Genomic DNA, 136,529 nt, shown 5'->3' on the forward strand with positions numbered 1-136,529 from the left:
TTAGTGATTTTCAGTAGAAAGTATAAGACTGTTAAATTTACCAATGCAAAAAACGTTACTTTGGCAAAACCCAACTGTTATTTAAAATAAAAGTTTTCCTCTCAAATCCAAATGTGTTTTTATCTATTATTTTGTAAGCTTAGGAGAAACTAACAATTGTTATCCCCTCGTATCCTTCTGTATGCCCCTTGAATATCAGGGTTCCCACCAAAACAGAGCATTGTCAGTCTGAGACAGTACACGAGTGAAAAGAGATCAACAATACAAGTGTCGGAACTAAACGAAACGTTTTTTAATCTTTCTTCGGGAAGGAAGCCCTCAGCTTCAGAAGTGGGATACCGGTCCCCGCGGAAACACAACGGAAGTGCAGATAAACGGATTTCCTGACATTTCGACGAAATTCGCGACGATGCCATTGACGAGACAAATGGCTGCGAAGCAAGCGGAAGATGGTGCCGTGAGGAAGGGTGATCCGCCGTTTTTTGATGCGGAGAATGACGAAACGAAGATGGATAACCCGGACAGTGACGAAGAGAAAACGATTTTCAACCGAAACAACGCTCCGAAACTAGCCGGAGGCGCAAGCGGAGGAATTATACCAACAGCACAGAGTGTAGGTCAATTTCCAACAATGACATTACACCCGTACGACGTGGGCCGCCTGATCCCAGAGTATTCGGAAGGAGACGGCGTGTGCAAGTGGTTACGACGAATCGATCACTTTCGTGTAATTTATGGGTGGACGGAACAAATGTGCCTGCTATACGCCTCGACTCGGTTGGCGGGTGCAGCCGCAAACTGGTATAGACGTCATGAGGAGCGGATTTTCGATTGGCACCAGTTTAAGGATCGGATTGTGATTGCTTTCCCGGAAATGTACGATGAGGCTGATATTCATCGTGAGCTGGAATCTGTGCGGATCGAAAATGGCGAATCCTACGAATCGTATGTTTACCGTGTAGATGCCATTGCGCAGAAAGGCGATTTCAGTGTATCGGCCACGCTGAAATATGTCATCAAAGGATTACGCAACGACAAAGTCTATCGTAGCTTACTTTCAAACCAATATACATCTTTACTGGATTTGTTGCGGCATATCAAGTGGATCGCTTCAAACATGGAGATGCTTCCATCCGTCGTCGCCAGACAATCGAGGGCAATGTTGTGTTACCATCGTCGGGAACAGAAGTGACGTGCTACAATTGCCGCGAGCAAGGCCATCGATCAGTGGACTGTCCAAAGCCTCAGCGCAAAGAGCGGTGCACAAAATGTCTGCGGGTTGGACATACATCGGACGGTTGTTCATCTCGCTATCATCCACCACAACATGGGACATTCGTTCGAACGGAAGGTGCAAAGCTAACCACCACCAACGCTATATTTGAAGGAGTAGAATCGGGCAGCCAGGTTACGGTGAACCAAGCCTCTCAGCAGGAAATTGAAGTCGAAGCAGCTGGAGAGCGTCTCCGTGCAATGGCTTTGCTCGACACAGGTAGTTATGCTAATCTTATTAAAATAAAATTGCTACCTAAGGCTTTATTACTTGATGTAAATAACGAAGAAGTGGTAGGTGTGAACGGGTCGAAGGTGAACATTGTAGGTCAGTTTGACACTTTAATAACACTTTCGGGTAGGGTTTGCCAAGTACGGTTTTTGGTCGTGTCCGATGACACAATGCAAATAGATGTGATCTTGGGAAGACGCTTTTGATAGAAAACCGCATACAAAAACTCTGCTTTGCGCCACATGACACAACTCATCGAACAACTCCGGAATGGTTTTACTTGGAAACATTGACGAACAATGCTTGTTGGCCAGTGGTTCACTCTTGGGTGTGGATTTGGATGTGGGAGATAATATGGAAACGTTGTCTTGTCGAACTCAAGTAGAGCAATTAGTACAGGAAAGCTATTTGAAGCGACCGAGACCAGATAGGCCATTAGTGAAGTTCAATGCTGAAATTCGGTTGAAGGTAGATACGGGTTTTTCATCATCACCACAACGTCTCAGTGTGTTCGAGAAAAGGAGTTAGATAGCATCGTGTCAGACTTGCTTGGACAGGGAATCATTCGCGAAAGCAATTCACCGTACACATCGCGGGTGGTTTTAACTAGGAAACGAAACAATACTTACCGAATGTGCGTAAATTATAAACCGTTAAACAAAATCGTCGAGAGAAACCATTTTCCAATGCCCGTCATTGAAGATCAAGTAGCCAAGCTTCAAGGTAAACGGTACTTCACTTCTTTGGACCTCAAGAATGGGTTTTACCATGTAGGCTTAACGGAATCATCGAAGAAGTTCACCTCATTTGTGACTGATAGTGGACAATATGAGTTCAATCGGTTGCCTTTTTGGGTACGCTAACTCACCGGCTATATTCGTAAAATTCATTACCAAGGTTTTAGAGCCATTTATAAAAGACGATCGTGTAATCGTTTTCATTGACGACATGCTTATTGCGTCGAACACGTTGAGTGAACATTTGCAAACATTGAAAGAAGTACTCGAAACGCTCGCTGACAATCATTTGGAGTTACAGTTTGCAAAGTGTCAGTTCATAAAAACTCAGATTGAGTATTTGGGTTACGATGTCCAGTCCAACCAAATCCAACCTAGTGATCGACACGTTGAGGCAATTAAAAACTTTCCCATTCCATGCAACCGAAAAAGCCTTCAACGGTTTCTCGGGCTAATCAATTATTTCAGAAAGTTCATTCAGGGTTTTAACGTACAGGCAGCAAAACTGTATGAACTTTTGAAGGAGGACAATGATTTCTCGATGACTGCTGATCACATAGAGGCCATTGAAAATCTCAAAAATGCCTTGATTTCGAAACCTGTCTTACGAATATATTCACCAAATGCTGAAACTGAATTGCACACTGATGCTTCGTCGTCGGGATTCGGTGGTGTCTTATTACAGCGGCAGAATGACGATGGATTGATGCACCCTGTAATGTATCACAGCCGGAAAACAACGGTTGCGGAGTCAAAGTTACATAGCTTTGAGCTTGAGACTCTAGCAATTGTCTACTGCTTGCAAAGATTTCGGACCTATTTGTTTGGAATGAAGTTTAGCGTCGTTACTGACTGTAACTCTCTTAAACAAACCTTGGAAAAAAAAGATATTAACCCAAAGATTTCAAGATGGGCTCTCTATCTTGGACAGTATGATTTCGATATTACTCATCGTCCTGGAGAACGAATGCAACATGCAGATGCTCTATCACGGTCGAATATCAATTTGTTAGTAGAAGATGAGTGTACTTCGAATATCTTTGAAGAGGCATTATGCGTTGCTCAGCATCAAGATCCGGATGTGAAAAAGATTAAAGAAGCCGTTGAATGTCAACAGATGAAGGATTACGAAGTAAGAAATGCGGTGGTGTACAAAGTAATTGGCAGCAAGTCATTAGTATATGTTCCGGAGCGAATGGTGCAATCGGTTATTAATAAGTTCCATAACCAGATGGGCCACTTTGGTGTAGACAAGGTGTGTGAGCTGATCAAAAGAGCGTACTGGTTTCCACGCATGCGTGAACGAGTGCAGGAGCATGCAAAGTCTTGTGTAACATGTATTGCGTACAATCCCAGAAATAAAAAGTACGATGGTAATCTTTATGAGGTGGATAAGCCCAGGATACCGTTTGAGGTTGTGCACGTTGATCATCTTGGGCCCTTAGAGCGGACTAAGGGTAAAAATGTACATATATTGGCAATTGTGGATGCATGTACAAAATTTATTAAGCTTTTCCCTACAAAGACTACTAATACCAGAGAGGTGATGAAATCATTGAAATCGTATTTTCATGCGTATTCTACACCGAAAGTACTCGTTTCTGATAGGGGAGCTGCATTCACTTCACTTGGATTCGAGCGATTCGTTACAGATCATGGTATTAAACACGTAAAAGTTGCAACAGCATGCCCCAAGTCCAATGGGCAAGTTGAGCGGTACAACAAGACGTTGGTACCACTACTTGGCAAAATGGTTGAAGAATCGGGAAAAAGTTGGGATACCGTTCTCACCGATGTAGAGTTTTTGTTGAATAACACGGTGAATCGCTCTACTGGAAAGACGGCTTCTACTCTTTTGTTCGGTGTTAATCAGAGGAGACGAATCGATTGTGATCTAACCCAATATTTGCAGGATCAGAACGACAACTACGATAGAGATTTGGGTAGTCTTCGAGAGGCAGCTAGCGAAAGTATGCGGAAACAGCAGCAATATAACAAACACATGTACGACAGTCATTGCAAGAAGAATACCAACTATCAGACAGGAGATTTGGTAATGCTACGGAGGACAAATGTGGTAGGAGAGAGAAGTAAACTGAAGCCAAAGTTTCGCGGTCCCTATATCATTAAGAAAGTGCTCGATAATAACCGTTATGTGGTAGCTGACTTAGATAATTACCAAGTATCAAACAATCGTTTCGAAGGATTTTTGACCCTTTAAATATGCGGCTCTATCAAAAAGCGGAAAAACAACCAGATGTTGATTCAGATTCAGAAATCGAATACGAGGATATAGAGTATTTGGAAGATGAGGAAGATTAGTTAAGATAAAATGTGCAGGATGGCCGAGCTGTAAGCTTAGGAGAAACTAACAATTGTTATCCCCTCGTATCCTTCTGTATGCCCCTTGAATATCAGGGTTCCCACCAAAACAGAGCATTGTCAGTCTGAGACAGTACACGAGTGAAAAGAGATCAACAATACAAGTGTCGGAACTAAACGAAACGTTTTTTAATCTTTCTTCGGGAAGGAAGCCCTCAATTTCAACAAGTTATGCTCTCAAAACAACAAGATGGGAATGTTCATTTTAAGTGTGTTTGGTAAAATACAATTGTAAAATTATCAAATGAAATTATTTCGTAAAAGGTTATGTGTGTTTGAAATTCTTTATTTTTATTTTCCTTATTGAGATTTTTTTACATGGGACTTCCCCTATTGCTCTCATACCACTCATTTTGCGATTGATACCGCTCCGGAAGCATCGTTGACATGTTACATCATGTGGATTATCGAGCTACTACGCCACCAGGACTACGATCTTTCCCACGACGCCAAGTTCGCTGCCACCTTCGCCGATTCATCGAAGAAAACATCATCATCCTTATGGGGATCGTAGTTGTGATGCTGAATTAGTTCGATTATGCCGTTCTGTGTCGTATTGGGCATCTTCAGTTCCACGGGGAAGTCATCGGGATGTCGGGAATATAAACATCGGCTTTACGAAGTGCAGTACTAAAAATTAGATAACAGGCTTTATTAAATTACTTCTTTCTTATAAAAACTGTCTAAGTAAATACCTGTTCAAGTGAAAAGAAAATGTTTCTTGCCGCTAGCACTTGCTTCATTTTTCCTCCAACTGTAACTGATGGATGGTCGTGGGCTGCCAGTTACATTGTTTCTGCCCGTCAGTGCGGCCAAAAAAGTGAAATTGCGAAGCCAGTTTGACCATTTTTTCTATTTTGATCTAAGAGTTTCATTGTCAGTATCAGAACTCTATACTGAAAGAAAAACTTTCAAATCTATCAATTTAGCATTTGAGTGGAAAGGTTCAGCTCTTAAAAATACCAAATTTCCCTTACTTTTAGAATGAAATTAGATAAATGTTGGAATCCCAACTTTTTTTTTCTCTGTGATATAGACTAACGCAAAATGAACTCCCCCAAGAAATTATGACGTTTGAGCGGGTCGCATAATGAACGCAAAATGAACTTTTGTTCGAGAAGACGACCCGCTCAAATGTCAAAATCCATCGGGTGAGTGAATTCGATGAACCGCTGCACAGGTCTATAGTCTATTTCTAAATCTATTTCCGGGCCCCTGATAGACCTGTGCAGGAGTTCATCAAATTCACTCACCCGATGGATTTTGACATTTGAGCGGGTCGTCTTCTCGAACAAAAGTTCATTTTGCGTTCATTATGCGACCCGCTCAAACGTCATAATTTCTTGGGGGAGTTATTTTGCGTTAGGGGGAGTTATTTAGCGATAGACTATATATCACAATACTCATTTTAGGAGTATTTTTCAATCACTTTTGAGAATATTGCCTATACGTCAAAATATGCGTACTTTTAGCTATAGGCAGGGGAGTAGTTTCTACGCTTTTTGTGGAATACGAATGGAATTCAAAATGAGTAAAAAGTAGTCTATTCAAAGAAAATAATCAGTCATTTGTTAAATATCAAAAGTAATACGGTGAAGCCATTGACGAATACATAGACCGAAATGTCCGGTACAAAGCCATCAGAAAATCGGGCACCATGTCTTCTTCTTCATTTTGAAGAAAATACCCCTCGTGGGTGACGAATTACATAAATATTTTACGAGCGCTGACTTACCCCTCTTGACGTTTTGGCAGTTTTTTCTGTTTGTTTTTCTCCCTCACCTTGCGACGTCGTTTCGGTTCGTTTCGGCAGGAACTGGAAATGCTTTTGTTAGACATGGCTCACCGAGCTAAGGTTAAGTTGTCCGGTCAGTACATTGGCAAGTTCCAGTGCAAGCTAGGATACGGTAAAGCTACTCCGACGACCAGAATTTGGGTTGGTGGTATGGTAACATAGAGGAAAACCAGCAACTGCGCGAGAAAATCCTACCCGGCCGGCACCAAACTTCAACAAGGTGGAAAGACGGAAAACGTCCGGACGAATTTACCACTTTTGTAACGCCGAAGCAGATGAAGCCGTATCGAATGCACTTCATAAAATTGGTGAGGCATGAATAAAATAAAAGTTGTGTAATTAATGTTCATGTAATCGACAAATACTCTATATTCTAGAAGGATTGCACCTGAGACGCTGAACGTTTAATCCATACAAAAAGTTTTTGGCGATGCCGGATTATACGTAAGAAGAACAATCCAAGCTGCTATGATCAAGACTTGTCAGAGCCTGTTCGAGATGAGGGTATCCTTTAAGGAACAAAATAAATAAGATAAAGCGCGCTTCAGGAGAAATAATGCCACAGCGAAGCGGTGATAATATGGCTGGGGCTGGCTGAGGGACACTCAGGGACTTGAGGGGCATTAAACTATTGCCTGAACAGAAGAAATTTGTAGCCAACCTCATCCCGTTCAAGAAGGTAAGTGATTGCTTTGTGTGAATGATTTATTAATTCAGAATGTTTCGATTATACGACCTTTTGTGGTAAAAAATTCTGATCAATAAAAATACATTTCTTCATTTCCAGGCGCTCAATCGAAAAAAAACACCGTTATCGACTTAGTTGTGGGTTTTAGTTGCTTAAGGAAAATTCCAGATCTAGTTTATTTCAACAATGAAATTTGTTATGTGCTGTTATGGTTCATCTGTACCAATTCCGAGGATTGCAGTCGCAACTGGACCAATAAGAACAAGGGTCATTTGGAATTGTAAGCTAAAATGATAAAAATTACTTTGTTGTATTTTTAAGAACTTCAACTGTTTTACTATGCTTTGTTCTATATCTGAAAGCTCATAAGTGTAGGATTATATACAGAAAGATAAGTGATCTATCCCTAGTTTAGTAAAGAACTTTTGATTGGATGCAATAAAAATGAACCTGTCGTATTAACCATATTTTTTTTTTGAAAAGTCGAAATTCATTCAACTTAGTAGTAAAGTTTCTTTACCCTTAATATGCAAAGTAATATGTGAGTAACCTGAATTGGCTATGAGGTCTTTCGCCTTATACAAAGACTTCAGAAGTTTATTCGTGATATATCACGAACAATTAGCTGTCGGATGCCACGTTTTGATTCGCAAACGATAATGTCCCCTACTACAGGATTCCTGAGAATCAACCGAAGGTTATTCATGAGAAACCATGAGGATAGAGCTGTCGCATTAAACGTTTTGTTCTACAAACGAAAATGATCCTTCTTACAGGTTCCAATGGGGCACTCCGTGAGGCACTGGAAGCGGCCATTGAATTCTTTCGCACTTTACAGACTTATCAGAAGTTTATTTGTGAGAAATCATGAAAAAAGAGCTGTAGCATGACATGTTTTGAACTAAAAATAAAAATGTACCATCCTACATTTGCGGGCATCCTAGAGACGCTCACCAGCGCTTTGAAAAATTTGGAAAATCACTTTTAGAATCGTATTAAGTGTGGATTTGTTTTTAGCTAATGTTTGAGACTAGTTCCATATTAAAAATAAAACAGATTAATCCACCTAGCGGTGATGGAGCCCTTCTCGTGTGTAATAAAACTAGTTTTTAAACCATAACTTTTGAGCCCATAGTCCGAGGAAACATTGGGACAGGATTTTGCGTCGAATGCAACTTGTTGCGAGCAAATCAATTGAAGATAAGTGACTGAAAAATGAGTGACATTTTTGTTTCGCGATTTTTCTATAAAAATAGTATTTTGGCCATAATTTCCAAGTCCATAGTCCAACTTGTTAAATTTTCAATAGGGATCAATGGGATGAGATTATGCGTCGAATGCAATTTGTTGCGAGTAGATCGGCTGAGGGTAAGTGCATTAAAAGTGAGCTACACTTTTTTACAAGCTTTTTTATAACGCAAAGTATTTTGGCCATGCTTTCTGAGCCCATAGTCCGATCTGCCAAATTTTCAATAGGGAAAAATGGGACAGGATTCCGCGTTGAATGGAATTTGTTGCAAGTAAATCGGTTGAGGAAAAGTACCTAAAAAGTTAGCTAAACTTTTTGCACTTTTGGTGCGCACGCACACATTATCTCATCACAGACATCATCTCAGTTTGTCGAGCTGAGTCGATTGTTATAAAACACTATGGGTCTCCGAGCCTTCTATAAAAAGTTTGGTTTTGGAGCGAACATATGATCCTACTATAATAGCTTTTACGTATTGTCTATCCGGATAAAAATTAGATCGCTTTTATACCGAAGTTGGATTTTTTTTCAGATACAGGCAACTTTCCCAACTTCGGAAATAGTGCGCTAGATTCGCCTAAAGATGCGCTGAACAACGCATCAATTAGTTTGTCAGATAAAACTTCGGAAGAAAGTTCGGTTCGGAAGTCCCGACTTCCGAATTCTAAGTTGGTGCTACGCCGACAATATATTTTGTATACGAGAAAGGCAAAAAATAAGTTTCCATTGCAATACCCCAAACGCCATGTCGTAGGTATTAATTTTTTTTCAATTTCAAAATTCGCCTTCCTGAAGAGCTTGGCCTTTTTGGTGTTAAGTTAAATAAAACGTCGAATGCAAAATTGCATATCAGCATGCTATTCCATATGAAGGAGTTTGAATGTACTTTGTGCAACATTATGGACTTGGATTTCAAAGTAATGAATCTGTTTACAATAACATTTAATTAAATCGAATCAGTGGCGTATTCACGGGGGTGGTTTTGGACATAACCCCCCCACCCAGAGACAACATTTTTAGAAATTTTCTATCGAAAAAAAAAATGTTCAGAAAACGGCCACCTCCCAAACCCACCCCCCCCCCCCACATAATTTTCTGGCAACACCACTGAATAGAATATGTATAGTACTTACTTGTATAATGACGAATACTATTCAAATATAATTAAATAAATTTGAATTCCTGGCTCCCTACGTGAAGTGTATCATGTGGTATCATTGCTATAAACATATAGTTTTAGTGGTTTTACTTTTAATAAAATTAATCAATACAATTTAAAATCTCATTGAAATCCATCAATGTTTACTTATACTTGGGAATTTCCTTGCAATCTCACATTCCAATCTATCCCCACTGTGAAAACATGAATAACTGTCGGAATTGAGAAAGAAAACATAATTCTCTCTACTCCCGATTCCGCCCACAATGATAATACAAACTCCGTAAAATGCTCCAAAAGAATCCTCCTGAATGGGTTTGTTGTTTTTATCAAGGCTCCATTTCATCCAACAGAATAATGTCAAATTGGTAAAGTTGGCCCAAGAGTTCTTCCGTTTCAAATCTGGCTTCTCTGGAGGCAATGCATAACGTTCAGAAGTCTTTCATCATCATAAATTTCCATACCTCTTGACTTGCGCTGTCGTCATACGCATGTTCACTGTTTGCTGGAATTCCTATGTGCATGGTTTGTAATACAATATTCGTAGTTTATTTTTATTATATTTCGACTTAATTTATTTCTTATTTAATTTCAATTGAGTTTTAATTCAATCCTAATTTAAATTAAATCTCAATTTTTTTTGTGATTTTCACCTTAAATAAAATTCCATTTCATCCTCATTTCATTTTCTTTTATTTTAAACTATGATTTATTCTAGTTTTCCATTAACCCCTAAGAGGATCTATGACTGGATTCATGGGATGATCATTTTATTGTTGTGTTTGGACATCAAGTCCTATGACGGCTCAAATTTCATAATTTTGTGCATTAAACATTTCCTAAAAATCTTCTGTTCTGATTGATCACATTCTCCAACGACTCTTTTTTCTTCTCTAGCCTATAGCCGGTTGACGGGAGTACACGCACTATTACTTTGTGATCCAGGATTGAAAATGCGTCACATATGCCACTCACACGATGATTGAATACCTCCCAGTTATTTGATAATGTTGGAAATAACTGGAATGGTTGAAATATAAATTATTATAACGTGTATGAACTAACGTTGGCGGGGCTTCTTTTGGCAAATCGGGGGCTATTTTGAACATTTTGGAACAAATGATAATGTAAATTACAGTCGCCTCTCCACATCTCGATATTGAAGGGACCATCGAGATAGGGAGAGATCGAGCAATGGAAGGAAAATTGAAATGGGTACTAGATCCAAAAAAGCTAGTTGCTATGAAAAACGACAACAAAACAAATGTCGTTTCCTGTTGTTGATTTTTTGTTACTGTTCAAAGATGGTATAGTAGCCTAAAAATTTGAACATATCGACATAAGGAGAGTGAATCCTGAGCAAAATATGATCAGAACACATCGAGATAGAGAGATATCGAGATAGGGACGTTATAGAACATCGAGATGTAGAGAGTCGACTGTACTATCAATTTGCTATTAATATCTAGGAACTTTTTTCAAATAGGCGTCTTGGGATACCGAATAGATAGAAGAGTCAAAATGCGTCTAGCTTCAACTGAGGTTTATTGTAATATAACTGTTTGTGAAAAATAACAAGTTCTAGTAACTAGGGACAGGGTGTAGCTAGGGTATCTTGATTGTTCAAATGTTAACTTGATTACACCCCCGCTCAATCGGATAATCCTAGTTCTGTTCTCAGGGTCTTGAATCTGTTGAACTCCAGCGCCTTTGTAAAAATATCCGCAACTTGGTCTTGAGTCCTAATTGGTTCAATCTTCAAAGTCCCTGAGGCCACATGATCGCGCACAAAGTGATGCTTAATGTCTATGTGTTTTGTGCGCTTCGTCTCCAGATTTTTCGCCATACAAATGCAACTTCTGTTATCTTCATAAATTGTAATGGGTCTGGACGATTGTTGAAGATCTTCAAGTATTCCTTGCAGCCATAAGGATTCTGCAACTGCTGCACTAAGTGCAACGTACTCCGCCTCGCTAGACGAAGTGGCGACAGTGGTCTGCTTTTTACTGCACCAGGCTACCGTACACCCAAACACTTGAAAAATATATCCGCTGATGGATTTCCTATCTTCAGTGTCGGAAGCCCAGTCTGCATCTACAAATCCTATTAATGCACGACTTTTTGGATTCCGCTTGAACTGCAACATCAATTTCTTTGTGCCTTGCAAGTAGCGAACGATTCGCTTTAGAGCTTGCCAATGCTCGGTAGACGGCTGTTGTTGGAACCTGCCCAGGTAACCAACGGGATAGCATATATCCGGTCGAACACTAAGCATAACGTACATTAGTGAACCGAGTAATTCCCGGTACGGTTGGTTGATATTTTCTCCTTCACGTTTTAGCACCAGGCCTTTCTCCATCGGGGTTCGCGCTGGATTACATTCGGACATTCCGAAACGGGTTATCAGCTTATCAATGCTTGCATCTTGAGATAACTGCAGCTGTCCATCTTCGTGGTTGTACTCGATCTTCATTCCTAGGAAGTGTCGTAGCTCTCCACAGTCGGACATCTCAAACATTGAGGCTAAGTCCTTCTTCAATTTAATAATCGCCGCCAGATTGCGGCCTGCCACCATCAGATCGTCTACGTACATGATAAGTACAAGTTCGTCTCCATCTTCTAGCTTTGTGTATAAGCAGTAGTCGTGTTTTGACCTTTTGAAACCCATGTTCAGAATTGCCTCGTTAAACCGGTCGTTCCAACACCTTGGCGACTGTTTCAACCCATACAGGGATTTCAGCAATCGGCAGACTTGACCAGGTTGCGCTGACACGCCATCCGGGACTTCCATGTAGATGGTTTCCTTCAAGCGACCGTGCAGAAATGCTGTGCACACATCCATTTGATGAAAATAGTATTGCCGATGCACACCAACTGTCATAACGGTTCGAATAGTGGCCAATCTGGCCACAGGCGCGTAGGTCTCGTCGTAATCCTGGCCTTGCTTCTGGAGAAACCCCTTTGCCACAAGGCGGGCCTTATAGCGAACCGGTTGACCATTTTCATTTTCCTTCAGCCGGAACACCCACTTGGATTTGAGTGGCTTAATATTTTTCGGGCAGGTCGTCAATTCCCAGACTTTATTTTTCTCCAAAGACTCCAATTCGCTCGCAACAGCACGCATCCAATTGTCTCTGTCATCTCGAAGGGCAATCTGACCAAACATATCAGGAACATCTGGAGACAAAGGAACACCAGAAATTGCTCCGTAACCAACGAAATAATCTAGTAGCTTACCAGGTAACGTGCGCTCCCGTTCGCTGCGCCTCACCAACGTTTGTCCTTCGGACTCGTGGTTTTCTATTTGCGAAGGGAGCGCCGGTGCTGTTCGTTCGTCCTCTTCTTCATTCACGTTGTCTAACTGGCCCTCGCACTCCTGCTCTTCTTCGTCATTGGATTCATCTGCATGGTCTGTCTGCTGTCTCATCATCGTTGGCATTTCAAGTTCGATTACGGGTTCTTTATCCCCCTCTTTTCCGTAGGAATACGGGACGATTAACGGTGATTGGTTCGTTGACTCACCGTTTAATTTATACGGAAAACGAGCTTCGTCAAACTTTACGTCTCGAGCAATAATAATCTTCTGTCGGGTTCGATCCCAAAGCCGATAGCCGTTCGGCGCGTATCCTACCATGACTACTTCAAAACTTTTAGCGTCCAGTTTCTTCCGCTGTTGGCCTGGTATCCAGGCAAACGCACAGCAACCGAAAATACGCAGTTTCTCCAGATTGGGCTTCACTCCTATCCACACCTCCGCAGGGGTCGATTTCACTGTAAGAGCTGCTGTTGGACTTCGGTTGAGAAGGTAAACTCCAGTCAACGCAGCTTCGCACCACATATTTTTCGGCATTCGGGAATCTAGGAGCATTGCGCGGACTTTTTCGATGAGCGTTCGGTTGAACCGCTCTGCCACCCCGTTCTGTTGTGGGGTATATGCAACCGTAGTTTCGATTTGGATACCCTTCGTCTTGTACCACTTTTTCTGTTCGTTCCGTATTCTGTGCCTTGATCCACCGTGAGCTTTGAAATTTTCTTGTCGAATGCTGCAGTTACCATAGCTTCATATTCACGAAATTTTTCGAAAACTTGCGACTTTTTCTTTATCAGATATATCATCGAGAAATGACTATAGTCATCGATGAAAGATACGAAATAGCGTGAACCATCCCACGCAGGGGGATCGATCGGACCGCAAACGTCCGAATGAATCCTTTCCAAGACTCTAGTCGCGCGTTGACGAGTTCCATGAAAGGGCTCGCGGCATTGCTTGCCCTGCACACACGGTTCGCAGATTCCTGTCTTCTCTGATTTTGAATTTATACCGTTCACCATGCCTTGTTGCACCATTGTTGAAATTGCTTGATGGTTGAGATGGCCCAGCCTGCGATGCCACAAATCACTCGCTTCAGCTTGACATGAATTCGCATAGGAGTTTTTAACTTCAACATCTAGTTCATACAGACTTCCTTTAAGATATGCCGTTGCAACGATCGTGTCATCCTTCCGCAAAGTAGCTTGATTACCGCAGAATAGTACCGAGTTTCCTGCCTTGGCTAGTTTCTTAACTGACATCAGATTATCTCGCAGATCCGGTATAAACAAAACGTCGTTGATCTTCATGGGAATTCCTTTGTTGCTCAATCCTTCGATGACACCCTTCTTTCGTGCTTCCAAAGTTTGGCCATCTTTAGCAACGTTGATAAAGACAGGTCTGGACAATTTGCACAACGATGAGAACACTGCAGCGTTGTTCACCAGGTGATCGCTTGATCCGGAGTCAAGCTTGAAAACTAACCGTTCTTCACCGCTTCGACGTCCTCCTGTGCGACCGGCCATGAAACTTACTCCCTTTCTTCCAGTTGCCACGTTTGCTTCGTTTGGAACCTTCAGACGGCAGTCCTTCTTCATGTGCCCTTTCTTACCACATCGGTGGCACTTGCCTGCGAATTTCTTCGAATTTACTCGATCCTTATCACCAGCAAAAGCAGTAGACTTGTCGTTCGTGCCTTCTTGATGGCGATCGTGTTGCTTCACCTCTTCACCCAAAAGCCGTTGCTTCACCACATCTAGCGTCAGATCATCATCACCGAGATTTTCCAGGGCTGTTATCAGTGGGTCGTATGATTCTGGAAGCGTCCCGAACAATGTAACCACCATGTCAGGTTCCTTCAGTTCCGCTCCAGCCACCCGTAGTTGTCGAATAAGGTCGTCGAAACACACCAAATGATTTCGCATTGATTCACCTACCTTCATCTTTAAACGCCCAAGTTGCTTTCGAATCAGATTTTGCGTCGCTAGTGATTTCTTGGCAAACGAGTTTTCAAGAGCCTTCCACATCTGCTTCGCCGTTTGTTTTTCACGGACAATTTCGAGTTAATCGTCTCCCAGGAAACTGATAATAATAGATTTGGCCTTTTTGTCCGCCTCGTCGAACTTCGCTTTTTCCGCCGCCACGTCTGGGGCATCTTCCGTCAGGGTATTCTTCACTCCCATAGCGTCCAGATACATTCGTACACGAAAGCTCCAGTTATGGAATCCTGGTCCCCCGTGAAATTGAGGAATTCCGTGCACCGAATCTTTACTGGTGGAGCCCATAACCTCTTGGGATACCGAATTGATAGAAGAGTCAAAATGCGTCTAGCTTCAACTGAGGTTTATTGTAATATAACTGTTTGTGAAAAATAACAAGTTCTAGTAACTAGTGTAACAGGTTAGGTTAACTGTTCGGCGGGTGATATCTTTTAAAACGTTACACACTCGTCGAACGTTCAAAACTAGACTGTTTATTAATTCAAATTCTTAACTTAACTTGAGCTCCCATTTGGAGGTACCTGAAGTCATTATATAAATCACACCGTCGGCACTAGCGTGCGACGGGTAGCATGGGAACAGCTTGCCCTGGGAACAACCATAAAGCGATGACTCTGTAAAACGACACTTCCAAAACGAAGTGCATAAGCATTGCAAAAGGCTTCGACTTGATGAGTCGCTGGATTATGGTGTCTAGAATTATATACGGCATATGCGATTTTATGGAATTGAACTAGGGTCGGTGACATACGTGATACGCATGCTACACCACCACCCTTTACTGAAAAATGATTGAAGATCATTTTTAATTTAGACTTCAAATACCTCTCACAAATTACAATGATTATAATCCTGTTCCTTCAGTAAATTTTTCTTTCTTACATTCTAAGCTTCATCCCGAAAAGAATGATTTCACATGGTACAATGGCAATGGCAATATGTTTGTTATGATATTTTGTTGGTGGTTGTTTTCCATAATTCTATCTGATAATGGGTGAATTGCATTCTCAATTTCGTGTGATTAAAGGATAAGTTTCATTAGTATTTAAGAATATGCTATCATTTTAATTTCTAAAATATCAATTCGAAAGGTGTGCAATAATAATCTCCACTTTTCAGTGTACATTCCACTAAAAAACTCTATATATATTTTTAAATAATTAAATTGCAGTTGAAGTAGTGTTATACAAATAATAATAATGCTTTTGTCCAATATGCTTTGGATTATTTACTGAAGATCGGTAGACATTCATTCAAATACCTTTAGTTTTTCTCTAACGAACCGATAATTTTGTGAAATCTACGTTTTAATATACAAAACCGAGTTTAGGTAAAAGAAATGCTTCTTCATTTGTAACTGCTTCGTACACATGAAGTTGATCAGGCTTCTGTGTTTGAACGTTGCAATGAATAACATTTTCTTGTTTTTAAGAAATGGAACTGGTAATTTAATCAATTTAAGCGAAAAGGTCTCAATATGAATTTTGCTAAAGCAGTTTTTATTTCTTCTGTATAATTCGTTACGTCTTACGAAATATATAGTAGAAAAATTAATGTTGCATAGAAAAAAAAATCATATAATTAAGGACAGATCTAAAATCAATAAAGTATTAATATATATTTGAACATACTTGATTTTTTTTTTCAACGTTGTCGCTATCCATGACAAAATTATTATAGCTGATAAACAATTTTTCCTATATTCTATGACGTCCTTCTGCTCTTCATTGAGGCAGGCATCCGGGTAATAATAAAAAACTAGCGTGCGCAGACTTATCTGGTCGCTTTTCAAATTAATTTAGGCAACAAGCACTAGAGCTTGGCCATTTCTTCTTCCGGGCATCCGGTATCCTTTTAATCCGGGCATCTGGGGCAATATTTTAAAATTCAATAATAAATAAATACGTGGGTGCAGGCCTGCAAACCCTTTTTTCTATCACTTTTAGCACCCAGGCATTCCTTGCTATGGATTTTAAGCCTTTTCGCATAGTTAAGGAGAATATTATGATTTTGTTTCCTAATTCTAACAACCTTCTGGGGATTTTAAGCCTTTTCGCCCAGGGGTTGAGTAAATTAATAATGAAATGTATTGGTTTTTTAACGAAATTCTGGGGATTTTAAGCCTTTTCGCCCAGTAATTACGTAATAAATAATAAAATGAAATAAATAGTTTGAGCTTACTGTGTAATTTGTTGATATTATTATTTATGTGTTTTTTGTAGTTGACATTATAAAGTTTTTAGTCATTTTATTTGTATTTTGTTTAGTTTTATTTTAGAAATATCTAATCATATCGTATTTTATATTTCTACATTTTATATTCAAATTTTCATTATTCGAGGGTTGTTATTAATGATTTTTAAAAGTTTAAGTTATTTATTTGTTATTGTTGACAAATTATAACAGTTTTGTTTTTGAATTGAGTTTTTCAATTGTTAATTTTGCTTTTGTTTATGAGTTCATTATAATATAATTATTGTGTTGAATTTAAATCTTACTTTTTTTAGTAATATCAGAAATATTTGAAAAAAATAGTATGTTGCAAATCTTGATTTTGGAATTTTATATTTTCTTTATATATTATTATTTATAAGATATTTTTGTTTAAGGTATATTTTATTAAAAATTAATAACACGGGGAAAAATTCTTAACGTTTTACATCGTAGTAGCAAAGCTAAACGTTCAAAATGAAAGTACTGTGAGTTCACCTCTATTTGTGAAAATGTAAAATATAGCCCGAGAAGGAAAACATGTTTTTTTTATTATTGGAAAGAAGAAACAAAAAATAAGGGTATAACTCAGGAAAATCGACACATACTTTATGGCAAAAATCCATGTATTTTGAAATATGCATATCATGCGTCGGCACATACTTAATTGCATACAAATTCACACATGGTTACTATGACCCACATGGATAGTATGTGTGAACACTAATGCAATGCATGCGGGGGCATGGAATATATGTGTCGAAAATATGGAATCCATTTCGCTACCCCCATTGCAAAATCCATGTTTGAACTCATGAATATATTGCGGAGATTTTTGTAAGTGTAGGGATAAAATTATAATGAATACCAAATATTGTGTTTGATTGATCATTTTTTTTTTGTTATTGATTGGTAATGATCAATGTTTACGAAATTTGCATTGTTTTTAGTTTTGAAGGCAAATTTGAGCCAGATAAATATAGCCATTCACTTTTATACGGTGAATAGTAGGATAGAGGAGAAAGAAACTTGTACGATTAGGTTAAAATCAATTAAGTAATACAGAAAGAATGCAAATAAATGTTTTTTTTTCTTCCTTGGATGATCAAAGTGAAAACTTTTTGCTCGAAGAAAAAAGTAAAATGTTATAGTTGAGTGTACTCTTCATGAAAGTATTTATAAATGGGTACCTAATTTGGCGATGCAAAAAAACTTAACAAAAATGAGATTGCATGAATGGGAATATTGTGCTTACATTTTAGAAAAACACAAAATTACAAAAACTTTTTTTTTTGTCATTTTATTTTAAGTTTAACCTGAAACTAAGATGCATAGTTCATTTAAATGATTATTTTCAAATGTATAAACAAATTTAGATAGGCTTAAAAACATGTTTTTGAATGGTTACATGAAGTAATGCTGAGGTGAAAAAATAAAATTAGTAATTTGATGAGTTACCACATTTTGGAAAAACATATATATAGGATGAGAAAATGTGTTTTTTCTTTTATAGGTCAGTTTTGGACATTAGTTTTAAGTATGCATTAGAAACGGCTTGAGTTAGTTTGCAAATAATTTAAATTTCCTTTCAAGGACAAATTTCCGTCGTATGATACACGTTGTATGTTTGATATTATTCGAAATTTTGGTAATAGAGTTTGCCATGACATTATTTATAAATAATCTAGTCACAAATAAAAAAGATACAACTGAATTATTAACAAAATATATGAATTAAAATTGAAAAGAATAAAATTAAATTGTATTTTTGCAATTGTCAAATTTCTGACAGCAGAAAGGTGTAAATGCACAACGGAGTCTTTAACTCAAAAGTGTAGTTTAGGATTAGTACGCTTAATTGCAACAAAGTAGATAAATTTATGACAACTTCGTACAAAAAAAAAGATGTTTGTTTAGAATTGTAAGTAAGTTTTTAGTTACACTGGGATTCTTTTTTAACAAGTTTGATAGCTTTTTTTTCTAAATAAAATCTATTCTTTTTTTGTTAATTTGAATAATTTTGTAATTTCAATTCTTCAATAATGTGTTCAGCAATAATATTATAAATAGCAATAAATAATAATAATAATGATAGAATAGAATAGAATAGAATTTTTTTATATAAATTTCTGAGTGATTCTACTGTACTTTTGTATTGCGCAATTCAGTTGCAACATGAATTTTCTTTAACGTAAACATGTATTTAACGATTTTCTTCGACTGCTTTACGATTTCTTCGATTAAAAACACTTATTTTTATATGCTAAATATTGGATTCACCGTGTTTCTATGCCTTTGTAATTTCATTAAAACGCATAAAAAGATTCACTTCTTCGTAAAAAAAAAAATTCAAATTCGTTTTTCGTTGAAGTTTATAAGTGGTTTTTAGTATTATTATTAATTACTTTCTCATTGTGTGCTTTTTTTTTGGGTTTTAAACGAACAAATATACGCGCGAACAAAACAATACCGCAGTTAAACAATTAGTACGAAAACCTAATATAAGACGTAAATTTGTAATTTTGAATCATCAATAAAAATCTACATTTACTCCAAGACTTACAAGAAAAGGGAGAAACTAAACTAGAGCTCATCTATAGAGAAAAATGTCGCACGACAGTTAGAAGATAACACTATTCAACAGATTATAATTTTATGCGTACATACAAACAACATGTTGTTCATTTTACTCACTTTCTTTTGAAATTAGATAAATTCCGCTATTACCTGGTTACTGCTGCATACTTGCTAAATGTTTTCAGCGAATCCATCCGTGTCGAGTCTTTCTGCGGTTCAAAAGACATTGGGGTACATGCCTTATCCAGGTTATGGTGTTAGATGATTTTGCTGTGTGACAGCACAGCGACGGCGGCATCCGGAGCTAATGTCGATGTCTTTCTTCCTCGATATTGGCACTTTATTCTAAAATCAGCGTAGCTCGACCGGACGGACACCACATTAACCGTGCCGTCGTGAACACGTATATACTTTTCGCTTCACCTGCGCCAACTGCATGTATTATGTTGCGCGAGTTGTGCTGTACTCGATAATTAAATCCACGTGCAGCTCCACTTTTGGTCTCGTGTTTCCAAGCGTTGACTCACGAGGCATTTTGATTGATAAATCCCGATCTTCTACTGAGGCGATGATCGTAGGTTTTTGTTATTGTTGCTTCTGATTCAATCTTATAGATCACACGTATCGACTTGTACACAAACTTTGGTTCAATTGCTCTGTTCACTCACGTTCAAATTTCCATTAGCTTTGAAAATAAGTTTTGTCCAACATAAAACGTCATTTTTCCAACATATTATGTAGCGAATGCACTTGTGTATTCTGTGTGTCCTGCGTCAGCAAATCTCGACCTGAGAACTAAATTACACACATGGTGTGATAACCGCAATTGGGGACATACCGGGCATCATTTAAATCCATTTTAGCCACTCAACTATGTACATTTTCTTCAGCCGGCAGGGTGACGGTTCCTGCCGGCTCACCAGTCTTTATCACTTTATTAATTGCCGGATTCGGCCACTTGTTCACTGGTCGCCATGTAACAGGTTAACTGTTCGGCGGGTGATATCTTTTAAAACGTTACACACTCGTCGAACGTTCAAAACTAGACTGTTTATTAATTCAAATTCTTAACTTAACTTGAGCTCCCATTTGGAGGTACCTGAAGTCATTATATAAATCACACCGTCGGCACTAGCGTGCGACGGGTAGCATGGGAACAGCTTGCCCTGGGAACAACCATAAAGCGATGACTCTGTAAAACGACACTTCCAAAACGAAGTGCATAAGCATTGCAAAAGGCTTCGACTTGATGAGTCGCTGGATTATGGAGTCTAGAATTATATACGGCATATGCGATTTTATGGAATTGAACTAGGGTCGGTGACATACGTGATACGCATGCTACACTAGGGACAGGGTGTAGCTAGGGTATCTTGATTGTTCAAATGTTAACTTGATTACAAGGCGTAACTGTATTTGACCTTGAAATTTAAAATGACTCATACTCTCTCTATTCAGCTTATTTCGTTCAACTGACATTACTACCAGATATATCGCAATCTATTCTTTCTGTTGGGTGCAATAGTTGACCAAAATAGTTTGAATTACGAGCACAATCATCATTCCAAAAATCAAGGTCAGAATGAATTAGGCCCATTTGAAAAAAGTTCCTAGATATCATTTAAGTTGATGGTTCTCTTACATGTTTTTTTTTTTTGAAAATTATAAATTCAAAGTACAGCAACAGTTCGCTAACTGGGCGCTTTTTGACTGGACTGTTTTTTAACTGGGCGTTCGCTAACTGGGCCAAAGCCCAGTTAAAAAGCAGTTATCCGTCAAAAAATAACAACAAAGACTCAGTGCCGAGGGGACTCTGAATGGTATATTCTTTAAGCTTCATGTAAAACACGATCACAACAATGCATGGCGAATTCCCTCGTCAGCCCAGTTAAAAAGCGGCGTTCGGTAACTGGGCTGGTGTTTTAGCCCAGTTAGCGAACGGTTGCTGTAGCACCCGGAGTCAAAAGAAGTCTCGCCCCACACGACGGTAATAAAAATAAGCATTTACTCACCTTCTACTCTCGTCGAAAATACCATAGAAGCGGGGGAACTTGAATGTCTGCCAGATGTTCCGGATCCTGCGAAATTTCGTATTTGTCCAGAAATCCCAGGCCTGCAGAGCCGACTACTGCACCAAACGATTAAGATGCGTTAGATAGAGCAGGATCTTTGCATGCAAATACCCTTCAGCAGAACATTCCAATCCATGATGCTTTTGAGCAGACTTTCGTCCGGTCCGCTGAACCACGGAAACTGTCAGGCAATCGCAATTTGGGACAAATTTCGCACCGTTTTGTAACCAGTTTACTGGAATCTATTACCGGGACGCCATGAGCAAGTTACTCTGCTTCTGCTTTTGGCAGATTGTGACTATTTTTCACTTGTTTACCGTTTACCGCACTATTTCAATGACCTGACGCGGACGACGCGAACCGCTTCAGCAATAATAAACAAACAAATCCAACCCGCATGGAAGGATGTCTAAAAGCGAACAGGAATCTACCTCGAAAAGACGCAAACCACCTTAGTCAAGATTCATTTATACGTGGTCCCGTGTAATAGTACTTTCGGCTATTTACAATTGTGTGTGTATCTACCGGTGCACTCGTCGAAACGGTTCAAACGGCCACGTTGGAGACTTTACTAAAACTTGTCACTCGCATTCCAGACTTGCTTCATCGTGGTTTTCACTTCGAATAGGAACATCTAGCGTATAGTGACACTGTTCGAAACTGGCCTGAAGTCAACTGCACGTGTCATTCGCCTGTTTAGAAAACCATCATCGGAAAACAAGGTATACCGAAAGCTGGAACTTTTGGGCCAAAAAGCGTACCGGATAGATCTTGGTTCGACTATTACCAACAGGAACGGTTTTTTCTGAATGCCAAGCAGCAGTTCAAGTACACGAGGTCATCATAGAGCAATGGTAATTGCAAATAATCAGTTTTATTGATTGTTTTTAATTCTGCCTATTCATTTTTCTATTCCTCTATAGGAATTCCGAGCGCATTTCTCGAAAGACAGTTCTTTCAAGAATTCCTGCATTCATGTATTGCATGTCTCCAGCAATTCGGGGAAGGTTTTTGGAAAACTCATCCAATTTTGGGAGAATTCCCGGAGGAATTCAGGAAGAATTGCGGGTGGATTCATCCAGGAATTTGGGGGACTGCCTCCAAGGATTTCGGATTTTATTAGAATTCTTAGTGAATTACTCCATGAATACAGGAAAATTTCCAAAAATACCTCTCAGAATTCCGTGAGAGTTCCTCTAGAAACTCAAGAAGAACTCCTTTAGAAATTCAAAGAGAATTGCCCCAGAAATTCAGGAATAATCTTTCCAGTAATTCCGGGTCTCCATGAATTTAATTCCTCTAGAAACTTCGGTGGATTTCGTCTAGGAACTGCAAGAGGATTCCTCCAAGAAATATAAGAGTTTTTCTGATCCTTTCCGTTTTTCTGATCCTTATCCGTTTTCCCGAGACAATTTCAAAAATAGAAACATTTAAAAAGACGTTTTATATCTTCTTAAAAAAGCTGTGTTTCATGGAATTTTATGTAAATATCAACATAGAAAAGAAAAAGAAGAAGCAATATGGTGCCCACATCTAGGAGAAGTCTAGAAGACCCGTGGTATTCGAGTCTAGAAGATATCGAGGTAATATCTAAGAGACCACACCTGTCATATCCCTATCGGTTCAAACGGTCTACTCGTCTAAAATTTGAGGTAGACACCGGTTTAAACGGTTGTTGCATTTGAGGCGGATTTGAGGTCTGACAGGTTCTAGAAATCGACCAAAAATATCTAGGAGACTAATTTTTTTGTCTCAGAGATGTCACGGGAGATTTCTAGAAGACCTTTCCGAGCGGGAATTCTCGCGTAACATTTGAAAAGGGCCTACAGCCAAAACGTAAATACTGAGAAAATGCCGTTCGAAAAAAGTGCATCACAATTTCTATTTCTATTTCCCAGGTTTATGATATTTTAAGCAGCATAAACTCCTAAAAGCACATAATCAGCACTATTTACCCATCCATAAACTTAATTGCATCGAAAACATGCAAAAATGTGTCCTTTTTATGTCAAGAAAAAATGCGCAGGGCCTTCGGTCCTCAATCGAGCAGTAAATTCGATCAGTTGTATCATGTTATTCGCAATAACATGTTATTCAAAGGTGTTATTCGGCTGTCAGAAATGTATGGGAATATTACCTTCGAAAAACATGTTATTGGCCGAATAACACCAAAGCGCGAATAACATGTTATTCAATCGTAGTGCGGATATAGTAATAGATATTTTTTTGAAACATATTGATTTAGATTATTAATTTTGATGTTTTATATCTAATTACAATGAAAACTAGATTTGTTTACAATTGTCAGTTCCGCCCTTTTGAAATGTTGATGCCGAATTGATTTTTGAATTAGAAACAGGAGGTAAACAAAAATGGAAATGACAACTGTTGTCAAACTGACGTGATTTGAATTGAGGGGCTTCTCAATGGTCGAGTGATTGTAATAATTGTAATCCGTCACTCCTCAGGGGTATAAAGTGGTGCCCGAAAAAATGGCCACCACTCCGTCTATGTATTCTATGGTGAAGCAGACAGTTCGGCCTATCAGGCAAGTATATTATATTTTTTAAATGTTTCCAAAAATCAGATCATTTACATTGTTGTTTTTTTTTTTTAATCAGGAATTGTGATTTCAGAACTAAAGCCGCACATCTTCTCCATATTGTCAGCCAAAGACAGTGGGTAATCGAAAATGTTTATTGCCGACTCATGGTCTCTTCTGGACTGGTTGGCCATTTATAATCTTAACACTTTCCTGCTCAAACACCGTCACCAACCTGGACTCGTTCCGTTACAACGGACTAGTCCTCAAAGAATTCCGTTCCAGCCGAATCCCGATTCAAAACAAGACTCCAGTCGAAAACAGCCAAGCCAAGTATTGGCTAAGCGCCACCTCACCGTATACCCCAAAGATGTTACCGCCACGATCTTCGCCAATCTGCTTTCCGACGTGTAAATGCAGTTTTGTGGCCGCAACGACCTCAATGAAGCAAAGCCAGGCGCCCCCATTATTGGAAGTTGTTAAGTGTTTAGGTCACCAAGAAATATGAATATTCTCAAATAAAAAAACTTCTTTATGTATGACTGCTCTTTGTTATTTTATTGAAATAAATGAAGTTCAGAAAATTTTATTAGGGCATTTTTTAAAATAAAGTAATTTTAAAAGAAAATTTATGCAAGGATCTGTAGGGGTAAAAAGTACACATTTCCATTCTATTCTCAGAGTAAAAATTACTCCCTTTTTACTTGTAGAAAAGGAGTAAAAAGTATGCCCATTTTGACGTATGAGCAGTATACTCTTAAATGAGTAAACGAAATTTACTCCTTTTAGGCGTAGTTCCACTTTTCCAGGATTATGCGTACTTTATAGTCCTAAAAGAGTATATTCCGGTTACCGTGTAGGGACCCACTTTTAACAAACGCAACATTGCAAATTATTTACAATTCTATAACGGTTCTCGTAGGTCATTGCCCTTTCTATGCAAAATTAAATTCTCCGAAAAGGACATGCTAATTGAAACAAAAGCAACATAAGCTTGTATAGCATTGAATTAAAATTAAAGGCTCTACGCACCACGAGCAGTCCGCACCATAGCGTGCGCCTAACAAGCAGCACCCAGATTCGGGTCATTTTCCAATTCCTTTTTATTGCTGGCCCTCGCCACGCAACTCTAGCTCAGAATATGCACCGTACCACAGACGAGTCCTATCGCCTATTCCTTATCTCCACAGCAGCAGCGTGATGGTCCTAACGTTGAGAACGTAAGGACCAGGTCTAAGCACCCGCGCACGCACCAAAGGTGCAATATAGAAATTCACGCTTGCGCTCGGTCGGATGCATGGTGCAGTCGTTCTTGGGAACGTATTGTAAGACACCAATACGACGTTTTATGGCGTCTCGAGATAAGCTAGTTTTTATTGGACATGCACTTCGATGGGAACGTTGCTTGTAGGCATTTTTTGACGGAAGTAATAAAAGTGTTAAATACCAACCAGAATCGTGATTAGAAGATGGCTATTCGAAATAGTTATACAGGCCCTATGCATTTACATTGATCCTTAGGATGTGAGCAAATAGAGATAAGAAATGTATTAGAAAGGCTCAGCTCAGAATTAGTTATTCACCAGGGTCAAGTTCTAATACTTGCCAACCACTTCAAGTTTCTCTCCAAGATTGACATACTGCCCCTCCATAGTCGGGCATGTAGCACTTGGGCATTCTTGAGCTGGAAGCAAGAACCAGAACAAGTTTGAAACCAGCTACCGTCATTAGACGTTAGCTTGTTTCGAACATCATACCCACCAAGGCTCCTACCTACGTTCATTTCCAACAAAGTTACCCCCGCTCCCTCAATTCCTTCGGTTGGGATTGGCGTCGGTAACAGTAGCCTTTACACCGGAGGTATCTAAACGGGAATGTAAAATAAGAACGCAACTCAATATTAGCCGTGAGTTTCCAAATTTAGCGCCCCATACTGGGTTGCAAAATTTCCACACAGGGTTGCTATTTTGTGAAACGTCACTTTGTTATTGATAAAAAATTGCAGAAAATCTGTTTTTTTTTTTCAGAACAATTTCGACGTAAATTAAAAAACAAGGAGAATATTCATTTTTTTAACTAGTGCCCCAGTTCAACTCCGCGAAGAAATGATTACAGTAATGGATCAGCTATAATGAGGAGCGATGCGCACCGGCGCCCGCTAGAGCCCGAAATATTCATGGATTTCTCGCGAAAGAAAATTCCACTGTTTTTATTTTGTTATTATAGTTATTCCAAGGGAAGGTCTTCCAGGAATGCCTCAGAAGGTTCCTTTAGTAATTGTTCAGTATGTTCTTTAGGTAGTTCCTACAGAAAAGCTCCCGCAAGTTTATCTTTTTTGTCGTTCATTTAAAAATGATTTGTTTTGGAAAATCATCTTGGATCCCTCCGGGAGTTCCCCAGCAATCTTTGTGTTCTTTTAAGAATCTTCCCAGAATAGTTTTAGAATTTCTTCCAGATTCTCTCGGGATTTTATTTATTGGAAAAGCCCTCTTTTTTTTGTGATTTCATTTGAAAACTCTCTGGAACTGTGGAAGCATTCCTGCTGGAATTTGTCAAAAGATTCTTGTGGGAAAACGGTGAAAAAATTTATTACGACGGGTCTTCAGTTAGCCTTGGGATCAAAAGCGTAGAATTGCCCTCCGGAGATGGCGAGTTAGATTCCCGATTCGGTCAAGGATGCTTTCGAGTATACCTATGGGCTCCATGGGCATAGTTGTCAGTTGTCACACAAAATACATACGCATGCAATGGGGGGCACATATGACGGGTCTCCATAGTTAGCCTTGCGAGCAAAAGCGTAGAATTGCCATCCGGAGATGGCGAGCTATATTCTCGATTTGACCAAGGATGTTTTCGAGTGGGCTCCTTGGGCATAGTTGTTACACAAAATACATACTCAAGCAATGGTGGGCACAGGAAAGCTTACAATTTATAACTGAGGAAATGCTAATAGAATACTAAGTTGAGCAGCTAGCCAAGTTCCAGTTGTAATATAGAGCCATTGAAGAAGATGATGACTACTTTTAGCAATGCCCGGTGAGAACTTCATATGTTTACGAAGTCGCTATACCTAAAACAGAAACCACTGGTGGGAAGATGGGCGCTATCCTAGAATAGCACTCGGGAAGGAGCGCTATTATAAGAATAGCGATGAGGCCTCCCGTGGAGGTGCTCTTTAGAGTTCCAGTTGAAATGTAGAGTCATTGAAGAAGATGTTGACTTTAGCAACGCCCGGTGGGAACTAAATAATGAGGGAGGCACTTTTGTGAGAAAATGGGTGAATTTTTCACGTTGGAAATAATCCAGTTTTTTGCGCTCCATAATGGCGGCGTGAGTTCCCTTGAGTTTAACATTCAAGAGGTAGAAAACATTGGAACTCATCACGTATGCCTTGAATCAATGATCATTTTTTAAGTAAATAAACGAATGTCATCCACCTTAGGTAGCGGCTGGTAGCGGTATCGGAAAATAATTCCAATTGTGATTTACTTTTAAATATATTATCTCTATAATGTTCCATATATTCTAGGCTTAAAAGTAAAGAATACGAAGATCCTGGCAGTTGATTCAACATACCTATTGATGTATAAAAATGAATCAGAAGCTACTTATTTCTAGCCTCTACTCTCGCAATCACAATTTTCATTGGATGATGAATCTATAGGTAGAACTTTTTTTCTCTAAGGCTAGTGAGCCTCACCACATTCCGTGTAACAGAAATTTCGTCGCTGAGTTTATTGTTGAACAGTTGCATAGAGAGTATTTAATAAAACCCGAAAGATGTCTTCGATTTTCAAATATTACCCTCAATACTGTTGTGAATACCCCACTTAAACGATAAGCTACAGTGGTAGCGATCTGATAAATACATGAACTGTGAATCTTCTTTTGTATACAGTTAATGAAAGACTAAAATGATCATGACGAGCTGGCCCTTGTCCTCTTTACGGCCTGAGCTGCAGACCAAACTAAACTCTCGTCTCTTGAGTTACTTTATTACGAAATAATCTTTATCACATAACACATAATAAATAATTATTTTGCCTAATTTAAAAATAGTAAATATATAAAAAATACCTATATCAATTTTATTGAAAACCATTTATGAAGCATACTGTACACGCATACGTTACAACTACTTAGGGTCTGTCTCATTTGGAGAATTAAACTTAAAAGTGACAGTTCGAAAATTAAAAAATCACCCCGTTATAAGAATGGCTGGTGCTACCCAGCAATTCCAATAGGACATCGATGGAAAATGATTCGATATCTGTCAAAAGTAATCTTGCTCTGCGAGCAGGGTTATTTGGTAATTACTGAAATGTCACTTCTAAGTTTAATTTCAGTTTAATTATCCAATTGAGACAGACCCTTATAATGGACTTTCTTTTCTTTCAGAAACAGTGTTTGAGCATGACCCTATTTAAAAAAAAATATGGTAAAGATTTAAAAAACGCGCGATGTGCTATGCGAATCTTCATTAACATAGATATTCCACCAATATAGACCAGAGAGTTATTTTTTAATTTTATTAAAAAAAAACACTACAGGTAAATTTTGGTTCATATATAAATAACCATTGACTCCCGCATGGAAGGATGTCTAAAAGCGAACAGGAATCTACCTCATCAGGACGCCAACCCTATGAATGTGTCATGGGTTGCATCTCATCAAATGCACATTTGAACAGAATCACCATTTTATTTTTGAACCGCTAGCCATGTTTGCCCTTCGCCTATCCCCTCGCCCAAAGAATTGATTTTGCCGGGTAAAATATTTCGACAGTTCTTGCCGTTGAAGCGGTTTTCATTCAAAGTGAAAAAAAATGCGTGAAAAATCATTCGGAAATGAAATTAGGTTTGCTATTGCTTGGAGTTGTGAAAAGTCCGGCAGCAAAAATATTTGATCTACAACAACGAATAACGAACGAACTTGATTCGAATTCGTGGAATGTCTCTCATGGTCTCTGGCTTTTATTACAAAAATCAAACCGATGTAAGTGTTTTCTGCGTTTGCAAAAAAATCCATAAAGATTTGTCACCATTTTGTCTCTTTTACAGGAATTTGGAATGCCACAGTGAATGTTGGTACCTGGTACCGCGACATCCGCCGATAACTCGTAGAACTCGTGGATACTGTCAATCTGCATTTCTTCTGGATTTCTTCGGGAATCCTTAGGAATTCCTTCGTCAATCCTTGGGGGATTCCTTGAGATTTCTGCGGCAATTATTGGAGGATTCCTGCTAGAATACTTGGAAGATTCCTGCGGCAGTACTCGGAGGATTGCTGCGAAAATCCAAGGAGAATCCCTACGGATATATTTGAAAAAATCCTGCGACAATACTTGGATGATTGTTACGGCAATACTTGGACAATTCCTACGGCAATACTCGAGAATTCGCTCGGAAATTCTTTAAGGACTCCTATGGCAATTCTTGGGTGCTTCCTGCGACAATACTTGGAGGATTTCTGCGGTATTCATTTGAAGGTTCCTGTGACAATACTTGGAAGATTTCTGCGACAATTCTTGAAGAATCCCTGCGGTCCTGCGGTCCATGAAGCAGATGATCGATTCTAATATGTATTTATATTTTAAGTAATTTATTATTTACACATAAAAATGTACAAATATAATGTTGTTTCTGTTTCATAAAAAATAAAATTAAAATAAATATGTCCACAAAAACTATTTTGTAAACAAGCCGTAAAAAGAATGCTAAGAAGAAGAATCGAGCTGAATCGAGGTACCCATATCTAGGGTAAAGTACCCAATAGTGGACCCCCAACCAATAGTGGACCCTCCAGCCATGTTTGTATTATTATGGCACAATGTAAACATTTTGCTATGAAATTCCATCGGGAGAACCTACCTTACAGTCCTATGGTTTGATTACATGCATTGGAAATGCTATGGAAATTAATATTAAATGATTTTTTACAATTCTATAAAAAATAAACACGTGAGTGTCCATTAAAGGAATATTTTGGGGGGTCCATAATAGGGAAGAAGAACGTCCCGAAACGGAACATAAAAATCAAATGAAGTGTCGACTATAGGGAAGCAAATTCCTATTATGGACCCCCAGGGGGTCTACTATAGGGCGAATTCAGTCAGACTTTAAAATGTTAATTTCAACGAATAACGTCCTGTATTTGAGTGTTTTATGTATGTATCGTGAAGAGGAGATATAGAACTTGGTATTAGATGTCAAGCAGAATCAATATGTTGGAATTTTCTACTCCTTAGGCCAAAAAGTGCAAAATTTCGCTACTAGGGGGTCCACTATTGGGCTTTTTACCCTAAATCATATCTAATAAAAATCTAGTAGAGCTGTGGTACTAATGTCTAAGAGATATCTCTGCGTTATCTAAGAGAACCGTTATGTCAAATCCTTTCCGGTTCAAACGGTCTACTCGTCTAAAATTTGAGGTAGACACCGGTTTAAACGGTTGTTGCATTTGAGGCGGATTTGAGGTCTGACAGGTTCTAGAAATCGACCAAAAATATCTAGGAGACTAATTTTTTTGTCTCAGAGATATCACGGGAGATTTCTAGAAGACGTTTCCGAGCGCTATAGCTTTCTCTTCATCAGTCCCCTCACAGCAAAAAGAAATGTAATGTCCTCCAATGTAAATCATGCTATGTACTTAAATTTCAATGTAACAGGTATTTTCAGATGTATCTTCACATTCACTTCAACACAATATTACATCGCTCTTCAAATTACACAAAAATGAATTCGCTTTTATGATTACATTTTTTCTGTGTATAAATACATAAAAATAACACCAATATTACATAGATGAAGATGCAACCCATTAGTTATAATATGACTGTGTGAAATTACACACAAAAAATGTAAAATCGCATAATATTGAAATACAAATTTAAATCTAGCAACACTGTTCATCCGCCGTTCGTGCGAATCGTCAAAGAAGTTCATCACATCAGTCCGCCATCTTCCTCAGCGCAGAATTTTATTTTTTGAAAAGGATTTTTCGGAGATTTATTGGTAATATATTATTACTTATTTCTGTTCTTTTAAATGTTCTCTAATGTACTTTTTTTCTTTTGCAGCTTTATTTAAAAAGGAAATCGGATATCAGGAATCCCTGACGAAACCCGAATATTCGGAATCCCCAACTCGGGAGTTCTTTTGTGCAGACATTGCGGCACCCAAAACTACGTTAAAAAATCGTTCCGGGCGATGAGAAGCGGCCAAGATTCCACCCCTTGCAATCCGTAGAAAGTGATTTGTCCTCGGAAGCCTTTTTCCTCGGTCTTCAGTAACCCCGTTCGGAATGCATTTTCTAGAAAAAATCAGGTAAGAATCTTTACTTTTTGTTGCTGTTTTTCATTTCCACAACCATAACTACTTTCCAGGAACCAATTGACACCGTAAGCGTAGCACGATTTGTAGGACAAGTATCTCAAGGATGATATACCGGTCGCATGGGTTGCATACTCATCACATCTGCGGGGTGTATGTTGGAGGCACCTGAAATTGAAGGGATTTTTTCAACATTCAACTATGTAGTCCAGAGCTAGCTGATGTTAAATATTTTCTAAAGATAGTCCGGAATTTGCATGAAAAACGAAGACTTTACCGTTTGAAGTGACGCCGAAGAAATGCAAACAAATATGTATATTTTCTCAAGTTTTCGTTGTGAACGACTTTGAGCCAGAATCATCCTCGTACTAACACAATCGAGAAGGCTAACGAGGGATCTCCACACAAACATGCGATTCGTCGAAGAAGTTGTTATCATTCCTACCACGCCCCTGCGCAACAAAATTGCCGTGTTCGAGCCACATTTGATGAAGAGTCTGCGTCTCTCCCACCAAGCTGCAGGAAAAGTATGAACGCTGGGTTAACTTTGTACCGAAAGTGTCCGTTCTGGAGCAGAACACCATCAATCTTGATCCGAGATCGAGGAGTTGTTGGACTTCAACAACATTATTGTTCAGATCACGAATCCTTCCGCACAATGTTACAATCGACGCAGCAAAGTTTATCCAAATATTTTGATTATTTGGTCGGGAAGCACAATCTATTTTGATTTCCCCTCTGTCGGAAGTCTGAACCCAAAATGTTCCTCGCCAAGTGGAAATTGTAGTAGTCAGCGAGTGGAACATGCCGCCCTGACTTTTGAAGTGATTCATCCGGCGAACCTTGGATATTGCATAGTAGCGCAGGTATGAGGTATAAAGTAAATTTAAAGGATAATACCATTCTCGCTGACCTTTTCAAAAGGACCAAAGTAACATTTTTTCATGAATTAAATTGAGTGTTGCAATCAACAGACCAATATAAAAGCTTGATTGCAGTACTCAAATTATTCATAAAAAAATGTTACTTTGATCCTTTTGAAAAATAAAGTGAGAATTGTTTCAACCGTTTTTTGGCGCGAATAATTCGAAAAAATTTACAAGTTGCAAATTGAATTAAAGATGTGTAACAATGGTAAGCAGCACAACTGTTCTGTATGTTCCGATATTCATTTGAGAGGAGAGAAATATGTGTGAGTCATTCGAATTAATTTCAATTTTGGAATTCGTAAGGAAATACTTTTTGAATTTTAAATGGTATAGTATTCCGTCCCGAGCGGAATTACTATTACGATATCGAAGCGAAGACGATCCTTCTAGAATTTCAAAAGGGATCCCGAATGAAGTCGTTTCTGGATTTCAAAAATAAACCATTAGGGAATCCGAAATAAATCTCTTAGGAGTGCACAGTGAATTCTTTTAGAAATGCACAGTAAATCCTTTTGAGATTCCGGAGGGAATCACTGCGGGATTTGGAAGGGAATCCTTGCGGAATTCGGAAAGCAATTCTCGCGGGATTCCGAAGAGAATTACTATGGGATTCGGAAACTAATTCTTATGGGACTCGGAAGAGAATCCTTGCCGGATTCTGAAGGGAATCCTTACCGGATTTCGAAGGGAATCTTTACCGGACTCAAAGAGAATCCTTGTCGGTTTCAAAAGGGAATCCTTACCGGATTCCGAAGAGAATTCTTAAAGTATTCCGAAGGGAATCCTTACCGGATTCCGAAGGGAATCCTTACCGGATTCCGAAGGGAATCCTTACCGGATTCCGAAGAGAATCTATGCGGGATTCCAAAGGGAATCCTGCATGGATTCCCCTTGGAATTCCGCATGGATTCCCTTTTGAATCCTGCATGGAGGGAATCCATGCAGGATTCTGAAAGGAATCCTTGTGATATTCCGAAGGGAATCCTTGTGAGATTCCGAAGGGAATCCTTGTGAGATTCCGAAGGGAATTCTTTTGGGATTCCGAAGGGAATACTTACGAGATTCCGAAGGGAATACTTGCGGGATTCTAAGGAAATACTTGCGGGATTCCAAAAAGAATCCATGCGGGATACCAAAGAGAATCCATGCGGGACTCCAAAGGGAATCCATGCGGGACTCCAAAGGGAATCCATGCAGTATTCCAAAGGGAATCCATGCGGGATTCCAAAGGAAATCCATGCGGGACTCCAAAGGGATTCCAAAGGGAATCCATGCAGGATTCCAAAAGGAATCCATGCGGAATTCCAAAGGGAATCCATGCAGGATTTCAAAGGGAATCCATGCGGGATTCCAAAAGAAATCCTTGTGATATTCCGAAGGGAATCCTTGGGAGATTCCGAAGGGAATTCCATGCGGGACTCCAAAGGGAATCCATGCGGGATTCCAAAGGGAATCCATGCGGGACTCTAAAGGGAATCCATGCGGGATTCCAAAGGGAATCCATGTGGGATTCCAAAAAAAATGCATGCGGGATTTCAAAGGGGATACTCCGAAGGAAATCCATGCGGGATTCCGGATTCCAAAGGGAATACTTACGAGATTCCGAAGGGAATACTTGCGGGATTCTGAAGAAATACTTGCGGGATTCCAAAGGGAATCCAAAGGGAAACCATGCGGGATTTCAAAGGGAATCCATGCGGGATTCCGAAGGAAATCCATGCGGGATTCCGAAGGAAATCCATGCGGGATTCCAAAGGGAATCCATGCGGGATTCCAAAGGGAATCCATGTGGGATTCCAAAGGGAATCCAAAGGGATTCCAAAGCGAATCCAAAGGAATTCCAAAGGGAATCCATGAGGGATTCCAAAGGGAATCCATGAGGGATTCCGAAGGGAATCCATGCGGAATTCCAAAGGGAGTCCATGCGGGATTCCGAAGGGAATCCATGCGGGATTCCAAGGGGAATCCATGCGGGATTCCAAGGGGAATCCATGCGGGATTCCATGCGGAACTCCAAAGGGAATCCATGCGGGATTCCAAAGGGGATCCATGCGGGTCTCCAAAGGGAATCCATGCGGGATTCCAAAGGAAATTCATGCGGGATTCCAAAGGAAATCCATGCGGGACTCCAAAGGGAATCCATGCGGGATTCCAAAGGGAATCCATGTGGGATTCCAAAAAGAATGCATGCGGGATTCCAAAGGGAATCCATGCGGGATTCCAAAGGGAATCCAAAGGGAAACCATGCGGGATTTCAAAGGGAATCCATGCGGGATTCCGAAGGGAATCCATGCGGGATTCCGAAGGGAATCCATGCGGGATTCCGAAGGGAATCCATGCGGGATTCCAAAGGGAATCTATGGGGGATTCCAAAGGGAATCCATTTGGGATTCCGAAGGGAATCCATTTGGGATTCCGAAGGGAATCCATGCGGGATTTCAAAGGGAATCCATGTGAAATTCAAAAGGGAATCCATGCGGGATTCCAAAGGGAATCCATGCGGGATTCCAAAGGAAATCCAAAGGGATTCCAAAGGGAATCCATGCGGGATTTCAAAGGGAATCCATGAGGGATTCCGAAGAGAATCCATGCGGAATTCCAAAGGGAATCCATGCGGGATTTCGAAGGGAATCCATGTGGGATTACAAAGGGAATCCATGCGAAATTCCAAAGGGAATCCATGCGAGATTCCAAAGGAAATCCATGCGGGATTCCAAAGGGAGTCTATGCGGGATTCCAAAGGGAAACTATGCGAGATTCCAAAGGGAAACCATGCGAGATTCCAAAGGAAATCTATGTGGGATTCCAAAGGGAATCCATCGCGATTCCAAAGGGAATCCAAAAGGATTCCAAAAGGAATCCATACGGGATTTCAAAGGGAATCCATGAGGAATTCCGAAGGGAATCCATGCGGAATTCCAAAGGGAATCCATGCGGGATTCCAAAGGGAATCCATGTGAAATTCGAAAGGGAATCCATGCGGGATTCCAAAGGGAATCCATGCGGGACTCCAAAGGGAATCCATGTGGGATCACTTGTCATAAGACGAGTTTGTACAATCCCATTAAATTTCACCACCTAATTGTACCTTGACAGATACGTATTTTGACCTCAACAGTAATGTCGTCTTCAGTGTCTTGTACTTGACTCGACTCGAGTTGGGGAATCCATGCGGGATTCTAAAAGGAATCCATATGGAATTCCACAGGTAATCCGAGCGGGATTCCAAAGGGAATCCATGCGGGATTCCAAAGGGACTCCATGCGGGATTCCAAAGGGAATCCATGTGGGATTCCAAAGGGAATCCAAAGGGATTCCAAAGCGAATCCAAAGGAATTCCAAAGGGAATCCATGAGGGATTCCAAAGGGAATCCATGAGGGATTCCGAAGGGAATCCATGCGGAATTCCAAAGGGAATCCATGCGGGATTCCGAAGGGAATCCATGCGGGATTCCAAGGGGAATCCATGCGGGATTCCATGCGGAACTCCAAAGGGAATCCATGCGGGATTCCAAAGGGAATCCATGCGGGTCTCCAAAAGGAATCCATGCGGGATTCCAAAGGAAATCCATGCGGGATTCCAAAGGAAATCCATGCGGGACTCCAAAGGGAATCCATGCGGGATTCCAAAGGGAATCCATGTGGGATTCCAAAAAGAATGCATGCGGGATTCCAAAGGGAATCCATGCGGGATTCCAAAGGGAATCCAAAGGGAAACCATGCGGGATTTCAAAGGGAATCCATGCGGGATTCCGAAGGGAATCCATGCGGGATTCCGAAGGGAATCCATGCGGGATTCCAAAGGGAATCTATGGGGGATTCCAAAGGGAATCCATTTGGGATTCCGAAGGGAATCCATTTGGGATTCCAAAGGGAATCCATGCGGGATTTCAAAGGGAATCCATGTGAAATTCAAAAGGGAATCCATGCGGGATTCCAAAGGGAATCCATGCGGGATTCCAAAGGGATTCCAAAGGGAATCCATGCGGGATTTCATAGGGAATCCATGAGGGATTCCGAAGAGAATCCATGCGGAATTCCAAAGGGAATCCATGCGGGATTTCGAAGGGAATCCATGTGGGATTACAAAGGGAATCCATGCGAAATTCCAAAGGGAATCCATGCGGGATTCCAAAGGAAATCCATGCAGGATTCAAAAGGGAATCTATGCGGGATTCCAAAGGTATTCTATGCGGAAGTCCAAAGGGAATCCATGCGGGATTCCAAATGAAATCCATGCGGGATTCCAAAGGAAATCCATGCGGGACTCCAAAGGGAATCCAAAAGGATTCCAAAAGGAATCCATACGGGATTTCAAAGGGAATCCATGAGGGATTTCGAAGGGAATCCATGCGGAATTCCAAAGGGAATCCATGCGGGATTCCATGTGGGATTCCAAAGGGAATCCATGTGAAATTCGAAAGGGAATCCATGCGGGATTCCAAAGGGAATCCATGCGGGACTCCAAAGGGAATCCATGTGGGATCACTTGTCATAAGACGAGTTTGTACAATCCCATTAAATTTCACCACCTAATTGTACCTTGACAGATACGTATTTTGACCTCAACAGTAAGGTCGTCTTCAGTGTCTTGTACTTGACTCGACTCGAGTTGGGGAATCCATGCGGGATTCTAAAAGGAATCCATATGGAATTCCACAGGTAATCCGAGCGGGATTCCAAAGGGAATCCATGCGGGATTCCAAAGGGAATCCATGCGGGATTCCAAAGGGAATCCACGCGGGATTCCAAAGGAAATTCATGTGGGATTCCAAAAGGAATCCTTGTGATATTCCGATGGGAATCCTTGTGAGATTCCGAAGGGAATCCTTGTGAGATTCCGAAGGGAATACTTGCGGGATTCCGAAGGGAATACTTGCGGGATTCCGAAGGGAATGCTTGCGGGATTCCGAAAAGAATATTTACGGGATTCCGATTCCCTTCGGGATTTCGAACCAAATCTTCACGAAGGAAATTCTTGCGGAATACCGAAGGAAATACTTGCAGAATTCTGAAGGGATTACTTGTGGGAATCCGAAAAGAATTATTGTGGGATTCCGAAAGGAATCCTTGCGTGATTTCGAATGTAATCCTTAAAGGATTACGAAGTGAATCATTGTGGAATTCGGTCAGGAAGAGATTCCGAAGAGATTCCTTGTCGGCAGTGTTGGGAAAAACTCAAAATCTCAAAACTCATAAACGATTCAAATCACTCGTGAGTTGAAACGCACCCAACTCAGCACCTAAAAAATCATTGCTGAGTTGAATCATCCATTTGAATCATCGTAGGTTTTCTTTTGTTCTTCTTCGTAAAATAACAGTAAATTAACCTTCAACACATAGAACATTGGATACTCTTGCGTGTGTAAACAATAAATTGCCCCCAAATTGATTATAAACACTTTTAAGAGCGAAATGATGTTTTTGGGAAATGAGTGAAATGATCCGTTTTATTATGAAAAACTCAGACGTGATGCTTTAAAATCGCAAATGAGTTAGTTCGCGCAGAAGCGAAGAAAATTTGTATGGGGTACAGAAGGTGTTCCTTCACAATCCCATCGGAATTTTCGAAGAATTCCTCTTGGAACCCCAAATCCCCCTTCAGAGTCCCAAAAGGATTATGTTTGGAATACAAAGAGAATCCTTCTAGGTCTCCCAAAGAATGCCTTTTTGAATCCGAATAGAAAAACCCAAAAGGATGCCCTTCAAAATACCTAAAAGTTTTTCTCATCGGAGCTCAAAAGAACTCGCTTTGGATTTAGGACCCACTTTGTAATCTCAAAAGGATTTACTGTAAACTCTTAGAAATATGTATATATGTAGTATTATTTTCAGAATTCTTAAAAGAATCACTTCCCTTCGGATTCCCCGAAGAACTTCCCTGGAATCGCTGAAGGTTCTCTTCAGAATCCTCGAAGGATTCCCTTCGGAATCCCCGAAGAATTACCATCGGAATCCAAGAAAAATCGCTTCGGATTTATTTTGGAGGATTACCTTCTCATTAGGATTTCCTTTGAATTCCATAGGGATATCTTTCGGAGTGTCATAAAGATTCCACTCTGTATCTTATAAAAACTTCCTTCAAAATATCTTATGGATTCCCTTCAAAAACTCATAATGCTTCGTTTTGGAATCCCATAAGGATTCCCTCTGGAATCTCCTATAGGATTCCCGTCAAGTTCCATATAAGGATTTCTTTCGAAATCCCGTAAAAACTCCCTTTCGAATCCAATACGGACTTGTTGAAATATCATTAGTGTTCCCTTCAGATCCCAGAAGGATTCCCTTCGGAATAACCAGAAGGATATTCTTTGGAATATCAGAAGGATTCTCTTTTGAGTCTCAAGTTTTTTATTAATCCCAGAAGAATTTTTCTCGAAATCCCAGAAAGATTTCATTTGGAATCCCATTAGGACTCCATTTGAATATCCAACAGAATTCCAGTTAGAATCCCAGAATGATCCTATTCAACATCCCAGATGGTTCTTTTCAGAATCTTAGATGGATTCTGTTCAGTATCCCACAAGGATGTTAACGATCATTCAGTAATTTGCGTTCGATCATTTAGTAGTTTGTCAATAACACATTCCAGAAGCTGAATTTCAAAATATGTTGTATGGTGTACTTCTAGTGCGAAGGTTTTTCTACAACTTTGCCTAATGGTTCGTTATTAGGATTCAACTAATAACGGAGTTAGAGCGATAGTTGCAGTAACTTAAACTAAATGATTGGAATTTTGTTATCATTTAGTCTTTAGATATCCTTCGTAATTCTAGAAGAATGCCTTTCAAAAGTCTAGAGTGATCCTTAGGAAATTCCAGAAAGATACCTTTCGGAATCCCAAAAGGTTTCCCTATGGAATCTAAATTTTCTCCATGTGAACTCTAGCAAATCCTTCAATACTGGGGATTCATAAGTGATGATTTTGTTTCGAAAAATAACAAAACATGAATCGTTCTAAAACATATTTTTTATCGCTCTACTAAACTTTTTTTTCGTTTTCAGCGTATGACGTCACCCAAGACCCATGAAGCGGATTCCGAGCCGCTCGGCTATGTTGTTTTCCACGATGGCAACTCATCTGAAACCGACCTGCGAGTTTCGAGTAAGAAGCCGCTGACCTTTCGCCTTATCGTAAGGTCATATTCACAATGGCTTTTGCCCTGGCTGATATTGCCATTACATTTCAGACTGATCAGGACAACGCATCAAAAATTAAAAAAACTAAAAATGGTCACTGAATTGCACTGGACCGCTTCAGCTGGCTATAAAAACCCATCTGTGGGCATAACATTATGTTAATTATAGAAATTTATATTATAATATAATAGATAAATCGATAAATAATTGTTTTTATATTAAATATCATGCCAATTCAATGATAATAAATTTAAAAACGAAAATGCCACGCCATGAAAATTAATTCACCGAAATAAATTTATTCAACGCCATGCAGTACGCATGGTTTTACATCACATTCTTTTACATCGTTTCAATTACATCATCTTATTTATTACATCGAAAGAAATTACGTCGCTCTTGTTTATTACACAGCAAGCTGTCGAGTACATCGCACAATGTAATATTAAACAAGCGATGGATTCAATGGGTTGCAGCGATTTCGATGTAATATTCAACAACTTTTTTTGCTGTGTGGGTCTTGCCACCCACCATGTACAACAGGCAATTTTCGAATGTCACGCTAGTTTTGTTTCGCGCCGTACAAAATTGGTCAACCTAATTCAGGCGCGATTGACGAACCCATGGTTTTTGTTTCTTTGTTTTTGTCATTGTAAGTTTATCGCCGCCATCCCCGCCATCATCCGTCAGAAAAGCCGTTGCGCTTTCATTGCTGTTTTTTCCATTTTTTCGAGTGCTTTAAATTTAGTGAATTAATTTGTATAGAATAAGTACAAGACGGGTCTTTAAATTTTTTGTTTTATCCAGTAGTCAATTCCAAACGACAAATATGGGAATATTTCACAGTAAAATTTCACCAATGAACAAACAAAGCGAGCAGCTGAACAACTTCGTTGACCCACGATCGCCAACGTTCAACATCAACCGCAGTCCCATTGGAATAGAAGTAGGATTTTTTTTTGCGCTGTCTAGGATTAAATCTTATAGTTTAAGTTAATTTGTATAATTTACTACATTCTTAGACTGTCCTCGATAAACCTAGCATTACCAAAGTGCGTGATCTAACGGCAGACCTAACGGAAATTTTGGACCATGCCCAGACACCCGACCGATTCGCCACTTCCGATAAGCTACAATCCGCATTGGACCCGCGCTCTCAAGCTTGTTCTTGCGCACCCGCTGGTGCTGAACGACTCGATGCATCCAATAGGAGTTTACGGGGCAGCTCCGTCGAGTACGAGGAGATCGATTGCGATGGTGAACTCTCGTTTAAGGATTGTACCGCGACAGATATTTCCGAGGTACTCAGCGTCGGTCCCACTGATGGAACCAGCGGAAGCATTTTCAGCAACGACACCAGTTTGAACACGGAACTGAAAGCGGACATCGACAACATAATTCAGAAACTGTATGACGCAGGTAGATAACATTTTCCTTTATTTTTTACCAAAATAGCGTAAACTGCGCAAATAAATTTAACTGTGCTTATTTTGTTCATTGATTGCAGGTAGCCTCAAAGATCCACGATCACCATCGGTCGATATCCAGCGCACTCCCATCGTTTTTCAAGAAAAGCAAGAACCCATCAACGACGACGAAGATCAAACTGAGATTCAAACGAAAGAGGAAAAAGGCGTCGAACAACCTTCCGCCCAGGTACCACAGCAGGACATTATCAAAGAGGATGAAACAAAAACTACAACAACCAAACTAACCATCGTTCATCAAGACGAGAACACAACTACACCGCTGATGAGCATAACACCGAAGCGAAACAAATCGGATCTGAGTGCAAGGAAAACGGCTCAGTGGCCCTCGTACCCTCTGGGATGTGTTACCAATGTGCAACCGCTGAGCAACAGTACCGGAGGCAATAATGTGTTGCGTAAGACGGCATTGATTGGATCGATGAAACAGAGTGGTGCCAGCACTGGGTTGGGGTCAGGCACAGAAATGATTCCCGCTGGAAAGAAACTGCAAACGCGTTCTAAGATTCCCACATTTAGGATGAAATAATCTTAAGATTTCCATATTTTCATTAATTTCTGAAGTGTGATGGATTCAGCAAAACACTATTTTTAATTAGAATAGTCTTAACTATCATTTACAAACTGTCGCATTGATTTTTTTGACAACATTTCTTCATTCCTTTATTTTAGAACGATTTGTACACATTTCACGCATTAAACATAAGAAAAAGTAAAAACATGTTTTCTCGTTTTAATGAGCCTTTATCTGTTCCCTCGTGATTGTCAACATTTAACAAAAAAGCGGAGTTTCATACAAATATTGGTACCGTGACCTGCCCTAATTCCGCGCATCGCCTAATACCGTGGTTTTCATAAAAAATCAGAACCTGGCTATCATGGACATCACATCATTTGATGAAATGTTCAAACATAATATGTTTGAACATTTCACCAAATAATACGATGTCCATGATAGCCAGGTTCTGATTTTTGATAAAAACCACGGTATTAGGCGATGCGCGGAATTAGGGCAGGTCACGGTAATGTGCGAAAATTCCATAATTTGTTTCGCATGATGAGTTAGCAAAAGAATAGAAGTTTACATAAATGCAAATAACTCTTTTATTAAACCATGGTCTTAATAAAAAACTCGCATTCAGTCAAGACACCAATATCAATTAGGAACACCATTTTCTTCACAATTTTGACGCAATGAGTGATCGTCATAAAATCAAGTCGATCAAGGCCTTTACGAATGCAACTTGGTGCGAAAAATCAAGTAAGAATTACTAGATGAAAAGTTGATCAATCTTTTCCTTTGTACATACACAGGCACACCCACAGTTCGTCAAGCCGATTGGTCAGTATACGCGAGGAGAAGTGGATGAATGCTGTCATCAGAGGAAAAGTAGAATCACTGAAATTTAACACGGCAAGGTATAGCCAATGGAATTGAAAATAATTTTAAAAATTACAAACCGAGATTTTTTTTGAAAATGATTTATTAGGCGGGATTAGAAATTCAATAAACATTAAAAGTACTACCATCTCCGGAATCATTTCAAGAAAAAACTTCATTGTCTTTAACAATCAAATTAATATATGTATAATGTAGATAATCAAATTTCTAACCTCATGCTATAAATTATTTGTAAATAAATGCCATTTTGAAATTTTGAAAATTATTTTGAGAGTTGCATCCCATACCTCGCTGCGACATTTTTTTCATGATTCTACTTTTTCTTTTGATGACAGAATTCATTCTTCTCTTAGCGTATTAGGGATCCTACATTAATATAGGATCCCTAACTTCTACTGTGTGTCGTTTATAAAAAGATAGTAACTCAAGCTCTATCTGGTAAAAGGGCGAATGTCGCAAGAGAGGATTCTCTTCGTCGACTTCCCCTCTTTTGAATAAAAGTGACAAGCAGGGGATTTCATGGCGGTTTATCAGCTCAGAAAGCAAGTTTTCATTGTTTTCTTTCGTTCTGAGAGGAGAAACCGCAAAGAAATCATCTGCTTGTCACTTTAATTTAAAAGAGGGGAAGTCGGCGAAGAGAATTCTCTCTTGCGACATTCGCCCTTATTCCAGATAGAGCTTGAACTATCTGTTTAGTGGTAGGAACACATCAAGAATGTGGAATACATCCGATTCTGTTTTTACACGGATTTTTTTTACACGGCCGTACAATCCCATACAATTTTTTTGCAAAGTTGCTCCATTTTGCATGATTTGTCGAGAAATCATAAAACTTTTTTTACACGGATTTTCTAATTTTGAACTGAAAACGGAACGCATCTCCCGTGTAAAAAAGAAATGGGTGTAAACCGGTTCTAAATTAAAATACGATAACTTTGCGAAATATTTAATCTGTATTAATTATATCTCTGTTTTATAGATACATGATTCACTTTCTAATCAAAACACATTCTTCAATCACTATCCTCTGCGGCGGTCTTGCTCTTACCCTTCTTCTTAGCTTTCAGAGACAACTTTTGCTTTTTCTTCTTTCCGTTAGCAACAACTTTTCGAAACTTCTTATCCTTGGCCAGCTGTTTCAGTTTCTTCATCTCGTCCTTCTTCTTCATGCGCTTGTGTTGCTCCTCGATGGCTTTTCGGTCTGCCTCTATCGCTTCCTCTTGTTCTTCCTGCTCCAGCAGTTCCTTAGCCTTCTCCTCTTCGGCGCCCTGGAACACGTCGGCGAATTTATCGAAATCATGCGTAACCTTCGGGGCATTGACTTCCTTATCAATCTTCTGCTTCTGTTTGTGTAGATACTTTTCGTTGGCTGCCTTCTTCAGCAGCTGTCGATGCTTAGCAGGACTCTGATAGCTAGAGTTCTCCCAAATCGCATCGCCACTGAAGGATCCCTCAAAGATTTTGATAGGATTCATTACAAACCGAGGTCCTACCTCAGCTAGACCGCCATCTTCCGACAGAATCTGGAAGTGTCTGTACCATATGCGATTGTCTAAATGAGTGAAGCTGATCACACGATCCACAAACGGCTGGCTCTTCGGGTGGTGATTCGGGACACCGAAAATCTGCGTCAGCAATTCTTTGATAACCGCCAGATGGGGTTGCTTGGAAAATTCCTGATCGAAAGACAGAATTGGGCGGGAGCCCCGTAGACAATTCCCGGTCAGTTTCATCTCGCCCATGGTGTTGATGTTTTCTATCAGAAACTTAACCGACGGCCCTTTTCCTACGTTGGCCAACCACATGTACAGATCCCGCTTGCGTCGTCCCTCGAACAGCACCACCTTGTTGCAGTGTTTCATCTCGCTCATTTCGTTAACCACCGACAACGTCTTCCAGCGTTCCATTTTGGCTCTGACCGGTGATGGGGCATCAGCGTTTTCAAATCCTTCATCAAATGGCGATCGCGATGGTTGATCCCCCTGGCACACAGGACCAACACGCGCTGCTTGTTGACCCATTTTGTCTGTAAAGTGCGATCCATACGATTCACATTAAACAGCAACGGAAGGAAGTTTATGAATATTTACCTTTTTAGGTACCGGTTCATCCGACCGCCTGATATCTTTTAGCAGAATTCCTTCGTCGTCAGATGAGGCATCCAATTCCTCCAGCTTCCGCTTTTTGGTGGCCTTGTTTTTTAGTTTTGCTGCCTTGTTCTTGACTTTTTTATTTTCAGTTTTCAACTTCATTGTGTGTCCGCTTTAATGTACGAGATGAAATATTATTCAATCTACAAAAACCGATAATAATTTATAAAATCAAAAGCGCACGAGTTTCACTTCCAAATCTAACAACACGCGGTCGTCGATAATTATTTTCGATTTGACATTTTTGTATATTTTGCACTTATAAGTATCGCCTCACATCTCACAGCGAAACGCTGGGTGGAAACAAAAACGAGGAGAACCGTAGAAAAAGAAAACAACAAAACAAAAAAGAAGAACACAAAATTCGCGGGAGTATTGTCGGCGTAGGTCCAAATTAGAATTCGGAAGTAGGGACTGTGGAGTTTATTATTGTGATAGGCAAGCGGGAGTCTCCTGATTCTGATCACTCACTGTGTATGACCGAACAACGGCTTGTCTCGATTGCTTCGATTGCTGTTGGCGTGGCTTTCAGTTGACGTCCATGCAAGGCCTACTGCGATAAGTTAAAAGCAATTGCATATTGTATTTGCATAGTTAATACCAGCACTATTTCACTGCCACACATTCCCCCCCTTGTCAGGTTTTTTTTTGTTTTTTTTTTACATAAGAAGGTGTAATTCTATATTTCACTCATTTTATACTATGTCCATGAAAAATACTACTCGACAACAATATCTAGTAGCTTGGGCACATTTCGACACGTATTATTTTCCAATGTCTTTTACGCAATAACGAATGAACGAACTGTGGCACGAACGCCAGTGGCAAGACAAAAACCAGTGGCGAATGTGAAATTTATTAAAACAGTTTGGCACAGGTTTTATTTTTAAGTTGAAGCATCTAGAGAATATACTATTAGAGATTTTATTTTTCAATTGTTGATATGTAACATTCTCCTCCTACTGTCCGACGTGTTCGTAAGCCAGTTTCCCAGAGTAAAGGTTGTATTCGAAGACTTACAATTTATTTCTTCTACACGCTCGGCCAGCACACGACCGATTACCCGATTCCTCTTTTTTCATCTCTTCGCTGCCACTTCCTTCAAAATTTAGGTGTCCGTTTTTTTTGCAGATTGTGGGAAATGTCTAGGGTACAGTCCTATCAGAAGAGTACTGCTTTGTTTCACGTTTGACAGGTCTCCTGTCTTTTGCCTTTCTCGTACACCAAGGTGTTTTTTTTTTAATTTGGCAGTCGATTATAGACCAAATCTTTTGATCCACTGTCAAAATTTGGAATAGATTGCTGAGTGAAAACGACCTATTGAAGGCCCCTACGCAATACGGCGGAACGGCAACGAAAACGGCAGATTTGACAGATAGCCCATATATTTTCTGTCATATTATTTTCCATTTCTGTCGCCGTTCTGCCGAATTGCGTTTGGGGCTTAAGGACAAATTTTTAGTCCCATAAACATTTAAAATGCAAATTAAAAATAGTTCCAGTTCTCCAAAAATTCTGAAAATTTTAAAGTTTGGCTCAGTTTTTCATGCAGATTCAGAATATGTGAAAACCTGTGAAAACATCTATGTATACAAAAGATATTTTAGTTATCAGATAAAGATTGTCGCTGTCCGGAACATCTTTTGCTGGCGAGGATAGGGGAGCTAAATGTCAAAGAAGGAAAATCCATACGATTTGACAGCTTGGTACCCAACATGTTCCGGACAGCAGAACAAAGGGAACCGAAGCGACAATCTTTATTTAGTAACTAAAATATCTTTCATGTATACCCCTAAAAAAACAATTAATATGACCCGTAATATGCTGGTAATATGGGGCACACACTTGTGGTACTCGTACCATGGTACAAGGCAACAAGAAAATAATTTCAAGGCTATCTTTAATGAAGACAATAATTGGTATGGCACTCATTTCAAGATTTTTGTACCATGGTATGAATACCACAAAAATGTGTCCCCCACAAGGTCCCCCATATAAAATGCGAGCCAAGTCATACGACTCTATAGAAGTGTACTCGTGTAGAAGCCGCGGACGCCATCGAACAAAACAACGGAAAACGAAAGAGGATTCAAAAGCAAATTGCGGAAATCGCATCATCAGTCACCCACCAGACCATCATCATTAGTCAGTACTCTACTCTCGCATACGCAGCAAATCTGCTGACAGTGGCGGAGGCGATCGCGTCACCTAGATGGAATTTATGTGAAAAAATATCAACTAAACTCATAAGACAGTACAAGTGAAAATAAGTGAACTCCACCCAGATTGAAAGGCGCGAAATGGGGTGCTTCGAGAGTAAATCCTCCGAGCAGCATCAACCGACAGCCGTTCGCGGATGCACGGACATTTTCTGGCTCGTTGTCTACGTTCTGTTTTGGATCGCATTGGTGAGTGTTTACCGAATTTGTATGAAATGCATCTTCCCCGCTTCCCACTAGGATGGTCCTCAGAGAGCTCAGAAATAAAAACTAGTAGGGAAAATCCAATGATGGTGTACCTCGAGACTTTCCGAATTGTTGATCTATCAAATGTGATTCCTGAACTTTTTTTCTCTTAATTCAACTTTTTGGTTTCGAAACTATCTATTTCAATACCTAGGTGGAAATTAATTATTGGGTTGGAGTGCCGTCGAAAACCAAGACATAATATGCCGCACCCCAAAGCATGGGGAGGAGTTTCGGCGCTACTAAATGCTTAATTGTAATGTCATTATCGAAGTGTTTCAAAAACAATCGATAAGACCGAGAAAAACTTACTTCCTTAAACACCAAACCAATGCAATATGGTACGAAACAAATTTGGTGTAAATAACTTTGTGGCTCTAGATTTGCCTTCTTAAGTGCATTACGTCATAACTGATTGAATGTTCCTATTTGGTAATAGGCATTTACTTAAATTTAACTTTTTTTCTTATTATTAAATTGAATGATGTATTTATTTAAGGATTACTGTTATTACAATATATGTGTATTGGTTAAAAAATCGTATTCACCTATAATATGTTTCAATACAAATCCTTCACAGTTGTTTTTGATATATCCTCATGCTTATAAAAAGGATACTTCGTGAAGCATGACGATCCATACAACATTCTCAGATGCTTCATACGAAAAGTGTGAGAAAATGAGGAGGGGAAATTTAACTGTGTTTAGCTAATTTTGGCTGTGGGAATACAAAGATTGTAGTCATTGCACACTGCTTGCGAGCACCTTATTTGATGCAAAAACTCAGAAAATTAGTTTTTTTTGTATTTCGATTTTATTATAAAAGGATAATGATACATATGTCAAATATAATGCTTCTTTTTTTAAATTGATTTGATGCACTAAGCTTAGCTGAAAAGTACAAAACAATCTCCATTTATAATAGCTTCTGTAATAATATGTGACTCACGAGTGACGCATACCAGCATAGCGAGCAAGCTTGGCATATTAATGAACTAATGCGAATTGCCGACAAGTCCAACCAACCGCTCACTAGATTTAATTAACGCTTGTCTTATTTCTCGCCACTCCACAGCTTGTCATCGCCGTTTTTTCGTTCGTATACGGCAATCCACTGCGTGTCATAAATGGGTATGACTCCTTTGGGAACACATGCGGCGTCTCCAGCAACGAAAAATTTTCCCATTTCCCCCTGTCCGGGATGAACACCAAGGACAAGCCGTACGTGTTCTTCCTCGACATCAAAGAACTACGGCAGACCCTGAAGATCTGCGTGAAGGAATGTCCGCAAAAGGAAATAGGCAGTGCAATGGAACTGTATCGTTACTACGAGGAACGTGACACGAAGTACTGTCGATACGACTTCAATATGAGCTTGCTGACAGCCCCGGATGCCAATGGGCCGAAATACTTTGCTTTTGCTGGACCGTGTCCGAAGTTTCCAGTTTACGAGTCCAGTTCCGTGCTGCACCGGTGCATCCCATCAGGAAAGAATGCTCCAACCAAGGTGGTGAAAGACATGTATGCGCTGGTAAACTCATTCGGGGCAGCTCAACAGGTGTTCAGTGACATATACAAAACGTGGCCAACGGTGCTGCTGCTTGTCGGATTGAGTTTGATTTTCTCAATCATAATGATACTGATGCTTCACTGGCTAACCGCCATTATTTCGTGGTTGATTTGTATTTTCGTCGCTGTTGCTAGCATCGGAATCACCGCAGTCTTGTGGTGGTCTTATTATAAACAAAAGCATTCCATTGATACCGATACAAAGCTGTCATATCTGGAAGAGTTGGTGCGAAATGAGACCACTATCTATGTTTTGGCTATTTTGGCCACATTCATCATGATCATTCTGCTGGTAATCATCTACTATTTACGTGAAAAGTTGACCGGACTGGCGGCTCTGTTCGAGGAGGCCGGTAAATGTATGGTGGCGATACCCGGATTAGCTGGGCCTCCAGTTCTTGCGTTCATTTCCTTAGCCATTTTTCTATCGTTTTGGATGGTGGTCATAGTGTGTTTAGCCACTGCCAACTACCCGAATGTTAAACCACTTCTGCCATTCACCCAACTCAAGGAGAATCCCAACAAGACTGAAGCAGCCATTAGACCTGATATGTCCGTAAACAACAACACATATAAATGTAACGTATTTCCATATTTGAATTTATATTCACAATCAATTAAAAGTTGTGAGAAAGAAGATATAATTTGTCAGTACTTTTATATCTGTTCACGAATGCCGTGTCTTGCTATGAATCAGATCGCTCGCGATTGTGTAATTACAGATCGCAAGGGTGCTGCCAAAATATATCTTTCCCCATTATCTCCCAGTACATACTTCTAAACTATTCTTTTGATTGTAGCGTTCGATTTAGTCGAATACCCCGAAGCCAACTTCCTGCGCCACATGCTCTGGATTTACATCATCGGGCTGGTTTGGACGAGCGAGTTTATCTTCGCCTGTCAACAGTTGGTCATATCCGGTGCCGTCGCCTATTGGTATTTTGAGAAGCCGACCGACACACCGGTGCTCCAAGCTATCGCCAAGCTGGTGAAGTACCATCTCGGATCTGTGGCAAAAGGTTCGTTCATCATCACACTGTTCAAGATACCGCGACTGATTCTCACCTATCTGTACGCCAAGTAAGTTCAACGGGATGAAACTGAGTGGTTGAGGATTCTACTACTATTTCTAAATTTACGCACTTTTAGATTGAAACGCCACCAACATGAAGGTTCGGAGTGCGCCAGTTGCTGCCTAAAGTGTTGCATTTGTAGCTTTTGGTTGTTGGAGAAATTCATTCGCTACCTAAACCACAATGCGTACACGGTCATTGCAATCGAGAGCGTCAATTTTTGTCCAGCAGCTAAAATTGTAAGTTAATTTCTTTATTTTATTTGACAGTAATGCAGTTTCATTATCACACTCCTGGCAAATCATGGAGTGATGAAACAGGAAAACCTTTAATTTTCATTTTTGTACTTATTTCACAAATGTAAAGCAAATCATGGTTTGGAAATGCTAAATGTATGGACGGTATACCGTGACCTGCCCTAATTCCGCGCATTGTGCTTCCCTAGTAATCTAAATTGATGAATATAGAGGTACTGTTTGTCATACACATCACATTATTTGGTGAAATACACAAATATACCTATATCAGAAAATGTTAGCAAATTATTATTGTGGGTATTTGTGACGTAAATTAGGCGCTAAAAATAAATGTGAAAATGTATGGCTCGACCAGCCAAAATTTGCATCCGCTTAGCGAAACGCTTAAAATTCTGGTTATATTTCCGAGTCTTGTAACTTGATTTTTAAAAGATATTTACTTCCAATATCTCATTGAGCCCATAAAAAATGAGCTGGGTACTGAAATGGTATTTGAATTTCTTGTTTTTGCATTTTTATTGATAAAAACAATTGTCGCGGTGTTAGGCCATCTTCTTCGCCAGTAGTGCCTAATACCGTGACTAGGCTATACCGTGAAGTTGATAATCAGAAAAATAAAACGTAACCATCACATTGAATACATAGACCACTAGACAATATCGTATAGGTATTGAAACATTCATGTTGAATATCTACGACATTTCATGCGTAGGATTACTAGGGAAGCATCATTCAGATGAATCACACATTGCAATATGTATTATTACAATACTTCCTCAAAGAAAAACTTCTGTTGGAAGACTTGAAGATAGTATACATCTAATGAACATACAAATCGTCTTTATTGTGTCGCTCAGCACATACGAATACAACATCATTTATGCGATATTTACCACAGACTATAGACGTAAATATTTTTCCTGTGCAGTTTCCTTTAAAAATGAAGGTAGAGTATTTTTCATCTGAATACAAATCCTCCCATTGTCTTCAAATCTACTTAGACACTCGATTGGATATCATCTATCTAAAACCTAAATAAATGTGAAGTAAACTATTTGAAAAATTAATAAACGCTTTTTAGGGGCCCTCCTAAGCAAGACCATGCTGAGGGTGGCTGGATTCGATTCCCGGTGCCGGTCTAGGAAATTTTCGGATTGGAAATTGTCTCGACTTACCTGGGCATAAAAGTATCATCGTGTTAGCTTCATGATATACGAATGCAAAAATGGTAACCTGGCTAAGAAACCTCGCAGTTAATAACTGTGGAAGTGGTTAATGAACACTAAGCTGCGAGGCGGCTCTGTCCCAGTGTGGGTATGTAATGCCAATAAGAAGAAGAAGAAGAATAAACGCTTTTAAATTGTCAATATTGAGCAATTGCTAACTTCCCAATGAAATGATTCTTTTCCCAGTAGGTATCTGTGTAAAATAGTAAATTTTTATGACGTTTTTTAGTATGTATGACCTAATCATTTAATTGAAATTTGTATATGATTCAATTATTTACACATTTTATTCTAAATGTGCTCTTAAGCTCATCATTTGAGTTTGTTTGATAGGGCACGGTATTAGGCAATTTTCTGCGCGGTATTTGGAATCTTCTTCGGAATGTACGCGGTATTAGGCATATTCATAAGTCAAATTTCGAATACTATTTTCTTCTTTTTTTTAAGTGTTGAAGTACAAAACATATTTTTCTCTTCAAATGTATTTAATATTGATTAACCTTTTGTCTGTGCTCTGGGGTCAATATGACCCCAGGCCACTTTGAGTGGCTGCCATTTTTTTAATTTTCAACCGATTCTCCTAATTTTTGGTAGTTTGGTAAAACTCGCCGAGATCTGTCTCCTAGGTGCAAATTCACTTCAAAAATCTTGAAAATATGCGTTACAGTGTACTTTTTTCAAAAAACTTACGTTGTCTGTGCTCTGGGGTCAAATTGACCCCAAATTGAAATTGCTATAACTTTTTCAATGCTTGGCCAATTTTGGATTTTGGGGCTGTTTCGAAAGATAATTTAATCATCTTTCTGGTCGTAGCCAAAGATTGACTATAGGTGGGCTGGTACATCACGGGGAGGGTTTTCGTAAAAAGGTACAAAAATAGTGATTTTTCATGCTTATTTTACTTATATCTGAAAATCCTACCCATTTTGAACTGCACCTTTTCAAAAAGGTTGTGCAGGAAGGCGTGTGCTTTGATATGAGGCATTGATTAGTTTAGAGCTTGGTCGCTAGGTGGCGGTATATTTGAATTCATTACTTTAGACTACTCAAGTAATTCCGATATATGGAATTTTCCTCATTGTAAATATTCTTATCGCACAAATTTGAAATTTGTGTCTTTAATAAAGTTCGTCTGGTGGGAATGGACTGTCATGTGACGAAATGAATAATTAGGAAATTTACAAATAGGCGGCGCTAGCGGACTTGCAATATTCTTGCATATATGAAATATTGCTTTAGCTTGAGATCCCTCATATCTACACTCAAGTTGTATTCGGCAACCTTTGTCAGGATGTCTAGCACTACAAAGCGGTGCTCAATATAATGAGTACGTCTTCCAATTTTTGAATTTGTGCGATAAGAATATTTACACTGAGGAGAATTCTATATATCGGAATATCTTAAGTAGTCCAAAATAATGAATTCAAATATACCTCCACCTGGCGGCCGAGTTCTAAACTTATCAACGCCTCATGCCAGAGCACATGGCTTCCTGCATAACCTTTTTAAAAAAGGTGCAGTTCAAAATGGGTAGGATTTTCGGATATAAGTAAAATAATCATAAAAAATCACTGGTTTAATACCCTTATTCACTAAAACCCCTCCCCGCAATGTACCCGCCCACCAATAGTTAATCTTTTGTAACGACCAGAAAGATGATTAAATTATCTTTCGAAACAGCCCCAAAAATCCAAAATTGGCCAAGCATTAAAAAAGTTATAGCAATTTCAATTTGGGGTCAATTTGACCCCAGAGCACAGACAACGTAAGTTTTTTTGAGCACAGACAGAAGGTTAAAGTGACATAGTTTTCATGGGTGATTGTTACAAATTGAATTTTATATAGCGAATTTATTGTGGACACGTCCTTAACCCCACGGTAATAGGGCATGTCACGGTACTCGTTTTTGATTGTTGTGCCGATGCATATTTATGTATAATAAATTTGATTATTTTTCAGGCTTGGAACGCATTGGTTGTCAACGCCCTCCAAGTGGCAACCATCAACGGGATCGGCGATTTGGTGTTGTTCTTGGGAAAACTGGCCGTGGCCGCGCTTTGTGGTTTGATTGGGATCCTCATGTTACGCGATAATCCTGATGTTCACTTCTATATGGCGCCAGTCATCATTGTAACGCTCTTCGCATTCTTCGTGGCTCACATCGTACTCTCGCTGTACGAAATGGTGGTGGATACCCTTTTCCTTTGCGTATGCGAAGATAAAACTATCAATGGAAACTCTGGCCGTTGGAAGAAGAGCAACCTAGCTCACCTGTTGGGTGAAGACCCGATAGAGTCGGATGCGGTGGAAGCGCCGATGCAGGCGATCGAACGAGTCCCTATTACTAAACAGCCGTTCTCCGTACAAAGCTTACAAATGACAGAAATTGACGATAAGGCTGCAGCTTAGATTACCTCATTAGTCGCACGTTTGGCATTATTGTGAATTTCTCCTCCAGATTAAGAAGAATGTTTGACTAAATGTGCTTTAAATTTAATCTCATAGCCACTTAACAGTTGCTAAAATCTTAAAAGAAAAAATATGTCATTTTTGACAACCGAAAATGTATTGTTCTTTAGAACACAATCCATCCAAATCATTGTTAAATTAATGCTCGCACACTAAAAATTACATTACATGTTCAAAGAAAGGCTCAAACATATTTGTTTGCATCTGAAAATGATCGTATTCATATTTATATGATATTTATAATATACACTTGGTGAATCAACTTATTCATCAATGTCCCGTTTTGATAAGCCAATTATAAACATATACAAAAACTGATTAACTGCAACAGATCACATTAAGCTATTTTCTCATAGGTTGCCTTCCATTCTCACTTATTGAAAAGTAGACCCAGTTTTGATAATTCATTGTTAGAAGAGTTTATTTTTACAGATTCTATTCTGCCATGTATTGGATGTTATACAAGGTCGGCTCATATTGTAAGATCATAGTTTATCAGATGAATTACTAAGTTTTAATATTTACTTATTATACACTTGAATTAATGTAAGCATCGAAATTTAATAAAATTGTAACGTCAAACTGTTAAATTAATACAAATATCAAGCTGGTCGCCATACGCATTATGAATTCATTCATTCATTTATTTAGTTAACATCTAAACAGATAACACTGAATCAACAATATGACGCCACAATACACGGTTCGAGGCCGCATCTCTCCATCCTCGGATACGCCCCACGCTCGCCAAGTCGTTCTGCACCTGGTCTGCCCATCTCGCTCGCTGCGCTCCACGCCGTCTCGTACCTGCCGGATCGGAAGCGAACACCATCTTTGCAGGGTTGCTGTCCGGCATTCTTGCAACATGTCCTGCCCATCGTACCCTTCCGGCTTTAGCTACCTTCTGGATACTGGGTTCGCCGTAGCGTTGGGCGAGCTCATGGTTCATTCTTCGCCGCCACACACCGTCTTCTTGCACACCGCCAAAGATGGTCCTAAGCAGTAAGCACCCGTCTCTCGAATACTCCGAGTGCTTGCAAGTCCTCCTCGAGCATTGTCCATGTTTCATGTCCGTAGAGGACTACCGGTCTTATTAACGTCTTGTACATGACACATTTGGTGCGGTGGCGAATCTTTTTCGACCGCAGTTTCTTCTGGAGCCCGTAGTAGGCCCGACTTCCACAGATGATGCGCCTTCGTATTTCACGACTAACGTTGTTGTCAGCCGTTAGCAAGGATCCGAGGTAGACGAATTCCTCGACCACCTCGAAGGTATCCCCGTCTATCGTAACACTGCTTCCCAGGCGGGCCCTGTCGCGCTCGGTTCCGCCCACAAGCATGTACTTTGTCTTTGACGCATTCACCACCAGTCCAACTTTTGTTGCTTCACGTTTCAGGCGGGTGTACAGTTCTGCCACCTTTGCAAATGTTCGGCCGACAATGTCCATGTCATCCGCGAAGCAAATAAATTGACTGGATCTGTTGAAAATCGTACCCCGGCTGTTACACCCGGCTCTCCGCATGACACCTTCTAGCGCAATGTTGAACAACAGGCACGAAAGTCCGTCACCTTGTCTTAGTCCCCGGCGCGATTCGAACGAACTGGAGTGTTCGCCCGAAATCTTCACACAGTTTTGCACACCATCCACCGTTGCTTTGATCAGTCTGGTAAGCTTCCCAGGGAAGTACGTATAATACGCATTATGAAACTCAGTATGTATTTTTGAATTTCAAGCACTCAAGCGCATCGCAGATTGGACAGACGGAGACACACAGTCTCTTACTAGGGTAAATCATGTATTTTGGACATCTAAATATATTTTGGACTTTTGGCCATATTTAGTATATTTTTCTATGTGTTTGTTTCACCTTATTCATAATCACATGTTGAGCTACGTTTATGTAATCAAATAAACAAAATACAGCCAAAAGTCCAAATATATTCATATGTCCAAAATTACATCATCACCCTACTTCTTATAGGTAAATTGTTCGCCCAGGGAGTGATTTGATTACCTTTGACGCATTATCACATACACATTCCACATAACTTAGAAACTGCCGATCGTAGACAATCACACCTAAGTGCTTCACCGTTCGTTTAGAATCGTAAGTGCGCTCCCCGACTGTGATACATGCCTGCTTCTCTTTTTTGCAGCTGCTAATACGCACCATTTCGTTTTTGCTATGGGCTATTATCAGCTTATATTTCCGCTGACTCGGTTTTTACTAGTAGTTGCATATCGCCAGCAAAACCAACGATCCTTACATTCATAGAAGGAATCAGCTCCAAAACCCCTTCGTACATAGAGTTCCAAAGCGTCGAACTAAGTATAGACCCCTGTGGAAAACCTGGACCCGTTTCCGCACTGTTGAAAGCGTCCCCTACGAGTCCTACGTCGATTGTGACAACGTTTTCATCGTCTCTTCGTTGTTCTTCCGTCCTCAGCTGTGTCAACGACAACTCTGATGGCATCTATCGTCGATCTGCGTGTTCTGGATCCGAATTGCATATTCGATAGCCCTGTTGAGGATAACTCGCTCCAAAAACTGTCTGATAGTGTCCAGCAGACTAAAAGGCCCGTAAGAACTTGGATCTCCAAGCGGCTTATCCGGTTTTGGAAGCATTATAAGCTTCTGTTCCCTCCACTGCGATGGAGAAATTCCATCATTCAAGTATTTTTCTGTAACGACGTCCTGAACATATTGGGGTTTGCCAAAATTGCTGCTTCTGTGTCTAAATATTAGATAACCAATAAATATTTTCCGAAAACATCGTCAACAAGCGGCAACTTTTCTCGGCAAACAATCAATGTTCTATTCTATATTGCAGTTTGGAACAAACGCTTGTTGCGAATTGAGTTTGTCCTGATGCAGCGTTCACACTAGTCAAGCAGTTTGACGAACATTGACTCCGCCCCCAGGAAACGCTTCGGTTGCTGCTTTATTTGAACGTGTGTGAAGTTGGTCGAACAACCATTTGACAGTTGGCGGCTCGGTTGGAAAAAAATAAAACGGTTTGATTTTGGTTTGAGTTGTCGAGGGCGGAGTCAAGGTTCGCCGAACATGTTTGAGCATTTGTAGTGAATTTGCACAAACACCCATATATTTTTTGATGTTTGGTGCTCAAGTTGGCGCTTCGGTCGTTCGTGTGTGATATTGTTGGTCGAATAAATTGATTGTTCGTGCCTCTGTTGGTAAAACTTGATGGATGTTTGAATAAACGATAGGTGGAGTCAATGTTGGTCAAACTGCTTGACCGTGTGAACGTTCCATGATATCGAGAAAAAATGGATAATATTGTTGTTATTGGTAGTGGTTCAGTTTTACATTCTTTGGTTGTGGGAATAACCCCTCGATGACTCGAGTATTGCTGTCGGTAGCAAGTCAAAGAAATATGGTTATCAAGCATGCTGATGTTAAGAATGCATATTTGCACAGAATACTGGAAGAAGATATTTACATGCGATCACCGCCGGGATCCAACGTCACGGACAGTAATATTGTGTATCATCTACGCCAGAGTTTGTACGGTCTGAAGCAAGCCGCACGCGTTTGGAATAAGACCTTTGATAAAGTGATCAAGCAGATGGGATTCGTGCAATCAAATGATTCATGCTTGTATGTCCGAAAGAATGGCAAGAAGTCTATTTACTTGGTCGTAAACGTAGATGATCTGGTGGTGGCATGTGAGACAGAAGAAGAATATGAAGATATCATTCAAAATTTGAGCAATCATTTCGAAATAACGTCTTTAGGTGATATAAAGCATTTCTTGGGCGTCGAGATACAGAGAAACAGTCATGGAGTATCTTTGAAGCAGAAAGCATACATCAAGAAGCTTTTGGAACGCTTTGGAATGCAAGATGCTAACCCGTCCAAAATCCGAGTCCCGGCCACATCCAAACAAAGGAGCAGAATGAAGACAACTTGCCGAACAACAAACAGTATGCTAGTCTAATCGGAGGATTGTTGTATGTGGCCGTTAACACACGTCCGGATATAGCGGTCAGCGTGTCTATTCTGGGGCGAAAGCCTTCTCAAGCGGACTGGGTGGAAGCCAAGAGTATCCTACGTTATCTCAAAAATACAATGGACAACGAGCTAGTGCTAGATCTAGACAATTCTATGTTGCATGTCTACGTTGATGCGGCAGAAAATCTACCTCAGGATTCATATTTCGTTTTGCCGGAGGATCAATAAGTTGGGGCGCAAGGAAGCAAACCTGTGTCACTTTGAGTAGTACCGAAGCCGAGTATGTGGCACTTGCCGAATGTCGTCGGTGGGTTCAACACTGTAGTGATACTAGAAGACTTCTCTGTGAAGATTCAAATGCCGGTAATCATATACGAAGACAATCAAGGTTGTATCACCAACCGTGGGACGTAGATCCAAACACATTGAAACCAAATATCACTATGTCCAGGAGTTACAGCAAAATGGAGAAACTGAACTTCGTTATTGCCTAGCAGAATAAATTATGACGAAGCCACTCCAAGCCATCAAGCTGAAACATTTCCGGAAAGCTGCTGGAGTCCTGCCGTCGAGGAGGAGTGTAGGAGTCAGCGACGATATAGGATCCACAAGCATGCCATGATTATCAAACTGTTACTATGTATAGCAAATAAATAATTGTTTTTTCATTCACTATCTGAACATCGTACAAGACAGACGTGTTCTTATTTGATCAATGGCTATATTCCTACAAAATCTAACCATGCTAACTCAAACTTTAACTAAAAGTTAAACGAATCGGTGGAATGGTTTACAGCCTTTAGTATACGAGAAAGGAATTGTATAAAATACAACAGACTTTAGTGACCAGGTCGTTTAGTGCGAATGTCGGAAGAAAGAAGAGAGAAAACAATATTCAACAGAAAACCGATTAGAGGCCGGCGACTTCGTATCATCGTGGTATCGCATAACCGTATCATCACATCCATTAAATCCTGTGGACTAAAGTTTAAAACCGGATTTCCCCTATTGAAGTGCTTCGAGTTCTGTGCTAAACAGTTTTTTCTACCACTCTTGCTCTTCTGGGCCTCTTCCACGTTGGTGATTTACGGCTCTATGGTATATCGGATTGCTTGGTGGTAACTGTAGTAGGGGAACTTTCCATACGCTCTCCAGTGAGCTGCTACAGAAAGTGACATCAATGATTAATCCCCGACCGTCTCTGCGAAATGTACTGATTTCGCCGATATTTAGGTGTTTCCATAGGACCCTTCCTAACCGAACCGAACCTAACCGATATCCCCCAAAGATCACGTTGCTCTCAAGGCTGTCCTCTGTTGTAACTTCGTCCAAGTCTACATTGAACAAGGCCGCCGCTGACAGTTTTTGGCATCAGGCCGCCGACATTTTTGAATCGCCACCGTTTGAAATTAGTTTTGCCACCGATCTTTAATATTCACCGCCGATTCACATTTGTAGAAATCGGTGAAATTTTCCATATTTTGAAAAATACGTTTGAAATCCTCAAAACAACCTGTTGAAATTCCAATGTTTCGTAAAAATATGATTTCCTGGAAAATTCCATATAATTTCGCGTTTTAAACTTTAAAATCTTTCCGTAAAGACAAAGAAGAAATTCCAGTGAAATTTCCGAAGAATTGCCCGTTTAGCTCAAATTTCGGATTTGAAAGAATTCTCTGTGGAAGTTTTGAAGAATGTTTACAATCCGGATAATTTCCCGAGAATGCTTAAGTCTTCTGGACCAGCAGCCAGTGGATTAAAATGTACTGTCTTGAACTGTAAATCTGTTGATGGTCACGTGTTGCATGTGTGATGGTCATGTAACACAAATTATTGTAGCATGAGAGAAAAAAAAGTGATGAGCTACCGTGACATTTTTCTATGCGACATAATATGTGTCACAAATGAAACTAATGGAAAATAATTTTGAAGGTGATGAATGCATCACCAATGGAGCTAAATATTTGAAAATAATTCAGTTAATATAGCTGAGCTCGCTTTTTGTGCTTTCTATACGCGGATTTTGGGATTTATAAGTTTAATTTCCTATTTTCCGGGTATTGGCCACCCGAAATGAACAATAATTACAATATTATGAAAACACGATTTGCATATACACAGCAAGTGAAAGATTTAAGAAAGATGAACGGTTTACGCAAAATTTATACAAAATGTTTTTTTCTTTCACGCGAGTAAAAACCACTAGAAATCGATTTCGTTGAACCGTTTCTTAAGTTTATTTTAAAATTCACGTTCACGGATTGATTTATCAGCTTTTTTCGGCGTGCATCTTTTTCAAAATCAATTAGGACCATTTGAAAAAAATTCCAAGCAATAAGGCAGTCCATAAGACAGCTGCAATCAGCTGACGATTTCTGTTTACCTTAATTTTTTGACAGATTCTGACCGGACTGACAGAACAATTCAAAGGAAAATGTTACGCGCGGTTTACACCAGAAGTGAGTTCCGTTCAACTGCATACACACTTTGTTTTGATTTCGATTGTCAGTCCCATCGCTAAATGTCCTCATGGATAACCTAATATGACCATAACATGTGTCCTTGTGTTTATGCTGATATTTTTTCAAGAAGTATGCTGTTTGTGCTGACGACGTTCGTTCTCACATTAAAAATTCTAAGCTAACATCTAGCGTTGACTACGACTTCAGTATATGTGCAATGAACTGAACTGTAATCAGGTTACGAATTATGCTTCTATCAATCATTCCGTTACCACGATCTATAATGCCGTGATCCGGGGGAACATTGATAATTTTTTTAAATGTTTTGTACATATTTCCTCCGTAAGTGGCTTTTCTCATATTTTTAAAACGAGTACTGCTACATGTATAACGTATTAGGCAATTGTTCTTGATTATTTGATAATTTTAAATTGGTTTTAATTTTTTTTTTATGGGGTTTTTTGACTCTTCAATTTGGGGTAACTTTGATCATCAAACGTTTCAATCATTTATCTATGTATAAAGCAAGCGTCGGTAAATGCCTTAAGGTAGACAATTATAGTTGGAAAGCATCGATTGTTTGGACAAAGGCATCATCACCGCTAGTGGAATTAGGGGTAACTGGGGTAATATGCACCCCCGGTGCAAAACGACTTTTTGGCATATTCGGCTATGTTCCAAGAATATTTTCATTAATGTTTACTACTGGATCGCTAGTTCGAGATCCAAACTACATGCGCTGTTGTAAATACTCTGGAAAAACTGCTGAAAATGTATTAGAAATGGCAAATGGGTCGTTTTGCCCCGAGGGTGCATATTACCCCAGTTTCCCCAACCTGGGTTTTCAACAATAAAAATCAAAATTTTGAAATAAAAAATGTGGTTCAACCAAGAAAATAAGATTACTTATCACACCAGTGGCGTAGCCACGGGGGTGGTTTTGGGTATAAAACCCCCCCCAGAGACAAAATTTTTGGAAGAAATTTTTTTTTTCGAAAAAAAAATGTTCAGGAAACCCCCCCCAGACCAATTTTCTGGCTACGCCACTGTATCACACAATTATACCTACGAGCCTATTTTTTTGTTATTATATTGGTTTTTAGTGCTTTTTTCTTAATATAGGGGAAAAGACGGCTTTGGCAGGTTTTGTTTGAAATTTAGCCACAATATTCTTTGATACAAGAATGTTTACGCCAAATTTGAGCATAATCAGTCATTACCCCCCCCCCCCCCTCCTGCCAATAATAGAAAAAACCTGCCAAAGCCGTCATTCCCCCTATCTAGAAATATCATTTTTTACTTAGATTAGATAATCAAAAACAGGTTAAAAATAAATCTGGCTCGAATAGTTGAAATATTAAATTATTAAAATGATTTTTAAGTCTGTAAACACGTGCTTTTTTCAGAGCAGAAATAGCTTAGAAATATATAAAAAGTGTCTCATTGTTTGACGATTTATTGTTTTGAGAAATCTTACTCGGGATATAAAATGAAGATACACTCAGTACGAAAGCGAATTCTCCGGGCTTTGAACCCTCCCCTATGAAAAATTGAAACAAATTGTTTATTAATTTACTTTTTCTATAAGCATCATAGCTTTTATGACTGCTCAGAACATTCATTTTGCACTACCATCATAATAGCTAGCGATACATTCACAGGCGGCACGAATATTGTCACATGATACGAACGACTCGCGGGTAATACATTCATTGCCATGAATGGCATGTGTCTACAACACTATAATTGTCACAAGAGAATGTTGTGCAACATTCTGTCCGGTACAAACAATGTGACATGATAATAGCAGCAAAAATGTACTGTACGAATCACTGCCAGCAGCAGCTTTAGTGCCACTCTCCAAGGAAGAGGCTACTGAGGCGTTTCGGATTGTGCGGCTAAGACTCAATCTATTCGGGCAGGTTGATATGACTTTCAAACACCGATCTCGTTTTGACTTTCCAGCCATGCAGCAAACAATACTCAGAATCATTTCATTTGCTGAATTCAAACCTGAATAAGCGGAGATGTAATGTAATTTAGACTGATAAATAAAATCGAAACCGACAAAGAAAAAACGTCAAACTCGAATCAGTTAAAAAAGAAGATCCTTTCTGTTGATGGTGCCATGGTTCATTTTTCAGGAAATCAAATCAACATATTTTGCCTATCCTGATCTTCAGTTGACGCCAACACTAACTGTCTTGCTAGTATTAAGATTTTAGATCATAACCCTTTCCCGCTCACGACTTTTTTCAAGGATTTCAATAGGTAGGAATCATCTTTGAGAAAAATGCTAACACTAACTGTCTTGCTAGTATTAAGATTTTAGATCATAACCCTTTCCCGCTCACGACTTTTTTCAAGGATTTCAATAGGTAGGAATCATCTTTGAGAAAAATGCTAGAACAAAAGTTATTTGACATAGCTTAAATTAGTGGAAAACAAAAAAAAAGTTTTTGATTGTAAATCAATAGTTAATTGATTGTTTTCAATAGTTTAACTATTTGTTCTGAGCAACCTTAGGGAAGATCGGGTAACCAACCCCGGTGGGAACTATGGTCGTATGCTGACAGGGAAGGGGGGGTTTGCTCCTCTCCGGAGGTGCAAATCTTATTGAGCGTCTGTTCTCCATGTCAGGATCGGCTCACAACAGCGTCTGTTCTCCATGTTAGGGGCAGCTGATCATCGTCCGAGTGCCACCGAGGGACTCTAAGTGAAACTGTGCACCATGGTCCACCGGAAATAAGGAGGAATGGTCCTCCGGAAATTTAGGGGGTTTGGTGTCAGGCCCTGCAAGCCAGCCTTTAAAAAATCATAAGCAACGAACAATCAACAAGAGAGTACGGACCGGAACCATCGGCGAAGACCACTGCGATGAAAAGGGACTAGCGATTGGAAACTCGGTTCGTGGAACTGCAAAACTCAACATACTCGCCGATGTGCTCAAGGACCGTGGATTCGGCATCGTAGCGTTGCAGGAGGTTTGTTGGAAGGGATCAATGGTGCGAACGTTTAGAGGTAATCATACCATCTACCAGAGCTGCGGCAACACACATGAGCTGGGAACAGCTTTCATAGTGATGGGCGATATGCAAAGGCGCGTGATCGGGTGGTGGCCGATCAATGAAAGAATGTGCAGGTTGAGGATCAAAGGCCGGTTCTTCAACTTCAACATAATCAACGTCCATAGCCCACACTCCGGAAGCACTGATGATGATAAGGACGCATTCTACGCGCAGTTGGAACGTGAGTACGACAGCTGCCCAAGCCACGACGTCAAAATCATCATAGGAGATTTGAACGCTCAGGTTGGCCAAGAGGAGGAGTTTAGACCGACTATTGGAAAGTTCAGCGCTCACCGGCTGACGAACGAAAACGGCCTACGACTAATTGATTTCGCCGCCTCCAGGAATATGGCCATTCGTAGCACCTACTTCCAACACAGCCTCCCGTATCGGTACACCTGGAGATCACCACTGCAGACAGAATCACAAATCGACCACGTTCTGATTGATGGACGGCACTTCTCCGACATTATCGACGTCAGGACATATCGTGGCGCTAACATCGACTCTGACCACTATCTGGTGATGGTTAAACTGCGCCCAAAACTATCCGTCATCAACAATGTTCGGTACCGACGACCGCCGCGGTACGACCTAGAGCGACTGAAGCAACCTGATGTCGCCACTGCATACGCGCAGCGTCTCGAGGCAGCGTTGCCGGAAGAGGGTGAGCTCGATGGGGCCCCTCTTGAGGACTGCTGGAGCAGCCATTAACGACGCAGCGGAGAACAACGTCGGGTATATGGGTCGAAGTCGACGGAACGATTGGTTCGATGAAGAGTGCAGACAGATTCTGGAGGAGAAAGACGCAGCGCGGGCGGTCGCGCTGCAGCAAGGTACCCGGCAGAACGTGGAACGTTATAGACGGAAGCGGAGACAGCAGACCCGCCTTTTTCAGGAGAAGAAACGCCGCCTGGAAGAAGCGGAGTGCGAGGAGATGGAACAGCTGTGCCGTTCTCAAGATACACGCAAGTTCTATCAGAAGCTCAACGCATCCCGCAAAGGCTTCGTGCCGCGAGCCGAAATGTGCCGGGATAAGGATGGAGCATCTTGACGGACGAACGTGGTGATCGAAAGGTGGAAGCAGCACTACGAGGAACATTTGAATGGCGCGGAGAGTACAGGCAGTGAAAATCAAGGCAGCGGAGGAGATGACTACGTCAGTGCAGCGGACGATGGAAGCCAACCAGCCCCACCTTGAGGGAAGTTAAGGATGCCATTCAACAGCCAAAGACCAATAAAGCAGCTGGTAAGGATGGTATCGGAGCTGAGCTCATCAAGATGGGCCCGGAAAAGCTGGCCACTTGCCTGCACAAACTGATAGTCAGAATCTGGGAAACCGAACAGCTACCGGAGGAGTGGAAGGAAGGGGTTATATGCCCCATCTACAAGAAAGGCGACAAACTGGAGTGTGAGAACTTTCGAGCGATCACCATCCTTAATGCCGTCTACAAAGTGATATCCCAGATCATCTTCCGTCGTCTGTCACCATTAATGAACGAGTTCGTGGGAAGTTATCAAGCCGGCTTCGTTGACGGCCGCTCGACAACGGACCAGATCTTTACTGTACGGCAAAACCTTCAAAAATGCCGTGAATACCAGGTCCCAATGCACCATCTGTTCGTTGATTTCAAGGCGGCATACGACAGTATAGACCGCGTAGAGCTATGGAAAATTATGGACGAGAACAGCTTCCCTGGGAAGCTTACCAGACTGATCAAAGCAACGGTGGATGGTGTGCAAAACTGTGTGAAGATTTCGGGCGAACACTCCAGTTCGTTCGAATCGCGCCGGGGACTAAGACAAGGTGATGGACTTTCGTGCCTGTTGTTCAACATTGCGCTAGAAGGTGTTATGCGGAGAGCCGGGTGTAACAGCCGGGGTACGATTTTCAACAGATCCAGTCAATTTATTTGCTTCGCGGATGACATGGACATTGTCGGCCGAACATTTGCAAAGGTGGCAGAACTGTACACCCGCCTGAAACGTGAAGCATCAAAAGTTGGACTGGTGGTGAATGCGTCAAAGACAAAGTACATGCTTGTGGGCGGAACCGAGCGGGACAGGGCCCGCCTGGGAAGCAGTGTTACGATAGACGGGGATACCTTCGAGGTGGTCGAGGAATTCGTCTACCTCGGATCCTTGCTAACGGCTGACAACAACGTTAGTCGTGAAATACGAAGGCGCATCATCTGTGGAAGTCGGGCCTACTACGGGCTCCAGAAGAAACTGCGGTCGAAAAAGATTCGCCACCGCACCAAATGTGTCATGTACAAGACGTTAATAAGACCGGTTGTCCTCTACGGACATGAAACATGGACAATGCTCGAGGAGGACTTGCAAGCACTCGGAGTATTCGAGAGACGGGTGCTTAGGACCATCTTTGGCGGTGTGCAAGAAGACGGTGTTTTGCGGCGAAGAATAAACCATGAGCTCGCCCAACTCTACGGCGAACCCAGTATCCAGAAGGTAGCTAAAGCCGGAAGGGTACGATGGGCAGGACATGTTGCAAGAATGCCGGACAGCAACCCTGCAAAGATGGTGTTCGCTTCCGATCCCGCAGGTTCGAGACGGCGTGGAGCGCAGCGAGCGAGATGGGCAGACCAGGTGCAGAACGACTTGGCGAGCGTGGGGCGTATCCGAGGATGGAGAGATGCGGCCTCGAACCGTGCATTGTGGCGTCAAATTGTTGATTCAGTGTTATCTGTTTAGATGTTAACTAAATAAATGAAATGAATTTGTTCTCAAAATTGATTATTTGCAGACTAATGGAACCATAAAGATGTGTGGGTGACAGAAATGAAACTTCTGAACAGGTACAGTGATTAGCATCGAATGAATTTATTTATTATACAGAAATACAGCGCTCACTATGATAATGTTGCTTAAGTATTTGCATAACACCTAAAATCTTCCGGTCTTCGTTCAGTTTCGGTCCAGGTAACGCTTTCGTCAGAATATCTGCTGCTTGTACATTAGAAGCCACATGCTCTAATTTTATCACCTTCTTGTAATTGTTGAAAGAGCCAGCTACTCTGCTTCAGTGGTGAAACTCCATGAAACAGCTCCGCCACTGTGAAGAAACACTGTCCGCTTACCGACCGTCTCGTTTCTGGATCGTTCGCCCAATCAGCATCACTGTATCTGGAAAACGCCGAATCTGCCTCCCATCTGTACGTCTAGGATAGGATGTGACAATAGAATTACAACTGCCTTGATGCACTGCTTGCACTGTTTGGTACCTCGGAGATATCGTAGAATTCTTCTGGCTGCTGTCCAATGCGGAAGCCCTGGATCACTGCAAAACGAACTGACCATACTTACAGCGTGACTGATATCCGGCCTCGTGCACTGTGCGATAAATTGAAGACCTCTAATCAGCTCACGAAATGGTAACTGCTTCATATTCTCTCTCCCTCATTTCGAGGGCTGGTCGTTTTCAGTAATCGATGGTTCGAATCTGCTTTGTCTTGCTGCCAAGTCCTTCACCTGGACTTCGGCACACAACTGACGCTTTACATCGTCGACCAACCCTTGGTCGTTGAAGAACAAAAGAAAGCCGTCGACGTACACCGCTACGATGTCGATTTTTTTGTTGGTCACTTTGTGGTATACACACATATCGAACTTTGATCCAGTGAGTCACCAGTCTTGGTTTTGATCTTGAATATCGCCTTCCGTTTCTTTGGATAAGCCACAAGAAACCATGTTTCGTTAGCAAACAATGCTTCCATTCCAATCAGATTCTATTGCTTAAATCCATCGACCGCGATCCTCTCGTTCTAACGCTTCTTGCACTGTTTCAGGTCCTTGGTCATCTATGGAATAAATTCCGGCGAGAGATAGTTTCCGATATCGATGGAACGATTCAACTTGCCTTGGATTGGTCGCTCTCAATCACTGTGCACAGTATCATGTTGCATTTCAACAGCTATTTCTTTTGAATGTGACGGGAGCGCGATGCTGTCCAAGCTCTCGAACAACAAATTACGTCCTCCATGGCTGCGTTGGCACTGCGAAGTTGCAAAAACTTGATACAAGATGCTGTATGTAACTTTAAAATCATCATACTTCGGTTTATCGGTTGAATCTATTTCTTCCGCAATCGATACCTACGATCGCGTGCGCCCATCAAGAATCACCACATCACGGCTCTGAAAAACCTACTTGCTCTCAGTCAGAATGCATGGTCCCACTTTGCACGCTTTACCTTTGGAATATACGGCATTTCTCTTGCTCCAAAGACACGTAGATTTGATAAGTCCGGTTTGCTTCCCGTAAATTTCTCAAAGAGGGTGATCGAGATGCCCTTCGTCGACGAACGATTGATTTGGTCAGTGGTGCTCAGTGCTTTGGGCGTTTTCCTCTCACACAATAAAAATGAGTTTTGACCATACAAATTAGCACTTAGTTGAAAGCTTTTAAATATATCTATCTGCTGAGGGTAATGAAACGGATATTGGTGTTAAACTCACTCCGTACAAAACGATCAAAGCGACACAAAGGTGCGGGCCACACTGTAATTTAACTTTGATCAAGTCGTACGGAATGATTTCAACACCAATATTTGTTTTAATATCCTCAGCTGATAGATATATTTAAAAGCTTTCGTCTAAGTACTAACTTGTAAGGTGAAATCTCATTTTTTTTGTTTGACATGTAAATTAAGGAAAAAAACGCCCAACGTGCTGAGCACCACTGGATTAGGTAGACAGCTGTCGACGCTGCTTCTGCCCAAAACCGTTTGCCCATTTTTCTGTCTAACAGTAGACATCTAGTTCGCTCGTGAATCGTGCGGTTCATGCGTTCAGCTAGCCCGTTTTGCTCCGGATTGTAAGGCACTGTGCTCTCGTGACGAATGTCGTGCGTCTTGAGAAATTCGACAAAATGTTTACCAACATACTCTCCGCCGTTGTCAGTCCGCAGGCACTTCAATTTTCTTCCGGTCTGAGTTTCGGAATTGGTCTTGAACTCCTTGAACACTTCAAACACGTCTGTCTTGGATTTCAGAAAATTGACGAAGATCATTCGGCTGGCATCATCGATGAAGGTAACGAAATACTTGTTCCCACCAAGCGAAGGCGTCTCAATTGCTCCTCGCACGTCCGAGTGGATCACCTCGAGGGCTTCACTCGCTTTTGAGCCGCTAGACTTGAATGGTGACCGTTGATGCTTCCCTTACTTCTCCCGTAGAATCGAGTTTGACTTCACATACATCTTACGTGAAATTGATGCAATAGCCTTTCTGACAGATGCGACTCACAGATAGAAGGTTCACTACAAGGTCTGAAACACAATTAATGTTAGTGACATCTAGGCTACAGCACTTACCATCGGAAATTCTTTTCGTTCTTGAAACCCGGTTCTGTTGGCATTCCGACGCGTAGTGCCCAAGCTTCTCGCACTTGAAATATTTCATTTTTGATTTGTCCTTTTTCCTGACTCCTTGTGTCGGACACGACGTTGCCAGTGCTCCACTTGATCTTCCAGCCCTAGAACCAGACTCAAACGTCACGCCCTGGAGAATCTTCGATTTTACCTAATCTGCCGTCCACTTGACTCCTGATGCGTCCATGCCCATTACCATTGGCTCATATCTCCATGGCAGTCCTATCATGAGAATCAATGACATCCGCTCGTCGTCGAGCGGGAAACCAATTTCTTGAAGTTTCTGGCTCGTTGTCAAAATTTCATCCACATACTCTTCAACGGATAAACAGTCTTCAAGTTCCAATCTCATCAGCTTCCGCGCATGCTAATCTTTCTATACTTCCCACTGCTCTTGAACGCCGTTCGGAGACTTGACCAAGCTTGTTTGGCTGTTCGAGCGTTCTGGACCAGACTGTAATTGTACTTTTCGATACTCAGGCAAATCGTCGCTAAGGCACGGTCCGAGAGGTCGTCACTAACATGAACGTTGTCCGGGGAATTTATAGCACGCCAGTTTCCTTTTTTTATCATTACCACCCGCATTCCGAACGTTCACGCCGCATAGTCGTCACGGCCTTTCAGCTTGTCCAGAGATTGATGGAACACGCTGTTGAATGGAACTCTTTGCTCGCACACTCTTGCTTGCTGATTTCCTCCACCGTCCACATTCCTCTGGCTGCCAGAACCGTCGACTTGAGCAGAATCACGGACATTTCCAATTGCAACGCCGTCTTGAGGTGGTAATAGTCCATTTCCAGTTCTTGATAAAAATATCACTTTATCAGCCGGTTGCTATGAGCTATCCTGGGCTAATAACCTGATAGAAATAAAACGTCTGAACAGGTACAGTGATTAGCAACGACTGAATTTATTTATTCGCTTTGACGCGGCCATCTAGCGGCGATGGACGTGTTCGTGAAATTACTGTTTTTCAACATGGTGAAGTATAGAAAGTATACTTTAAAATGCTTTTAAAATGTTATTAACAGTAATATGCTGAAAACTTTTAAATACATTGGGTTAGAATTTTGAAAAAACTACATGTTAGGCTCCTTATCTACGCTTGTTTTTTTAATCCAAATAATTCAACTTTCGTGTTACCTATATAAAAGTAAATTGAATTTCTAACCCAAAAAAATGAACAATTTTTGGCTAAAATGTGTTTTAACGCTTTAATAAACATTTTAAAATTGACGTTCAATATCACTTGCTGGGTGAAATAAAACAGCATCAGCCGACCCCCATTTTGTTTTCTCACTTTTGTCAGGGCCAATATACAGAAATACAACGCTCACTATGATAACACTGGGTGGGCTCGGGTGCGTACAGCCAGTAGCGTTACATTCGTCCTCACCTTGCAAACCCACAGAATGAATGGTGAGTGGTAACTTTTGGTGGAAAAGCGTGATGGCCCAGCCAGAATGGCGGCGCCGCGTTTTGACAAAAAATGCATGGGTTAACTGTCAAAAAGCGCAGATGCGCTCATCATTCTGGAAATAATTATTACAGGCGTGCTACCACTTTTAAATATATACAAGTGGAGTGTCATTATAATAATTTAGTAAACATGCATACAAAAATCATACATTATTTGAAAAATCAGGCCCTTTTATGCTAGGATGCAAAATATGTCCTTAATCTAATCGCTAGAAATCGAGTATTTTGATTCTCAAACATGACCATTTTTTATGAAAATTAGCGAATTTGTTATACATAATTATTTCGGGGGTATAATATATACACATTTGGTGGATTAAATGAGAGATTGTGGTTAATTATCGTTTTTTTTCTACTTTGCGTACCTAATAACCAAAGGAAAGTAAGCGAGCCGCCTAGTGGCATAATTTTGGGTGAAACTTCAAAATATGAAGTTCTACAACAATAAATGTGCTCAACCGCAGTATATCAGGCTATGGTTTGAGGTTTGCGTCATATACCGCATGTTGTTTATCTAGCGTAAGAAAGAAACGGAATACCTAATTATAAAACGGATAAGCGATTAAGAAATGTCGGTATAGGAGAAACTTTTGGATCCATACCATCAACTTTTAACTGCGCTCGTGCCGAAATATCTCTTAAAACGAACCATGCGCCGCTAATGAAGTTCTTTCACAATGGAATTTCGAAGTAGAATTACAGCACATTTTATATTTCTAGAGGGTAATCAGCAGTAAAATCTAAACTTCCATATTTACCTGAGAAGCATCAAAATCATCCTCGCCTTCCCAATAGTCCAACGTTTTAACTCCCGGATGCGCATTCTTTTTTGTACCGGCTGCTAACAGAGGGCTTTTTTGTTCACTTTTCTTCTCCTTGATTTCTGCATCGTTGGTTTGCATCAACTCCCACAACTCGTTGTCGTCTTCTTCATCTAATTTGGCAGTTTCATCCATGCCGTGAACCAACGGAGTTGAGTCCTGGCTCTCGAACTTAGTGACGCCGTGTGATCCCTGGCTCGATTTGACTTTTGGTGCCCGAGCTCCCATTTTTATCTGACTAAGCTCAAAGTACTGGTTGGGATGAACGATGCCCTCATCTAGTTTAGTATTATGCGAAATTTCAAAATATTTTCCGCAAGCAATCTGATAATGACCTCGGCTGGCAAAGCTATCAACTTCTTCGACATGTGCCGCACTCAAACCGAAAGAACTTAACTGCGTTTTCAGTACTGAAGAATCCCATAATTTGAATGGGCAACCATGAACTTCCTGAGGTCCCACGCTCGTTGTTATGATTTTCATACAGTTATGGGCAGCGTAATTGATACGAGAGCCCTCTTTTCCGTAATTGTGCCTAATATTGTAGGCGTGCTCCTTTTCAAACTTCTCCAACGTAACTTTTCCCCGGGTAAACTCCTCTCGCCAGAACCGCAAAGAATCCTCCATAGTCACCCCGATGGCTTTCAAGTACAATCCATACTGAAGACGTCCTACGTGTCTTAGATGGTGCGTTGACCGCAATGTATCGTGACAGTAGCGCATGCAAAGAGGGTAAGATTTCTTTGACAATTGATCCAAGCTTTCAATTGGAACTTGACCGGATTTGGCGACCCTATAATCTTTGCCTGTGTAGGAGGTATGCAATTCTTTAAGTATCATCGTAAATCGTTCATCGTTCTCCACCTCAGGAAGCAGTCGTAGATGGGCCTGTAACCCATCTTCCAACAGTTGCTGGTGCTTATTGGCGATAATCGATACGAAATCACCTGCACTCACATAAGCAAAACCTTCCTTAACGTAACACCTGCGACTACTAACCAAATCAAGAACTTCCGTAAAGTGCACCTTATAGAAATCCATGGATTCTAGTTCCTCGGTGCTTTGAAATGTACTATCGTAGAGATCGTCCTGAATATCCGCCTTCTGTTCTGAGTTCAACGGAGTGTATTTCATTTCGTAACCCTGTACAAAGTCTTGTACATCCTGCTGTGAAAGTCCCGCAAATTTCAATCGAAATAGTTCCATTTCACGAGTTATGAACCACCTGTAAGATAGTACCGTCATTAGTAGGGTATTTGTCACTAAAATGTTGTGTCACAAAACAGTTTGCGCTCCAATATTGTTTTCGATCATCCATTGGTGCATGTTATGAATTTAATGATTAAGCGTATTACCGTCTCAATTCCTCCGTACTGCAATAAGCAAATCGCAGAATAAAATGCGACAAATAATCCTTTCTCCTGGCTGAAATATCCTGTTCGTTGGAGTGGTTCCCCTGGCATAATCTTACATAGTGCTTAAGTCCGCCATGGGTCATCTCATTTAATACCGTTTCACGGTCCTCTTCCGACATCAATGACATATTCTTGTTGGTGGCTTGTTCCAATATGCGAAGTACCTTCAATCGTTCCAGGGCCAACGCTTGTAGCTCAGTAATAGATAGATCTACCATTGGTGGAATCGCGTACAGTGCAACGTTGTGTGGAATCAACCATTCCAGCATCTCATCTAAACTCGAATCAACTTCCGGATTAAGTCGAGCACGGCGTGGAGAAAACTCCATGTTTACACTTTACAGATCTATGATATTAATGCAAAATTTAAAAATAAAATTGAAAATACACTCCGGCACCCACTAATCGACACAATTGAATCGAATTTTGCGAATTTTGTCACATCTGCTCACTCGTTGGCGCCAAAGTTTTGTTTTCATCTGGATGCACTGGGGATGTCCGGTTTAATAAAAAATATCGATATTTTACCAAACACACTCATTTGAATCTACGCGAAAGTGAATCGAAATGACGGCATTTAAGGAGGACAAGCCTCTCAGCGGAAAAGGGAAAGCAATCCAGTTTTCCGCGAGCGATAAAGGCTGCCTTACACCTCGGGAAAATTTTCCACCGGAATTCGGTCCCCGTGTATTTTAAAGGGGGCCGGGATTTTGATTTTCCGTGTCCAAATCCCGAAAACATCGCATATGCAAAAATGCATGGGGGAAAAATCCGCGGATCAAATTCCCGAGGTGTGAGGCTATCTTAAAGGCTACCTTACACCTCGGGAAAATTTTCCGCCGGATTTTGGTTCCCGTGCATTTTAAATGGGGCCGGGATTTTGATTTTCCGTGCCCAAATCCCGAAAACATCGCATATGTAAAAACACATGGGGAAAAATTCCGCGGACCAAATTCCCGAGGTGTGAGGCTATAGGCTAAAGGCCACCTTACACCTCGGGAAAATTTTCCGCCGGATTTTGGTCCCCGTGCATTTTAAATGGGGCCGGGATTTTTATTTTCCGTGCCCAAATTCCGAAAACATCGCATATGCAAAAATACATGGGGGAAAAATCCGCGGACCAAATTCCCGAGGTGTGAGGCTACCTTAAGGCGGACGGTAAGTAGAGGAGGCGAATGAACCACGAGTTGCATTAGCTGTTGGGAGAAACATCCATCGTTCACACCGCGGAAATCGTACGACTGCGGCGGGTCGGACACGTAGCCAGAATGTCGGATAGATAATAGATAATCCAAAGGACCAAATTCCCGAGGTGTGAGGCTACCTTTAAGGCCACCTTACGCCTCGGGAATTTGGTCCGCGGATTTTTCCCCATGTATTTTTGCATATGCGATGTTTTTGGGATTTGGGCACGGAAAATTATAAATAATCCCGGCCCCATTTAAAATGCACGGGGACCAAAATCCGGCGGAAAATTTTCCCGAGGTGTAAGGTGGCCTTTAGCCTAGCGATAAGATGCACGGCTATTCAGTTTTCCGCGAGCGGTAATGGCCGCCAGCTTGCCTGCGGTTTAGTCTCTGACCCACCGTACCGAGCATTCTGACCAATGTGCAATATAAAAAGGTGCTGATGAAGTGAATTTAGTCTAACCCGCAGGCAAGCTGGCAGCCATCACCGTTCGCAGAAAACTGGAAAAAGCAAGACCATGCCAAGGGTGGCTGGGTTCGATTCCCGGTGCCGGTCTAGGCAATTTTCAGTTTGGAAATTGTCTCGGCTTCTCTGGGCATAAAAATATCATCGTGCTAGCCTCATGATATACGAATGCAAAAATGGTAAAATGGCTTAGAAACCTCGCAGTTAATAACTGTGGAAGTGCTTAATGAACACTAAGATGCGAGGCGGCTCTGTCCCAGTGTGGGGACGTAATGCCAATAAGAAGAAGAAGATTGTTGTGAATTCCGTCCAATGTAAATAAATACTAAGGTATGGAAATCCATATATTGTGTGCGTGCCTTTCGTGTATGGCGAAACATCTTTCACTACTACATTCAAACGAGTTCCCATAAGAAGCCGTGCAAATATGTACGTCACCATTTGCTGTTTACATTTTCCATCATCCACTAATACACTTGCATTTGGTCTTCTTCCTCACCTTTCTATCTAGTCTCATTGAATTCCGTCTAATGTCGAATTCGTTTTTATATTTACCTGGGTCAGTGCCAACCCGAACCCTGAATAAAAAAACATTTTCAGTTCCATCTGTCAGTGGATATGTTGGTGTGCGTAGCATCGTGTTTGTTTTGATTCGAAACATATGATCCAGGACATCCACTGTACTGGCAGTGCGTTGGCCTTGACTAATCAGATCATCTTCTATCTTCTAGGGTAAAATGCCCAATAGTGGACCCCCTAGTAGCGAAATTTTGCTCTTCCTGGTATAAGGAATGGAAATTTTCAAAATATTAATTCTGCGTGATATCTAATATCAAGCTCTGCATCTCCTCTTCACGATACATACATGAAACACGCAAATACTCGACGTTATTCGTTGAAATTAACATTTTAAAGTCTGACTGAATTCGGCCTATAGTAGACCCCCTGGGGGTCCATAATAGGAAATTGCTTCCCTATAGTCGACACTTCATTTGATTTTTATGTTCCGTTTCGGGACGTTCTTCTTCCCTATTATGGACCCCCCAAAATATTCCTATGATGGACACTCTCGTGTTTATTTTTTATAGAATTGTAAAAAATCATCTATTTTTACTTTCCATAGCATTTCCAATGCATGTAATCAAATCATAGAACTGTAAGGTAGGTTCTCCCGATGGAATTTCATAGCAAAATGTTTACATTGTGCTGTAATAATGCAAAAATGGCTGGAGGGTCCACTATTGGTTGGGGGTCCACTATTGGGCACTTTACCCTATATAATAAAAATGAGTTGAGATTTCCTTCCTGATTGGAACTGGTTCCAACCTAGGTTGGAACTTTTTAAAAACGAATTTGACATATTGTAAGATATTTAAGTTCCATCCATATCGAAGGTCACCAGGGAGCCACGAGTACACGAATTCTTCAACCCCCTTCATTTTTGTCGCCACCGATACAAACTCATGGTGGATGGCTTACATTGTCGTCTCTTGAATCTCTTTCTATCATGTACTTTGTCTTTGACGTATTGATGACTAGTCCGATCCGCACTGATTGGTTTGGGAAATAGATTGTTAGTGCTTTGAAAATGCGTCCGATTTGGGAATCTCGGGCTCATTCGCTAAATTGCGAAGACCGACGGAAGTCGTTCGTAGCGTAGTTGGTTAAAATCATTTTTCAAATCTAAATCTTCCACATAATGTGCATATTCACATCTGAGTTTTCAGAAAATTGCAAATGAATGTCCAAGTCGGGTGGTCTAATACCCGGAAAATAGGCATTCAACTTTGATTGAACTAAATTTTAAAATTTTAAATATGTCATGAACACGAAAATAAACAGAGCCGTAAACATTAATACAAGATCGTCACCAAGTAAAAAAATGCGCTCTTGGATAGTTAATTATATATATTTATCTATACATACTCGCGTTGTAATGGTTTTGCCATAATATCTACCACAATAAGTTATGATTCTAAAGATAAACTTAAGTGAAAACACTTTAGAAATTTACTTTCTGTCAGTAGCTGTGTTGTTGCTCTACTTGTTAGGACGTTTATGTTCGTACGTTTCCATTGTCCGCTTTAGCCAACGGAATTTACGACTCAAATGTATGCAAATCTGGTGGCACACATGCATGGGATACGCAGTTTCTGTTACAGGAGTTGATTGAACAAGCGCATTTCTTGAGAGATTGTAACCAGATGTGTTCTTTAGTACCCTCACTCTAACTGTGTGTAATAAACAATTGAGTAGCCAGAACAATACTATTCCTTCGAAATAATAATACAATCCTAATTTTTCTTCTTGGCACCGAATCCAGCGAAACCCATGACGGCAGCTAGTTCGGATGTGCCTGCCTCACTTTCGTCCACTTCCTCAATCTTCCTCTTGCGCTCTTTCCTCTTTTCGCGTTTGTACTCTCGGTAGCGCTCCTCTTCCTCTTTGGCTTCCTTGACCCGGCTCTCCAGCTCGTAATCTTTTTTCTTCTCCTCGGTTTTCTTTTTGTTGATTTTGAACCGTTCCTTGACCTGGTCCAGCGAGCTCCGCTCCACCTTCATCGACATGCCCAGATTGCGCTGGTGCTTCTTGCCGTTGATGTGGTCCAGGAAGTTGATCGAATCCTTTACGACGCAATCGCACACATTGCAGTAGTACCCGCCGGATTGCGACGACGGGGTGCTCTTGTTAATGACCATACTCTTGCCCAGCTTCGAGTCCAAGTCAACCTTGTACTCACGCTGCTTGAGCAGTTCCTTTGTGACCGGTTCTGTAATATTAGTATCATCTATTAACGGTGAGTTATCCCTGAAGTTTTAATTGTTACAAATAAAAAAAACTATGGTCAGATCAAGGTCGATTTTTCCGACCAAATACTAAAAAAAAACTCGGTTCTCTTACATTCTGAGGATTTGTAAAGAACCATGGTTTGTACGACATAGGGTACCAAATGGTTGTTCACGACAGGCTCGTGGACATCGTCACTCATTTGGACAATACTTTTTACCGAAGAATTATCAGGGCGAAGCTTAACAGTACTGTTTTGATTATTTTTAATTGTGCTACAATTCTACCACACAATCCTGGATTTAAACAGCATTTGTAATGAGTTATTGGAAAAAAGCTAAATTCAATTAAATGATCAGCATCATACCTGCCCAAGGCAAGATCATGCAACCTTCGAATCCGAAACAGAATATTCACTTACCATCTTCAGTGGCGGTCGATGTTTTGGCCAATAGCCGTTCCTGAGCTATGCGTTCGTATTCCTTGCGATCCCACTTGCGACGGTGGTCATCCGGGCGCATCGACATCTTGGAAGCAGTGCAGCTCTAAGTCCGCAGAGAAAGGTGATAAATACGGTGGACTCTAGGTTAACTGATTGTTGACTGTCAATTTCTTCGACTTGTACGTATATTTCGGTGGTATTGTAGAAGGCTTAAAATTATGCAGCAAAACTGAAATACAAGAATTTTATGACAAACTTTCTAAACACAGTTTGCAAAGTATCGCTTACCTTTGGCTTGTTTGCAGCAGATTCTTTTTTCGACTGCTTCTTGTTTTGATGTCAAAACTCGAAAACAATTAGAGAGATCTGAGCCGGTTTGATGATCGTGATAATCATCACCACTCATAAGAATCATTAATCAACCCATACCGCTGGGTAGATCTTGATTACCGTGCATATTTTTCAATTTCGGACCCCTTGGTTTTGACGTTTTGCTTTGCTCCGCCTTGACGGTTCGGCTTTTTCGTTCCCTTTTTCGCCATCATTGGATGCAGTTTCTGCTGTCTGCTCTACTTCTGTCATCGTTTCGAGCTAGCGCAGTCCGTTTGTTTCTTTCTCACGATGATTCATTCGTTTATCTCTAGCTTAGTAGTGCGTCCATTGTAAAAAAAACTAAAATTACCCTGTAAATTAATTGATTTTCGGAGTAGTTTTGGTCAGCTTTAGTGCTGATTGGTTTTAAAACCGGTTACGCGTTTGATACAAGTTGATTCCTAATCCGCGATCTGAGATTTGGTGCGAAAAAGAAAAAAGCAATACTGGCGAAAGGAGAGGTGATTTTTAAATGGTGGTGCAGTTTCGTGCAGTAATTTCCATTGTTCGTCATAAGTTTAATAGAAAAGTGGTTGGAGTCTCGTGAAATACTTGTACATTTCAATGGGAAAAAATATGAAGGAACGTTCAAAATTTCAATTTACAACATGGTCTACGTTGTGCAATTTTGACGTAGAATTTTCTGTGGTTGGCAATCTTCCGGGGGCATAATGAACAATGGAACGATAAGCAAAATATTGCGACAAAAATAGTAAGATCTACAATCTTTAATTATTATTGAGCGTCTTAGGGGAAATGTTACAGAATTAGAAGACTTCTCGCTTAACTTTTCAAAAGGACCTAAGTAACATTTTTTTCATGAATTAATTTGAATAGCGCAATCAATAGCTTTCATATTGTTGAGTTGATTGCGCTATTCAAATTAATTCATGAGAAAAATGTTACTTAGGTCCTTTTGAAAAGTTAAGCGAGACTTCACTATTCCATTTACTTCCACTATAATCACTTTGTATCAACATATACGTATTTCGTTTTCTACTTGAAAACTGAAGTTACGAGGAGGCAATGTCCCAGTGGAGGATGTAATATCAATGAAGAAACAGAAGAAGAGATAAAGAACAGGAACAGTAATACAGCACTGTGGTTACAGTGTCGGACAAAATTATAAGACCAGAGGCCGTTTTTTTTACAGAATGACCAACTTTGGAGGGCCGTATATCGGCTTGTATTTGGATAGTCGAGGTGAAATTTAAGCTGCCCAGGGAATTGACCTTAAATTGCCTCAATCGAGGGTTCGAATTTTACGGACCACGGTCTTCGAACTACCAGACCTCTGAAAGGGCAAAAAATAGGACCACCACTTTGGATTAATTTTTCAGGGTCAGAACGTGAGAATTGAGTCATGACCACCAGCCCAATGATAATTACTTACCAATATCTTTTGACATAGTGAATAAGTTTATTGTCTTGTTTCTTAGTTTTAGAGATGCTGCAGTTGGTCCTATTTTTTGTCCTTTCAGAGGTCTGTAAGTTCGAACTGTGTGGTCCGAAAAATGTGTTCGACATTGTACTCATGTTTAACATTGTAACAACATGAAGCAATTCAATAAAATTATTGTTTAACTACAAGTTGCTTTATGGTTAGTGAAAATATAAAAAATTCTAATTAAAAAATATTCAACCTTAATCTGATGAATATTTGTATACTATACAATGTTACCTTTTTCAACAAAACATCAACCCTTTCCTATCACATCTTTTTCAAAGATTCCAATAGGAAGGAATCATCTTTAAGTAAAACGCTAGAACAAAATTTATTTGGCATAGCTAAAATGAGCGGAAAACAAAAAAGCTTTTGATTGTAAATCAATAGTTACTTGATTGTTTTCAATAGTTTTACTATTTTTATACATAATGATACATAAGCTGCCCAATGAGACCAAAAAGATGTGCTAAATAATGTTTTTTGTTGTAGAAATATTTTGATGAAAGTTGGAAGGTGCGAAATTTGAATCATGGCCGGGAAAGAAACTCTGTCATCGTAAAAGTGCCCACAAATTTTACAATAGATTAAATAGTCCTTAATTATCGTAATTCGTGACTATGGAACAAATCATTTCTCACACTTTTTCCAGAATCAGAAATAGGTATTTTTAATTTTTTTTATTTGTTGTTATAAACTGCTTGTAGGGGAACAGACGGCTTTGGCAGGTTTTGTTCTATTATTGGGAGGGGGTTTTTGTCGACCGAATCTTATGAAATTTAGCCACAATATTCTTTGATATGCAAAGAATGTTTTGGCCAAATTTAAGCGTAATCAGTCATAAAAAAACCCCTGACAATAATAGAACAAAACCTGCCAAAGCCGTAATTACCCCTATTTTATATTGCTATTAATGTTGTTATTCTTCTACATTGAATGCGATTATATTGTTCCACAGTTTTTTTTCGGTTAATTTTGCCTTTCTCGTACACCAACTTTTTATAGGGCATGTATACCATTCGGGCATGTATACACCAGATCAACTAATTGGCAGATAAAAGTGAGGTTAAAAACGAAGGATCATCATTCGACAAATTGATGATTGACACGTTATATGCACTGTTTCTTGTGCTTAAAATGGAAGAAAATGTTTGATAATAAAAACCCTGCTTTGATTCATACAATTGAAGTGATAATAGTGCGTAAATTTTGATTCCAGTTTCGAAATTTTTCGAAACCTAACCTCACTTTTAATTGCTAATATTGTGGTGTTGTTCTTGATTCCGCATGTATGTATGCATGTGCGCAATGAACTCACTTTTTTAACACCTACATTTAACCCGAGCAGAACCTTAGTTGCATTCGACGGAAGATCCTGATGTCTATCGAAAATACTTTTTTTTTGAAACGCAGAAAGGAATAATTCCGACTAGATGGATTAATCAGTGTTTTTTTTTTGGTAATTCAACAAGATGGGATTATGAATCAAAACTGAAAAAAACCCTAACAACAATTTAATCTAAGTTCCAGGGTTGACACATTAAATTGTCTATTTTGTCGCAATATTTTGTATTTTTGTCCATTGTGAAGTGCAAATAATGGATTATGAAAAACATTTATAAGCTTCATTCTTATCTTTATCTGTAAGTGCAATATTTGGCTGAAACAACAGCGAAAGAGTGGAAGAGTGGGGCAGGCAGAACAAGTGTAAGTGAAGCTAAATTAAAGTCAAGTGCGCTCTTCAAGGTCTGCTAGAATTCTTGGATTAAACCAGAAACCCGCTGGATAGTAGACCGCATCACCACCATGGACGGAGAGTCGGAGAAGCAACCGCTGTTGAAACAGTCATCCCAATCAGGTCAACCGCAATCCTCATCGGAACAACGTAAGTGATTTTCATTCTCTTCTTTCCGATAATTTGCGTAGCGATAGTGCGTTGATAATATTGTTTCACTTTGACCAGTGGAAAATGCCTACCACCAACGAAGACGTGGTACTTGTTTGGTTTCGCTATCGAGTTCCATCCTTGTTTTGTATCGCGCACCCACATGAAGCAAACAGTACCTCGACGACGACGACGTCGACGACGAGAGAGTTGCAGATGGTAAATAGCCATGATGTAGTATTCACTCGGCAATCACTGCACAATGGGCCAATGATGTGATTTGTGAAAATCGACTGGTAGATTTGTGAAAATAGACAAAAGTAGGTTGGGAGAAATGGAATGCTTATGTTCGTGATATGCATTAGTATGAAAATCTTCAGTTCAATCAAAGTTAATTGCCTATGTTCCGGGTATTAAACCACCCAACTTGTGGTTACCCCCAATACATTTTTCAAATCATAATCTTCCACAAAATGTACATATTCACATCTAAGTTTTTAGAACATGGAAATCGTATTGATCTAACTTGTTGTAGTTGGAGGTACAATACTAATTAATGTATTACGGGCGATTATACAATAAAATTGGGCGGCGTACAATAAAATTTTCGGAAACAGTTGAGAATGTCGAAGTCGAGTCATGTACGAGACACTGAAGACGGCCTCACAGTTGAGGTTGAAATACGTATCTGAAACAATAACAAAACGTGGTGGAATTAAATGGAAATAACTAAACTCGCCTTAGACAGTTGAAGATATTCCACTCAAAAGCTTAAATAAATTTTCTCAAATTAGAGGAGTTTTTGATTTTAGTATCGTATACTATACTGACAGTATCGTATACTATGTACAGTCATACCTCCATGAGTCGATATTGAATGGAAGGGACCATGAACTCATGGAAATAACGAGATGTGGAAAAAAAATCCTTGGAAAGCTCATTGGAGGGACCGTCACAGTAACCCAGACAATATTTATTAGTATGGAATAATTTGCTTTCATGAGTCCATATCGAGTCATAGAACATCGACTCATGGAGGTTTGATTGCACACGTAAAGGCTATAGGATCATTCCGAAACCGAACTTTTGATAAAAGGTTCGGAGACTTATAGTGTTGTATGTATACCAATCGACTTAGCTCGACGAATTGAGGGGATGCCTGCATGTGTGTGTGCCCTGACCAGTACTGCAATTTCTCATTTTCAGTAAGAGATGTCACGCAATGTTTACCTTTACATATCTGCCTCTTTTAATATCTACACAAACGCGAAGAATGAATTGCATTCTACAAAAATCTCAAAAAATATTTGTTCCGTGTCAGGGCATGAAAGTGTGCCATATCTGCTTTGTTTTTGTGTGTAATACCACTTTCAACTCGTTGAATTAAAGAAATATGATTATTTTTATTGACTAGTCACCATTCTTTGTATTTATCTATTTTTATAAATTTTAATTTTAAAATAAATCACAACCTCCTTTCAAGACTGCCTTTCATGCGAAATTTATCAAAGATCCCACGAATCTTTCATTTGGTCGCCTGAAATAGAAAAAGGCGCTTTGCTCTCTGTCTTTTGACGATCATACCTTTTGCAGAACTGGTCCTGACTCCCCCCGGCGTCGAGGGTGATCCACCAGCTCCGGTGAAGGAAACTTCCGCACGGCCTTCGAATGGCCATTAGACGAAACACGCTATTCAACTTCCTGCGATTACGTTTCGTCTTGAGCGCAGCTCCCCAGGCTGGAACGCCGTACCTCAGTATCGAGGATGATAGGTCGCCAGAAGACGCCTACTGCTGCCTTTCGGTCCACCGACCTTCGGCATGATCCTTGCAAGCTCAGTGACCATCTTAGCCGCCTTCTCGTAGGAATAGTCGACATGGGTGTTAAAATTCAACCGGTCGTCGATCATCACTGCTAGATGTCTCAAAGCCTGCACAGATGGTATGTCGTGCTCTCCGACGATAATCTGCATTTGCTGGATGATTCGGCAGTTGCTGACCAGCCTCACTTAAGTTTTGTAGTAAGCAAGCTGCAGCTTGACTCCATTCATCCAGTTTTCAACTACGTCAGTAGTCTCCGCCACCAGCATTTCTACCCTATCCAGCGACTCTCCGGTTATCGTTAGAACGCCATCATCCGCGATTCCAAAGATCTTCACGCTTTTTGAAAACTTCAGCTTTAGCACCCCGTTGAACATAACGTTCCACATAATTGGGCCGAGTATGGAGCTTTGCGGAACACCCGCCGTAACCCTAATTGACTTCTGTCCCGAATTCGTATCGTAGACCAGAATCCGGTTTGGAAGTAGCTTTTAAGGATTCTACATAAATAGCCAAGGACTGGCATTCCATGCAGCGCTTCAGCGATGGCCTCCCAGCTGGCGCTGTAAAACGCGTTTTCGACGTCAATCATTACTACTGTGCAGAACCGATTGCCGCACCTCTTTTTCTTGGATGCTTTCTGTGCAACTTCAACGACCGCCGTAATTGCATCCACCGTCGATCTGCTTTTGCGGAATTCGAACTGCTTTTCAGGCAAACCAATCTCGCCCTCCCTGAGCTGCGTCAGCCTATTAAGGATAATCCTTTCCAGAAGCTTCCCCAGTGTATCCAGCAGGCCGTTTGAAAGCCGATTTAGCTTCTCGGAAAACTATCTTACGCTCTTACCGTTTCAGACCTTGCCCTCTGAAAACGTTTCCTGGCTCTGAGACAGCTCGAGTAATTTGGGCGTCATCTGTTCAATGACTCCAGTTTCCTTGGCATCGACGCATCGCAAGCCCTCGCTAACGTTTCCGTCAGTTCGTCTGCTATCAGATTTGTTGCGCCGCTGTCAACTCGAAGTACTTCGATGTCCTTCGTCTTCCATCTTCGCCCGGTAGTCCTTAGTCGTCGGTAGCCGTGTTTCTACGCTATACCGGATCGCTGAGTGTAGTCATCACAAACTCTCCAGATCATTTTTCTTACCAGCGCTCAGGGTTTGCAGAAAACGCTCTCAATAGATAGACGAATCCAAGTAAAAATAAGAAGAAGACACACGACGGTTTTAACTTTGACAGATCCTACAGCATAGCAGGCTTTGAATCCTAAAGAGAAAGAGCAAGTCTCTCACTTATCATCTCTGTATATACATATACGATATGTAGCATACCGCGATAAATTTTTGTGCAAGCTGCCATGATAGAGATCTGATTCGGGATGTTATACCCCATGATAAATTTCATTTAGAAAGCTCCAAATGTGGGGAGCCCTGGCTTTGATGATGCATTTCAACTTGTTCTACACAGCTGTGCAGTAACCAACACGAAAGGAGCAAAAACAAAGCGAGAATCACCATTTTTCTGTAAAGGGTTGCCTATCCGATTCTGATAAGAAAATTATTTTGAGCTTTTTAGTGGAATGTCTTCACTTGTCATAAGACGAGTTTGTACAATCCCATTGAATTCCACCACTTAATTCTATCTTGACAGATACGTATTTCGACCTCAACAATAAGGCGTCGAGTCAAGAACGAGACACTGAAGACGGCCTTACTGTTGAGGTCGAAATACGTATCTGTCAAGATACAATTAAGTGGTGGAATTCAATGGTATTGTACAAACTCGTCTTATGACAAGTAATCCGATTTTGTTTTTTCGCACTTGTATACAAGTTTGATAAATTTCTTATCATGACTTGTTATGATTCGGAACAGTTTTTGCCTCTCTTTTATCGTTGTTCGTTATCTATTGAGAGCGATTTCTGCAAACCCTGCAGCATAGCATAGGAAGATCATTTTAAAATGCTTATAATAAATTCTAGGCAAAATGTAATTAAAATCGGATTGATGTAGGATACGGAAAAAGTCCCAAACTGTATGATAGATACATTTTTGGAAAATATTTAAAAAAAAATGAGAAAATCTTCCAGATATGCAATTTAGAACTTTTTCCGTACCGTAGGCATTAATCAGATTTTAATTACAATTTGTCTCCCGTATAATTATTATCTGTGAGGTTTCTGAAATCCAAATATTATTTGTGCCTTCGCATATGATATGTGTGGCGAGCACGTATAGTTTTTCTGCCCAGAAAATTTCGAACCCAATCTAGAATCGATCTCAGCCATCTTCAGCCTAATCTTGCTCCACAGCCGCTGGATTAGGGAAAGCCCCTGATTCGAAGATTACATACTCCGAACAAACTCACACTCACAGACATCCTTAGGAAGTGCTCCACATCTTGCACGACATCAAAGTCACGTATAAATCGTTTCGTTTTCTCATTTCTTATGCAAACTTAAATATACAGCCGGGTGACATAGTTGTAAACGAGATAATCGTCAGGCTGGACGATAATGAATTTCTACGGCTTGGCAAAACAATCTGCTATTATCGCTACATGGTGGTGATTGTATATATAGTGAAAGTAAAGATGACACTTGTTAGGTGTATATGGTATAACAAGAACTGATTTATAATTTCATAATACCAGATAAATAGATGCAATGAAATTCTCCCCGACCTTGAGTGAAACTGTCGTGTTCAATTTCATGGCGATTAACATTGCGCTCTGGCGTCCTCAACTTCTGGACCATGTACACCAAATCGCGGTGAAGGGACTAAGCGATGGCAGTTTAAAGAGATGATCTACCTCTTTCAGAGCCTTCCGTAAGCATCCCATGCTGATTGTGACTGGATTCGAATCTAAGTCCGGAACAATATCAATGGTTGATACATCGGACTTGATCTGTATCTTGCTTAAATGTTTTTGATTTGGTCGATACTTGGTACGATTGTTAGAAATGTACGCACAAGCGCATTAATCTTCGGCTCACTGAGTTGTTCTGGAAAATCGTAGAAGAGAGGCCATTTGTTGCAAATTTGCGTCTTTCGAAACGGTTATACTGCTATTGACGGCTGTTGCAAAGTTATTTAGGTAATTTATAATTAATTGCATATTAGTCGGCAACTTGGCCGTACGAAAACCATTTTTGCCTTTCTCGTATACTAAGTATTAGGGTGGTTAAAAAAATTGATTTTGCTCCACAGTGCTCATCTGATTCTTTACCATATTCTGAGTGTCCGCTAAAAATTTGAGCTCATTTGGATTAAAACTGATTTAGCACAAGCCATTTCAAGTTTGCATGCAAATTAGTATGGGGAAATTTATTTTTTCATTATACTGTTAATGACGCTTCCCCATCAAGCGCAGGTTAAAAGAAAACCTATATAGCTAAAAGGAATACTCAACAGCTTTCACTCAGTGAAAACCGCATCTCAATTATTCGTTCCAATAATTAGTAATCGAATTTAATTTATACTGTGGTTTTCTGGAGCTAATTGCGTAACTCCTAAACAGGCAACATTGCTGCTCATGGCGCGAAAGATAGCACACACAAATTCAGGCTACTATGTTGCACTACATATTTCAGTGATGCCCTCAAAGAAGTTTAACGATCATGACTAAAGATCCGCAACCTGTCTTAAAATCGATTACTAATTATTGGGGCGGTTAATCAACATGCGGTTTTCGTTGGGTGAAAGCTGTTGAGTATTCCTTTTAGCTATGTAGGTTTTCTTTTAACCTGTGCATGATGGAGAAGCGTCATTAACAGTATAATGAAAAAATAAATTTCACCATACTAATTTGCATGCAAACTTGAAACGGCTTGTGCTAAATCAGTTTTAATTTAAATGAGCTCAAATTTTCAGAGGACACTCAGAATATGTTGAAGAATCAGATGAGCACTGTGGAGCAAAATCGATTTTTTGAACCACCCTACTAAGTATACATAAAGGCTATATATGCTATATGATCACTACAAAACCAAATTTTCAATAGAAGGCTCGGAGACCCATAGTGTTATATACCAATCGACTCAGCTCGACGAATTGAGGTGATGTTTGTTTGTGTGTATGTATGTATGTGTGTGTGTAAGTGTGTATGTGTACACAATTTTGCAGACACACTTTTTGGAACTTGCATTGGTCGAATTACTTACAACAAGTTCCATTTGACTGAGAATCCTGTCCCAATGTTTGCTATTGAAAATTGCCCAGATTGTCATAGGATCAGTAGTTATTGCCAAAATACTATTTTCTATGCGCAAAATACGCTAAAAAGCACTCACTCATATTTTTTAGTATTTTTTTTTTGCACGAGAAAGGCACCAACATCGCTAGGTGGATTATTCAGGGTTTTTTGTTAAATATCTTGGATGTGCATATGCACAGCACATGTTTCGAAATGGACAAATTGATATGAAATTTGCGAAAAATGCACGTGTCTTGGAGGGACTCGAACCCTCAACCTCCTACTCTCTAGTTAGGCGTGATAACCCCTACACAACAAGACCACTTAAAGGTCACGTTTGCGGAAAAGCCATCAGAATCCGAGTACCAACCTCCACCGCGGTTAGCTCTTTCTTGCAAATTGAAGCCCGTTGTTGGGGGCATAGAGTGTGATCCTCTCGTTTAATAAACAATGTGCACTCGCTTGACTGTGGATATACAACAGTAAAGCACATGTGAAGATTGGACAAATCAAGCATCCGAAAGATATTCAATTTGCAAAAAAGAGCTAACCGCGGTGGAGGTTGGTACTCGGATTCTTAGTGATCCTCTTTGGAAAAGGGGGAGGGTTTGGGGGAAGGGGTATTTTTAAGTTATCGATCAACTCAGTGTACCTTCTGAACCCCTTGACCGATTTCAACCAAATTTGGAACACACACTCTTTCTCTTAAGTAGACGACGATAGGGGGTTAGGGATGCTCTTTGGAAAATATGGGTATGGGAAGAGGAGTATTGTTTAGCAATCGATCAACTCAATGTAAGTTTTGAACCCTATGACCGATTTGAACCAAATTTGTATCACATATTGTATTTCCTAAGGAAACGATTTTAGTGGATGTGGATAGGTCATTTTAAAAGGGGTAAGGTGTGAGAGAGGGGTATTTAGTTATCAATTAATTCATTATAACTTCTGAACCCATTTACCGATGTCCACCAAATTTGGAACCCATATTCCCTGTCTAAGAAAGACCATATCAAACTGTTTTTTGAGATTGGCCCGATTTTGAACGAACACCGGGTGAATTTTTCAGGCCGATTCACACGTGCAGCACTTTTTCGGTTTATGTTTTCGATTTAAAAAATAGTTACACTGCGAAAAATATCTATATATAGTATATGTGTCGCCATCAGAAGTCAATATTCGAGGAACGCCTAACAATATACTCTTTGTCATCAACTGAGTTTGTTACTGACAAACGCACCTAGCGACAAACCTTTATCAGAAACCGAACACAATATGACAAGAATCATTTGCCTTGCATGTTCTAATATTTCCGAAAATACGATGCTAATTTTGTAATCGTTGATCGATTCTAGAATATTTCCATTATAGCAGAGCTATGAGAGCATAAAAGCGAAATTTGCTCTAAAAATCATGCAAAATAACGAGATGAAAAGTTAGCAACAAGATTGTCTTCTTTTTTTTTTGATGACAAAGTTTTTCGGATCATTGTCATTATTATCTCCGACAAAAACAAAGCTTTGTCGTTGGTTCTCTTTTGTCGCTTGTTTCGTATGCGCATTTCAAAAAAATTGATTCCCTGGTCGCCATTATAAATATTTGCAATAGCACCACCCTAATATAATCGATATGGACCCACATTCATTTCATTTCATTTATTTAGTCAACATCTAAACAGATAACACTGAATCAACAATTTGACGCCACAATACACGGTTCGAGGCCGCATCTCTCCAACATCCTCGAATAAGCCCTACGCTCGCCAAGTCGTTTTGCACCTGGTCTGCCCATCTCGCTCGCTGCGCTCTACGCCGTCTCGTACCTGCCGGATCGGAAGCGAACACCATCTTTGCAGGATTGCTGTCCGGCATTCTTGCAACATGTCCTGCCCATCGTACCCTTCCGGCTTTAGCTACCTTCTGGATACTGGGTTCGCCGTAGAGTTGGGCGTGCTCATGGTTCATTCTTCGCCACCACATCGTTTTCTTGCACACCGCCAAAGATGGTCCTAAGCACCCGTCTCTCGAATACTCCGGGTGCTTGCAAGTCCTCCTCGAGCATTGTCCATGTTTCATGTCCGTAGAGGACAACCGGCCTTATTAGCGTCTTGTACATGACACATTTGGTGCGGTGGCGAATCTTTTTTGACCGCAGTTTCTTCTGGAGCCCGTAGTAGGCCCGACTTCCACAGATGATGCGCCTTCGTATTTCACGACTAACATTGTTATCAGCCGTTAGCAAGGATGGACCCACATATAAATTAAATTATTGCTCATTCGGGACCACACATAAAATTTATTTAGATATATATTTTATTAGTAGTTTCCACGGAGAATGATTATGTGTGCGCTTATATAATTCCAGGGCTGTTGCAACTACACTCTCGCGAAAATCGCGATCTCCTTCAATTTAATTTTAGGATTGATTCATTCAACGTCAAGATCCAAACACACCCTCCTTAGCCGTGCGGTAAGATGCACGGCTACAAAGCAAGACCATGCTGAGGGTAGCTGGGTTCGATTCCCGGTGCTGGTCTAGGCAATTTTCGGTTTGGAAATTGTCTCGACTTCCCTGGGCATAAAAGTATCATCGTGTTAGCCTCATGATATACGAATGCAGAAATGGTACCTTGGCTTAGAAACCACGCAGTTAATAACTGCGGAAGTGCTTAATGAACACTAATCTGTGAGGCGGCAATGTCCCATTGGAGGATGTAATGCCAATGAAGAAGAAGAAGAAAATCCAAGCACACGGTATTTGAATGTGGACACAGAAAGTCTGTCGAATTGTTAGATCGATCATATTGCATTTCTGGATTACCGAAATGCCGAGTACTATTTATTTTATTCTTAGAACTTTTGTGCCGCTAATTGGGGAATTACAATTATGATTACTTGCGCTGCATAGAGAGTCGACGATAAAGTCGGATCAAACGCAGGAATATTCACACCTGCAACTGCCGGGACGGAACTGATAGATGATCGAAGCTGTCTTTATTGACGTGTTTTTAAATTTATAATATTAGGTTCAACACCAATGAGGAAAGGAATTAGAAAGATTAAGCAATTTAAATTAAGAGGAAGGCCGGAAGGCCTTGCGAGTCAACCAGTTATTTTGAGTTAAAATTATCACATTAAAATGATTGTTAGAATAAAATTTAGCAGGGAAAAAAGACAAAAACACTAATTAAATAGACAAAAATTGCGATGATAGTGTCCCGATGGTTGCGGCTTCTTCCTAAGGGCTGGAATTCTGGGGTTCCTGTAACTTCGTATGGCTCCTTTTCAAAGTGTGGTGGAAATATAGTTCATCTGAATCCTCTAGTGTTTGCAGTAATCTTTCCTTTGCGCGCTGTTCTCCGGTGGTATATTAACTTGCTACTGAAGGATTGAGGTCTAGTTTGGGAATGCCACATTTTGACCATCCTGCCAAACAGAAAATCACTGTGGATTGTTCGGCCTTTCTTTCTGTGAGAAAGGATCAGATCACCTTTCAATGGTTGAGGTTGCATAGAAATAAAAATATCACCTTGCAATGGTTGGGGCATTTAGAAATCCAAATATCGTCGGTTGAACGATAGAGAGGTTTTGTTTAATTGTCAGACCATCAGTTGCGTCCAGTTTTGTATTATGCTCAATGACTCGTCCTTTGTTTTATTATGCATTCCAATAACTTTTGTTTTCTATCGAGGAATATGCCAATAGATTAGAGGCAAAAATATTGAAAAATTTTAAAATTATAAAACGTGTTTTGAAGTAAGAAACCATATTTTTGTTTGTCGCGGATTTGTTTTTACAGTCGCGGATTTCAATTTGCTAGTCGCGGATTTCGCGGATTGGAATTCGACTAGTTTGTAACAGCCCTGTAATTCGTAAGTAAAATCTATGGATTTTGCCAATAAAAATGTGTGGATATTTAGTAGTGTAGATGCTTAAAAAAATAGGTTCTTTGGAAAAGTTGACCTTAAATAAGCTAAAGAATCGACTGAGATAATAAAACGAGATACAATTTTCGACGGTAAAAATCAATTGTTACCCTTCATCGGAATCATAGTTTACCACTGAAAAGCAATGATTAATGTCCTTCCTTCTGGATGGTGGATGAGATTGCTTCTTTTAAAATATGCGTTTGTCCGGAATAAGGCATCGGTGGATGTTTTTCCTTTTTTAGAAATAGACGTTTGCCCGGAATAAGACAATTGTGGGTTTGATCCCTTTTTCAAGCAATTCCGTGCAAGGCCGGGTACATAAAGCTAATAGTAAATATTTTTTAGGGTAACGGATTTTTGCCCCTATGATTTTGAAATTTAATTGATAATGATATCAGATTTCAAGATATAGGATATTGACTTACTGAAAAAGTTTGAAGACGAAAGACTTGCCTTTCATATTTATTCTATTAGAACTAAATAAATAGAAGACAATCGGCACAAATTGGCTAGTTTCTCATTTCCGAGATTTCCTTTAACTGCTAACAAAAAATGACGGAATATTGCATTATTTTTTCATAAAAGATAAGATATTCTGACCGACAGATCTAACAAAATATTTTATTTGTTTGGAGTAGAGAAGCCATATTTGTACTTTGTCTGATCTATTTATCTATTTTTCATAATACCATTAGTATTCGGCTCAAAGTAGAACACACTAATATGGATTTTAGTATGGAAACTCCATACGATGTCCCTTTCAGAAATCCATCTAAAAGTATGGTTTTTCAGAACTTTATGATGAATTTTCTCTACAGAAATTAATTCTAAAGTTCTATTCCATGCATTTTTACTTTACCAACATATTTTGATGGGGGCCCTCCTTAGCCGTGCGGTAAGATGCGCGGCTACAAAGCAAGACCATGCTGAGGGTGGCTGGGTTCGATTCCCGGTGCCGGTCTAGATAATTTTCGGCTTGGAAATTGTCTCGACTTCCCTGGGCATAAAAATATCATCGTGCTAGCCTCATGATATACGAATGCAGAAATGGTAACTTGGCTTAGAAACCTCGCAGTTAATAACTGTGGAAGTGCTTAATGAACACTAAGCTGCGAGGCGGCAATGTCTCAGTGGGGGATGTAATGCCTACGAAGAAGAATAAGAAGAAGAAAAACATATTTTGATGTCCGAACCAAGTATCTGAAAATAAAATATGTGTTCAGGTAATATTGAAATGCGATTTTAGGGGAATAATCGGATACTTCTAATACTAAAAAGAAATCAATCTGGGTGGTATAGTGAATTAGCAACTGCGGGGGCACAACAAGTTGGCTTTGTGGGAGTTGATAATAAGACTGTGAAGGTTTTTGGCCCTATTTTTTGCACACATACACGCTCACCACATCCACACATATCGGTTAAATAGACGAAAATTAGTTTTTGCATTTGGACTAAGCTTCTTGGTTGTCGACCAATCGTGACTAAGGAGGACGGTAGGGTAGGGCTGGATGACCGTTACTATCTCGGATAAGACGTGTAGTTCCTTTGCTTCGTACCAACATATTGTGCGTTCGAGAAACACTATTACAGTGGATTTCACTTTCAGTATGACTTGATGCTAGTAATAAAAGTGCAGCAGTGTAATGTAATCAGATTGAATCTTTCTATCCCCAGAAGTGCTCGATTCTACAACACTCGAAATAATGTATTCATTCCCAAGTAACACTTTTGGTTTTATAACTTTTTACAAGATCATGAATTATGCAAAAAGCGTCAATTTACTGTTTTCCCCTATGGAGAACACAAAAAACCCTGAAATGATTCAGAAGGATAATTTATTAATATTTTTAAAGATAAGTTCCTTGAGTGTCAACACAGGCTTGTTGGGAGATTTTGAGTTTTTTCTCAACACTGACTAGTTCAGCGTTTTATTCCTGCAAAACTAACCTTCTTTTCTTTTATCACTAAGCTCATTCCGTTCTAGGTCTGTTTTGCACACATTTACGTATGAGTCAACATTGGCCAGCCCCAATCATAGCTGCAGTTTACTTTCGCTCTTATTCATTTATTATTTTACCCACTGCTGGTCGGTTGATTATGTAAAATGATGTGCTTACTACATGCATGTTATGATTTCCAATCAAAAAGCAGTCATGGTTATTATCAGTATAGAAGGGACCGTATACTTTTAAGGGCGGGTCTATTTTTCCATACACTTTATATAAATAAATAAAAAATGCGTGAAAAGAATCTTACTACGTCTAAGACCAAGGTGAAATGATTGTCGAATTTTCCATAAAGAAATCAAAATGTTCCACGAAAAAAAAAAATACAAAATTCCCATAAATAATTCATTATTAGCAATTAACAATTACAAAATTTTCCACAAAATAAACATTTTTTCCTTGGAAAATTAAAAAAAATCCACAAGGTCTCCATCCAGTCGGGAAAAGCGGGAATGGTTCCTTAAATGAAGAACCAATATTCGATTTTCTTTCAGGTTCAGGGAACGATGAAATTAATCATCCTGAACGCGTATGTTTTTCCTCCGACACAAAAGTCAGAAAGGAACATGGTTTAATTAGAAATTTAAAAGAGGTGAAGAATGCTTCCTCGACATTCTCGGTCTTGTTTGACGTACGGAATAATATGATTTAAATGCACTAATATATGGACCTCACGTTTTGGGCTGATGGCTCGGCTGATGGTTCATTCGTTCTGATATGTTGCCTTTTCAGTAACAGACGTTGCTAAGCCCAAAAATTCTCAAACACAACTTTTACTGACTATTATCATAATTTATGTAACATCGGTTTATATATTCTTGATCGGTGCATTAGGTGTATTAGGCCACCCGACTTTGACATTAATTTACTATGTTTCGAAAACTTAGATGTGAACATTCACATATTTTTTTTATTTGAAAAATGTATTGGAGGTAACCACTTTCCTTCGATGGAAATCGAACACATGATCCTCGGTATGCTAGACTGGTGCTTTTAACCAACTACAACTACTTTAACCAACAGATCGACGTGAAAATTTGAATACAGGGATTTTTGGGGCCAGGGAAGATTCTTATGATGGGTTCGAGACACCTACCCGCTAGGGAGGAGGGGCTCCCGTATGAATAAAACGCAAATGTCTGCATAACTCGAGAAATATTTGAGCAAATGGAACTAAAATTGACATGTCAAGATTTTATTTTAATGGATAGAGCTGGAAATAAGTAAACCAAATTCTAGAAATTTTAAATGTAAAATTGATTACATTACGAATGCCTAAAATTACCCAAAATGTGGGTAAATCAATTTTTACAAAATAATGATTTGGATCGGAAATAAAGATTTGGGTCATCAGATTAAGCTGTGTTCAAGTTAGTTGTTTTATAATTTTGTGCTTTTTAAAAAAGCAATACCAATAACCATGATAAGGTTTTATACTGCTTTACTTACCTCATTGCTAAGCTTAATATATAACGATATAACACTATGGGTCTCCCAGCCTTTTGATTTGATTTTTGGTTTGAAATTATAGCCTTCTGATAGAAACTATGTTGTACAAGAAAGGCAAAACATTGATTTATTTTGATTTATTTTGGGATATTTTGATTTCTTTATGGAAAATTTTTCGTTTAAATTGCAATTTTGCTTTTTGTTTTGTGAACAATTCTTAATTGTTTTTGGAAATTTTGCATCATTTGTTTTTAAAACTTTATATTTATGTATTGCTCATACCCTGATTTCTTTATTGGCAATTTCCTAATTTATTTATGAAAATTTCAATTTTTTAGGGTGAGTTTTTTTTGTCCTGTCTAATGTTTGGCAGTCAAGTATAATCGAGAATCGATCTTTTCTGACGAAAATTAATCTGTGCCTACGAATGACATTTGCAGTACAATTGTTCCAAGAGACCGTCTTGGAGTGCGCGACTTTTTTCGTGAAATAAGTACAGAATCGGGGAGATCGTCGAGAAACCTAAGAAACTACGGTACTTTGTCCGCCATATCCACCACATCTCTACTTGCATTTGGGCGAAGATTTGATGTACATTATCCACGGAGCATATTGCCGAGCCGTCTCGGAGTTCTTTTGCGATCAGAATGTCCCAATCAGGTGCCTTCGCAGCCTCAATTTAGTATTAAAACAATAAACAGTAAGGAGGTCCTCCTTAGCCGTGCGGTATGATGCGCGGCTACAAAGCAAGACCATGCTGAGGGTGGCTGGGTTTGATTCCCGGCGCCGTCTAGCCAATTTTGTGTTTAAAAATTGTCTCGACTTCCCTTGGCATAAAAGTACCATCGTGTTATAGCATCATGATATACGAATGCAGAAATGGTAACTTGGCTTAGAAACCTCGCAGTTAATAACTGTGGATATGCTCAATGAATACTAAGTTGCGAGGCGGCTTTTTTTTCAATGGGGGATGTAATGCCAATGAAGAAGATGGTGCAGAAGATATAAAGTAATTAAACTTAAGTATAGCTGTTATTAGAATAGAATTTATTGTATATCTACTGTTAAAGTTTTGCTGGCAATCGAATGTATTGTGCACCCATTGTAAAATAAATCTCAATTTTATTAGTATAAAACTTAATAAAACTGAACGTTCAACAATTTTTTTAATCTTTATTAGGGAGACTTTCAGCCCTAGGCTGACTCGTCTCCGGGTTCAACAATTAAATTAATTGCAATGTTTGTAGAATATGACTGATTTTTTAGGATTATTAAAGATTGCACTTCCCCGTATGTTCAGGTATAACTAAAAACTGTACTCTTCTCGTATTCCTTGCAGCACCACCAGCGGTTGTCACAGCTTCCTCAATTGGGCCCGATGAACTCCCACCGTCCTACCAACAGGAACAACAAAGCAGTGTTATCGTAACGTGTCGCGTCTGCCAGGCCTTGATAGATATCTCGTGGAAGAAGGAACAGCACGTTGTCAAGTGCTCACAGTGCAATGAGGCTACGGTAAATAGTTTGATTGTTTTGTGCAAAAGAAGAACACTGGAGTCGGTTTTTACGCGGGGATACGTACGCGTAAGATACGACTTCAGCGAAAAACGATTTTTTGCGGTTTTCTCGAGTTTTGCGACCTTTTTAAAAAAAAAACGCTTTTTTCGAGTAAAAAATCAGCGTAAATCACAAAAACCGCGTAAGTTCCAAAATCCGCACAAACACGTCCTGCGTAAGAAGTGACCCCGGTGTACAATGATTCAAACTGATGTGCTTGATTTGTTGTTCGATGAGTCCGGCAGGTTTCAATTTGCACCTGATTAGAAACACTCATTTGCTTTGAGAATTTGAGTTTTTCCCAACCCTTGTTTTTCAGCCAATCCGCAACGCTCCACCTGGCAAAAAGTATGTTCGCTGCCCCTGCAATTGTTTGCTTATTTGTAAGAGCTCCTCCCAGCGGGTGGCCTGCCCGAGGCCCAACTGCAAGCGCATCATCAACCTGGCGCCGAGTCCGGTGACGCCACCGTTGCTGTCGATGCCCGGCATGTGCCGTGTCAGCTGCGGCCACTGTCACGATACATTTTTGGTATGTTTTAGCAGTCAATACTTTTTTTTCTGAGTGATGTGTGCGATCGGGTTTCATTTACCAATTCGTTTGTCGTTTTCTTTGATTTTTTCTTTAGTTCGACACAATGAAAAATAACCTGGCCAGGTGCCCTCACTGTCGCAAGGTTTCCTCGGTCGGTGCAGACTTTTGTCGTAAGCGGCGTAATCTGCTGCTGCTTGGAGGATTGATTTTCTTAGGAATCGGTATAGGCGTTACATACGGTACTATGAGCTACGCAAGGGTAAGTATTGGTTTTCATTTCAAGCCGCCGGAAAATTTCTGGCAGACTTATTTTTCTTTCTTGTTTATTTCCATTCTTTACTTAATCACTCTCACTCATTACAGAAGCTTATTTTCTGAATGGACTGTATGGTGACCTTGAAGCACTGTAATTTGCCTACAATCGTTGAACCGTTCATTGTTTAAATTTTACTTGATATAGAGCTAAACTGCACAGAAATGTATAACAGTTCCATGTCAGCTTGATTCATTATCTAAATGGGACTGTTATGCATTTATGGGCAGTAAAGCGTTAGTTACACTAACTTATTTATACTAAATGATTCGAATTCCTTATCATTCAGTGTATTCAGTGATATCAGCATTCTTATAGTTGTAAATATCATACTTAATAACTTGTCGTAAGACGATTGTACAAACTCGTCTTACGACAAGTGAAGACATTCCACTAAAATGTTCATAATAATTTTCTTAGTATATTTAATAACAAAGAATGGAAGAAAAACACCGCGCTTAAGACCACCATACAACACATTTAGAAATACAGCCTCTGGAATTAGTGATAATATGCAAATGAGTCAAACTATGACCAAATGATCGAAAACATCCTTGGTAGTTATTACGCTTAGTGGTATGAAACTTGATCATGTCAATGACGTTGGTCTCCAGTTAACCCTGCTAGATTTGTCAATCCGGGGATGGTGAGTTGACTATCGACCCGGTCTAAGATGTTTCTCATTTAATTTCTCTTCGTGTTTTGTGGATTTTTTTTTAAATAAATTCAAGATCAAAAATACTCAAAAACAAAATGCGTAAAAAAACGACCCCAGTGTAGTTGCCTTTCGTGATTGACCAAAACTTACGAAACTGTACAGACAACCATGGATGTGAATTTGTATTAGCTAACAGTTTTCAATGTACATATATTTCAATGTTTGCTGAATGTTTTTTCTTCTTTCATGGCTCATACTGGAACCCGATTTTGAATTAGGTGTTCTATTAGCATTTGCACAGTAATTAATTTCAAAGCTTCCATATGCCTACCATTTTGCATGAATATGAATTAGGGTGCCAATGAAAATAGAATTTTCGAATATCAACTTTTTAGGAGATGAAACTTTTGAGCTCTACCCGTCAATGGTCATTTTTTTCCCATACAATCCATTGGCACCCTAATATGTATCTTCTACGCTGCCGTGAATCGCATATTTGTCCCATCATTGTTGGGTTTCCTATTCATATGGGACAAATATGCGATTCACGGCAGTACGCTGTGTGGCAAGAACAATGTACAATGACCGGGCAAAGGTGAAATCGGACTACCTTTCCTGGACATTTAAACAATAAGTTCTAAGTTCAACAAAGTCATAAAATCGGTACAAGACGATACATAGACATCTGATGAGTCAATATGACTTAATGTTTTAAGCTACTTCAGACCTTCAAGGTAGTCCAAAACGTCCTGGAATTCAGATCACAGCTTTTAATAATCGATTATTTTTAGTTAAGCCCATCGACCTTCTTACGTTACGTAGTGAGGTGACAATCACTTCTTAGCCTAGCGGTAAGATGCGCGGCTATAAAGCAAGACCATGCTGAGAGTGGCTAGGTTCGACTCCCGGTGCCGGCCTAGGCAATTTATAGGTTCTCATTTTGCAGACCCCAGGCTGGATAGGAAGCCAACTCCACGATTCCGAAGAGCGTGTTTACCTTTTAAACCAGTGTATAACAGATTTTTCTTCCTGTGGCATTCTGGGTTTTCATATGTTTGGCCGAAGTCTTTCACTCAGTCCCAGGATCTTAAACTTCATGCGGCCCGCTTCATAAGCAAGTTCACTCTGCTTGGCTTGAGTTGGAACGTTCCATATTCCAAATCCTTTCCGTTGTTTTGCGCTAAAAGTTTTTGCCATTAAATGAATCCGTAATCTCTTTCTGTCGGTTTCTCGAATGATATTGAAGTTTCAAGAAACAGTTGGTTGTAAGTCCAAGGATTTCTATCTACCGGATTGAAGCTGTCATCTAAGGTACAATTTCCAGGGAAAGGCATTTCTTATTCAGCCGCTGGGTGCCAGTATGTTGACGTTGACGGACATCCTTGGCGAAAGATGCTCGATATGTGGTCCGGTCCGGTTGAAGTTTTATAGACCCCATGCCAAGCCCCACCACATCCTACATAATGTCAGAAAGACAATCGTGCCCAGCCTAATCCTTAGCTAAAGGTTGATTATGGTCGGTAGACCCGTGGAAGCGTTAGTGAGGATCAGAACTATGTTGAACGCACCTTTCCATCAAGGAGTCAAGAATGTTTCCAACCCGAAATTATCTTAGACCGAACCGACAATCGAACTCGCTATGCGTTAGCTCATTGTAATACCCGCTTATTGATTGAAAATTAAATCTAAACGAGCAGAAATGACTCGTATTTTCGTACTTTCCTTCCGAATAAAGTGGTCTACTTATCGATTGTGCGCTCCAAAACAGCACTAGGGAAAATCGCCATATATAGCAAAGCAGGCATTTCTGCAGCAACGATGTGCCTTATTTTCAAATGTTCGACCGACAATGTCCATATCATCTACTTAAACAAACAAATTGACTGGATATGTTGAAGATGCCATGACACCTGGGCCCTGTAGCATAATCAGACTAATAATATTAGCTACAAGTTACAAGTTACAAGTCATATTTACAAGTGCTTGTAACTTGTGTTGCATAAAAGTGATTCGCCAACTAATAATATTAGTACTTGTATTATAAGTAAGGTTGAACTGACAAGTCTGGCAGGTTCATTTACCTGTCAAAATTCATCCGACAGTTCACTGTCAATGCGGCGATAAATTTGTTTATGTTTTTCTACAGGTTTATATTAAGGTCACTCCTGACGCAATCCAAGTTTCAAAGTGCTCGCGTTTTCGGGGGCACATCACTCGATACGAAAGCAACGCACAACTGTCATTTTTATTTTTTCACACATGCTGTGACGCAGCAAAACTAAATCAACAAAAATGACAGTTGTGCGTTGCTTCCGTATCGAGTGGTGTGCCCCCGAAAACGCGAGCACTTTGAAACTTGTAAATTCTGCTAATATTATTAGTGTGCTTTACTTGTAAATTGATATTTGTAGATTTATTATGCAACGGAAAAGTACAAGTTACAAATTATTTTACTAATATTATTAGTGAAATTTCGATTATGCTACAGGCCCCTGCAAGCGCAATATTCAACAATAGTTCATCACCTTATCATAGCCCACAAAGTGATTCGAACAAACTCGAGTGCCCGAAATCCTATCATATTTCGCCTAGAAATCGATCGCCATCGGAGACAAGAAGAGCATAGAGATGAGTGACGTTTAACGCTCGCACACTGATGTGCAATTCGGCATGTGTAAATACATGTTTGTTTTCCTTCTGCTCATAACCTCAAAATTGATCGAGTCATCACGATGGTTGCGAAGGAGTCAAAAAATATATGGAAATATACTCATTTTTACCCAAACTTTGCTGAGTAGCACCATCTAGGAGTGTTTGTTTTCCTTTTATCGCCACTCACACATTCGGGCGTGAGAATCTCAATTCCTTAATTTTACCGCTATTAGACGATCCCCACCAGTGCGTAAATAAAGTCGAAATAGCAACCTCTATCATGACGCGAACTCGAACACCGGTCGTTGGTAAACGGGTTTGGGAAATGTAAACGCAACCTTCGGTGAATAGCGAGTTGGCAATTTTGGCGACCCGCTCCAACCGTTGCCAAACCATCACACGGAAATGTAGAGTAACACATAAATAAAAAATCTGCCGTCTTCTGAAAAATTGTTCGGTTACTCATCATCAAAACCATTGTGATCAGTCAGTTTAGTTTGGATTTCAACTGATTGGCGGCGCTAGTGAATTGGAAATAACCTAATAGGTCAGGTATCTCAAAATCTGGAATTTTTAGAATATTGCCGCATTCTACATTAATAATAATTTTTTTCTTGATTTTATTCATTTCTGTGTTTGTCTCAATAGAATATAGCAACCAGATATTCACCACCGCACGGTGGAGTAGCTAGAACAAATGGCTGGCCAAAAACCCTTTCTCGTTTTTCGAACTTTTGCATAGTATTAAATTTTTAGAATATTCTTCAATATTATCTCCATTATGTGTCATTGAAATTTTTACGTTTGTTCCTTATTAGTATTAATGACAACCTATAAAAAATCATGTTAATTTGATGGTTTTCAGCGTGTCGTAAGACAAAGATCAGTTACCACTGCTGACTAATCTAAACAACACATATAATGTTAGGTTTATAGTACACAAAACATCATTTATAGACTGCCCTACCCGGATAAAAAATATCATTAAAATATCATAAATTTTATTGTTACAACACCATTTAAAACATAATTTTTACCATTGAATATAATGGAATTTTGACAATAAAATCACATGAGAAATAATGGTTTTCCACGATAAAATGAATGGTAAATGGGACTTTTACAATTAAAAAGGGGGGTTGTTATGTATCTTTACAATAAAAAAATCGAAAAATTTCCATACAAAATTCAGAGCAAAACAATTGATTTTACGGTACTTCAATGGGATGATTTCGAGCGACAAAACAATAGAAAACATTGTGTTTTAAATGTTTTCAATTACTGTTTCTATTGTTTTACAATAGAAATACAACAGGATTTAGAATACATTATACTCCAATATTACAATAGAAATACAATACAATTAATTGTTTTACAAATTATTTTATTTTCCTTCGGTTGTTTAGCATATCTTTAGACGAATCCAGCGCACTACTTCCAAAGTTAAGTGGGTTGCCTGTATCTGGAGAAAAATCCAACATCGGTTTAAAAAGCGTACTAACTTTGTTCCGAATAGACAATATTTACATATCAGGGCTGGTTGCGAGTCACTTTTTAGTGACTTGGTCACTATTTTGAGCCTAGTCACTAAAAAGTCACTATTTGCATCCAAAAGTCACTAAAGTCACTATTTTTCGTAAAATGGTCACCAAAGTCACTATTTTTGCATCGTTTCACCGTTTGTAAAAAAGTTATCATCAATTAAATCAAATGTAAATCTGTTAGCGAAATATGTAAAGTTTGAGAAATTGCACCAAAAAAGCTCCAAGTGAATTGTGGAAATCGTCAGGTTACTTGCAATTCATGTTTTAAGGTTTTAAGGCTTCGCACGAATTTAGTTTTGGAGGGAAATTTTATAAAAAAGAAGCGTGGTTTTTGATAGCAAAATGTTGTTGAGAAGGAACTCCACGTTTGAAGTCTATGCCGTACCCATGCCATTATTGAATGCCTTTACCTTTAAATTGTTTGTTAAACAAGGCTCAAGAGTATAATGAGCCTTGTTTAACAAACAATTTAAAGGTAAAAACTTCACTTGTGGTCATTTTTCATCGTTTTTGAATATTCATTTTTTGTCACGTCAATTTTGACATAATTTCGAGATATGTCTTAGTTTCTGCTTCATTAACCCCGTCTACGACGAACCACACAGCATGAAACCTGCCATCATTTTTCGATTTTTTTTTTTGTCAGGAATTAGGCCAGTGGAGATATATCAGCTTCCACACTGATATTCTTCCCTCCCCCTTCATCCGGGAGCTTGGCAGAAGGAAGGTCGTTCGATATGTGCCATCACAAATATTGCCCTCCGCTCGCTTTCAAATCGACTTCTATAAAAACATTCTTCATGTCTACCGTATCCTAACGGAACTATCAATTCTATACTTTCGCCTCTAATTCTATCATGAACATGTACGTCTAAGTTTGGAAGATGATATTAGCATTTCCATATCATTGTAAATCGTTTAACTTCACGTAGAAGTAACACACACACAAAATCATTAATTAATTATTATTTTAATGCCTAATTTTTACGTAAGTTTAGCTTATGAACAACAATTACAACAAAACTGCAACCATCAACCACTCTATGAAACGTTGATTATAGAAATAATTTTGACTGCTTCATTCTTGTTTGTTTAGTTAGAACGTTGGTGAACAGGACTATCCAGAATAGATGTGATACTAATGGATATTTTCTTTGTTCTTTTTCAATGTGGTAAAATCATTTTTAAATGATCATGATCAGTTATATTACATGAAACGTACTGAAAGAGAACACGTTCTGTGAATTGTGGTAACAAAAATTGATATTTCGCGCGTAGTTGGCGCGAACTGGATTTCATGTCGTGTATTTGGTTTTAGTTGGCGCGGATTTCGCATCGGTCGAAACTTAGGTATGGTAAAATTCATGTTATATCTGAGTTCTGGTTAAATTTTTAGTCAAATCGGTTCACGCGCAACCGAGACCAGGAGCTCAAAAATGACAAATGGGTACTGTATGCATTTAAATTTATTATTACTAAAAATGTTATTGATAATTATTAAAAATTGTATTTAAAAAATGTCTAAATAATTTTGAGTTCTTTAAGTTTTTTGAAACAATTTGTGCTGATAAAGATTTATAAGCTTTGTGATTCCAAATAATAATTAATTAGATAATTTTATTGCTTTTTGTTATCGAAGAACAGCTAATTTTACAACGTGCCAACACAAGTATTCACACGTCTAACTACATAGGAATTAGCGAAAGCACAATCAAAAACATTTTTTATTGTCTTTATTAAGCAGATTTTCAGCCCTAGGCTGGCTCGTCTCCAGAGACAATCCAAAACATCGTTCTTGCACTCTTTCACACTTTTTTGCAGCTCATCCAATTATCCATAAATGATAAAACTGGTGGGAATATATTTTAGTGAGACAATATTTTTAGACGGTAGTAAAATACGGGGCAAAATTTGCCATACGTATATCATTCTGTCATTTTCATACACAAGCTACAGTTTCACGGAAAATTCTTCAAAATGGTTGTTGAAATTATAAACTTGGTTTAGCGACGCTGGGTAAATACCATTACGTGGTTTGTCACGGAATAAGGTTCACCATGGTCATATTGCTAGCTAACCTAAATATCCAACTTTGTGATATTTATGAGGGTGTTGCCAAGTCGGTTGCCTCTTGCTAAGCTTAATCCTCTCATTAGTTATGGTGAAGATGGGCACGGCCAGCAGTAGTAATCCTCATGCTTTTGTAATTTTTGTCTTTGCTTGATTTCTGATAGCATTCTAGAAAAAGATTTCAAAAGAAAAACATGATATCACTAGTTTACAATCTACTACGGGTTACACAGTGACAATGCAAATGCAACTCAGCTCACTACCTAGTTAATACTTCATACAAAAGTCACTATTTGGTCACTTTTTCTGCATCTAAAAGTCACTATATGGTCACTTTTTTCGTCATCGTTGGTCACTAGGTCACTATTTTAAACGGAATTTATCGCTACCAGCCCTGACATATAGATATAAACCTGTGAAATATGTTAATTATAAAAGAATGTCACTATTTTCAACTCTCAATTTGGTTGTTGTATTCCGTACCGGTGACGTTTGACAGTTGACAGTTCATTAAATAGCAGCGCTCTTATCGCGCTACCAAATTTGGTCACCTGTCAGTCGCGCTACTGTTCTAGCAGCGCGTTTAGTAGCGACCGGTAAAGTGTCAAGTAATGATACTGCGCTGCCAAACGGCTTAAACTCACCACCGGTAATCTTGCTCTGTACTCAAAACTGTACACGCTCAAATGAATCCAGCCATTCTCCGAGTAAAATGATAAGCAAAAGTTTTTGTTCCCTTTCATTTTTTTAAATCAAATTTGTATTGCATAACATTTCTAGACGTGCAACAAGACCTGCAATATGAAAATATATACTTAAGAATCGGTATAACATTTTTATTTATTTAACAAACAAAGCTATTGTAATTTTATTGTTTTCAATTGTTATTTCATCAATATAATAAATCCATGAAATATTCCAAAATTATATTAATTCAATAACATTAGACGGATTTCCAGATCATCCAAACCGAATACTTTTAAAATTTGTTTAGTTTTTGGATGAGCAATACTAAACTTAAGCGAACAATAAAAATATAATAGAATATATCGGAAACATTTAAATATATTGTTATTTTAATGTACGTACAATAAAGATCTTTTACAACCGTGAACATTTTACAATAAGCATACAATAGTTTGTATTGTTTGCCACACAATCTATTGTATTTCAATGGGTTATGTCTTACAAGTTACTGTAAATTTTATCCGGGTAGGACCTCCATGAGTTGAAATGAATTATATTTAACATTAAGATATTATTTCATAAACATAAATAACATGGAGTTTTTGCTATTTTTTAACAAACTTCATTTTAAAAAAAAGTAGAAATACTCCCTCGTATTCCGCTACGAGATTGTACACACATGAAAAAGAGATTGTACACACGGGTTAAAGATCATCCGCACTCGTCCGCAAACGAATTTGCGAGTAACTTCAAAATAAGTTGTTTTCATATTTTCCGCCATTGTTCTCAACAGATATAGCCAGAAAAAATCCGCAGTTAACTTTTTCTGGTTTTCGAGGCATTTGACACATAGACATGATTGAATACAATAGTAACATACTCTGTTTTTTTTTTTGTTATTCACTCGTTCATTTGGTAGGCTCAAATGCTGTAGGGCGTTACGGAGCCGATTAAAAAAAACTTTTTAATACAATTTTGTAACCTAACCCTCAAATAATAATGTTAGTTTGGGGCATCTGCTGCTCATTTAAATCGCTACAAAACATAGCGCATGCTCCATTATCTTTCATCTCCTTCCCACTAATCAATCTTATGAAAAATCTAAATATCAATTGTATTGAATTTGACGATTGCAAAACCTACCAGAAAACGCCGAAATATAATTTTGGCCAGGATTTTGGTCCAGTTACCCCTTAGTGCACCGGTGTGAAACATGATTGCACTTCAACAACTTTGATAGAAACAACCGGTGCGAGAACAAGTGCACAAATAAAATATGATCGCATTTCGTTTCTATACTAGACACTCATTTGGATACATATCGGTGGGGATCGTCTTATGTATTATAACTCCACATACTGAAACTATAGTCCAGCAAAAGACTTGACACTGAAAAAATACTATAAAAATAAAATGAATCTGACATACAGATGAATTAGCAAAAGTTGGTGAAAACTTTGACTTTCTCATAAGAAATAAATATTAGAAAATAAAGTTTTTAAAAACATGAACATTTTTAATGGAAATCTTGACAAACTATATGTCTTCAAAGAATATTTTAGGATAATTTGAAATATTCACAGTGAAATGTTTGGCCATGCTTAATAAGATTTGAATAATTTATCTCAAACTAGTGAAAAATACCCAGCTTTGTCCGGGTGTTTGTATTGCAAATGTCATATAAGTACTGAACTATTTGCAGCACTGCACTTTCACGACCTTTTTGACTTCACAAACCTTACAAATCCCAAAACGCATTGATTAAGGAGGAAATTTTGAAAATTGGTCAACCTGTTCTTGAGTTAAATTGTCAGGAAAGGAATTTCAACTAATTTTTATTTATATAGATAGATAGATAGATGGGGCTAAATGAGAATCCCATTTTGAAACAATCTAATAATACACAAAATACAAACACTCTTTTGCACAACCTACACTTATGATTTACTATGCGATGAATATGATAAGTAACGTATATTATCAAATTTTAAACTGATTTTTGTTATTCAATGTGATGTTAATAGTATCAATTAATAACTTATCGATCCCAAAAACTGTTTTATTGTTTTAATATGGCCAATGCGCATTCAAAGCTGTTAATTGTTGTTGATATTGGTGCTCTAAAACATTTCAGTTAGAAAAATTGCTTTTTAGAAGGGTATTATTTATATTTAGGTTATATTTTATAAGGTATTAAGTATCACAGAGAAAGTATTAGGATGGTGATCGCTCGAAAGTTCTTACACTCTAACTTTCGTCGCCTCCCAATCCTCTAGAAGCTGTTTTGTTTCCCAGATTTTAAATATCAGTCGTTATAGACGACCAGTGGCCAGGTTATCTGGGTTTATCTTGATGAGTTCATCTCTGATACCATTCTTACCAACTGCTTTATTGTTTTTAGCTGTTGAGTGGCATTTCTTATTTCCGAAGTAGGGGCTGCTAACTCTCCATCATTTGCTTAACACACGTAGTAAACTCCTCCCCTGCCTCGTCCACCAACATGTTTCTATCCTTAAGAGCCCCGCACATAGGATACGTTTGCGTTGCGTTTGACAGTTTTCTCATGGGAAATGTGTCAAACGCAACGCAAACGTATCCTATGTGCGGGGTTCTTTATCCCTGCGCATTTCCACTCGTGACAATAAATCGCTAAAGAAACGTTTATTGAACATGGGTGTCTTACGAAATGCTGAAACACATAAGACTGAATACTCATAAGACTGAACTCAAAAGGATGAAATCTCGAAAGGCTGAAAATGTCACAAGGCTAAAAGTACCAAAAGGCTGTAAAGTACCAGACGGCTGAAACAAAGGCTGAAATGTATCGTAAGGCTGAAATTGGTGAGATGCATTGAATTCCACCCGTACGATAGAGTACAAGTTGAGTTGGTGATCCCCAAGCAACACAAGCCAAGTGAAACTAAGTTGCAGTAACCCAATTGTGACTGAATTCGGTCATATATAAGTTACTGTGATCTTTATGCAACATATGTGCTGCTCGGGATTGTGAATAAAAATTAAAGAATAAAAATAAAGATTAAATAATAAGGAATTAAAAAAAGAATAAGGAATTAAAAATAAAGAACAAAGAATAAAGAATAGAAAATAAAGAACAAAGAAAAAAGAAGGAGAAGGAAATAGGGTGAAGAAAGGCGGAAGAAGAAATACGGAGGCGGAAAAAGGAAGAAGAATAAAGAAACAAGAAGAAGGATAAGGAATAAGAAAAAGAAGGAAGGAAGAGAAAGTAAGAAGGAACTGGAAAGAAAGAACAAGGAAGAAGATTGAAAATAAAGAATAAAGATTAAAGAATAGAACATAAAAAACAAAGAAAAATAAGGAAATACAGTGTTGACCCGATTTGATCAGGTTTCCGACCCGATTTTATCACCCCAAAAAATTTTGAAAATTTTTTGTCATTCTTTTTATCTCCGTAAATAGGGTAAAATGCCCAATAGTGGACCCCCTAGTAGCGAAAATTTGCTCTTCCTGGCATAAGGAGTGGAAATTTTTAACATATTAATTTTGCGTGATATCTAATATCAAGCTTTGCATCTCTTCTTTACGATACATACATAAAACACTCAAATACTCGACGTTATTCGTTGAAATTAAAATTTTAAAGTCTGACTGAATTCGCCCTATAGTAGACCCCCTGGGGGTCAATAATAGGAAATTGCTTCCCTATAGTCGACACTTCATTGCATTTTTATGTTCCGTTTCGGGACGTTCTTCTTCCCTATTATGGACCCCCCAAAATATTCCTATAATGGACACTCTCGTGTTTATTTTTTATAGAATTGTAAAAAATCATCTAATTTTACTTTCCATAGCATTTCCAATGCATGTAGTCAAATCATAGGACTGTAAGGTAGGTTCTCCCGATGGAATTTCATGGCAAAATGTTTACATTGTGCTGTAATAATGCAAAAATGGCTGGAGGGTCCACTATTGGTTGGGGGTCCACTATTGGACACTTTACCCTAATACCGCAAACAACATTGATTTTCGTGAAGTAACTTTCACCGCCTGTAGTTTATAATGAATGACTTCGGAGTACCTGGGAAGGATTCTGTAAGCAATTTCGACAAGAAATAACTAGATAAATTACGGATTTTGCCTTTCCAATGCATAAAATTATTCATATTTGAAGAATGAATTAAAATTGGAAATAATTTTTTTCCGATTTTGTCACTTGGATGTTACTGTATGATGAAGAAAGAAGAAAGACGGAGGAGGAAAAAGGAAAAAAGCAGAAGAAAGAAAAGAAGAATAAAAAATCAAGAAAGAAGGAGAAGGAATAAGAAGGAAGGAAGAGAAAGTAAGAAGAAAGCGGAAAGAGAGAACAAGGAAGAAGGAAGAAAAGGGAAAACGGAGGAAGAAAGAAGAAGAAAAAAATAACAGGGAGAAAGATGGAAGAAAGAAGAATGGAGTTGGAAGAAGAAATAAGGAAGAAAGAAGAATGGAGTTGGAAGAAGAAATAAGGAAGAAAGAAGAAGGAAGAAAGAATCAAGAAGGTAGTTGGAAGACAGAAGAAGAAAGTAGAAAATGGAAGAATGAAGCAGGAATAATAAAGAAGGAAAAAGAAAAAGGAAGGAAAAACAAAGAAGGAAGAAGGCAGAAGAAAAAAGAAAAATAAACAAGGTATAAGGAAGAATGACGGGACAAGGAAGAAGATAAATGGAAGACAGGATGAAGAAAGAAGGAAGGCAAAAGAAGAAAGATGGAATAAAAAACGAAGAAGAAAAAAGGAAGAATGGAGGAGGAAGCAAGAAGGAAGAAGAAAAAGTAAAAAGAAAGAAAGAAGAAAGAACAAGGAAGGAGAAAGGCAGAGGAAGACAGAAGAAAGAGAAACGAAGGAAGAAGGAACAAGAAAGTAAGAAGAAACAAGAGGAAAGAAGAAAGAAAAAAGGAAGACGGATGAAAGAAGAATAAAGAAGAAAGAATAAAGAACAAATAATCGTGACAAGAATCAAAATCCAAATGCTACCTTCCAATTTATCTACAAAAAAAAATGAAAAGTCTGTATCGAAATTTAAAGACAACAAGTCAACGTTTGTGCCCCCATTTACGTCAAATGTGAATTCTTCCATTAAAACCTGTTTCTTGCGATTTTCAGCCTTTCGAGTTTCAAGCTTTTTGTTATTTAAGCCTTATGTACGATTTTTACTTTTTATGTCTTTCGTGTTCAGCCTTTCCAGCCTTATGTAGAAGTCCCATTGAACACACATCTGCAAGGTGGAAATGACCCAGTTGTAAGATGTGATGTTAGTAAAAGAGTATTTTTTTTTGTTACTAACCTGCTGCATCTCTATAAACAGCAAACATTGTCTAATCATATCGTAACACCTTACAGAGTCACAATGGAATGTATATTGCCTACATCAGTCTGTTTTTGGTCGCTTTGCTTTTGTTCGCCAAGACGATATACTACTGCACACTGAAAGTGAGTAGCGTGGAAGGAGCAATCTAAAGAGAGCCATGGAAAAGTTCTCCTAGTTCAACGTCTTCTGTGCATGTGTCGTTCCCTATCTTCAAAAGAGAAAAAAAGGTAACCGGAAAATCAAAAGAAATTTTCTTTGCCCATACACAACACTAGGAAACGAACAATTTATAGACATTCCCAAGAGTGAACAGCACGATAGCAATCGAGGATGTATTAATGTAGAACTCATACACAAACTTTGTTATTCGCTGCTGCCGAATAGTGATGGTTCCCAAACAGATACAACAATGCAGGTACATTTTGTGTTAATAACCTTCGAATTAGCCACAGATCTGGTTTATTGGTTACAGAATAAGATGTGAAAGCCATATTCAAATTTAACAGTGGATGAGCTCGAACAAGGACATTAGAAAATGATCTACGCTGTAACTCCCAAAGCGGTAGTAGATGGTGATGAGTAGCATTAAGATAAAGCATATAAAAGATCATCGATACATATAATAGATATGATTTACTGGAACGTATTTTTTACATTTTACATATTGTAATCACTCATTCTGAATTTATATGCTGTATAAATTAACCGGATAAGTGCAGGAAGTGATGTTTCTGATCTTATGTTTAAGAAAAGTTATATTTAATTTAATTATAAAATAAACTATACGCAGAAACTGTATGTTTGAAAATACACTCAACAGTTTGGAATTCAATGGTAGACCAACATGTCACTATGTATCGTTTTGGGCAAGATTACACATCTACAAAACATATTATATAATAAATATCATCATTACTCTATACTCGGTCAACATTTATTAAATCATCTACATACCATCAAAAAATATTAAAAATGTCTATCGAAAGAATGAGAAAACTTTGCAATAATGGTATAAAATCCAGTAAAGATGGAAAAAGTGTAAATCAAATCGAACAATTGTGTACATCCATACGCTCCATACTTCCAAACATCTAGGTAATTCAAATCATAATTGTTCAGTTGTTGTATATTCTATACAGTACGATAATATCTTTGGAATATAACTAAGAAAGGGTGACACAAGAAAGAAAATCATTTTTGTTTAACTTGGCTAAAAGTAAGTGCAAACGGTTGATAATCGCAAAAAATATGCCATTGAGTTGCACATCGTCGTACGTTTTTTTTTTTATGACTTGCTTTCGTTTGCCCCGGAAAATGATATTACATCTATTACATCTATACTAAAATAGGAGCAGTTAAGAATGTAAACTATGTGCTTTGATCAATCGCAAAACCTATAGCTCCAAGAATCGAAAGAAAACAAAAACACTTTTAGCCTCCCAGTTGTGGGTTTATTATTATCTATTATAAACCTTACGATATATACATTTACTACAAAACAACCGAAAAGCGGGCAAAAATAAAAAGAAAATTAGGAAAATTGTAGCGTGTTTAATCGGTTGTTTGTTTTCAATAGAGAGGAAAGAAAATTTCAATTTGAATAATCGAAATATTTGAAACATCTAGGTGAACTGTTCCGTTTTCCATCTCACTGCCATATATTCATCTTATCAAAAAACAAAAAAACAAAGCACCAATCTTGTCGCTTCTTTTTGCTAACATGCGTACTAGGGTGATTTAAAAAATGTTTTTTGCTCCACAGCGCTCATATGATTCTGTATCATGTTATGAGTGTCCAGAAAATTTGAGCTAATTACTAATTATTGGGGCGATTAATCAACATGCGCTTTTCGTTGGGTGCAAGCTGTTGAGTATGCTTTCTAGCTATGTAGGTTTTCTATTAACCTGCGCTTAATGGGGAAGCGTCATGAACAGTATAATGAAAAATCCTCCATACTAACTTGCATGCAAACTTGAAACGGCTTGTGCTAAATCAGTTTTAATCCAATTGAGAGCAAATTTTCAGAGGACACTCAGAACATGATACAGAATCAGATGAGCGATGTGGAGCAAAATCGATTTTTTTTGAACCACCCTGAAGCGTACTCACTGCTGAAAAAATACAAAAATAATCCCTTTTCATTGCTTTGTTTATGATGGGATGAACAATTTAGCTATGAGATGAAGTGCCGAACAACTTGACGCCACATCTCTACAGCCTTGGCTGAGACCTAAGGCCCATACTTGCCTGTTCGTCGTTATTTTTTACCGCTGTTTTTTGCGTTTTCGCTTCGAAAATATAGTTTTATAGAAGGCCTGGACTGCCTGTCTAATCGTTGCTGGGACAAACTTGCGGTTATACAGGCAGTGGATATCAATATTGTTGTTTACCGATCCACCCGATCCACTTAGTTGAGGTGATGTATGTATGTGTATGTATTAGGGTGGCTCAAAAAATCGATTTTGCTCCACAACGCACATCTGATTCTGTGTCGAGTTCTTAGTGTCCTCAGAAAATTTGAGCTGATTTGGATAAAAACTGTGCTAATTCCGTAAATTTGAGCCGTGAAGTACCCTAATTTCGCGCACTTAAGATCTGGCAAAATATAAACGTTCATATAAAAACATGTAGTGCCCAATTTGGAACATTTGCATTTTGCATTTTACATTTTTACGTAGTAGAATGTTTCTGGGTGCCCATAAAAATGTTACTTGCAAATAGAGGTGTGCGCCGCCACGCCACGCCGCCGCCGCCGACGGTTTTTGGTGCGCCGCCGCCGCCGACATTTTTGCATCGGCGCGCCGCCGCTCAAATTTTGTCACGCCGCTGATCTATAATTTTTCACGCCGATTCAAATTTGTAGAAGTTCACAGGATTGCAGAAGTCGACAGGAAATTTTTAGAAGTCCGTAGAAATTCCGAAGACTTAATGGAATTTCCGTAGATCTTTTAGATTGATATCACGTTGAAACTCCAAATTTTTTTTTGTGAAAATGCTTATGATTTCCTTGAAAATCCCATAAAATTTTCCGTTTAAATTTTGTAAAGCGTAAAAACTTGAAGAATTCTTCGTTAACAAAGGAGAACGGAGAAGGATTGTTTTGCAGAAAGCCATTTAACCGAAGGCTAGGGTTTGAATCCAAAGGATAATAAGCAAATCTCCCACTTATCATGTCTGTATACACTCTCGATAGGTAGCATACCGTGAGAGACGTTTTCATATATATTACATATAACGTTTACGATAATGAACTAAATTGGGGGACTACAACCCAAGATAAATTTCTTTTAATAAGCCCCAATTGCGGGAGGCACTGGTTCTGATGATGCATTTCAATTGTTTTACACAACTGTGCGAAAAAATATGGTCCCAACATAAAACGAGCGAGCACAAAGCGTTTTATGAAACCCCCTCGGTTGGGGCCGTCTATCCGAATCAGTTTTTTCCAACTTGTATACAAGTGCGATAGTTTTGTTTTCATGGCTTGTTATGATTCGAAGAAGTTTTTGCTTCTCTTTTATCGTTGTTCGTTGACTATTGAGAGCGATATCTGCAATCCCTACCGAAGGCCGAAATTTGTTTGGCCGAATATGTCATATGACTGAGCAAACCAATTGGCCGTTAAAATAAATTTGAACGGAAAAGGACTGTTCTGCCCATCTTGACCGAACCTTCTTGCATGAAAATATCGTTCGGTCGAACCTTTCGCTAGTTTAGCTACAGCTTTGGTTACATATTTATGGTTGCTACTCCGTGGTTGACCAGAATCAGCGAAATTGTACCAAGAATCAACTGAATGGTTGACTGGGATCGTTCAAGCTTTCTTAGTATGTAAGTTTCACTGACTCAAATTTCAAATGATCAATAACGGCGCCAGCGACGTCCTTGTAGTCAGTTAGGAAGAGGGAAGGACTATTAGTAGGTGATTTTTGCTATTTGAACACCGTGTTTACCTCTGCGTCTCCATAAGAATCACAGGAAGGATTATCAGTTAGTAGGTAGGCATCGTTGTATATGGATTCACTCTGATAAGAGATGTGACAGTACCAGTTTTTTTATGTCGTCCACACAAAGCAGAAAGAACTAATTACCTGCATACCCAGCAGGAACACGACCAAACGCACATCAATTACTTTACTTTTCGATCGCACAAAGCACAAGAATACCTGATCATATGAAGTGTCTAAGAACCGAGCATGAACACGACCAAACGCGTTCTTCACACTATGCAATATGCATGCCCAGTAACATATGCAAACTGTGAAGGCCAGTCGTAGCACTAACGCACGATCCTCCAAACACAAATCAATATACTTCACTGTCCCTCGAAGAGAAAAAAGTTACACCATGCACGCCTGGTGGCACATGCAAATTGTCGACAAACCTGTCCAATCTTCCATTAATTTATTTACTATCCAACGCACAATGCACCGAGCAATGCACATACCCAGATCTCGAGACTATTTTGTGTCCTATTTACATTACGAATGCGTCCAATCTTGCGCTAATTCCTTTACTCATCGACAACACAATGCATGAACCCAAATCTCGCGCCTATTTGGCGTTTTAATATGAACGCGTCCAATCTTGCACTTCTGTCGTTCGGCATTTTGTCGGAAAAATCGTTTGTACGAATGGTTGTTTGGTAGAAAAAAACATTTTCGGGTCAAATGGATCTTTCTGCCAAAAGACCATTTCTACCAAACTGAATTTTCATCCAAGACGAGTTAGGGCAAAAAATCATTTAAACCAAATTACCAGTTTGGCCGAATGTTTTGTTCGGCTGTATGCCGCTTTCAGCCAAATGACATTTTCAACCAAACCATTTTCGATCTAATAATCGTTTCGGACAAATCGGCACCAACATTTCATAAGGGTAAAACTGCTTTTGTAAACAAGAGTTTCACACGTCGCTGGTAGGCCTATTTGTGTCCATCCATGGAATCCAGCGTCATTCAATAAAAGAAGAAGATTCGCTGCTTCCATCAGTGGTGTTGTATTGTTGGTGCCGAAATGTATTATTTAGCCAAGAGAAATTCGACTAGATGTCTTTCGGCTTAACATGATTTTCGGCTAAATGGCATTCGAACGAATAGCTTTCCGCCGAATGACTTTTGGGCGGAGGCCACTAGGCCGGAAGGTGTTTGGTCGAAATTATTTTATGTCCAACACCCTTCTGGCCGAAAACGTCGTTCAGCCGAAATGTCGTTCGGCCAAACTGGTCATTTGGGTAATAGATTCATTTGGCCAAATAGGTTTTACCGAAAATGCTGAACATTCTATCCGAATGGCATTTTCGGTCAGATTACTTATTCGGCAAAACGACCATTTCGACGACACGACTTGTTGGACAAACGTTTAGGCCAAAAGAAATTTTCAGCCAAACTGTTTTCGATCTAATAAGGGGTTATCCATACACCACGAGAACAGGTTTTGGTCAGTTCAAAATACCTCCCTCCCCCAGCGTGGACAACTGCTCATACAATTTTTTAAAAAAATGTGTGAAGCGTGGACATTCGCCATACACCCCCTTCCCCCTAAACTGTCCACGTGGTATATGGACAGCCCCTAACCGTTCCGTTCCGTTCCGTTCCGTTCCGTTCCATCATTTTGGCCAAATGGCTGCTCGCCGAATGGTTTTCTGCCTGATGACCCTTTTTCCTTTTAATAATTTCCAGTGAAATTGCCGAAAAACTTATTATACTTATTATTATACACAGAAATTACTTAAAAATTTTCCGTTTAAATACACTGTAGTCTGTTTTCACACGATTTACATTTTCACAATTTTGCACTCATCCTAAATGTTTAACGCATATCCATTATCAGGCGATTTTTCTTTGATTAATTTAGAATTTTATGAAACATGTTGCAAAGATTTTGGTGGTGAATTGAAGTCACAGGATCAAAAATACTAGCGAAAAAAAATCGCGCAAAAAAAGAATCCTGTGTATTGCTTTTGTTTTTGAAACTCCTCGTTTCGTCGTTGAAAACATTGACACTTGTCTTCAGCGGCTCCTTCCCCGATAGCCCGTTAATACATGTTATTCACCTATACATAAAAAATACTGTCAAAACTTGCATTTGTCAATAAAAAGTTTCAGCTGTAAGCTCTATTTTTTTGACAAATGTGCAATCACACAACCAATCGACGGTAATTGTCAAAAATCTGGGTAACCAATTCAAAAATTATCCCCTATTGTCGCTGAGTCTGGCACAAGTGCTCGGCGTGGATATCCAAAGGTAGGAATAAAATTGAAAAAAAACGTGAAAAAAAACTTAGAAATTCTGAAGAGTTTTAGTGGAAACTTAAAAAAAAATAGTTGAAACTCCGAAGATTTTTCCATATATTTTTTTAAAAATCGCGTTCAAGTTCTGTATAATTTTCTATGGAAATTTTGAACCATTTTTCGTTGAAATCCAGAAAATATTTGGTTGCAATCTACATTTCGAACAATCTTTTGCGGAAACTCTGAATATATTTTCGTGGAAATTTCAGAATATTTCTCTGAAATATTTCAGAGAGGTTGCCGTGAAAACTCTTCAAAGTTTCTTGCGGATATTTCAAAGAATTTTATGTGTAAATTTCTGTATAATACTCAATAGATATTTCGAGGATCGTCACGTGGATATTCCGAACAGTTTTCTGAAGAAATTTGAAACAATTTCCCGTAAAAAAAACTGGATCACTCCTTATGTGAAATCCGAAGATTTTTCAGCGGAATATATTCCAAACAATTTTACTATGGAATTCAAAAGAGCTTGCTTGGAAAATCCAAAGAAATTCTCGGGAAAACTTCTAAGTAGTTCCTGTGGGAAATCCGAAAATAATTTCCATATTAATCTTTTGTTAAAAGCTAGACAATTTTTTAGGGAAATTCATCAGATTTTTTCGACGATATTTAAATGTTCTCTCCGCTCCTTAAAGTTTTGAATATGTCTCGAAAAAAATCGAAAAAATACCTTTGAAAAAAAATCGCAAAAAAATGCCACGCCGATTCACGCCGCCGCCGCCGCCGGCTGAAATAGCAACCGGCGTGACGCCGAAAACGCCGCCGCCGCCGACTAAAATGACGACAAACGCCGCCGCCGTCGATTTTCGGACCGGCGCACACCTCTACTTGCAAATATTGATGCTGTATAAAAAAAATGCGGTATGAATCTGAGACCATTGTATGATGCTTATTTCGCGCATAAAAATAGGATATGAAGATAAAATATCGTGCAAGATTCTTCTGCATGTAGAGAAAAGAGCGACTGTAAGCAAAGGACAACTGAAAAATCTTAAGTCAATGATAAAACTCACTACGACCAACTGTTTGGTGCATTCCTGTAAGGGTTTCCCAAAAATAGCTAAGTATTGACCTTTACTCATTACATTACCGAAACAGCCGAACCACAATCCACTTCCATAGTAACTAATTTACCATCAACAATTAAATCTATCAAGTATGGTTTGATTATTTTGTTTATGGACGACAACAACATACAAGATAATTCACCTGTGTCTTTATTGTCGTCATCATCTTCAGTATCGGAGTCTTTGGTTTTCATTCTGCTCGGAAGCTCATTTAGATGACTATCTGCACTATCAGGCCCAGGTTTGAGAGTCTCCACCAGGTTAACAGCATCACGTCGTAGATTTTTTAGCCTAAAACACTTATTCCACACTTATGGGCATATTAACCATTTGGCACCGCAAAAAACCCGAATAGTCGGACGCCTCTTATCTTGTCCTTTCCTCCAATTTCCTAAGCGAGAATTTTCTCCTAGTATTCTGTCGTTTCCGACAAAATTGATAAACGTTTGATTCCTATTATATGGTTTTGTTGTACCTAGCCTACTTTTAACGGGACCCCTCATTGAGGTCACTTGTTCAACATCACGGTTTGCAATCGCATAAGTGGTTAAAAGTTTTTTCATTTGCTTGTGTACTATAATAGGCAATCCCAATAATCTGGCATTTGCCCCAGCAATCTCCCAAGTAGTAATTATTTTTTCCGCCACCTTCAATGTTAAATTTTCCTCATTTGGCAACCTTTGTTGCAATGAAACTTCTTTGACCCCAGCTACAATACGAAATCTAATTGCCAACTCCTTAAAGTCACCAAATGAACAAAATGCAGCCTGGAGTTTAACCGAGTCTTCCACACGGCACGGCAAATGCTGGGTAAAGCGTATCATTGGTACTTCGCGTACCTGAAGGAATAAAACAGACCCCATCTCGCGGTCCTTAACCTCTTACCCAACCACTCCTATATCTACCTCCACGTGGTGCTGGCCGGGATACGAGCAACCTTATGGAAGACCGGTAACCAACCCAGGTGGGAACTATGGTCGTATGCTGACAGGCAGTTGCGTCTGGTGGGCCTGTTCAACCTGTTCATTGCACAGGTAGGCAAACTAATGAAGATTATATTTTGATCTTGTGTTCAAAAACATAGTTGCACTGGTTGGCAGAAAACAGCGTTCAATTTTGTTTCTGAACCACACATTTGAAATATAGGCAAATAGGTAGCTTTCCTTTTTGTATTCAGGTGTTTGGTTGTTTGTACCATTCTAATGCACAAAAAGACACTCCTGCACCAAAACACGTGTTTTTTTGTCTCTGCCCGCCTACATGTAGAACACGAAGCGATGCAACAAAGCTTGCAACGAAACGGCGTCGCAGTTCGTTCAAGTTTACGACGTGAACGAAGAAGAAAATATGAGAGAGAATTTTGAGGAAAATTTTCTCTCTGTTCGTCTGTTTGGGAACGAAGCGATGCAACACACTGCGAGCACCTTCTCACATTTCGTTGCAACTCGTTCAACTTCAAATTTGAACGAGCAAAAGACATATATTCTTCTGTCGCCTCTACTAATATAGAATGCGCGGAATACAAAACTACACATGATACGGATGTCAGTAGTAACAACAGTACATATTTGACTTGGTTCGTGGGGAGCAGCTTGGTTCAGCATAGTTATTTGAACGTAGTTCATTGTCTTCAGCATATTACGTGGTTGAGTTGCCACTAGCACTGCTCTTGTATTTCAATATTGTTCAAGTTCATACATTTCGAGGATGTCTCTTCATGTGGAATATTGTTTTACCAATAATCTGCAATAAAAATAATATTAACTTATTTAATTATGTGGCTCAAATATAGCTGTACTGATATGCATAACCTCACTTTTTCAATGAAAACTTATTCGTTATCAAAGGTTGCATGATGATTTTCCCTTGCTAACGGCCAACAACGAAAAGTGAGCTTCATAAAGATATTGGTAGGGCACCACTTGGTGCAAGAACGTTGCCTTTGGAAACAAATCGTGCTAGCGACGAGTAGCGCCCCACCTCTTAAACCACTAGTGTACAACACTAATGAACAAATGCAATATGCAAGCGAGCCTGCACGGGCGTTTCAGGACCCCGCACGTGCTGAAGGGTTAATAAGAATGTTATTTGATTATTGAACATTTTTGAACAGGTTCCCAATTATTCCACGCGACGCCCCGTGACAGGGAAGGGGGGGGAGGGGTTTGCTCCTCTCCGGAGGTGCAAATCTTACTGAGCGTCTGTTCTCCATGTCAGGATCGGCTCACAACAGCGTCTGTTCTCCACGTTAGGGGCAGCTGATCATCGTCCGAGTGCCAGCGAAGGACTCTAAGTGAAACTGTGCACCATGGTCCACCGGGAATAAGGAGGAATGGTCCTCCGGATATTTAGGGGGTTTGGTGTCAGGCCCTGCAACTGCGGGGTGGTCGAGGAATTCGTCTACCTTGGATCCTTGCTAACGGCTGATAACAATGTTAGTCGTGAAATACAAAGACGTATCATCTGTGGAAGTCGGGCCTACTATGGGCTCCAGAAAAAACTGCGGTCAAAAAAGATTCACCATCGCACCAAATGTGTCATGTACAAGACGGTGATAAGACCGGTAGTCCTCTACGGACATGAACCATGGTTAATTCTCGAAGCACGAAGCAAGCACTCGGAGTATTCGAGAGACGGGTGCTTAGGACCATATTTGGCGGTGTGCAAGAAGACGGTGTGTGGCGGCGAAAAATGAACCACGAGCTAGCCCAGCTCTACGGCGAACCCAGGGTACGATGGGCAGGGCATGTAGCAAGAATGTCGGACAGCAACCCTGCAAAGATGATATTCGCTTCCGATCCGGTAGGTACGAGACGGCGTGGAGCGCAGTGAGTGAGGTGGGCAGACCAGGTGCAAAACGACTTGTCGAGCGTGGGCGCATTCGAGGATGGAGAGATGCGGCCACAGGACTTATCCGGTAGCTGTACTCGATTATTAAATTTAAAACGCTGAGTTAAATCTGACTGGGCTGTCGAGCTTTAGATTCGATTACAATAATGATTTATTTAAATAAATGGTGGAAATGGTTTTTAGGTCTATCATGTCATGTTCGCCTTGAAGAGGCATTAGTTAATTTAAAAAGTTTGATAACATAACTACTGTTCACACTAATATATACAAAACAATTTGATAATCTAGATTGATACGAGCGACCTATTCGTTGTCTGGTCCGCATGTAAGCAACGGACCCTAAACCTATCTGTACACTCACCAAAGCGCTCGTGCAATGTTTTAATACCGACCAGACGGTGGACCTCAGATGTTCGAGTCTTAGGATGGGTGTTGAGGATCATCCGCAGGAACTTGTTTCGTACTCGTTGGGGTTTCAGATGATGCGTTTTAGCGTAGCTTTCCCAGACCGGCATGCCATATTCGATCACCACGGGAGGATGATTTGATTGTAGACAGCTAGCTTGTTTTTAGGGACAATGATGACCGACGGTTGATCAAAGGGTACATTAGTTTCAACAAAACGTTATACTTTGTAACCGTCGTGTCAACTTATTGCCGAAAAATAAGCTTGTTGTCGAGGGTCAATCCTAGGTAGTCGACCTCATTGACCCATTCCACAGGCGTGCCATTGAGGATGATTTTACAGTCCCCAGGCGAAACATGTTTGGGGGATTTTGAATAAGGGAAAATGATGGCCTGGGTCTTCGCCGCCTCGATACGAAACTTCCAGCTGGTGTGGCAAGTTTGGAGTTTTGCCACTAGTGCTCTGATCACTCTACCTTGGTGATTTTGCTACCATCTCGTTTGATGCACCTCTAAATCTCCATGGATTTGGCTGAAAATTGGTCAGGAGACTCCATTTAAGATACTCATTGAAATAGAGGGGTGGCACTTTGAATCTGAAATACTTTTGAAAATGGTGAACAGATCTAATATCCATCTCCTCGATCTAAGCGAATAACGTCGAAATCGTAATCGAAATCGTGGAAAGAGAGAACTTGTCTGGAGAAAGCCATGTTTCACTAAGAGCAAATACGTCACAGCATGAGCTGTGAACTAAAAACATAAACGGATCCAGGTTTTTAAAAATACTCCTACAGTTCCACTGCAGGACTATGATCTTATCCCCGACCTCTTTGGTTAAATTAGCCATCGAGGGATAAGATTGAATCAAGAACAGGCCATTTTGAAATCAATTGCTTCAATAAGGGTTTCACCAGTGAGATTATCATGTTGATAATGTTTCTCACTGCGGGAGAGATTTCTAGTGTATTGAAGATGAAATCCACAATCCCAGAAAGAGTCATTTTGTTAGGTACCTCAATCACACCGCCTGGTGATTTTGTTGTTGATGTAAGCTTTCTGGGCAAAAAACTGGAACAGCGGGGGTTTTAGATGTTCCCGGAAGTGGCGGGAAATTGCCATCGACAAACTTGAACCCGATAGAAGAAACTTTTTGGGATTTCCCACCAATTGTTAATTTTCCAGGGGAAAGTCGAGTACTCTGTTCAACGACAGGAACATTTTGAGAAGCGTGTTGGTGCTGTCGCCTGGATCTTGCTCACTTTCTTTTTGTCCCTGTTTCGATGACAGTGTATTCTTCACAGTGCTGCAAAGTGTCACCGTACAAGTCACGCAAAGCGTGACAATAACAAAATCCAGGTCATGTGTCAAGTACTCAATTGTGATGCTCAATGTGGATCTCACATGCTTGGTGTAACGATCACCATGAAAGTGACATTTTAGCAACTAGCGCTTGGTCACTCACCATGTCTTCACTTCTTCTGCCTGTGATCACCAGCATGAATGATAGGAAAACTTTCCTGATGTTGTGGTTGTCATATCCATGTCATCTTGACTATCGTGATGATCACTTGACCTATGCGGTGTTTGGTTCGAAATCAACGCTCGACAGCAATGGAATAATCCACTTAGCGGAATTAATGGATTTTTGCTGTGATAAAAATGCATGAAGCCAAAATAGAATTTTATTGTTTATATTGACTTTTTGTGCAATATTTTAAGAGGTGCTATTAAAAGAAAAGTACATACATAGTTTTTCCAAATTTGATCCAGACTATCTTTTGAAAAAGGCCAAATTTTTTATTGATTTTTCAAATGGATACAATAAAAAACGACGCATCCTACAAAAAAATGTTATATGGGTGACTATCGCAAAATCAGTCAAAGTTTCTAATAAAGATATCGGAAACAACTCAAATTGAGCCCTACACTGAAAAAAAATCAGTTTCAACAGTTTCAAAAATTAAAACTCGATTTGCGAAAAAACGCTTTTTTTGATTTGTATGAAATTGTGTCTCAAGATAGGTGATTATGTTCCCTACCAACCGTCCATACATCGCAAGCTTGACACTTTTAAGAGAAAAAAGTTTTTCTAACAAAAAATTTTTCTTGCCGGAATTGATTTTTTTTCTCAGTGTCAAGGAGTGCCAGTGGATTTAACATATACATACATATTAGGGTGGTTCAAAAAATCGATTTTGCTCCACAGTGCTCATCTTGTTCTTTACCATATTCTGAGTGTCCTCTGAAAATTTGAGCTCAAGACAAAATTTTCAAAACGACTTATCTGCTTTTGTAAACAAAGAATTGAACGTCGATTTGACGAATCTGAAAGCATTTCCACGCAAACCAACACTAACAACAGGTAGGTGAAGGTTTCGGCTACCTGTTGGTGGCATTGGTTTGCATAAAAGTGCTATCAGTTTCGTTGAATCGACGTTTGAATCTTTGTTTACAAAAGCAGATAAGTCGTTTTGAAAATTTTGTCTTGAGCTCATTTGGATTAAAACTGATTTAGCACAAGCCGTTGCAAGTTTGCATGCAAATTAGTATGGGGAAATTTATTTTTTCATTATACTGTTAATGACGCTTCCCCATCAAGCGCATGTTGAAAGAAAACCTACATAGCTGAAAGGAATACTCAACAGCTTTCACTCAGTGAAAACCGCGTCTTAATTAATCGTTCCAATAATTAGTAATCGAATTTAATCTTAAACGTGGTTTTCTGGAGCTAATTGCATAACTCATCAACAGGCAACATTGCTGCTCGTGGCGCGAAAGATAGCACACACAAATTCAGGCTACTATGTTGCACTGCACATTTCAGTGATGCCCTCAAAGAAGTTTAACGATCATGACTAAAGATTCGCAACCTGTCTTAAAATCGATTACTAATTATTGGGACGTTTAATCAACATGCGGTTTTCGTTGGGTGAAAGCTGTTGAGTATCCCTTTTAGCTATGTAGGTTTTCTTTTAACCTGCGCCTAATGAGGAAACGTCATTACCAGTATAATGAAAAAATAAATTTCCCCATACTAATTCGCATGCAAACTTGAAACGGCTTGTGCTAAATCAGTTTTAATCCAAATAAGCTCAAATTTTCAGAGGACACTCAGAACATGGTAAAGAATCAGATGAGCACTGTGGAGCAAAATCGATTTTTTGAACCACCCTAATACATATATTTAAATATTCCTGTACAGTCAAGCAGAGTACAATATTTAGGTCGTAACTAATCCCAACGGATAAAAATACACTGAAAATAATTTCGACAAGAAAAAGTTTTTGTTAGAAAAACTTTTTTTCCTTCAAAGTGCCCAGCTTGCGATGTATGGACGGTTGGTAGGGAACATAATCACCTATCTTGAGACACAATTTCATACAAATCAAAAAAAGCGTTTTTTCGCAAATCGAGCTTTAATTTTTGAAACTGTTGAAATTGACTTTTTTTCAGTGTAGGGCTCAATTTGAATTGTTTCCGATATCTTTATTAGAAACTTTGACTGATTTTGCGATAGTCACCCATATAACCTTTTTTTGTAGGTTGCGTCGTTTTTTGATTGTATCCATTTGAAAAAATCAATAAAAAAAATTTGGCCTTTTTCAAAAGATAGTCTGGATCAAATTGGTAAAAACTTAGTTAGAGCCATTCACAAATACGGCCCATACAAATTTCAGAACCCTCCCATACAAAATACGTTACGAGAGGGTGGGTGGGGGCTTTCAGCCCCCAGATCCATTTTAGCGTTATGTAATTTGTGAATGAACCCTTAATTTAACTATTGATTTATCCAATTTATCAATTAAAAACGACGTCAGTCCAATCAAACGACAACAAAATCAATCAATAACGGTGCTCACCTGCACTTTTGACAGCTGACCGACCCGATGCTCTTTATGGCTCTCAGCTTGTGGTTGTCAATCTGGGTGTCACGCTTACCGAAGGTACTCACGTGTCAGCTTCTACATGTCACGATGCGCTTGCAGTGATTGTCAGTAAAGAACATCGTTTAAAAGCGTGGTGGTTTTTGTTTTCATATCTGATCATCTGGTGATGGTCACGACATTTTGCAAGACTGATTCTTCACCGTCCCCAGAGTCCGAGCCTTGATCATCTTTTTTTTTTTTTTTTTTAACGAAGGTAATGGAAATCTGCAAACAGACACCTGGGGAGGCGAACCCAGGTAGTGTGGGGATGGGATCACCACTCCCGACCCACTAAAATGACTATTGGGCATTGCGCCCCCTCCATGACGTACACAAGTGCACGTATGCGCCTCAACTCTTCGACACTCCCCATGCAACACATTTGCACAAGACATACTGGCACCACATGTGCCCCAACACTCACCTGCCTATGCCGCTTGAATGACTGCAAGGGAAGACCAGGTACCCTGCAGGGGGTACCCCAATGCCGCCATCTCACAACATAGACAGTCCTCATTCAGTATGGTGCTCACCCCGTCCTGCAACAGAATGGCACCACTTGTCTACCAAGCCGGAGGCGACCCTAGGTTGGTGGCTCCTATGCCGCTCCTACCTCAGCTACGAGGCAGACCCTTTCATGTCTCCTATTTCTGAGGTGCCGCAGAGGCATCAACCCCCCGACACTCCTGCCAGTCATAGCGAGACTTTCGTGTCCCCTACTTCTGAGGTGCCGCAGAGGTATCTGCCCGTCATTCCGTCCCTGACAGCCGGATCACACTACTGCCTAAGCAGCCACTCTGACCATACGTACCATGCGTGCTCGCTCATACATTCAGTCCCAATCGCTTGCACCACTTGTGCACCACTCTCTTTGACATTCAGTCACTCACTCAGTGGGGGTTGTGATACCCCCATCTCCCATTTTTATCCACTCTGTGCACCTCCTGTGCATCGTTTGGGCGTGGAACACCCGGCACGTCAAGCGTGCCTAACACTCACCTACCCAGGCTTTGATACTGTCAATAGGTCTCCGTAAGGTACTTTGCAGGCAGCACCCACCTATTGACATTTCGAGGCCCAGATAGTCCTCAGCCAGTGTGATGGTCTCCCCATCCTGCAACGGTGAGGCACCACTTACCTTACATGTCTCCGATTTCTGAGGTGCCGCAGAAGCATCAACCCCCCGACACTCCTGCCAGACGCAGCGAAACCTTCGTGTCCCCTACCTCTGAGGTGCCGCAGAGATATCTGCCCCCCGACACTCCTGCCAGGCCTCACCAGACTTCAGTCATTCTAACACTACCGACCATGCGTACCATGCGAGACTCACTTGTGTGCTCACCCATACACTCGGTCCCTCACTCTGTGGGGGTATTACGAGTAATACCCCCAGCTCCCATTCGCTTGCACCACATGTGCACCACTTGGGGGTGTGTGGGTACCACCCACTGCCACCCGCTTGCCGCCGAAACAGCCCTCACTCTGTGGAACCTCCACAGGCTCCGTTAACGACCTGGCTAATTGTTTCTCCCCCCAGGCCATTCATCCCTTCGGCACGGGTCGCCTGACACCTAGGAATTCGGGGTTAGGGGCTTGTATGCTTTAAGCGGCACACGGTCGCTTGATAAGGTTTGCTTGCGGATATGTGGTTTTTGGGAGGGAATTAAAAGCGCCCCCTGTTAACCCCACCACCTCCTAGGCAGAACCCCCTGACTCACAGACAGCTGGGGAGGGGTCGTCAAGCCCTTGGACATGGTCCCTGCTGCCCCCAGCCTTGATCATCTAAGGGCAGGGAAGAGAAGACAATTGAGCTGGCGATAGACCGACCGGGTTGATGGAACAGCGGCTGGAGCAATGGTCTTCAGTATTTCTGCATAGGATCGCCTCGACCGCTGTTTTGTTGAGCGGATTTGATGTTTCTCCCTCTCTATATACTGAGCACACGCAGTGAGTTCATGCGGAGCTTCGCCACAGCAGGTGGTTGGTTGTTTACTGCAGAGACCCTCGGCATGCTGCTCACCGCATTTGCTACACCGTGGTTTATTGCAGCAGTAGGTCTCTGTGTGACCGTGTGACCAATCTGCTGGCACTTTTTGCAGTGCATTACGGTCGGTATATAGAGGCGCACTGGTAATCGAAGTTTCCCTAGAACAAGGTGGTGAGGAAGGGCAGAACCAGAAAAAGTCACACGATACGAATCAGACGGTTTTTTGGTGCCATCTTCTGACACGTAATTCATTTGTCTGACATCAAGAATCTGAACTGTTGGGACCGCTCGATTTTTAAACCCCCCAGTACCAGTATTGATGTCAACACATGTCACCGAGCCGTTTGGTGCTATCTCGATTTCACTGCTTGCGATGTATACGTGATATTCCAATCGAAAGAGCTCGAAGGCAGCAATTCTGTTGGCCTGTTCACGATCACTTACAGTGGCTCGCAACTTATTACGACTTGGGGCATTCACTTCAATAATGCCCTGAAACGATTTTGCCAGATCTTAAAAGGTGTTCTTTCAAATATTCAAAATTTTATAACAAATTCATTTATGTAATGCATCAATAATATAATATTACAATAAATTCATTTATATGTATAATGCATCCGCGGAATTTCAGCATTTGATAGGGGGAATGACGGCTTTGGCAGGTTTTGTTCTATTATTGTCAGGGTTTTTTTATGACTGATTATGCTCAAATTTGGCATAAACATTCTATGCATATCAAAGAATATTGTGACCAAATTTCATAAAATTTGGTCGACAAAAATCCCCCTCACAATAATAGAACAAAGCCGTCTTTTCTCCTACTTTCAAATATTGTCAGAAAAAGATGATTAAAAAAGTTACGGGTTCAATAGTTACGGCCTGTCACGGCTACAACCCTGAGCCAAAGCAGCTGTCATCGGCCATAATAATAATAATGCTGTCCAATGAGCAGCTCGAAGTAGCTCGAAGTTGTTCCCGTCCTGCTCGTTCTTTTTTGTCAACAAACGGGCATGAGCGTGACAGGAACAACTTCGAGCTACTTCGAGCTGCTCATTGGACAGCACTACTAATTTTTGTATGATGTGCTTTTGGTTCACCCTGCACCCTCAAGCAGGATACAGACGTCACTGAAGTGTTATTATTGTTAGCAGATTCAATGCGTGTAGCAGCAGCTATTTTTTGTTTTCATCATTGAGTTGAGCTGAGAAACCCGAAGGAAAACCAAAATATCCATTTGTAAAAGTGAAAAGTGTTTTCCTGACTAATCTTTGGATACATTTAGAAACAAGCGACAAAGGCATTAGGATGCCATTTTACAAGTATCTTTTTTCGCCGAAACTCTTCAAGGAGTACGATGGTTCAAAGGTAAGTTCAAAGCTTTTATTTACATAGTTACAGGTGAAAGTTTATGAAAAATGTATTTTCATTCGTTGTATTTTTATAGGATGTCTATGAGCCCGGAGCTTTCGAAAAGTACGGAGACCAGATTCTTGCTGCTGTAAGTATTATGCTCATAACATGATAGGCATCTTCCCTAATTGTTTATCCATTAGCAGTGCACAATGGTTGAAATTTAAAAAAATCAGATCGTAAAATGACTTCCATAACAAAATGTACAGGGAAGCAAACTTTCTAATGATTTAGATACACACTAAGGGTACTTATCTTTGTGTTATTCTGTTCAAAGACTATTATATCTGTGGAATAGAGACACAGATAATATGACACACAATTCGACTTGCTGCAAATTTTGGTTTTCATGCGAGGCATATATCCAATGCCTGTCTTTTTACAGCTTAACTCAAACTTACAATACATTTTAATTGAATTGAGTATTCAAATTATTTTATGATCAATTGAAGCCAATGAGAAATATATTTAAGTTTTCTCCATGTTTCAAATACTAGTTAGGCATGCATTAAAAAATAATATGAACAAAACGAATACTTCAAAAGTCAGATGTTTTAAAATATGTCAATCATTTTTGAATAGTTGTTAACAATATAAGATCTCATTTACCTATAGGATTAACCACCGTTATCAAAAACGTTGGACTTGATTTTGCGTAATGTATTTTGTCTTATATTTCATAAAATTTTTACTACTGTGCATTGATCACTATTAGGCTCTTATATAAATTCGAATGCTTCCTCTTTGAGCGAATACGCTTTTTGTTGACCGAACTTATATCATGTATTTGTGTTTTCTTATATCGATCTCCAGTTGAACTTGATGTGGAGCGTAGGCTATTACACGTCCCCGCTGTTGATAACGTTTCTCTATCGCCGTGGCTACCTGGTAGTGGATTCCGTTGGTACACTGGCAAAGTTCACCACCGGAATTGGCCTGCTAATTAGCAGTTTCGCTAATGCATGCGTGGCCTGGGTCGATCCATGAATGTGGTTTATGTGCGCTTTGCCGAGTGTTTCGAGAACGCCAAACGACACGATAGGACCCCGGAAAGCAAGAACCAAATCCGCCGCTACGACTTTGACTTCAAACATTGGCCGGTGGACTTTACCGTCACCAGTACTGTGTAAGTAAATAAAGATTCACTGTGGGCTAATATGAATGACGACATTCGGTGTGACGGGCATAAATTGTGTGTGATGATGGGGGCCTACTTCATGTATGTGAAATGAGTTAGGATAGGAGTGATATGCATTTTAAAAAACGTGTTATGGGTCTTCGTGCATTATAATATAAAGAGAGGGTGGAAATGTCTATTCTGATATTATTATGTGCAGTTTATTTGCTTTATAAAAAGAAGATAATTATTCCATAATTTGTTTTTATTATAGGCAAAGAGCGCAAGCTTCTAGAACTAAACCGTTCTGGATTTCATCGTTACCATGTCAGATTGCGGCATATCTCGCGATTCATACATTTGGGATACGTATGATATATCCGGGGTCGGTTAAATTGCTGCAAAATTATATTGGTGAGTAAAAATTTGTTTGATCTGAGCTGATTTCCTCACCTTTGCTGGACATACTAATGCCCGGAGTATAGGCAAAGCTCGCTGAGCGTTCACATGAGCTAATGACCTATTTATACAACGCTGGGATGATACGGGTTAAAAACATGCAGCCCACAGCTTAAAAAATGAAGATTCGACTGTTATATAAATTTCAAAAACCATTAACAATGCGCACATGTGCAATATTAGCCATCTTCATTCTTTAATAGCTTAGTTGACTAGCCTTTATCATTATTTTAGACCCAATGCTTCAACAAGGCCGTACTAAACTCATCACCGAGCAGAAGGGCAAACGCAACAAAGTTAAAACATCCGACGGCAACGAAATCGATACCGTTTTTATAGACAATCGTAACAAGAGTTTAAACGGGCGCACTTTGGTGTTCTGTTCTGAAGGAAACGCGGGATTCTACGAGATTGGTATCATGTCCACACCGATCGAGTTGCAGTATTCGGTTCTAGGGTGGAATCATCCAGGGTTTGCTGGAAGTAGTGTACGTTATTTAAATTAACTGGAAGTTTTCATGTTCTTATATTCAATTTATTTTTATAGGGTTCCCCTTATCCCGCTCAGGATCAGAACGCAGTGGATGCTGTAATGCAATTCGCCATAACTGATCTTGGATTCACTCCCGACAACATCGTACTGTACGGGTGGAGTATTGGAGGTTATTCAACGCTATATGCCGCTTCTCAGTATCCAGACGTCAAAGGGGTCGTTCTAGATGCTACGTTTGACGATGTTTTGCAACTGGCCATACCAAGGATGCCGGAAAGCCTGTCCAATATTGTCAAGATTGCTATTAGAGATTACGTCAATTTGAACAATACAGAACTGATTGCTCAGTACAATGGACCTGTTATGTTGATCAGGCGAACAGAAGATGAGATTATTTGTTCAGAGTATGATTTTCATCTTCAAAAATAATTCCCTTTTTGTTAACATTCTTAAGCTATTACAGGGACAATAATCTAGCGACAAACCGTGGCAATTTCCTGCTCATCAATATGCTCAAGTTCAGGTTTCCTAACATTTTCAAAACAGAACAGGAAAATCTCGCCAAGGATCTCCTAGCCAAACCTATCGAGTTCATGCGGGATGGTGAGCTAACCAACTCTGTCCATGCTATTCCATATTCAAATAAACTTCTATTTTTAGATTCTGACGAACTTTGTCTGTCGTTACTGATGTCCTACTTGACGGACAATGGTAACAACGGCACGTCGCGAAGTTATCCAATCGAAATTGGCGCCGAATACAGCAAAGAACAAAGAGATTCAATGGCTAAATTCCTTGTGAGTGACATCTACAGTCCGTTCGTGGTGGTACTACTTTTTTCCGAATGTTATTTGCAATACTCGAGGGGGTTTAAGTCTTAGCTTCCCATAACTGTCCCATAAAAATTAAACAAATTGCCCGGTAAAAATCGTTTACTCATTAATGGGTACTTTTTCTCTGCTATCTCTTTCTCTCTGCTGAAAAATTTACCCATTTTGGGAGAATAAGTAGATTTACTCATTTAAATGAGTAGATCCACTTATTCTCCCAAAATGGGTAAATTTTTCAGCAGCGGAAAAGAGATAGCAAAGAAAAAGTACCCATTAATGAGTAAACGTGTTTCTCCGTGTGGGCACAGTTATGTTTGCAAGTAAGTAAGCTGCCGTGAATCGCATATTTGTCCCATATGAATAGGAAACCCAGCAAAGATGGGACAGATATGCGATTCGCGGCAGTAGGTAAATCAGTGAAAAGCATTGGAACTGGATAATGAAAATCAATACATACATTGGATGATATCGTGGGTGGGATTTACCGAAAGACTATGTTGACCATGATTTAAAAAAGTCTAGAATATTCAAGTGGAACAAATGGATGGTTCATGATTCAAAAAGATTTCCTCTGGCAAATTGATTTTTCTTCAGCTAATTCACCATTCGGAAAAAAGTTGCCCACCCCTGCCCTGCATTATCTTATTAAATTTTTGCTAACCCCGATATTTTAACCATCAGATACGGAAACACCTGCAGGATTATAAATCAACCCATTGCACCCCACTGCCAGTAGAGTATTTCAAAATCCCTTGGGAAATCCCAAGCGACACTGACTTCGTATTTACCTAAAAAGTATCCTGGAGATAAAAAATAAGTAGACCTTTACTGAATGCAGAAGCGCATGCTCGCAAAAAAGCTGCAACAAATTGTACTACGTTCCATTCTCAACTGCAGATCTATTCATTCATCATATGTTTGTTTGCTCACTAGCATATAAAGAAAGGTAAGTTTGTTTATTAGTTCTGTATTCTAATTCATTTCCACATTACATATGATAATGTACCTATCCAGTTTCTGGTAAATAAGACAGAGAGTATGGCAAACACAAAAAAATCCATTCAATAATGTGCAAATTGGTAGATACGACACTGTCTATCTATAAGATATACCGCTAAGTGCTGAAATAAAATTCATAAGCATGTAGTTTCGTTTTCGTTACACTATATTTGCTAATAACTACACACTCAAATTTATTTTGGTTTTCTTTAGGGTTTTCTATTTCTGTACTGTGCAATGCTATGAATTTTGAAGCACCTTACGGTATACATATTTTAAAGTGCATCTCTTGCTATAAACGGGAGGAGATTTTACATTCGAAACTTTGCTTTAGTAGCAGTAGCTGATATTGTACGTCAACCTATTTATTGGTAGATTGTAAGATGTTCACGCAAGGAAGACACAACCAGGGAATAAAAACAACTTAAAATTACCACAGATTGAAGTGTTGTGCTTACTCCTCACATTAGTTTGGAGCATTGGAATATAAGATTCTTCGCGAGATAAGGCAAGTAATTTTGGGGCAGAGGACATATTTTGCAAAAGAAACTAACAAAAGTCAGAATATAATATACATTGGTGCATTCATTAGCTCTCAGCATTAATCATAGCAGAAATTATTTATATGGAACACAAAAGAAATCATTTTACATTATAGAACATTCAATTCAGTCTGGAGACGCTGACGACAGAACTATAAAGTCATCCATTCATCGGATGTTGGATATGAAACAGACTTGACATGTCCTCCCAAGATGGAGGTCTAAAAGGTTCCCAGCCACCCCCACCCCTTTGCAAGACAGGAGGTCCAAAATACAAAAAAGTAGCCTTGCAGATTACGAGTTTTACTACATGACATCAAATTCGAGCAAAATGTGTATGATTGCCAATCCGAAGATGGCAAGTTCGATTCTCGGTCCGGACAAGGATGTTTTCAGGTGGGAAACATTCTTGATACCCTGGGAATAGTGTACCCAATGTGCTTGCCATACAAGAGACATACCCATGCATTATTGGCGCGTATAGGAAAGCTTTTCAATAATTGATTTTATTACGATTTTCCCGGAAGACTTTAAAGGAAGAAGGTTTTGAATTTCTCCAGAAAAATCTGAAGTAGTAGGTAGTCTAAATTTTGGCGTATTTCACCCCGTAATTATCGTAATTCTTCTGTGTTGTTCCTTGGAAAATGTTTCTAACATTTCATAAAAAAATATTTGGAATTTCAACGGAAAATCTAATGGAATTTAGAAGGGAATTCTTTAAATTTTTCGACGGATGTTCCTTCAGAATTTCCACGGAAAATTATTTTTAGTTTTTCGGATTTTTATTTCCAAATTTGCATGCAGTTTTCAAGGAAACTTACTTTTAACGTAAAACTATACGTCTGTCTTTTCTATACTGGGGTACACTTCACGATTGCAAAAAATCGGAAAACGTCACTGATAGACTGATAGTGATAGTCTTCGATCGTTAGTATCTCAGCCGTTTTTCGATGGATTTTCAATTTGCTTGGACCATTAAATCAAGCAAGAGTCAACGCTGCATACCCGATGTAGACTGATATTTTTTACATGTTTCGCTTTTTATGCGATTTTTTTCACTTTCGAATTTCGGGATTTCCGCGATTTATTCAGACATATTTTGGGATTTACACTGTTTCTTACGTTGTTTGATTTTATACGGGCCATATTCTCGGGCGTAAAACTCGACTCCAGTGTGCTACAATCTTTGTGTATATATTTACTATTGAAAACTTGCTAACAGTAACAGAATCAGTCCATCTCGTAAGTGTATCGCAAACTTCTTCTTCCATAGCACTACATTCCAACTGGAACATGGCCTGCTTCTCAATTTAGTAATCTATTATAGCATTTCTTTAGTTATTAAAAATTGAATTTTCTATGCCCGACATTGCATTAGTATGTATCTTGTGTGGCAAGTACAATGGATATACTACGCCCAGGGTGTCGAGAATGTTTCCCATCCGAAAACATCCTGGACCGGACCGAGAATCGAACTCGCCATCTCCAGGTTGGCAATCCTACACGCAGGCAAAAACAATTAGGATTTTCATAAGTTACAACTTATGAATGAGTGCTTTTTCGGTTCCATTGAAGACTTATGCGTTCCATAAAAATGGCTTTTGAATTCCATAACTATGACTTATGATTGGCATTAGAGTTGATATTGAGGAAAAATATTCAATTTACCATGTCGGTGACGGATGAGTGAATAGCATATTTGCTGATAGTTTCAACTTTGGTCGATTAAGACGTTTTGAATGCTTTTATTACTCATTTTGGTTGTGCTTATCATTGCATTATTCTAAACACATTTCAGAAAATTGATTTATTTTTCGTTTTTAATGATTTGGATTTTTTTTCAGGCTGATGATTCATAGGAGAAAAATTATTTTTATTATGATAAAGTATCTTGAAGATTCTATTTTCGCCCATGGACTCATTTCAAATCCTCTAATTGTTTAACAAATATGTTTATCAGAATGTTAATGCTAATAATTTTGTTTGACTTGGAAATTGGTAAAATATTGAAACTATAACATTTAGTTATAGTTATCAAAGCATCTTATAAACATTCATGGCATGCATTTTTAAATAAAATTTTCATTACAAATACTTTCAATTTTTATTTTATTTTTATTATTAAATTCATAAATATGACTGTCATTAATTATGTACCACTCTTATGATATCCATAGCTCTTTCTCATGATATTCATAAGTCTGGTTATGATAGTTGTAAGTAATTGAAAATGCATTTCTCCTTCTAAATCATAAATTACACTTATGGTTTCCACATATAATCTTTGTGGTGCCAAATAATAAGTGGTTTTTATGAACCTCCTAAGTATTTTTGGCTGGGTGTACGCCTTTACTCACAAGGCTACTGGAAACCCCAGCCAGCATATACGTCAAATTAATGCAACCAGGGTTGTAAATATTTGGCAGCGCTGAATGAAGTTGATGTTTTTTTTTATTTCTTTTTTTTTTATTTTCTTCCTTCCTTGAACGCAAAGTCCGACGCAACTCACGTGAAGGAATAATAATTATTAACACTAAGTTAGTGGCGGGTGCTTAGTCTCTGTTCCAGTTTGCGTCGGTGATGGTTGCAGCGATACACTTTCAGCCAGGGTTGTGCTTAATCATTCTCATATGATAATTGACCTTTCCCGTCAAAAATTGTATCTCGTTTTATTGTCTCAGTCGATTCTTTGGCTTATTTAAGGTCAACTTTTCCAAAGAACCCATATTTTTTGAAGCCTCTAACTATTTTTAAAATCGTGGCCCCCACAAATCTTTTGTACCAAAACCAACATTTTTTGTACATTTTGGCCCCTCCCGAAAGCTGTCGGCCCGAGGCCTCTTTCCGACTAAACCCGGCCCTGACTAGGACCAATACTTAGACGAACTAGTCTATGTTGACCAGGGGAAGAAGGCGGAGCACTGAATCCCTACCCCGACATGTTTATTTATTTATTATCAGACTAAGGCCGGAGTGGCCTGTGCTGCACATAAAAGTCTTCTCCATTCAGCTCTGTCCATGGCTGCACTTCGCCAACCACGCAGTCTGCGGAGGGTCCGCAAATCGTCCTCAACCTGATCCATCCACCTTGCCCGCTGTGCACCTCGCCTTCTTGTTCCCGTCGGATCGTTGTCGAGAACCATTTTCACCGGATTACTGTCCGACATTCTGGCTACGTGCCCGGCCCGCCGCAGTCTTCCGATTTTCGCGGTGTGAACGATGGATGGTTCTCCCAACAGCTGATGCAACTCGTGGTTCATTCGCCTCCTCCACGTACCGTCCGTACCGTTGCGGTGCTGGCCGGGATACGAGCAACCTTAGGGAAGATCGGGTAACCAACCCCGGTGGGAACTATGGTCGTATGCTGACAGGGAAGGGGGGTTTGCTCCTCTCCGGAGGTGCAAATCTTATTGAGCGTCTGTTCTCCATGTCAGGATCGGCTCACAACAGCGTCTGTTCTCCATGTTAGGGGCGGCTGATCATCGTCCGAGTGCCAGCGAGGGACTCTAAGTGAAACTGTGCACCATGGTCCACCGGAAATAAGGAGGAATGGTCCTCCGGAAATTTAGGGGTTTGGTGTCAGGCCCTGCAAGCCAGCCTTTAAAAATCATAAGCAACGAACAATCAACAAGAGAGTACGGACCGGAACCATCGGCGAAGACCACTGCGACGAAAAGGGACTAGCGATTGGAAACTCGGTTCGTGGAACTGCAAATCTCTCAACTTCATCGGGAGCACACGCATACTCGCCGATGTGCTCAAGGACCGTGGATTCGGCATCGTAGCGCTGCAGGAGGTTTGTTGGAAGGGATCAATGGTGCGAACGTTTAGAGGTAATCATACCATCTACCAGAGCTGCGGCAACACACATGAGCTGGGAACAGCTTTCATAGTGATGGGCGATATGCAAAGGCGCGTGATCGGGTGGTGGCCGATCAATGAAAGAATGTGCAGGTTGAGGATCAAAGGCCGGTTCTTCAACTTCAGCATAATCAACGTCCATAGCCCACACTCCGGAAGCACTGATGATGATAAGGACGCATTCTACGCGCAGCTGGAACGTGAGTACGACAGCTGCCCAAGACACGACGTCAAAATCATCATAGGAGATTTGAACGCTCAGGTTGGCCAAGAGGAGGAGTTTAGACCCACTATTGGAAAGTTCAGCGCTCACCGGCTGACGAACGAAAACGGCCTACGACTAATTGATTTCGCCGCCTCCAAGAATATGGCCATTCGCAGCACCTACTTCCAACACAGCCTCCCGTATCGGTACACCTGGAGATCACCACTGCAGACAGAATCACAAATCGACCACGTTCTGATTGATGGACGGCACTTCTCCGACATTATCGACGTCAGGACATATCGTGGCGCTAACATCGACTCTGACCACTATCTGGTGATGGTTAAACTGCGCCCAAAACTATCCGTCATCAACAATGTTCGGTACCGACGACCGCCGCGGTACGACCTAGAGCGACTGAAGCAACCTGATGTCGCCA

General features: G+C 39.7%; 7 protein-coding genes and 1 long non-coding RNA gene across 16 annotated transcripts; 5 read left to right on the top strand and 3 right to left on the bottom strand.

Moving 5' to 3' along the window:
* Positions 1-31,125: 31,125 nt before the first annotated feature.
* Positions 31,126-39,881, top strand: LOC134215685 (uncharacterized). Its single transcript, XR_009980271.1, has 4 exons — positions 31,126-31,239; positions 31,305-31,551; positions 31,611-32,423; positions 39,492-39,881. It is a non-coding gene; the product is annotated as an uncharacterized LOC134215685 (long non-coding RNA).
* A 353-nt stretch (positions 39,882-40,234) lies between these two features.
* LOC134215686 (uncharacterized) lies at positions 40,235-41,824 on the top strand. Of its 4 annotated transcripts, none has more exons than XM_062694814.1 (4): positions 40,235-40,278; positions 40,434-40,572; positions 40,649-41,045; positions 41,134-41,824. In XM_062694814.1, the coding sequence occupies exons 1-4, from the start codon at positions 40,250-40,252 to the stop codon at positions 41,640-41,642; spliced, it is 1,074 nt and encodes a 357-aa protein (XP_062550798.1). In that variant the 5' UTR covers positions 40,235-40,249; the 3' UTR covers positions 41,643-41,824. The 4 variants fall into 4 exon arrangements, with proteins under 4 accessions (XP_062550798.1, XP_062550799.1, XP_062550801.1 ...); XM_062694815.1 differs by having other exon boundaries at positions 40,437-40,572; XM_062694817.1 differs by lacking the exon at positions 40,235-40,278 and adding an exon at positions 40,305-40,311 and having other exon boundaries at positions 40,437-40,572; positions 41,134-41,823.
* Positions 41,825-43,449: 1,625 nt separating this feature from the next.
* LOC134215687 (ribosome biogenesis protein BRX1 homolog) lies at positions 43,450-44,908 on the bottom strand. Its single transcript, XM_062694818.1, is given in 3 exon segments — positions 43,450-44,427; positions 44,430-44,541; positions 44,606-44,908. Coding segments are annotated over 3 exon segments (1,173 nt in total). The 5' UTR covers positions 44,768-44,908; the 3' UTR covers positions 43,450-43,528.
* A 1,864-nt stretch (positions 44,909-46,772) lies between these two features.
* LOC134211438 (choline transporter-like 1) lies at positions 46,773-54,343 on the top strand. Its single transcript, XM_062688289.1, has 5 exons — positions 46,773-47,073; positions 48,206-49,277; positions 49,500-49,779; positions 49,849-50,011; positions 53,215-54,343. The coding sequence occupies exons 1-5, from the start codon at positions 46,966-46,968 to the stop codon at positions 53,662-53,664; spliced, it is 2,073 nt and encodes a 690-aa protein (XP_062544273.1). The 5' UTR covers positions 46,773-46,965; the 3' UTR covers positions 53,665-54,343.
* Positions 54,344-69,443: 15,100 nt separating this feature from the next.
* LOC134211439 (DNA primase large subunit-like) lies at positions 69,444-72,805 on the bottom strand. The gene is made up of 3 exons (XM_062688290.1): positions 72,273-72,805; positions 70,855-72,142; positions 69,444-69,494 (listed from the first exon to the last, which is right to left on the bottom strand). Exons 1-3 carry the CDS (start codon positions 72,659-72,661, stop codon positions 69,459-69,461), a joined length of 1,713 nt encoding a protein of 570 aa, XP_062544274.1. The 5' UTR covers positions 72,662-72,805; the 3' UTR covers positions 69,444-69,458.
* A 3,070-nt stretch (positions 72,806-75,875) lies between these two features.
* Positions 75,876-77,649, bottom strand: LOC134211446 (zinc finger matrin-type protein 2). The gene is made up of 3 exons (XM_062688304.1): positions 77,503-77,649; positions 77,194-77,443; positions 75,876-76,755 (listed from the first exon to the last, which is right to left on the bottom strand). Exons 2-3 carry the CDS (start codon positions 77,297-77,299, stop codon positions 76,280-76,282), a joined length of 582 nt encoding a protein of 193 aa, XP_062544288.1. The 5' UTR covers positions 77,300-77,443; positions 77,503-77,649; the 3' UTR covers positions 75,876-76,279.
* Positions 77,650-77,798: 149 nt separating this feature from the next.
* LOC134211444 (type 1 phosphatidylinositol 4,5-bisphosphate 4-phosphatase-like) lies at positions 77,799-111,197 on the top strand. Of its 6 annotated transcripts, XR_009979023.1 has the most exons (7): positions 77,799-78,047; positions 80,679-80,915; positions 95,648-95,823; positions 96,185-96,394; positions 96,492-96,656; positions 109,675-110,057; positions 110,115-111,197. XR_009979023.1 is itself a non-coding variant. In XM_062688300.1 (6 exons), the coding sequence occupies exons 2-6, from the start codon at positions 80,837-80,839 to the stop codon at positions 109,789-109,791; spliced, it is 747 nt and encodes a 248-aa protein (XP_062544284.1). In that variant the 5' UTR covers positions 77,799-78,091; positions 80,679-80,836; the 3' UTR covers positions 109,792-111,197. The 6 variants fall into 6 exon arrangements, 5 of the variants coding, with proteins under 5 accessions (XP_062544284.1, XP_062544285.1, XP_062544286.1 ...); XM_062688300.1 differs by having other exon boundaries at positions 77,799-78,091; positions 109,675-111,197; XM_062688301.1 differs by having other exon boundaries at positions 77,799-78,079; positions 109,675-111,197.
* A 16,072-nt stretch (positions 111,198-127,269) lies between these two features.
* Positions 127,270-132,087, top strand: LOC134211449 (phosphatidylserine lipase ABHD16A). Its single transcript, XM_062688314.1, is given in 9 exon segments — positions 127,270-127,539; positions 127,619-127,672; positions 128,398-128,532; positions 128,535-128,710; positions 128,976-129,115; positions 129,395-129,648; positions 129,708-130,057; positions 130,117-130,450; positions 131,165-132,087. Coding segments are annotated over 9 exon segments (1,614 nt in total). The 5' UTR covers positions 127,270-127,479; the 3' UTR covers positions 131,276-132,087.
* The last annotated feature ends 4,442 nt before the right edge of the window (positions 132,088-136,529 follow it).

Source organism: Armigeres subalbatus, chromosome 2 (genome assembly GCF_024139115.2).
Source record: "Armigeres subalbatus isolate Guangzhou_Male chromosome 2, GZ_Asu_2, whole genome shotgun sequence".
In the NCBI taxonomy this organism is placed as follows: Eukaryota; Metazoa; Arthropoda; class Insecta; order Diptera; family Culicidae; genus Armigeres; species Armigeres subalbatus.

Coding starts and splice junctions, on each gene's coding strand:
- LOC134211438 (XM_062688289.1), top strand. CDS start 46,966: ATGGGGTGCTTCGAGAGTAAATCCTCCGAGCAGCATCAACCGACAGCC. Junction 49,278..49,499: donor AAACAACAACACATATAAAT/GTAACGTATTTC, acceptor TTTTGATTGTAG/CGTTCGATTTAGTCGAATAC. Junction 50,012..53,214: donor TTTGTCCAGCAGCTAAAATT/GTAAGTTAATTT, acceptor ATTATTTTTCAG/GCTTGGAACGCATTGGTTGT.
- LOC134211439 (XM_062688290.1), bottom strand. CDS start 72,661: ATGGAGTTTTCTCCACGCCGTGCTCGACTTAATCCGGAAGTTGATTCG. Junction 72,143..72,272: donor AGTACGGAGGAATTGAGACG/GTAATACGCTTA, acceptor ACTATCTTACAG/GTGGTTCATAACTCGTGAAA. Junction 69,495..70,854: donor ATGATTTTGATGCTTCTCAG/GTAAATATGGAA, acceptor GTACCTGTTCAG/ACGTTTTATTTCTATCAGGT.
- LOC134211444 (XM_062688300.1), top strand. CDS start 80,837: ATGGACGGAGAGTCGGAGAAGCAACCGCTGTTGAAACAGTCATCCCAA. Junction 95,824..96,184: donor CACAGTGCAATGAGGCTACG/GTAAATAGTTTG, acceptor CTTGTTTTTCAG/CCAATCCGCAACGCTCCACC. Junction 96,657..109,674: donor GTACTATGAGCTACGCAAGG/GTAAGTATTGGT, acceptor AACACCTTACAG/AGTCACAATGGAATGTATAT.
- LOC134211446 (XM_062688304.1), bottom strand. CDS start 77,299: ATGTCGATGCGCCCGGATGACCACCGTCGCAAGTGGGATCGCAAGGAA. Junction 76,756..77,193: donor ATCGACCGCCACTGAAGATG/GTAAGTGAATAT, acceptor CTAATATTACAG/AACCGGTCACAAAGGAACTG.
- LOC134215686 (XM_062694814.1), top strand. CDS start 40,250: ATGGTTTTTGTTTCTTTGTTTTTGTCATT. Junction 40,279..40,433: donor GTTTCTTTGTTTTTGTCATT/GTAAGTTTATCG, acceptor TGTTTTATCCAG/TAGTCAATTCCAAACGACAA. Junction 41,046..41,133: donor TCAGAAACTGTATGACGCAG/GTAGATAACATT, acceptor CATTGATTGCAG/GTAGCCTCAAAGATCCACGA.